At 34.0% G+C, this 144,179-nt stretch overlaps 2 long non-coding RNA genes and 1 pseudogene across 4 annotated transcripts; 1 reads left to right on the top strand and 2 right to left on the bottom strand.

Moving 5' to 3' along the window:
- The first annotated feature begins 29,760 nt into the window (after nt 1-29,760).
- On the top strand, nt 29,761-141,177 carry LOC144293684 (uncharacterized). 2 transcript variants are annotated; one of them, XR_013360925.1, is made up of 4 exons: nt 29,761-29,852; nt 32,317-32,357; nt 33,967-34,008; nt 140,853-141,177. It is a non-coding gene; the product is annotated as an uncharacterized LOC144293684 (long non-coding RNA). The 2 variants fall into 2 exon arrangements; XR_013360931.1 differs by lacking the exon at nt 140,853-141,177 and adding an exon at nt 47,231-47,609.
- Nucleotides 71,404-71,504, bottom strand: LOC144303775 (U6 spliceosomal RNA; annotated as a pseudogene).
- On the bottom strand, nt 77,546-91,808 carry LOC144293683 (uncharacterized). 2 transcript variants are annotated; one of them, XR_013360917.1, is made up of 4 exons: nt 91,772-91,808; nt 80,126-80,236; nt 79,571-79,656; nt 77,546-77,808 (listed from the first exon to the last, which is right to left on the bottom strand). It is a non-coding gene; the product is annotated as an uncharacterized LOC144293683 (long non-coding RNA). The 2 variants fall into 2 exon arrangements; XR_013360916.1 differs by lacking the exon at nt 91,772-91,808 and adding an exon at nt 83,221-83,342 and having other exon boundaries at nt 77,547-77,808.
- Nucleotides 141,178-144,179: the final 3,002 nt, after the last annotated feature.

The raw sequence follows: 144,179 nt of genomic DNA, 5'->3' as shown, positions 1-144,179 counted from the left end.
CTGTGTCCAGTATTACTGCTGAAATCCCTGATAATATTTTATAACTTATTTCACTCATGTCACTTCCAAATGTGAAAATTTCTTACTTTCCATTTTTTACACAGAACTTCTTCATTCAATATTAAGTAGAAGCAATAACAATGGGTTTCTTTTACTAGATTCTAATTTTGAAGAGATGGGATGAGTATAAATTATATCTAGACTTACAACTTTTAAGAATTTAAAAAAGTTTTATGTTGAACTAGTTCACTAAGACTTTTAGCACAAATGAATATTGCATTTTTTGGAATGTTTTCTCCATAATTTTCTTTATTTAAACTATGAAAAAAAATAAAATATGAAAAAAATCACATTGGTATATTTCCTAATGTTAAACCACTTTTATTTTCTGGGACATGTCTAATTTTGCCATAATGTATTATTAATGCAGTGTTGGGCACCTCAATGTAGTTTTACATTTTAAATATAAAAAATATTATTTATACCATCATAATCATTATTGTCTTGATAAAATGAAAGACCTTGTAAGGAGGATTCTCAAATTAAATGGCATAGGTAACAAATAATAGTAAATTAGTTTTGAGTCTAATGGCCTTTCATTTTATCAATAAACCTCATACATTGTAAAATGGCACAATTAAGGAAAGTTTACTGCATATTCCAAATTATTATTTAACCAGCTTAGTAAAACAACCCTGCAGTAGAAATCTCACAATGTGGTCCTAATTTACAAGGTGATACATTAATAAGATTATCACAAATTTGCAAATCAAATGCCCTTTATTTCTTTATATAAATAAAGAAGAAAGGTAAGTGAGCAATAAATAGAACTTGCAAAAGCACTACTGGTAGTTCTATTCTTATCATAATGATGTAGTCATGCTAATAATGATCACCATGCCAAGAGTTCTTTTATATAAGTAACAGGTAGCATAATGCAACCTAGTACATATCTTGATTTCTTATGGAGTGTTGGATATTAGATAGGTCCTAGACCAGTTAATATATACCCTCTGGAGTTAATTTTTACCTATTCATGCACCATTTAAAAAATGTGAATTGGAAATTTCTAGAAGGAAATCTATTCCTAAGGAAAAATTAAAAATAAAAAAGATTAACAAAAAGAGAGATCCTAAATCAATTATTAATAAATAACTACTATGGAACTCTAATAAAATTAGGTAAAATCAAAGTATTTAGAAATAGGACAGCATTCATTTACTTTCGTTAAACCTTTATGTATAAATGGCTGTGTGGGTCATGCCTTCTGAATGTTATGCTTTGGAAAGATTCATTACATTCTACATATACACATAGTTGTATACACTTGAGGGTTTTCCTTAAATATGGAACATCACTTAATGTCTGATAAACTTCAAGGAAGAGGTTATATGTAGAATAACAAAGTGTGTGACAACCTGGAAATACAAAATATGCCTGTGTAAGATAACACTGTCTATAAATGCCAGACACAGCTTCTTTAATTTAGTTGAGTGGATCATTTCTTGGATTTAGCTCTGTATCTGTTACTTGCTAGTGCTGTGACCCAGCTCAATATTTCTGAGCCTTAGTTTCTTTATCCACAAGTGGGATAAATTATTCAATAACAATCATCAAATTATCAGTAATAATTCCTAACATGTGGGATTAAATTCCTAGGAAAGCCTGGAATTAATGTAAAATGCCTGGAGTTAATATAAAACATAAAATCTACCTTTTCACTTCATTGTTAGATTTACATACTTGAGAGTAAAGAGTGAAAATGTTTTGATTTCATCAGTGTCTAATTGTGGTCAGGAAAGAGGAAATTATAAATTTACTTAAACTCAAAAAAATTTTTAATATTGAGTGAAAGTAACTACTGAATAAAATTTTAAAACAAAACCTCGGGATGGATTTTTGAATAGTATTACTTGAAATAGAATAGTCAGGTATATAAAATGCTTTAAAAATCTATAAAATGGAACAAATTTGTCAACTTAAAATTAGAAAAGTGGCCCATGTCCATCTTTAACAAAATGATCACTTTTTATTTAAAAGCAGACATCTGTAGCCACTCCACAGATTATGAGAATTGTGATCAGATACATAGCATATGGTACCAAGTGATGTATCTGAAGAGGCACAGCTAAGTTTAGATTTAACCACAATTTCTAGGTTTTACTTTAAAACTAAATGTAAGAAACATTCTGGCATCATTTATCATTAAATGGAGATAATATATGATCTCATTCTTAACTGCTCTTTTAAAAAAGAAGTATGAATGTAATACACAGTTCCTATGTAGTCTTCTCAGAAAATAATTGTTCTCTTGATCTGTTTTTTGTTTTTTTTGCTGACAGATATACATAAATAACATTGACAATAAGGGGGAAATAAATATAAATGTATGTACATATTATATAAAATTTCAAATGAATATGCAGATATAAAACTCACCATGAAAGTAGGTTAAAATTTTATTTATGTACCAAAACAATTCTGAAAAACTTTGAATAATTATTAAGATCTTTAGATTATTTCTCCTATGCTACAGTATCAGATGATATTCATTAATTCATCCATGGTTATGTAACTGAAATAATAGATAATATAAAATTTATCATTTTTGAATCCTTGGAACTTTTTGCAGAAATTTAGCCCATAATAAATGCAAAGAAAGATATAAAATCTCTAACCATGCATAGTGACTAATGAGAGAATAAACAAAATCCTATTATAACCATTGTATCTCAATACAACCCTCAAGTGTATACAACTATGTGTACATTGTAAAATAACCATTGTGTCTCAATATCAAAATACACTACTTGAGATATCCATTCAAAGACCTGTTTTATGTTGATGGAGTAGGAACAGGGCAAAGTTCATTCCCAGTGTTGACAATGTTTGTTGGGTCTTTCTTGTCCTGTTCCCTGATTTTAAAATATCTTTAAGTCAGTTCTCTATTTTATCATTCTGTTGATTCTGTTGTATATGGGAAAAGTGGTGGGGCTCTATCCACCTGTGATCCTACACTAGTTGAATATTTGGACACAGAAGAATCACTGTAATGCCATCATGCTATTGAGAACTGCTTGTACTGAAATAGGTGCAACAGGTGTGTGATAGACTCTTCCTGGTTTTGCCTAAAACCATCATGAAAATATTTTTTCATTTGGTTGGTTGGGTTTTTTTCCACCTGTTTTAAAGCTGCAGGTCAGTGGTCAAGGCCACATACAAAGGACCTGGAAAACTTGGTCTTGTAGCTGTTCGCTGTGGGGACTTGGGAAAGTGTATAACTACTCTGTACCGTAGTTTCTCATTTGTAATAGAGAGGACATCTTTCTTAAATATCATATTGATTATTACCACTGTCCTTTGAAATCCTCCTTTCCATGCTCATGAGAAACTTGATCTCATCTCCTCATGGTGGAATGACTAGAAGCTTGGAAAACCACATTTGACTCATGCATTCACTATATGGCTTTTATCATCTCAGGGCCTATAGTTTCCAAACTTAAAATTATTTTCTTGGCTTGCTATAACACCTTTATCTCAATGTATTAAGATTTTTGTTATTGTTTTATTAGAGTGTAACAAATTTAATTAATAGCTTAACAATGCCCATTTATTTGCTTATGGATCTATAGATTAAAAGTCCAGGTGGGCTCCATGGATTGTCTGTTTAGGATCTCACAAAGTCAAAATCAAGGTGTCAGGTAACCTGAGCTTCTATTTGGGGACTTTGGGGAAAAATCTTCCAAGCTCCTCCTTATTGAAGAATCCAGTTTTGCACAACTATGGGACTAAGGTCCCTTTTCCTTGCTGGCTGACAGCTCAAGGTTGCTCTGTTTCTAAGGACTTCTCTCAAGTTCTTTCCACATAGCCCTGCCATTTCCCTACTGGCAACAGTGCTTCAAATTCCCCTCAAGTTTCCAAAGTCTGATTTTTTTTTTCTTCTGCCAGTTCTTTTAAACAATGTGTGTGATTAGATTAGGCACATTCTGATAATCTCCCTATCTTAAGGGCCACTAGCTAGTAACCATAATGATATTCACAAAATTCCTTTGCCACATAATATAGTTACAAGATTAAAACCAGTGGATAAAGGACATGGAGACTATCTTAGAATTGGGCAAATCACATTCAGGCAACAAATATGTGAAGATAAAGGGGTTGCTTCTATGGAGAAGAATTAGAGTAATAAAAATCACAGGAAGCAACACTGTTAAACAATTTAAAATATTATACCAACATATGCATTATGTGTTACTTTGCATATATGGTTGCTTGCCTAAACAATCATTTCATAAATTGCTATTAAATGAGTAAATGAGTAACAGTAAAATGAGAGACAAGGGCCTCATTATATTTATTTGCTCTCTATTTTGTGAGGGTAATTACTGAATATTAATTCAGTCATTCTGTCCTTAAGGTAAACCATTCTTTACTGCATTATTTTTACAACCTTAATATCTACCTTTCAAATATGACTTAATTCAAGGTTTTAAAAAAGTTTTATGTTCATTATAGAATGTTTTGGGGTTTTATTTGTTTTTAAAATTTTGTTATCTTGAACTTGGTGTTCATATCCGTTGCCTTTTGTGTGTTTAAAATTATGATTTATTAGGGAATTGCTTATAATATGCTTTTTGATATAAGGTGTTAAAATCTGTTTTGAATATCATGAAGAATTATGATTGCATCCAGAAACAGTTTTCTTCTTCTTTTTTTTTAAATCCAGACTTTTGAGAAAGAGCTCAGCATAGATGTCTTATTCTCTGTCCCTATCCTATAAAGAAAATAGACATTGACAGGATCCCTGGGTGGCGCAGCAGTTTAGTGCCTGCCTTTGGCCCAGGGCGTGATCCTGGAGACCGGGAATCGAGTCCCACGTCGGACTCCCTGTGCATGGAGCCTGCTTCTGCCTGTCTCTGCCTCTCTCTCTCTCTGTGTGACTATCATAAATAATAAAAAGAAAAAGAAAGTAGACATTGAGTGTACCTTCCTTGGTAAGATTTAATATTTTTTTAATTATAGGAAATCTGGCATTTTAGCTTTTCTATTAATCAAGTGTGTAATTTAAAAAGTAATTAATATATAAATTATATATATAAATTATGATATATAACATATATAATTTATATAATATAGGATATATAATATATAATATATATAATATAGTATTTATATAATATAGTTTATATTATATTATTATTAATATAATAAATTATATATTTATAATTTATATATCTCACATGTCCAGTGAAAACTATTTAGCATTTTGGCACTTTCATTTGTCTTAATTTCACTCATGCCAAAGTTTATCTATTTGGAAGAAAGCACTGAATAATTTGGTGCAATGGGCTGAGCTTTTTGTGAAACTATAGAAAGTTTTGTTCTTTAGCTTTTGGATTGTGCTTTTTTTGGAGGAAATGTATCCTTTAGACATCAAAATGAGAGTTTTCCCTCACCACAGTCATCTATATTTATCTGCAGTCTGTCATTCAAAGGCATTTGTGTTTAAATGTCTGTTTCAGAAGTCATATTTTCCATCTGAATCCTTTAGAACCATGCACACAAGCTTTTAGATATAATCTCTTTCCTCACTCTACATGTTGCCTTTCCAAACTTAATATGACAAAATAGTAAGATATTTCATGTACCTGCCACTTGAATTTTCTGAATTCTGGAGACATCTGTTTCCTGTCACTGATAAAGAGCAAGAAATCCATCCAATTAAGAATGGTGAAAGAAGTTGGAATAGTTGTCTTGATTTATAGGCAATTAGCCAGTAAAAATCAATGTGGAATTTCCATTCTTGGGGAATTTCAATTATGTGATACACAAAATTTTTCCCTATAAGGAGTAGGTAAGTTGAAGGACTATTAAAAATTTATATATACATACACACACACACACACAGACACATAAAGATTATTTATTTATTTATTCATGAGAGGCACAGAGAGAGAGAGAGAGGCAGAGATGTAGGCAGAGGGAGAAGCAGGCTCCTTGCAGGGAGCCTGATGAGGGACTGGATCCCCGGTCTCCAGGATCACGCCCTAGGGCGAAGGCAGTGCTAAACTGCTGAGCCACCCAGGGATCCCCTATATTTTTGAATTAAAAATAAATACTTCAATATTCAATGATTCCTTCTGTTGATGATTATTTTACATGTAAACATGGAAGGGAGAAGACAAGTGTTAATATGAATGTCAAAGAACCCATGCATATTTTATGAAGCAATAATTGATAAATGTAGCAAACCAAATCAACTGAAAATAGTTATCTGGGGATAATTTTCTGATCTGCTAGAGAAATTTATTCCTACTCTATTCAAACAATATGCTTATATAAAGAAGAATGGCCAAATAAGTATAAATTTTATATAAGATTTTACCATTTTCTCTACTTAGTTGAACTCCACTATAGTCCTTTTTTTATGTCAGTGGAAGGAAAATGTGACCATTACTGTAATTCCTTTTTTTTTTTCTGTTAGTGAAAATTGCAATACAAAATAGGTAATGCAACTCCACTGCTGGCCACGAACAGTAGTACCTCAGCATATCTCTACATGAAAGCTTATTTTACTATCACTTAAGGAACTCATTACCCTTTTATGAGGCTTACATGCTGCTTTACAAATATAGCACTCTAGTAACATTATGGAAGCATCATTATTCTTGCCAGTGGCATTTTTTAAAGCAAGGAAAAACTAGTTTGAAAATAACTTCCTTAGTGTTCTTAGTCTTTTGTACTATGCTAATATTTTTCCAAACTTTTGTTGAAATCATAGTTTTATTTTAGTTCATCCACCATCTGGAAGTTATTAAAATGTGAGAAAGCCTGTATGATTTAGATTTAATTGTTGATTCTTTGGATCATCTTTAATAGAACAGGCTTTAGGCCCATTTCTACACAGGAGCCAGTGGAACTTTAGCATTAACACTACTTTAACATTGAAGCTATTTGAGTAAAATATCAGAGCAAGTTATTTTAGTTTCAGAAAAGTCCAGTTAACTTAGAACACAGCTACATTACATTAATAAATACGGAGGCATGGGGCAAAATCTCACATGAGATGGTCAGTCCCAAATTGTTTGCTACTAACAAAAACTATACTACGAAAATTTGTCAATAATTATTTTACATAAAAAGAAAAGTTTCAAAATTGTGTTTTTGTTTTTTTAAAGTTATCCTAGGAGCACCTGGGTGGCACAGTAAATTAAGCATCCCAGTCTTGGTTTCAGCTCAGGTCATGATCTCAGGGTCCTGGAATTGAACCCTGGGTTGGCTTCCTGCTCAGCCAGGAGTCTGCTTGTCTCCCTTGTTCTCTGCCTCTCCTCCTGTTCTCTCTCTCTCTCTCAAATAAATAAATCTTGAAAAAAAAATTAAACTGTCCTTATTCTCACATTACGATTTCTTATTCTTGAACAAGAAAGTAGATGATCAAGTTACAGTAAATACTCGGGAATTGTACAGAGCATTGATTGAGTGCATCTTGCAAGTAATATTATTTCTCTTGTGTCATGGTGAAAATAAGAGTGCAAACAGAACCAACGTATTGAACAGTATACTTCATTTGTTAGTATAGGACATCCCAATTTAAGGCATGCCTCTAAACCTGCCTATTTTTAGAAAAGGATATTTAAAATATTGAGATATTATGATAGGAATATTTTGCCAGGTAAATGACAATGAGAGGATTTTATGAAATGTGTTTTAATGCATTTCTTAAGGTAATAAAACCATGACTTCTAGAATTCAGGAGGTAATATCTTTATGTACAACAGAATGGATAGCTAAGGACTTGTTAATTTCTATTGCTATATGAAAATGATTTAGTTCTATGGACAACCTGAGCTTTCTAGAGTTAATATCCAATAGTGGTTTTAAAATATGAATAAATTTGAATTATTTATTAATATCAACCAACTATCCCTCTTAACAATACCTACCTGGCTACAGCCTTTCTAAAAACAAAATGAAGATTTTTCTATCATGGAAAAGGACCTCCAAGAGCTACCTGTTCAACTTCATTTATTTATTTATGTTTGGCTGGCCCTGATTTGAACCAGGATGTATGCCAGGGCAGCTGGGGTAAGATGACACTACAGGGATATGAAAAATTCATAACTATAAAGTATCAGGTAATGAATAACAAATGTATTCACTATTTTGTACATTACATGACAGCTAGCTTTAAAATGCTACATATTTTTTCTTACAGTGAGAGCTCATTATAAAAGTATTAATAGAGATTTTTATTACCCATCCAGGAACTTTTAGAAGGCTAGACAAGACACTAGAAAGAAGGTTGTTTTAACTTATGCAATTGTTGATGTTAACATTCCAAATACAATTTCACAATTTGTAGTTTTATAACTAAACATAAAAAAATGTGTAAACTTGTCAAGTAAATTTGTTTGAAATTTAAAATTTTTAGATGGACAAAGAAGACCCGTGAATATTTGGTTCAGTTGTATCAACATTATAATATGTTAACTCAATTCTTAAAAATTGGATATGAGGTCATTTTTTTAAGTTTTAGACAACTGATTTTAGAATCATCATGAATGAACTTTTGATTTCTTTTCACCTGTCATTGTTGGCAAAAATCAATGTTGAATTTTGACAAAAGCCCTTATATGCAATTACATAATGTGACCTTGAAATTTCTCATCTATTAACTCTTTTGTGTCTTAATCTACTTTATGGGAGTAATAATGTATTTAACAATCAAGAAAAAATTCTAAAGAGGAAAAAACTATTCAAAACATTCAGCTACTTGGTACAATTACATGGTTTATATATTTGTTGATTTTTTTGCTTTGGTGCAGCCCAGTCAAGTATTATTATACACAAAATATCCATGTGCAGTGTCTTGTTTGTACTTGAGGATTGGTAAAGACCGAACCATTTTGGAAAACTGGGCTTCACCATCCTATTTCAGAGAGCTGGTTTTCGAGGAAATGAGACAATATGGTTGACTTTTCATTAGGAAAAGTGAGGAAGAGATGTATTTTTATTTAGGTCAGTGGCATGTTTGGGTTTAACTCTTACTTAATAAGGAGTTAGGAGAAAGAATAAGGAGCCCACCATGTCAGAAAGAGTCAAGAGGTGCTGAACACTGGTGTTGCCATTTTTTTTAAGTTGATTCAAGCTAGAAAATCATTCTAACTTTAAAAAAACTCTGAAAAGAATGACTTTAAGGTCTCTGTGAACCTTCATATTTCATCATTTGTTAATTAACAAATATTAGTAAAACATCAACTATGTGAATAATGAAAAACTAGATAGTGTATATGGTAAGATGTGACACCATTCCTATTTTTAAAGAATGTTAAAATATGATCTGAATGACAAGTTAAATTTTTAGCGTATTATATTATGCATAGGGAATTACTGAACACAGTATGCAGCAGTCTCATGTGTCCATCTGGAAATTCAGACCTCAAGATAAATATATTTAGCTTATTCTTAGGATTAGTTATGAAAATCTGTTAGTTTTTAAAGACTATTTATTTGAGAGAGAATAAGTGACTGTAGGGCGGGGCAGAGTGAGAGGGAGAGAGAGAATCCCAAGCCAACTCCCCACTGAGTGGAGAGCCCAACAAGGGCTTGAACTCATGACTCTGAGATCATGACTGGAGCCAAAATCAAGATTCAGATGCTTAACTGACTGGGACACCTAGGCACCCCTATGAAATGCTGTTATGACTGGAATGTTAATGTAAATAAATTCATATACATGTAAGAAATGTAGAAATGAAAAAGCTAAAATTAAAGAAATTTCCTGAGTAGTGATTGTGATTTGATGAATTGACTGTTACAGGTATTTTTCTACACCACCCTGGTGGTAGATTCTGAGGGCATGATATTGACAATATTTTTTTTCATAGATCAGTCTAATTTATAGGCTTCACTTATTAATTGGCAAATATTTATTGAGTATATATTGTGTCTCTATGCATTATTCAAGGCACTGGAAATAAAGGGATAAATAAAAAAGACATGGTTCCTCTTGCTAACATGAATATTTTGGAGTAAATTCTAACCATCTTATGGTTCCATTTACTATTAGTAGAGCTGTGACTTACAAACCTGTATGATGTCAATATCTCATGTGGCAAAAGTGCTTCCATGGAGCACTTCATGTGAGCTTTTGTTCCCCTGGCTGTCCCCCTTTTCTTTTGCTTTATTCCATCTACATCTGTCATAGTTTACTCAGCTTTGTCTCATGCATTCATTTACTACCTATTTTTGAGCACCTGGGATATTCCAAGCACTGTTTTCATCTCTGGTTATGCAGAGGTAAATATAGACAAAAGACTATACAGAAAAGCTCCTCAAATTAAATCTTAGTTAATGCCCACACTGAAAAGATGAAAACAGTAGGAGTTACTTTTGGAGAGAATGTGGAATAAATATTCATGGCAGTAGATGGAGACAACTGATAAAAAGTTGTTAATATCAAGAAAAATTTCAATATGAAACAGATGTTTAAAAGATACGAGGTATTAAGACAAAGTCTGATAACACTTTTTGTGGCTAATAACTCATGAAAGTAAAGAGAAAATTAAAAAAAATCAAGACAATTAACCAAATAATTTAGGACAACTTTATTTTCTCCCTAAGAAATAACTACATGTGACAGAAAAATGATGCCTGATTTTTCTTTTCCATTTTCTAATTCTTTCATTTCAGTCTGGCAAAGATATTCTAGATTGTTATAGAAACCAAGTTATAGGCTGATGGCAAAAGCTGGAATATAAATTCAATGAAATACTATATAAATCCAGCATGTATTAATCAGACAACTGCAAATCAGTAAAGTAGTGATAAAGTAGCAAATCTCTGCTTATTTTTGCTTGTTGTAGGAATTTTCGGTGACATCTTTTTTTCCTGACTTTAGTATCAGTGACTTAACATCAATTGCATAGCATTTTAACAACATAAAATATCTTCAAATAGAGATACAATTTCAACATTTTAATTATTTGTTTTAATATTTGTGATAATATATGCCATTAACTATAGAATCACCATTTTCTCTTATGACAATCAGAAATAAAACTTCTGAATAAACTTAGGTTAAGAATTGAAAAAAATCATCTAATCTAGGTGACATTAATGTGCAAATTTTCCATAATATGTTGCCTGAAATGTTGAGAAATATTAAGGAATTCTGATCAAGTATGTTGGAATGTACTGGTTTGAACAAGGTAAAATAAACTTTTTATTACAAGCCACCTCAGAAATCTGACAGATCATAGAATCCAAGGGGTATAGATTGTTTTTATTTTATTCACCTTTATACATTTAGTGTGAGATTCTCAGTAAATTTTATTTTAATCAATAAATACCAGAATGCAAGTGATTTTCCAGAATGAGAGTGAAAATACGCAGTCATTGCCAAACACATTTGGCCACAGGACCTTTTTTTTTTTTTTTTTTTTTTTTTTGCTGTACAGACACACTTTGAAAAATGCTATTGTTGATATAATTCATGGAAGAAGAGCTGATATTACTAGGAATACTTTGCCCAAACTTCCTCTAGAGCCAATTGATTAAAAAAAAAAAGTCTGTTGTAGAGAAAATTTAATAAGCATCCAATGAATTTCTACAGCTCAGTTATTATGTAAAGTAGTAAGAATATAAAGATGCCTTGAATCAAATCCCTGCCTTCCAGATTTTTTTCCACAGAGCATTAAAACAATATCTGCTTACATGGTTTACTGTACTATAAGCACAAGTATGCATAGGATGCTTTAGAAGCCCAGATAGGAGGCTCTTTGCACAGCTGGGTGTTCAGCGATAGCTTTGGGAAGACCTGAGTGTGTAGGAGTAGGCATTAGCCATGTGGGAGTAGCAATAGCATTGTAGGTGGCGGTGTCGGGGGGGGGGGGGGCGGTTCAGTGGTTAAAGTGGGTAAAACAAAATTTTCAGGAAACTCCTGGAGGAAGAAGTCAGGGAGTAGGCAAAGGTGAAGCTGACAGTACACAAAAGATCTCAAAAGATGTTTGAAAACTGTGCTTAGATGTATGCTCAACAAAGAGCCAAGTATTATGGGAGCCTCCAAAGTGCATGATGCATCTCCAGAGATCAGCTATAAACACAGGAAAAGTTAGGAATAGATATAAGTGGCAGTTTGAGGCAGCAATAAATGGGGAATCAAGCAAGAGAAATGCCAAATAGCATTTGCTATACACATACTATGTGCCAAGCACTTTGCACTTGTTATTCAATTTAACCCACTTAATAAGGATATGGATTTGGTAACCACCATGAACTGCTGGCACAGAAGTCGAGAGGCAATATACTATACTGTATAAGAACAGAGACTCTGAAGCCAAGAAGCTGGAGTTGGAATCCTGTTTATACCACATATGATGTGACCTTGCACACTTCATTGAAGAGCTAAAGAGAAAGAGATAAAGATACATGTATTGTGCATCAGTCCTTCAGGTGGAAGGACTCAAAGCACCCTCTATTTTACAGGGCCACTGTATGGAATAAATAAGTTAATAAATGTAAAGCATATTAAACAGCATCTGACACATGGTAAGGACCAGATAGTTACTGTGTTTATTATAGAACAAGTAACTTGCCCAGTCTTATAGCTATTTTATAGTACAGTCAGGATTTATCTCCAGTCTATCTGACTTCAAAGTCCAGGCTCTGTTTTCAGTGTCTCCAGACAATCCATGATTAATTTCTAAATATATTGTACAGACAAGAATATCCAGGAGAGCTCAGAGCTAGGAGAATTCACTCCAGGTTAAGATAGATCTCTATTAAAGAGGAGGGGTCTGAGGGAAGCCCTAAAGATGAATGGAATTTTGAGAAAGAAGGAAAGGAGGGGGCATATGAAGTGAATGTATTGGCATGAATAGAGGTATAATGTTAGAAAAGTGCAAATAACTGTAACTTGATATTCTTTCTTCTGATTTGGTAATCCTAACAGAAGTATACCGGGTAAAATTAATATAAATGGAAAATATTAACCTGAAATCTCACCACTCTAGTCATGAATGTTTATTTTATCATCTTTTATGTTATCAAGCATTTATCCACAGAGAAATATACTATTTTTATCATTATGATAATGTGAAAAATCACTCTTAAACTATTGGTTAGTTGAGCACTCTATGGCATGTTTCTCTTCCTATACTATGCAGCAGTTGAAGTCACTGAATTGTTATATGCTGAATCTTGTAAATACATATATATGTGTATATATACATCTATGTTTATACACACATTTAAGCTCACACACATATAAGATCCTCTAGTATATGTCCTAATATTTAAATGAGATTTATTATTCTTTTTAAGATTTTATTTGTTTATTCATGACAAACAGAGAGAGGCAGAGACAGGAGAAGCAGGCTCCGTGAGAGGAGCCCGATGTGGGACTCAATCCCAGGACTCCGGGACCATGCCCTGAGCCAAAGGCAGATGCACAACCACTGAGCCACCCAAGCATCCTTGTGCTTCATTATTCTGAAGCATGAGTGATATTGTTGGATCACAATATAAAATGAAGGAGTTGATTAAGCATTTGTGTCAGTGAAGACTTTTTCTTAGTTTTAAGAGTAGAAAACTGTATATTACTTTAAAATCAATGCATTAGGAAAAAATAATATCAGTACATTAGGAACAATTAATTGACTTTCTTAACTGTAAATAGCGGGGTCTAAAAAAGTTTTTATGTTGAGCTCAGGGGAATGCTAGTAGCTGAGACTCAAATTTTACCGTATGTTGGTAACTCCATACCTATTCATATCTAATATAATAATAGCTAATATTTATGGGTGCTTATGGAGTATTTCAGGCAATTTTCTGGGCATTTCTGAATACTTAATTTCTAAGGTTTAATTTTCAAGTCAATTCAATGAGATAGATGGTTAGGAAATTGAAATAAGAGAAGTTAAGTAACTTTCTCAAATCCAGCTTGAAATATTCTCAGTGGCCAGAGGGATGGAGTGCTCTAATTGTCCAGACATAGATCATGTGCCCACCCCAGTGATGATCTGAATGGTGCAGGGACTGAGTGTCACCAAAAGCACAAGACAAACGGGGAAGATTTCAGAGCAGGCATAGTGATAGATGTCTGCTACTGGAATCCACTTAAGGAATATAAAGTTTTCCAGCACCTTTTTGCTTTCCTCCAAATAAAAATAGAAACTTTTTGAATGAGTAAAATTAAGACAAAAATGAAAGTGCAAAAATGGTAGATTGTTCTTATTTGATATGATAAGTGTATATGCTTACCACTTAGATTGCTGACTTAATAGAAAAATTATTTTTTTTATTTTTTTATTTATTTATGATAGTCACAGAGAGAGAGAGAGAGGCAGAGACATAGGCAGAGGGAGAAGCAGGCTCTATGCACCAGGAGCCCGATGTGGGATTTGATCCCGGGTCTCTAGGATCACGCCCTGGGCCAAAGGCAGGCGCTAAACCGCTGCACCACCCAGGGATCCCATTAATAGAAAAATTAAATGAGAAAATTGGCATTGCCCGGTAGCCACTAAAATGTAAGCTGTGCATGTTTGGAGAATAGCAACATAAAGGCAGAATTTTAATCTCTAAATCTGAAATTACATTCATCTGTCTATTTGCAACCTAACTAGCATGGAGCCTGCTTCTCCCTCTGCCTCTGTCTCTGTCTCTCTCTTTCTCTCTCTCTTTCTCTCTCTCCTCCTCCTTCCTTTCCTCCCTCCCTCTCTGTGTCTCTCACGAATAAATAAAATCTCAAAAAATAAAAAATAAAATATCCAGGCCAGCTCTGGATAAGAGTTTGTCTAGCCCATCCTTTACCAAATTAGACTCGTTCACCTGCCAAATTTATGAACTGTATTCTCTAATAATTTTTAAATTAACTAAACTTTTAAATTAATAACTTTTGTCTCAAATGGATTATTTTAAAATTTAGTGTTATAAATGAAGGTAGATATTTTCCATATTTTTAAATAAGATTATTTCAAATTAAAAAAAAACATGCCTTTGTAGTATCAAATTTCAAATGTTATGTCATCCGTGATAGTCATATTAGATATTAGAAAACACTGTGTCTCTTTCAAGAACTTAATATGCAAAGCTTCCTTGGCCTTGACATTCTTTAAATCCTCCTCATTAACAACAGGCGGTATTACATTGTGGGTCTTATCTTTGAACAATATCTGACCTCTTCTATAAATGATGTCAACAAGCATAGCACACATTCTGTAAAAAAGTAATAGTCATCTGTTCTTCAATTTATAGTATGTTTGGAGATTGTCAATTTTTTGCAATTAAGGTTTAAAAAACATACAAAAATATTTCAAAAAAGATATAGAAAAATAAACTTACTATTTTATTTTCATTTCCAAGTTTTTATTTAAATTCCAGTTAGGGGAGCCTGGGTGGCTCGGTTTGTTAAGTGCCTGACTTTGGCTCAGGTCATGATCCCAGGGTCCTGGGTTTGAGCCCCACCTTGGCTTCTCCCTCTCACTCTGTTGCTTGTGCACTCTCCCCCCTCTGGCTTTCTCTCTCAAATAAATAAAACCTTTAAAGAAAAAAAATGTATATTTAAAAAATAAATTCCAGTTAGTTAACATAGAGTGTAATAGTAGTTTTAGGTGTAGAATTTAGTGACTGAACACTTACATACAGCAGCAGTGCTCATCACAAGTGTACTCCTTAATCCCCATCACCCATTTCACCCATCCCCCCACTTCCAGCAATTCTCACTTTGCTCTCTATAGTTAAGTCTGTTTTATGGTTTGCCTCTCTCTTTCTCCCCCTTATGTTCATTTGTCTTGTTTCTTAAATTCCTCATTTGAGTAAAATCACATGTGTTTGTCTTTTTCTGACTGATTTATTTCGCTTAGAAAAATATACTCTAGTCCCATCCATATCTTTGCAAATGGCAAGATTTCATTCTATTTTATGGCTGAGTAATATTCCATAATACACACGCACCCTTTTCTTTTTTTTTTTTTAACAAGATTTTATTTATTTATTCATGAGAGACACACAGAGAGAGGCAGAGACACAGGCAGAGGGAGAAGCAAGCTCCAAGCAGGGAGCCTGATGTGGGACTCGATCTCAGGACTCCAGGATCACGTCCTGGGCTGAAGGCAGACACTCAACCGCTGAGCCACCCAGGCGTCCCCACACCCTCTTCTTTATCCATTCTTCAGTTGATAGACATTTGGAATCCTTCCATAATTTGGCTATTGTGGATAATGCTGCTTATAAATATCAGGGTGGATGTGTCCCTTTGAGTCAGTACTTTTGTCTCCTTTGGGTAAATATCTAGCATTGCAATAGCTGGATTATGGAGTAGTTCTATTTTTAACTGTTTGAAGAATGTCCATATTGTTTTCCAGCATGGCTGCATCAGTTTGCATTCCCACAAAAAGTTTGAGAGGGTCCCCCTTTCTCCACATCCTCGCCAACATCTGTTGTTTCCCATGTCGTTCATTTTAGATATTGTGACATATGTGAGATGATCTCATTGTAGTTTTGATTTGTATTTCCCTGATGGTACATGATATTGAGGATCTTGTCATGTGTCTGTGAGCCAGATGTATGTCTTCTTTGGAGAAATGTCCATTCATGTCATCTCATCTTTTAACTGGATTGTTTGTTTTTTGGACGTTGAGTTTTATAAGTTCTTTATACATTTTGGATACTAACCTTTTATCAGATACATCACTGCAAATATCATCTCCCATTCTGTAGGCTGCCTTTTAGTTTTGTTGATTGTTTTCTTCCTTTGCAGAAACTTCTTATATTGATGAAATTCCAGCAGTTTATTTTGCTTTTGTTTCCCTTGCCTCTGGAGATGTATCTAGAAAAAAGGTGCTATGGCCGAGGTAGAAGAGGTTGCTGCCTGTGTTGTCCTCTAGGATTTTTATGTTTCCTGTCTGACATTTAGGTCTTCCATCCATTGTGAATTTATTTTTGTGTGTGGTGTAAGGAAATGATCCAGGTTCATTCACTGGTTGTATTTTCCAGTTTTCCCTACACCATTTGTCCTTTTTTTATTTTTAAAGATTATATTTTTTTGAGAGAGACAGAGAGAGTGAGAAAGAGCACAAGCAGGAGGAGAGGTAGAGGGAGATAGTGAAGCAGACTCCCTGCCGTGCAAGGAGCCCAACACGAGGCTCAATCACAGGACTCTAGGATCATGACCAGAGCCAAAGGCAGATGGTTAACCTACTGAGCCACCCAGGGACCTCTGTGTGCTTTTTCCATTGGATATTGTTCTTGCTTTGTCAAAGATTACTTGACCATACATTTTTGGGTCCATTTCTAGGTTTTCTGTTCAGGACCATCGATCTGTGTGTTTGTTTTTGTGCCAGTACCATAGTGCCTTGATAATTATAGCTTGGTAATACAGCTGAAGTCTGGAATTGTGACCCCTCCCTCTTTTCTTTTTCGACATTACTTTGGCTATTCACTGTCTCTTGTGGTTCCATACAAATTTTAGGATTATTTGTTCTAGCTATGTGAAAAATGCTGCCGGTATTTTGAAAGGGATTGCATTAAATGTGTAGATTACTGTAGATAGTATAGACATTTTAACTGTATTTGTTCTTCCAATCCATGAGAATGGAATGTCTTTCCATTTCTTTGTGTCCTCATCAATTTCTTTAATCAGTGTTCTGTAGTTTTCAGAGTATAGATCTTTCACTTATTTGGTTAGATTTATTACTAGATATCTTATAGTTTTTGGTTTAAATATAAATGGGATTAATATCTTGATTTCACTTTCTGAGGCTTTTTGTGCAGAGAAATGCAACAAATTTCTAAACATTGATTTTTATATCCTGTGACTCTTCTGAATTTGAAAATCAGTTCTGGCAACTTTTTTTTTGTCTAGTCTTTTGGGTTTCCTACATAGAGTATCATGTCATCTACAAATAATAAAAGTTTAGCTTCTTCATTGTGGATTTGGATGCCTTTTATTTCTTTTTGTTGTCTGATTGCTGAGGGTAGGACTTCCAGTACTATTTTATGTAACAGTGATGAGAGTAGACATCTCTCTCTTGTTCCTGACCATAGAGGAAAAGCTCTGTTTTTCCCCATTGAAGAGGGTATTAGCTATGTTTTTCATATATGTTGTTTATTAAGTTGAGATACGTTTCCTCTATCACTACTTTGTTGAGGATTTTTATCATGAATGGATGTTGTACTTTGCCAGATACTTTTTCTGCATGTGTTGAGAAGATCAAATGGCTCTTATCCTTTCTTTCATTAATCTTGAAATTAATGTTGATTGGTTTGTGAGTATTGAACAATGCATGCGTCTCAGGAATAAGTCCCATTTGGTGGTAATGAATGATTCTTTTAATTTAATCTTAGATTAAGTTTCCTAGTATTTTATTGAGAATTTTTCTATCCATGTTCATCAGGAATATTTGGCCTGTAGTTTTCTTTTTTTAGTGGAATCTTTGGTTTTTGACTCAGGTAATTCTGGCCTCATAGAATAGTTAAAATTTTTGCTTCCATTTCTAATTTTTAGAATAGTTTGAGAAGAACAGGTGTTAACACTTCGTTAAATGTTTGGTAGGATTTCCCTGTGAAGCTGTCTGGCCCTGGGCTTTTGTATATTGGGAGATTTTTTGATTACTGATTCATTTTCTTTGCTGGTTATTGGTCTGTTCCAGTTTTCTATTTCTTCCTCTTTCAGTTTTGGTAGTTTGTATGTTTCCATTTCTTCCAGTTTCTCCAATTTGTTAGAATATAATTTTTAATAATCTCTTAATACTTGTTTGTATTTCTATGATGTTCTTTGTTCTCTGTTTGTGATTTTATTGATTTGAGTCCTTTCTCTTTTCTTTTTGATAAGCATAGCTTGGAGGTTATAAGTTTTGTTAATTTTTTCAAATAACCATTTCCTGGTTTCATTTTTTTTAAAGATTTATTTATTTACTCATGAGAGACACAGAGAGAGAGGAGACAGACACAGGCAGAGGGAGAAGCAGGTTCCATGCAGGGAGCCCAATGTGGAATTCAATCCCAGGTCTCCAGGATCACACTCTGGGCTGAAGGTGGCGCTAAACCTCTGAGCCACCCAGGCATCCCTTGATTGATCTTTTGTACTTGGTTTTTGTTTGTATGTTTTTATATCATTTATTTCTACTCTTATTGTTATTTCTTTCTTCTGTTGGCTTTAGGCTTAACTTGTTCTTTTTCTAGCTCCTTTTGGTGTAAGGTTAGGTAGCTTATTTGAGATTTTTCTTGCTTTTTGAGGAGGGCCTATGTTGCTATATATTTCCCTCTAAGGACTGCTTTTGCTGCATCAGAAAGGTTTTGGACCATCATATTTTCATTTTCATTTGTTTCCATGTAATTTTTAAATTTATTCTTTATTTTCCTAGCTGACCCATTTATTTTTTAGAAGGATCTTCTTTAGCCTCCATGTATTTGTGGTCTTTTCAAATTTTTTCTTGTGGTTGATTTCAAGTTTCATAGTGCTGTGGTCAGAAAACATGCAGAGTATGATCTTAATATTTTTGTACTTGTTGAGGCCTGATTTGTGACCTCGTATGTGATCTATTCTGAAGCATGTCCCATGTGCACTTGAATAGAATGTATATTCTGCTGCTTTGGGATGAAATGTTCTGAATATATCTGTTAAGTCCATCTGGTCTAGTGTGTCATTCGAAGCCATTGTTTCCTTGTTGATTAGACCATCTGTCCATTGGTGTAAGTGAGGATGTTGAAATCCCCTAGTATTATTGTATTATTATTATTGAGTTCCTTTATGTTTGTTATTAATTGTTTTATATAATTGGGTGCTTCCAAGTTGGGGCATAAATATTTACAATTGTTAGATCTTCTTGTTGGATTGACCCCTTTATTATGATATAGTGTCCTTCTTCATTTCTTGTTACACTCTTTGGCTTAAAATCTAGTTTGTCTCATAAAAAATATTGCTGCTCTGGCTTTCTTTTGACATCCATTACATGGTGCCTTTTTCTCTATCCCCTTATTTCAGTTTACAGGTATCTTAAGGTATAAAATGAGTCTCTTTTAGGCAGCTTATAGGTGGGTTTTGTTTTTTTTTTAACCCATTCTGACACCCTGTGTCTTTTGACTAGAGCTTTTATTCCATTTACGTTCAGAGTAATTATTGATAAGTATTTAATGCCATTTTGTTACTTGTTTTGTCATTTTTTTTCTGGAGACTTTCTTGATTCCTTTCTAGTGTTTGTCACTTTTGGTCTTTCTTTCCCACTGAAACTGTCCCCTTTAATATTTCTTGCAGGGATGGTTTAGAATCCTTTAGTTTTTATTTGCCTGGGAAATTCTTTATCTCTCCTTCTATTCTGAGTAATAGCCTTGCTGGATAGATATTTTTGGTGCTATTTTTTTTTCCCCCATTCAGCACATTGAATACAACATACCATTTCTTCTTGCTTGCCAAGTTTCTCTGGAGAAATCTGGTGCTAACCTTACTTGTCTTCCCTTATAAGTTAAGGACTTCTTTTGCCTTGGTGCTTTTAGGATTTTTTTCCTTACATTTTATAAATTTAACTACAGTATGTCTCGGTGTCAACCAGCTTTTGTTGATTTTGATGGGATTTCTCTGTGCCTCCTGGATTTGAATGTCTCTTTTCTCCCCAAGATTAGGAAAGTTTTCAGCAGTAAACCTTCTGCCCTCTTTTTCTTCCAAGACTTGTATCATATGAATGTTGTTATGCTTTATGCAGTCATGGAGTTCCTTAAGTCTATTTTCATAATCCAATACTTTTATTTCCCTCTTTGTCGGCTTCATTATTTTCCATAATTCTGTCCTTTGTATCACTTATTTGCTCCTCTGCTTCTTCCATCCTTGTGGTCATTATATCCATTCTGTTTTGAATCTAGGTTATTGCATTTTTCCTTTTGGCCTGATTAGTTTCAGATCTTTTATCTCTGTAGTAAGAGACTCCCTAGTGTCTCCTATGCTTTTCTGAAGCCCAACTAGTATCTGTATGGTTGGTGCTTTAAGTTCTGGGTCAGGCATATTACTTGTATTTGTTTTGATTAGATACTGGGCCATGACCATTTCTTTTCTTTTGGGATTAATTCCTTTGTCTTGGCATTTTGTCTAGGTTTCTGTTCTTCTCTGTGTTAGGAAAGCCTGTTTCCTGATCCTGAGAGTAATATTTTTTATGAAGAAGTCATATACTGTTCAGGGCCTGGCACTTCAGGAATTGTCTCTGGTGCATGCTCTCTGCTGCTGAGTTATGGGTGCTCTATCCCTCAAGTCAGTCCTCTGCAAAGTTTCTCCTTGTCTGCAGTGGGCAGTGTTTGGCCCTTGGCCAGCATGTGGTAAGTTTTAACTGGGTGTGTTCTTGTCTGCTTGCTAAGAGATACCTGTTGCTATTTCCACTAACATTGGAGGTTGCAAAACTCTCATCAGTAGATGTGGTGGATGTCGGGGTTTGTGTTGGTCTTCTGGGGAAGAGGCCTGCTGCACTGGTGGTGAGGCACACTTACCTGAGGAAAGTGGTACCAGCAGAGAGCAGCTGGACTGGTGTAACCAGGTGAGGGCACCAGTGTTGGCTCTGTGTTTCTACTGAAGTTTGTTTATGCTGAGGGGTAGGAGAGGAAGTGGGGCCAGTGTGTTCCTTTGTACTAATAGAGGACCTGTAGTCCACACTTGCTGCTCTGAGGGAAGTGCTTTCAGAGTAGTGAATAATTTCCCCTGGTGTATCACAGGAATTTTTCAGATAGTGGGTTTCACACTGTGTGTCTCTGCATCTCTTACCTTCCTGGAGCAGCCAGCTCCTGCCTTTTAAAATTCTAAACTTCAGGGACTTGGTGTAGGGGGCACCTGCCATGGTACCTTGGGAATGAGTCTCTCTGATCTGACCTAGAAGAACATATGTGCCAGAGCTCAGGGCTGTGAGATTTGGAGCTAGCTGGCTAACCAGCCAGTGTCCCAGTTAACTACTCTAAGCAGGGGTCTCTATGTCTATGCTGAGAAGCAGGGAAGAGAAATCATTGCAGCCAGTTCCTCTGTCCCAGGAGAGGCAAGGCTACCTCTCACAGATGTGCTAAAAAACAAAACAAAAACAAAAATTCATAAAACAAACAAACAAACAAACAAAAAAACACTCTCTCCCTGTGTCAGTTAGGTTTAGGTAATTCTCAGATGGCACAATCTGCTCTGGGATTGTTTGCATTCCTCTGCTCTTGGAGTAAAGCAGTGTTCTCAGATCTCTATCCCAGTCAAGCCCTCAGACCTCTGAAACTCCAGTCTTTTATCCTCCCTGTTACAAAACTCATGAAATCCGGTGCCTATCTGTTTCTCTCCAAACCATATCTCCGCGCTTCCTACCTTCCATGAAATGGACCATTTTCCCCCTATAGTTTGGGCAGAAAAGAGTTCATCTTAATTTCTTCTCATTCTTAACCCCAGAATTCAGACTTATCTCAGCATGCAATCCCCCAAGTTGGGAAAGTCAGAGCTTATTTGTCCCAGCAAATATTACTGATTGCCGAGTACTGGGAAGGAAAGAGATACATAGGTAAAGGTTGGGGTGGAAAGGTGGAAAGATGGCTTAGAATTGCTGTCCACTCTTTGGAAGTTATGAACTGAAATTAAAGCCATTGAAACAAAAGTGGAGCCATTGTTCCACTTTCCCTGAGCAAGAATCGTTTTCCTCTAATAAAGAGGAGACTGCTTATGTCTACCTTGTCTTGAGTTCCTATTCTGTTTCCTGAAAGACATCCCAAAATACACTGGACCCAAAGTGGAAATTTGCATAAGTTTCCAAGATAGGAAGCAAATATTATGAGGCTTCAGGTGGACTGGAGTATCTACAATTTTACTCCTCTCTGAAACTTACACATGGTATCATTTTATTTTATATAGTTTTTTATTGGTTTATTTATTTGCTTGTTTATTGTTACACACATCTGCCTCTACTTCTGACACACTGTGAGTTGGGAGTCATATAACATTTATCTCTATACTATGAACAAGAAGATTTGTTATCTTTTGGGATTGTTGTAAGGATTAAATAAATTAATTCCTTTAACATATTTTGAATAATATGAGGCTCATAAACCTTAATAAAGGTTAGCCATTGTTTCGACTAGACCACAAAGAACTGATGAATTGTCCAAAATCCACTTCTCCCTAGATTGCTTGACCATATTGAAACTTTTATCTTCATAAAAGAGTTTACTATGGGGGCAGCCCCGGTGGCGCAGTGGTTTGGTGCCACCTGCAGCCCGGGGTGTGATCCTGGAGACCCGGGATCGAGTCCCACATCGGGTTCCCTGCATGGGGCCTGCTTCTCCCTCTGCCTGTGTTTCTGCCTCTCTCTCTCTCTGTCTCTCAATAAATAAAATCTTAAAAAAAAAAAAAAAAAAGTTTACTATGTAAGGAGCTGTTTGAAAAGGTTTTTTTTTTTTTTTTTTCCTTTCTTCCCTCTCTAGTCTTAACCAGTCTAATGGAAATAGGAGTGCATTGAACAGAGTATCAGTTCTGTAGGTCACTGTCTATTTGCATGAATTATAGTACTGCTAATGAACCTGTGCCTCATTTAGAAAACCCCACATATTCTTTTAAACAGAAATTGTGCTGAAATGAAAGCCATTTTAGCAGAAAAACAAATTTTACCTGGTCACTATTTTCTATTTCCTAATAATAATGAGAGCTATCAATTTAAAACTGAGTAACTGTGTGTGACATGGTTCTAAGAGATTTTGTGTTTGATCATTTGTTTAATTTTCAGATCAGATCATCCTTATGAAATGGGTGTGTTAATCTCCATTTTATAAGTTGAGGTGCAGATAAGTTAAATAATCGTGCAAAGATTAAAAAATAATGAATTATAGAGTTTGAATTTAAGCCAGGACTACATGTTCATGTTTTATCTATTAAAATATCCTAGATATTTTTCTTTTGGATCCTATTTTTTAATATATTGAGATGGAAAAGTATTTATACCGTGTTTTTATACTGCAAGCATTTTTATTCTTAACATCTTGATAAAATCATTCTATTCCTTTTTATATCTAACTTCATAAAATTGTGCTTAAATTACTCACTAGATTTTTTTCCCCCTATGTAAATCTGAATTGATATTAGGAGGAGTAAAACATTCTTTCCATGTTCAAATATTTTGGTCTCTCTGAATATTCCCCTTGAGGGGTTCTCTTCCTCTATACCTCATAAATCATGTAATCACTATCCGATTTTGTCATGTCAACTAAGTAGTTATAGATATATCACTAAGTGACATGTGATTTATAGTTCTGGTAGGTAATCTCCGATGGCAAATATCCTTTAATGTCTTTTTCCATAGGACTAAGTGCCCTTTATTAGTGATTTCTAGAAGTTCTAAAAAATTGAATAATAAATTAAAAAAAATAAAATGTGATCAGAACTTGTTCAGTGCATTCACTCAGGCAGTGTATGTGTGTATGTGTGTGTGTTCTGACATCTCACCATTTGATTAAATTTTTATTCCATTTAGTTTAAAAGGAAAATAAAACAATTCCCATTTACAACCAGAGAAACATGGGATTACTATACTGTTTTTCTAAGTCTCAGCTTTCAGAAGTTTTCTCTAATATTTTTAATGAGATATTCATATTGTTCTTTTAATTTTAAAAAATGACTAGCAGTTAATTATTATAGCAAGCTATTTAAAGATACTATTTTAATAAGAAAAGTGCTACACAAAAGAATTATAGTAATTCTCAAGGCAATTTGAATAGCTGGAATCTGAGAACAAACATTTGATTTAGTAAGGCTCATGCATTCTCTAAAAGATACTAGAAATAAAAATATTTTAAATGATTAACAGTCTGTGAAATTATAGCTAATATTAACTAACCTGTCTCTAATCTTTATGATTGAGGAAATGTCCATTGATTTCACCAAAAAAGCAACCCAAAACAAAAAGCACAATTTTGACAAACCACATTTCATCCTTCTCTTAAACTTGACTCTTTAATGTCCTTTAGCCATATCTCTTTACACTTCTCTCTGTCAGGACATGTCAGGTTCCCTACAACATTACTGAGACTTGAATTCAAGGGTGTGTGGTATATTAAGAGTAAGATATACTCTTTGAAAAAATGGGTAAAGAAGCAGTAAAGCAAGGAAGGAATGTACACTGAAGGATGATGATTTTCAGATAAAGTGTAGCCTTAGTCTGGTCTGCAGGGGGAGGATGCTAGACCATGAACCAGAGTTGTGCCTTTTACCCACTCATCTATCCATCAATTTCCTACTAAGAGTGTGGTGTGAAGAAATCTTAATTTCTGTTTGCTGTATTTATGTATGTATTTGTAAGTGTGTTGTTAAAATTTAATGAAATTTAGTATACATATTTCTTGAGATTTTGCTTTCAATACTTTCTCAGTGTGGCTTGGGGACTGTTACCAGTATAGAGGTTTATGTAACTCTTCATAAGAGTTGTATAATATTCCAAGACAAAGTGTCATCATGTAATGGTTATAAATTCTCCATTGTTGTAAAAATTTTACAAATATTTAAGTACAAAAACTAAAGCAATAAACAAGATTCTAGCTTCCCTTTGTGTATATTTCTATGGAGGGGTGCTAGAGTGTTAATACACTGATGAGGGTAGAGGAGATGAAAGGTAAGTAGATTTTTTTAAAAAAATTCTTATTTCCCCCAACTGTTTTTTTTTTTTTTCAGTTTTCAGAACAAGTATTCTTTTTTAAAGTAGAAATAATACTGAGAGTTGACCAAGTGGTAATAAAACCACAAATTAGTAACAAAACCAGATAACAAACCCTCCCTAGAAAACTTTGAAACTGTCTATTAAGGCTTGCATCAAAGAAATTGAAATTGAGGAAGTTCTAAAGATAATGACAGTGAAAGCCTTTGTGTCACAATCTAGGGAATACAATTAAGCACAGTACAAAAGAAAACCAATAGTATTAAGTGCTTATAGGAAAAGTGAATAAAGGGATTAATGCATAAATAAAATATTTTAAAAGAAACAAAAAGTGAGCAAAACAGATGACAAAAAATAAAATATTAGGAAAAGAAAAATAACAAACCAATAATTGAATGGAAATAATTTAAAATCATTAAAATGTAAAATCCTAGAGAAATTGAATCAAGAAGGGGAAGAAAACATATATATAAAATAATAAGAAAATAATCCACTTAATGTCAGAAAATTGTTTAAAACTTTTTAACAAATTACTTTGTAGCATTAATTAAATTTGAAAACATAATGTAATAGATGGTTTCTTAATAAAAATATAATTCCCCAAGATCAATCTCTAAAAGAAAGTTTAGTTATATCAGTTTCTATACAAGAAATATAAAGTTATCATTCGACAAAAACAAAAAACACTAGGAATAAGAGGTTACACAGGGGACTTCATTTTTGTCAAAATTTCGTTTTGGTCAAAATTATCAGTGAACAGTAGCATTGCTTTACATTTTGTTGAATATAAGTTGGGTGGGCAATCTTTTCCTGTATTTATGGTTTATGTCATGGACAACTTTGTTTTTACATATACTATTTGTTGATTAGGTATGTTGCCAATATTTTATTACAGTCTGTTACATGCTTTTTAACTTTGTTATGGCTCCTTTAAACAGAATTGCACAATATCAATGTAATCAACCCTGTAGTCTTTCTTTATGGTTGAGTTGTTGCTCTTTATCAGGAAAGACTTCTTCACCCCAAATTAGAAGCTAAAGAAGTTCCCCTTGTGTTTTCAATACTTCAAAAGTATTCTTAAAAATAATTTCTGAAATCTGTCTAGAATAAATTATTGCATATTATGTGACATAAGGATCTAAACTTAGGCTTTCCTTCATATATATCCCATTGTCCTAATATTATAATTGGTATTTTCAACAGAGACTTAAAGTCTCGCCTTTAATATAATCATAAATGTTATCCTCATGTATTTCTCTGGAGCTCTGTTCCATTTAATTATTTGTCAACTTCTGTACTACTGGATGACATTTTATTTTGTAGTATCTTCATTAATTTTTCTAACATCTATGAAATACATGCATAAAAGATAAATTAGACATTAGAGTAAGATCATAATGAAATACAGTGTCTCCTGCTCTGTTACACTAAACTGCCAGAGGGAGGTATCACTTTCAACTGTATTTTTATTGTTTCTTAGAGTGTACTTCTAAATTATAGAAATAAATTTCAATTTATTGATATATATATATATATATTTATATGAACCTTATGTATTAATTCTATGTCCTGAATAGTTAGTTTGCTTTGATTCTCCTTGTTTCCTCTCCTTCATCCCAATGTATTCACATCACTAGTTTTAGATATTTTCTTGTTTTGGGTAGATATCATTTTTGGAACCTGAAAAGATATAGTTACTCCATTATTTTTGTTCCATTCATTATGGAGTGATCTCTTAAATCTTACACTATGATAGAAGGGTATTAGCATTTCTAGAACTCATCTCTTTCATTTTTCAATTGCTTTCACTTCTTAACTGAGTTTACCTCTTAACTTTATAAATTGATACTAAGTCAAATATCAATAAACCGTATTAGGGCTACATAAATATTTCTTACTGAAGATCAAAGTAGTTGATAGTAATGCATTTTACTTCTCATGCTTATTTTTAAAGGTATTTTAGCTACTTTGTTTTTTACTTTATTAGAGTCCAGTAGTTATTCTAGTATTTCTAGAATAATGTCAAGTGTGTAAAATCTCTTTTTTGCTTACAAACACTTCTTCAAATACTCTGCCTCCTGATCTAGTACTCACTGGACCTATTGTTTATCCCAAGATGTCTCATAATAATTCTTGTTCAGTGGATTCTGTTCTTGTTTTGTCTCCTATATTTTACTTTGTTTCAATTCTCCTACTTTTACATTAATTTCTCTGGTAAGAAACTTCTTTCATGTCTGAAATGTTTATATTTGCTGTCATACCCTATTCTGCACTATATTCTATATTCCAGTGGGGCTTTTCAAAATGTTAATGTCATTGTGATTGCAAAACCTTTATAAGTGATCAGTTTCTTTCTCCTCTTTTTCTCTATCTTTTGGAAAGCTTTATCACTTTTCTTTTGTTGTTAGACTTCTGAAATATTGTGTCAATGTATTTTGATGGAAGCCTTTGTTGATATATTTTATTTGGGTTACTGAATATTGAATGATTTTCTTAATTTTTAAAGTTCATGTATTTCCTTTAATAAGAAAACCAGTAACAACAACATTAATAGAATTGGCATTTGCATAGCACTTAATGAAGGCATAGACATTGTACAGTTTATTGAATTTTTATATAAGCCTATAAACATATTGAATACTGTGCTTGCTCTGGAATGTTACCTTGTACTTCTTTCTAGTCAATTTCCCTACCTGGCTACACATAACTAGTATTCTGATTTCTGTCTCTATAGAATACTATTGACTCCTTTGGATTTCATAGGAATGGAACAATAAAACACACTTTTTGTGTCTGGCTCTTTCCATTATCACATTTTTTTGTGATTAATACAGTTAGATTAATCATTATCCATGTTTATTACTGAGTGGTAATTTACTGCATGGATATACCATGGATTAGTCATTATTTTCTTGGTGGATATTTGATTTTCTTCTAATTTTTAGTTATTTAAAAAAATGCTTTTATGTACATTTGCAGGAAGTCTTTGACCATGTGCTTTCCTTTACCTTTGGTAAATAACAGTAGAAAGTTTGAGATATATGGTGGGTATATGCTTAACTTTTTAATAAATATGCAAACTTGTCCAGAATGATATTACTATTCACATTTTGTCAAGTAGTGCATGAACACTACATTGTTTCAAATCACATCAACACTGTGGTCATCTTTTTAATTGCAGACATCCTAATAGGTAGTTACTATTGTACTGTGGTTGTAATTAAACTTAATGGTAACTCTTTTTTAATGGGCTTGCTGGGCATTCGTCTATCTACTTTGATAAAGAATATGTCTAAATCTTTTGGTCATTATAAATAGTGTGTTATTTTTTAGAACAGTTTAAGGTTCACAGCAGAATTGAGGGAAAGGTACAAATATTTCCCATATACTTCTACTTCACATATGCATAGAGTCCCCATTATCAACATCCCTTACCAGGGTGATGGATTTGTTATAACTGATGAAGCTACATTAATGAACATCAATAATCACCCCAGTCCATAATTTGTTTTTGAGTTTACTCTGATGTTTTATGCTCTATGTGGTTGGGAAAGTATGAAATGATGTGTATTTATCATCTTGGTATCATGAAAGAGTCTTGTCACTTCTCTAAAAATCCTCTGTGCTATCACTTACTTATCTCTACCCACCATCTCCAAACACTGGCAACCACTGGTCTTTTTATTTTCTTCATAATTTGCCTTTCCCAAAATACTATGTGTTTGGAATTATACAGTATGTGGTCTTTACAGATTGGTCTATTTCAAACTCATAATATTCTCTTAAAGTTCTATGTTTTGTCATGGCTTGATAGTTAAGTTCTTTTTAGCACTTAATAATAATAATTAATCAGTTTTGTGGATATACTACTGTTTATTTGTTCATTCACCTACTGAAAGGCATCTTGGTAACTTCCAAGTTTTAGCAAATATGAATAAAACTACAAATATTCATGTGCATATTTTTATATGTACATAAAATTTCAGTTCCTTTGGGTAAAAACCAAGGAGCATGATTTAGGTCTTTCTCGATCTGTATCGTTTTTATTTCCTTTCCCTGTCATATGGCATTAGCTAGAACTTCCAATATGATGTCACAAAAGTATTTGTGACAGAGGACATCCTTACTTTGTTACTGATCTTAATGAGAAAGCATGAGTTCCTTATGTATTACGGTAGCTCTAGGCTTTTTGTGTATCTTCTTTTGAGTTGAGTAAGTTCTCCTCTATTCCTACTGAGTCTTTATCATGAACAGCTATTGGATTTTATCAAATGCTTTTTCTGCATTTATTGATACGGGCATGTGATTTTATTTTTTAGGTTATTGGTGTGATGGTTTATATTCATTCATTTCAAGTGTTGAAATAGACTTGAATATCAGGGATAAACACCACCTGATCATGATTTATAATTCTTAATATACTCAATTTCAATCTTCTTTTGAGGATTTTTATATCTGTCTTCATGAGAGATACTGTTTTATAATTTTTTTCTTTCTAATGTCTTTGATTTTTGTGTGAAGATAATGCTGAACTCATACAATGAGCTAGGAAATATTGCCTTTTTATCCTATGAAAGAGATATAGAGAACAGGTATAATTTTTAAATGTTCATTAGAATTCACTATTGAAACTAGCTAGACCTTGTACTTTCTGTTTTTGAGGGTTATTATTTATTTAATTTCCTTAATAGATAGAGGCCTATTCAGATTGCCTATGTGAGTTTTGCAGGCTATGACTTTTGAGAAATTCCATTTCCTCTAGATTATCAAATTTGGATTGTTCAGAATATTCCCTCATGATTCTTCTATTGTCCATAGGATCTTTATTGGTCCTTCCTCTTTCAACTCTGATATTAGTAATCTGTGCCCTTCATTATTTTCTTAACCTGACTGCTGCCTTATTTGTTTGATATTGATATTTTCAAAGAGCTATATTTTGGTTTTATTGATTTTCTCTATTGATAATCTGTTATCAACTTCACTTATTTCTAGTTTTTTTCCGGCTTCAGATTAATCTGCTTTCCTTTTTTTCTAGTTTCCTAGTTTGCCTTTTTTTTTTTTTTTTTCTAGTTTTCTATTTTGCTCCCTAAAGGGGACACTTAGATTGTTTGGTTTGGATCCTCTTTTCTAATAGATGAATTATATGTTATAAAGTTCTCTCTAAGCAGTGCTTTTGCTGCATTCCACACATTCTGATAAATTATTTTTATTTTCATTTAGTTCCTTCAATTTTAAATTTCTCAGTATTTCTTCTTTGACCATATGTTATTTGGAAATGTGTTGTCTAATCTCATGTGTTTTGGCATATACTAATTATCTTTGTGTTATTAAGTTCTAGTTTAATTATTTTGTGGTTGGAGAGCACATGCTGTTTTCTATAGTTTTAAAATTTTTAAGGTGTGTTCTCTTGCCCAGAACATGGAATATCTTGGTGAATATTTTATGTGAGCTTGAAAAGAATGTGTATTTTTCTCTTGTTGGGTGAAGTAACCTATAGATGTCAATTATATCCAACTGATTGATGGTATTTGATTCAACTACATCTTCACTGGTTTTCTGCCTGCTGGGTCCAGTAATTTCTGATAGATATTGAAATCTCCAACCATGATAGTGAATTCATCTATTTATTTTTGTAATTTTATTTGCTTTTGCCTCCTATAGTGTGAAACTCTTAGGTTAGTTGCATACTTGCTTAAGGATTATTTTGTCATCTTGGAGAATTGATCTCTTTATTATTACCCAACACCCTTCTTCATTCCTGATAGCTTTCCTTTCTTTGAAGCGTACACTGTCTGAAATTAATATAACTATTTTTATTTTCTCTTGATTAGTATTAGCATAGCATATTTTCCTTAATATATTTACTTTTAATCTGTGTTTCTATATTTAAATTTGTTTTTTTGTAAGGAAACATATAGTTGGGTCTTGTTATATTTACCCTGTTAAACTCTTCAAATTGTTAAATTTATACCATTGATTTTCAAATTGAGTATTGATATACATGGACTAATATCTATCTTACTCATTACTGTTTTCCAGTTTTTGCCTTTGTTTTTAGTTTCTATTCAGACTTCCACTTTTTTAAATTACCTTTGTGGTTTTACTTTTATTTTCTTTAAATATTTTTTTATTTGAGAGAAAGAGGAGAGTAAGTATAAGCAAGAGGACAGGCAGAGAGAGAAGCAGGTTTCCCACTGAGCAGGGAACCCAATGTGGGGCTCAATCTCAGAACCCTGGGATGACCTGAGCTGAAGCAGACGCTTAACTGACTGAACCACTCAGATGCCCTGACTTTTGTTGTTTTAAAAGAGAATTCCATATGATTCCATTTAACCTTCTTAGCATAGAAGTTATATTCCTTTAAAAAATAATGATTGCTCTAGAATTTGCAATATATATTTACAGCTGATACAGATCTACTTTCAGATAATTATACTACTTCCAAGGTAGTTTGAATATCTTAACAAAAATATTCTAATTCTCTCCTTTTGTTCCTTCTATCATTGTTCATTTCACTTATATATAAGCATATATAATAAGCATCTTATGTACATAAGCATACATAATAAAATACATTATTGATACTACTTTGAACAAATTGTTTTCTGTTAATTAGTAATAATAAAAATTGTTTTATCCTCATTAACTCTTCAATATTTTTCTTTTGTTTATGCAGATCTGAGTTTTTCACCTATATCATCTTCTTCCTCTCTAAAGGTATTTAAAAAAAATTTCTTAAAGATTTTGAGAGAGAGCCAGGGAGATAGAGCATAAGCAAGGGAAGAGGGAGAGGGAGAGGGAGATGAACAAGCAGACTGCCCAATGAACATGAATCCTGATGCAAGGTTTTATCCTAGGACCCTAAGATCATGACTTGTGCCAAAGTCAGATGCTTACCTAGCCAAGCCTCCTAGGTGGCCTTTAAGATTTTCTTTTAACAGTTCTTTCAAAGTAGGTCAACTAGCAACAAATTTTCTGGATGTTGATTTGAGAAAAAAAATATTATTTTTTAACTCACTTAGGATAATCTTGCAGGGTACAGAATTCTACTTTGGTAGTTTTTCTCTCACCAATTAAAATACTACTACTCTCTTCTTGCTTGCATGATTTCTGGGAATAACTAGGGACAATTACTCTCTTTGCTCTTCTATGTGTAATGTGTTTTCTCCTCTGACTCCTTTTTGGATTTTTTCTTTATCTTAAATTTTCTCAAGTTTGAAAATGATAGCCCTAAGGGTAATATTTTAGGATATGTATTCTGCTTGTTGTTCTCTGAACTTCCTGGATCTATGTCTTGATGCCTGGCATTAATTTGAGGGAATTTCTGTGACTATTGTTTGAAATATTGTATTTGTTCTTTCATCTCTTTTTTTCTAGCATTCCCATTATACATATGTTATACCTTTGTAGTTGTCTTGCTGTCTTTGTTCTTCTCTAAGTCTTCTGTTTGCCTTCTGTTTTCAAAGATTCTATTGATATATCTTCTCACTCAGAAATTCTTCATCAGCTGAATCTTGTCTACTACTATTCCCACGAAAGACATTGTTTGCTTCTATTACAATCCTTTATACTTACACCATTTTTTTAGTTCTTTCTTAGCATCTCTGTGTCTATGCTTACATTACCCATTTGTTCTTATATGTTGTTTATTTTACTCATTAGAGCTGTTAACATATGAATTATAGCTGTTTTAACTTCCCACTCTGATGATTTTGACATCTCTACCAAGTCAGGTTCTGACACTTCCTCTGTTCCTTCATGTTATTTATTTTTCTTCTATTCCTACAGCTTTTACTTTTTCTTGGTAGCTGTGCATGATATACTGGGATATAAAGGAACTTATAAACAGACCTTTAGTAATATGGTGAAGTGTAGGGATATGAAGTCTTTTTTTTAATGAGTCCTATGCCTCTTGACTGTGAACTTGACAAGAGTTTTCCAGGAATTTTCTCCCATCTTACTTGGGGCAGGATGGATAGAACTGACTGGGTATTTACCTTCCCCCAGGACAGTTAAATTTTAACAGTAGTCCAGCATATTACACTCTGGTTAAGTAGTTTACTCTTGGGGCAGGCCTTAAGAATAAAACACGCTGGAGTATTTAGAAATAGTTCTTTTTCTCATTTCCATGCCAGATGCAGAAAGGAATTTTTCTGTGACATGTGCTATGAAAACCTGGTCAAGTTTCTGTAGTGAATTTGACAATATTTTCCACCCATCCTTGACTAGGTCTACTGGTGTTTTTAATTGTAAGATTCATTTGCATTAAGCCTACACCAATTTTTTAATTACATTTTAGTGTTTTGTTTTGTTTTGTTTTCTACAGTACTAGTTGATTCCATGGTTTCTGCTTATGAGTTCTACTGTGGTAAGTTGAGACTTCCTGTACATCCAGTCTGTAAGTATCCAGTTTTCCCTGTGTCCTCTTGTCTCATGAATCCAAGAAGAGTTTATATTCCAGCCTGCTCAGTTTTTACTTGTTTTTCTGGAAAGAGTGATAACCTCTAATTCTTCACATGTGGAAATAATAAGGAATTCTGCTCATTATTTTTTTCAAACTGGGTTGTGTGCTTGTTTTATTTAGTTTTGGATTTTCTTTATATACAATGAATAGATTTCTCTTACTAGACATGCTATTTATAAGTGCCTCATACTTTCTTAAAACATAGGGATTGTCTTTTTGTTAAGAATGAATTTCAAAGATCAAAACTTCTTAATATGGATAAAATTTAATAGTTTTATTTATTTGTGTTATGGAGCATAATTTGGGTACCACATGGAAGATCATTTGTCTTAAGGTCAGGTTAAAAATACTTTCTCTTTTCATCTTCTTTATAGTTTTTGATTTACACTTTAAAATTCATTTCAAGTAATTTTAAATAAGGCAATAAATATGGTTTAAAATGATTTTGTGCATATTTGTATCTAATAGTTTCAGCAGTACATTTTAAAAGACTGTCTTTTCCCAGTGAATTTTCTTTTCTTATGATTTTATTTATTTATTCATGAGAGACACAGAGAGAGAGAGAGAGGCACAGACATAGGCAGAGGGAGTAGAAGGCTCCTTGTGGGAAGCTTGATGCAGGACTCGATCCCAGGACCCCAGAATCATGACTTGAGCCCAAGTCAAATGCTCAACCACTGAGCCATGCAGGTGCCCCTCCACTGAGTTTTCTTTGCAACTTTTAAACACAACTATTTGCCATATATGTGTGGGTCTGTTTCTGGGCTCTCTATTTTGCATTAGTCAGCCAAAATCACATTGTCCTGATTATTATAGTTTAAAACACTTACTGAAGTAGGTAGTATAAATTATCCAACTTGTTTCTTCTTTTCAAAGTTGTTTTGGCTATTATAGACCTTTAAGTTATTTTGCCTATTCCAGATGCTGTGCATTTTCATTCAAATTTTAGAATCAGTTTCTCAATTTCCTCAAAGACAACTGCTGAGATATTGATTAGGATGATATTGTATCCATAGGCTAGGCAAGAAAAAAGGTTTTATTTTTAAAATTTTAAGAGTTCAGATCATGACCACAATATGCCTCTGCATTATTTGGGTCTTTTATATTTCTATAAACAGTGTTTTCTATTTTTTTGGTATGTGGGTCTTGCACATCTTTTATTTGGCTTATCCTTAAGAGGTTTTTACTATTATGTTCTTAAAAATTATATTTAATTTTAATATAATTGTCCTTTGCTAGAAAGAAAATCGCCTCCTCTATATTGATCTTGTATCCTGTAATGTTACTAACCTCACTTACTAGTTCTATGTTCTACTTGATTTTGTGACAAACATGTCATCTGGAAATGGTTGTACTTCATCTTTTAATTTTATCACTTACCTAGGTTTGAATAAGAAAGTACTCTAAAATGTGATTACTTAAAACAGTGATTTATTATTGCTTATAGTTTGCATACTGGTGGAGTGGTTTTTCTATTGGTTTTGCTTGGACCTACCCATGTGACTGAATCAAAATTGACTTTGGATTACAAAGTTTCTATGGACAAGAGTAGACTAAGAAAATGTCTTAGCTGGAAATAAGATTTATTTAGTAGTGAAGAGAAAATAAGTTTAAGACCTCTTGATAGGAGAACCACAGAGAATATTTCTATGTTTATTAGAATATTCATATATTATTTTTCTATATATTTTATTATATTATTTTAAACTAATAACACTCTATTTTTTGAGGATTCTTGCATAATAAATGAGCGTGTTCTGTAGCTCTAAAAATATATGTTGATAAACTAATGAAATATCAGTGGATATTAATGATCCAAGATTAATAAATCTAGGGATATATAGAGATAGCCCAACCTTTTTGTTGACATTGGTTATTCTTTTTTTTCCTACCTAATCAGTCTTGCAGGGTGGTTATTACTTTTATGAATCTTTATTAAGAATTTTTTGGCTTTCTCAATTTTCAGTGCTGTGTTCTATTCCAATGACTTGTGGTCTTTACCTATGCATTTATTCCCTTCACACATTTTTGTTCATTTTGTTCTTTTACTATACTCTTTTAAGAAGGATAAATTTATCTTTTAACAAAAACATTAAAATCACAATTTTTATTTTTAGCACTTAGCAAAATTTCAGATTTTTATGCATTGTCTCTTTAATATAATTTTCTCTAAAGTAGTTCCCAGTGGATTATTAAGAATTGTGTTGTTTAATCTTTAAAATTTGAGTGTGTCTAGATATATTTTGTTATTTCTAATTTGATGTTTTTTAATGTCCAAAAGTATATTCTTTATAACTTCAATCCCTTGGGCTTGATTGAGACTTGTTTTATGGTTCAGAATATGGTCTATCTTTATAAGTATTTCATATACACATGGAAATAATGAATTTCCTGCCATAGTTGAAAATAATGTGCAATAAATTATATGACAGTTAGGCAGTTTCTTACAAAACTAAACATATACTCACCACATGATCTATAATTGTATGCCTGGGTATTGACCTGAAGGATTTGAAAACATGTCCATATAAAAAAAATTGCACAGTAGGGGCACCTGGATGGCACAGTCAGTTAATTGATTCATGGTTTCAACTCAGGTGGTGGTCTTGAAGTCATGGGATGAGCCTCTTTTGGGACTCCACACTCAGCATGGGGTCTGCTTAAGACTCCCTCTCCTTCTACTCTTCCCTGCCTCTCTGTCTCTCTCAAATTAATAAATATTTTTTTTAAATGCACACTAATGTTTATAGTATCTTTATTCATAATTGCCCAAATCTAGAAGCAAGCAGGATGTCATTCAGTAGGTGCACAAATAAATAAACTGATACATCCAGGAAACAGATTATTATTACTTGGCAAAAAGAACTGACCTATCAGGCCATAAAGACACATAGAAATTTAAATGCATATTGCTAAGTAAAAGAAGCCAATCTGTAAAGGTTATATACTGTATGATTTCAACTATATGGCATTCAGGGCAAAATAAAGTATGGAGAATAAAAAGTTCAGTAGTTGATGGGTTGGGGAGAAGATCAGAGAGAAATGAATAAGCAGAGCTCAGAGGATTTTTTTAGGGAAGTAAAAGTACTCTGTATGATGCAATGATGACTATATATCATTATACTTTGCCCCAAACCATAGAATGTAACACTCAAAGATGAACCCTAAAGTACTGGACTAGGTGATTATAATGTGTCATTGTAGATTCACTCTTAGTAAAAATGGACCATTCTAGTGAATGATGTTGATAATGAGGGAAGCTATGCCATGTGTAGGGCAGGGAATGAGTAGGAAATCTCTATTTCTCCCAATTTTGTTATGAAACTAAACCTTCTCTAAGAAAATAAAGTCTTAAAAATAATACATTGAGTCATGATGGTTGGAAGAGTTTCATCCATTTTATACCCTCACATTCTTGAGAGAGAAGTATTAAAATCATAGGGTATGATAGATTTGTCTATTTTTTCCTATTAGTTTGTTGATAAGTGATTAGATTATAGGTATATTTTAAATAGCCAATAGGAATTAGAGTTGCCATTTACTAAGTTGAGATAGAATGCTGTATGATATCTCCTGATATCAATGAATCCAAGAGAAAAAGTGGTTTAGACTACGTTTATGGGTAATACATGTGGAGAATAAAAAAAGTTATTGAAGTTGAAAAGTTAGAGGGATTGGAGTTTGGGAAGAATTAATGAAATTAATTTATTATTACTGTGATGAACTCAAAATTTTCCTTTGAAATATTTATTCATTAGCTTTTTAGTATTTTATTTTATTCATTAACTATCTTTGTAAAAATTTTTTAAAGATAAATAGACAAAAATCTATTTTACAACTATCTTTGTAAATATCTCTTTTGCATTTATTCAGCTAAAACATATTATTCAATTTGTTTACATATTACTTTGATTTACTTTTGTACTGTTTAATATTTGAAGTCCACTTTAAATGTTAAAGCCAAGTATTTTGTCATGATTTTTTTATTTCTGTCTGATACCTAGAGCTCTCTAGCCTGATACCTAGAGCTCTCTAATCTATACAAACTATAAAGTTATTAATCAAGAAACACCTTTATTGAATATCAAAGATCATCTAATCTGACTGTCATCTATAGTGAGCATCCCTACTACAAAATACAAAGGGTTGATTAGCCTTTACTAATAAACTTCCAGAAACGAGAGTGCATTCTCCCTTGTGGCAGGTAATTCCCATATTGATCTACCAAAAAAAAAAAAAAAAAAAAATTCAACATTGACTGAAAATCTTTTAATTACTTTGTAAAAGTAATCAAAATGTAAGTATCCATAATTTTTAGAAAATACTACATGTATTAAAATCTGCTATACGAAATAGTGAACGACAGGCCTGATAATTTGCTATGTCTTTGAGTATCTACCCATACAAGTAAATGTATATACATACAAACTAACAAATTTAGGTATTAGAAAGAATTCTGTTTCCAGGGCAATTGGACCGGATTTATCCAGCAGCATGGGAGAATATTGTCAAGATTCAACTTTAATTCAATCAGGAACTTGATAAGCAAAATCAGTGAATGAATGCATGAATGGATTGAGTGAGTGAATGAATTCTTTATTGACTCAAATAGCTTATAAGTTTATTGGTCATGCAAACTACAAGGATTACAAATAAGTTTGGGTGGTTGTCCAGAAAACATGTGCTTTAAATATTGTTTATTTGCTTTATATTCTCTTATCAGAAGGGAGAGTGGACAAGGAAATATAATAAACCTCCACTAAAGTGAACAAGAATTTGTAATAAGGAGTGCATAGAAAATTAATTTCAGTAACAGGAAGCAACAAGATCAAGCCTGTTTTGTGATAGAGCTTGTTCCAAGTTGGTTCCCTAGGGCCTTGATAAAGTGATGGAGGCAGCAGCAATGGCCATGGCCCTGTTCTCAAATTACTTTATTAAGACAGTGACCAGAGTTTCAGACAGAAATAAACAAATTCAAGCCATATAGTTCAGCTTATCATTTCCAGTATATGATACCATTTCATTACTGTTATGAAGCAGTATACACACACACTGAATCTGTAAAAAAATATCTATTCAATATATTTTATCATATAATACATTATGATGTATAATTTACTGCACTATTTGTATTAGACCAGATGCTCCAAATAGTATAGTTCCTGGCAAGTTAACTGCCATTGATTGTATAGTGGTGTTAAAACAATTTTAGTAAACCTCTTTTGTCAAGAAAATTTGTTACTTTTTTTAACTTTTAAAAAATAGTGATCCATTAAACTAACAATATGATCCACTGGTTCAAGATTAAATATTTAGTATTAGTTTATTTTTACTGTTCGACAACTGTTTTTTTTTTTTTTCCTCAATGTAGGTTGTTTTACTTGATAATAATCTTATTTAAATAAGCAGTCTTTCTTGTGTTCATATGGAATGGTAGTCTCTAAGCATTTCTTATGGTTCCTTGATGGGATGGTCACTTAATGATCAAATTAGAGCTCATTCAACCAGAGCTGTGGTAACAATAGTTACTAGGCTGCAGTCCTCCTTTTCAGACTTAAAGAACATCCAGGTGGAGTTCATTATTGTGAATCACCCAGCATGGTCCCCTGGCAGCAGATTAAGAAAACAGTCTAAATTAGAGATGGCTGCACTGCTAAACTATTCCTCGTTCAAAATGTAAGGCTACCCCTACATTTAGCCACACACATCTTATCTGTAGTAACCTTCTATCCAGGGAGGTCTCTATAAGTATTTGCTGCTGCATTTGTACAATACCTAAAATATTTATGAATCTGAAAGTTGAAAAATTACAGATTTGTAACTAATACATTCTGCAGCTGCACGTTCTTGGTTTGCAAATTTATAACTGGGAATTTAGTACTAACAAATTCTAGCTTTTGAACAATTGGATGTATTTTTCCAACTGTTGCCCAGCCTCTTTTTACTCTCACTCCCCAGGCAGGATGGCTGCAATGGTGGTACAGCCTCTGGGGAGGTAAGGAGGAGGGATGGATGGAACTCTTTGCCATCAGTCACCAACAGCCCCTCTGGCTGATTAAGTAGCAGGTGTTAATAGGAACCCAGGGGAGTGCTCTCCAGTTCCCTTTAGCTGGAATGATAGTGACATGATTCAAGGCCTGAAGGGTTTAGGGCCCTTTTAGGGAGTAGAGGAGAAAAGTGGACTTGTAAAGTGGAAAATAATAGAAGGGTATGTTGTTTTGAAATACTTTTCTTAATGCTTGAATAATACACAGTTTTTGAAGATTTGAACATGGAAATTTCTTATACTTATGTGTCTAACATTAAGAAAAGGAATGAAAGAACATACTAACCTTTAAACACACTGCTCACTCTATAATTTTGATTTCATTGGAGTTGTATAATGCACAGTAAGATTTAATTGTTTTAGATATTAGGTAGATAGACAAGGAAATAGATCTTATGAAAATATGGTGGAAGGATACCACAGCTTCTGGAAAATTACAAAGCATAAGCTTATACACACAAAGCGCACAAAATCAATAGATGTGGTTCATAATCCAAATCAGTGATGACTGTTAAAATCTGGAGTTTATTATGGTTAATCTGTATATTCATTTGAATCTTGCATCTGTCTCAGAGGACGTTTTTTTAAGAACATGACTTTTAAGTTTGATATACACAATATTAAAATATTTTAAGGACTTTATCAATATTAGCACCACCAAAATACTGTCATACTTACTTCTTTTTAACAAATATCACTCCCAAGTAGCTATTAATACTGTTAGCTGTATTGATCAATTTTTGTACTTTATAGGAAATTTTATTCTTTACATAATATGTTACATACTCCTTTGTGCCTAGTTTAGTTAATATATTTGTGAGACCCATAAATATTGCTGTGTGTAGTTATAGTTCATTATTACTTTTATATAGTATGTAATTGGGTGAATAAGCATATATCACACAATTGGTGGTTATTGAATCCTTCCCAAGTGGATTTTTAGTGTAATATTGATGTGAACATTCCAAAGCATGTCTTCTGGTAAGGATAGGCACACATTTCTACTTGTTATAAACCTAAAAGTAGAATTGCTGGATTGTAGCATACTTTAGCATTGAAGTCAAACACATAAAAGAAGGATAAATGGATATTCTAGAATTTGAAAGTATGTTATCTTATAATTTAAAAAAATAATTGAATTGAAAAATAAAGGTGGCAAATGAAAGTGTCAGTGAAATTGAAGATAGATTAATAGAAATCATTCTACTCAAAGCAGAGAGAGATGAAAAACTGAAAAAAGGTTAACAGAGCCCAATGTCTAGTGAGACAATATCAAGTGATCTAACAAACATATAATTACAATGTCAGAAGGACAGTATAGATAACAAAAAGTATTTTACAAAATAATAGAATGTTCCCAAATTAGGGGAAAACACCTAAAGATTCAAGAAGTTTATCCAAATACAGACAAGATAAATACAATGAAATCACACCGAGTCATCCCATAAACTCCTAAAACCCACAACTACAAAATCCTTGAAAGTAGAAAAATGATAAATCACATACATTTGAGGAAAGCTATGAATGATGGTTGATTTCTTCTAAAAAATACTGAGGTCAGTAGACAATGAAATGACATCTTCAGAGCGCTGAGAGAGAAATGTCAGATTTTTATAGCCAGTGAAAACAATACACAAAAATGAAGGTGAATCTAGTAGTTTTCTACTGCTATTGTAACAAATTACCACAAACTCAGTGTTAAGCCACACAAATTCAGTCATTTTGGAGGCCAAAATCTGAATAGATGTCACTAGGCTAAACAAGTTGTGTGTATTTCTTTTGGAGCCTTCAGAAGAAATTCATTTCCTTGCTTTTTCCAGCTTGTATTGACTGCACACATTTATTGGCTCTTGGTTTTCTTCAAAGCCAGCACCCACACTGCTATAACCTCTCCTAGTGACATCATATCTCCTCTGGTTCTAATGCCCATTTCACTTCTAAGGAGTTCTCTGATTACAGAATGTGTAATAAGACCCCTTTGGGAGCCATAATTCTGCCTTTTCCACATCTAACATTGAATCAAAAGCTTTTTTAGATATATACGTAAATCAGAGAATTCCTGGCCAGGATAGTAGGAATCTCTGGCCTGTTTACCAGAATCTTGGCCTCTAAGAAAACAAAACCAAAAAGAAAGCAAAACAAAACAAAGCTAAAGAATTCTTCAGGCTGAAAGGAAATACCACTACAAAGAAACTCCTATTTAGAAGAAGGAACCAAGAACATTAGAAATGGCAAATATGAGGGAGGAGCAAGATGGCGGAAGAGTAGGGTCCCCAAATCACCTGTCTCCACCAAACTACCTAGAAAACCTTCAAATTATCCTGAAAATCTATGAATTCGGCCTGAGATTTAAAGAGAGACCAGCTGGAATGCTACAGTGAGAAGAGTTCGCGCTTCTATCAAGGTAGGAAGACGGGGAAAAAGAAATAAAGGAACAAAGGCCTCCAAGGGGGAGGGGCCCGCGAGGAGCCGGGCTGAGGCCGGGGCGAGTGTCCCCAGGACAGGAGAGCCCCGTCCCGGAGGAGCAGGAGCTGCACCGACCTTCCCGGGCGGAAAGGGGCTCGCGGGGAGCTGGAGCAGGACCCAGGAGGGCGGGGATGCCCTCGGGCTCCCTGGGACAGTAACAGACACCTGCGCCCCGGAGAGTGCCCGAGCTCCCTAAGGGCTGCAGCGCGCACGGCGGGACCCGGAGCAGCTCGGGGGGCTCGGGCGGCGGCTCCGCGGAGGGGGTTGCGCGGCCCCGGGAGCGCGAATCCACCAGCGCAGGCTCCGGAGCACAGGGCGCCGGGACACAGCCCAGGATCCGGCCTCCTCCGGGACAGGCAGAGGCCGGGAGGGCCCAGGACAGCAAGGACGCTCCTGCCCCAGCTGAGCAGATCAGCGGCCCCGCCCCGGAGCCTCCAGGCCCTGCAGACCGACAGCTCCGGAGTTCCTGCCGGAGCTGAATCCAGGTTTCCAGAGCTGCCCCGCCACTGGGGCTGTTCCTCCTGCGGCCTCACGGGGTAAACAACCCCCACCGAGCCCTGCACCAGGCAGGGGCACAGCAGCTCCCCCAACTGCTAACACCTGAAAACCAGCACAACAGGCCCCTCCCCCAGAAGATCAGCTAGACTGACAACTTCCAGGAGAAGCCAAGGGTCTTAAAGAACACAGAATCAGAAGATACTCCCCGGTGGTTCTTTTTTTTTTTTTTTTTTTTTTTGTTTTTGTTTTGTTTTGCTTTTTGATTTGTTTCCTTCCCCCACCCCCTTTTTTTCTCCTTTCTTTTTCTTTCTCTTTTTCTTCTTTTTTTTTTCCGTTTTTTTTTTTCTCTTTTTCTTCCCTTTTTTTTTTCTTCTCTTTCTCTTTTCTTTCCTTCTTTCTCTCCTCTCTTTTTCTCTTTTTCCCAATACAATTTGCTTTTGGCCACTCTGCACTGAGCAAAATGACTAGAAGGAAAACCTCACCTCAAAAGAAAGAATCAGAAACAGTCCTCTCTCCCACAGAGTTACAAAATCTGGATTACAATTCAATGTCAGAAAGCCAATTCAGAAGCACTATTATACAGCTACTGGTGGCTCTAGAAAAAAGTATAAAGGACTCAAGAGACTTCATGACTGCAGAATTTAGAGCTAATCAGGCAGAAATTAAAAATCAATTGAATGAGATGCAATCCAAACTAGAAGTCCTAACGACGAGGGTTAACGAGGTGGAAGAACGAGTGAGTGACATAGAAGACAAGTTGATAGCAAAGAGGGAAACTGAGGAAAAAAGAGACAAACAATTAAAAGACCATGAAGATAGATTAAGGGAAATAAACGACAGCCTGAGGAAGAAAAACCTACGTTTAATTGGGGTTCCCGAGGGCGCCGAAAGGGACAGAGGGCCAGAATATGTATTTGAACAAATTCTAGCTGAAAACTTTCCTAATCTGGGAAGGGAAACAGGCATTCAGATCCAGGAAATAGAGAGATCCCCCCCTAAAATCAATAAAAACCGTTCAACACCTCGACATTTAATTGTGAAGCTTGCAAATTCCAAAGATAAGGAGAAGATCCTTAAAGCAGCAAGAGACAAGAAATCCCTGACTTTTATGGGGAGGAGTATTAGGGTAACAGCAGACCTCTCCACAGAGACCTGGCAGGCCAGAAAGGGCTGGCAGGATATATTCAGGGTCCTAAAGGAGAAGAACATGCAACCAAGAATACTTTATCCAGCAAGGCTCTCATTCAAAATGGAAGGAGAGATAAAGAGCTTCCAAGACAGGCAGCAACTAAAAGAATATGTGACCTCCAAACCAGCTCTGCAAGAAATTTTAAGGGGGACTCTTAAAATTCCCCTTTAAGAAGAAGTTCAGTGGAATAGTCCACAAAAACAAAGACTGAATAGATATCATGATGACACTAAACTCATATCTCTCAATAGTAACTCTGAATGTGAACGGGCTTAATGACCCCATCAAAAGGCGCAGGGTTTCAGACTGGATAAAAAAGCAGGACCCATCTATTTGCTGTCTACAAGAGACTCATTTTAGACAGAAGGACACCTACAGCCTGAAAATAAAAGGTTGGAGAACCATTTACCATTCGAATGGTCCTCAAAAGAAAGCAGGGGTAGCCATCCTTATATCAGATAAACTAAAATTTACCCCAAAGACTGTAGTGAGAGATGAAGAGGGACACTATATCATACTTAAAGGATCTATTCAACAAGAGGACTTAACAATCCTCAATATATATGCTCCGAATGTGGGAGCTGCCAAATATATCAATCAATTATTAACCAAAGTGAAGAAATACTTAGATAATAATACACTTATACTTGGTGACTTCAATCTAGCTCTTTCTATACTCGATAGGTCTTCTAAGCACAACATCTCCAAAGAAACGAGAGCTTTAAATGATACACGGGACCAGATGGATTTCACAGATATCTACAGAACTTTACATCCAAACTCAACTGAATACACATTCTTCTCAAGCGCACATGGAACTTTCTCCAGAATAGACCACATATTGGGTCACAAATCGGGTCTGAACCGATACCAAAAGACTGGGATTGTCCCCTGCATATTCTCAGACCATAATGCCTTGAAATTAGAACTAAATCACAACAAGAAGTTTGGAAGGACCTCAAACACGTGGAGGTTAAGGACCATCCTGCTAAAAGATTAAAGGGTCAACCAGGAAATTAAGGAAGAATTAAAAAGATTCATGGAAACTAATGAGAATGAAGATACAACCGTTCAAAATCTTTGGGATGCAGCAAAAGCAGTCCTAAGGGGGAAATACATCGCAATACAAGCATCCATTCAAAAACTGGAAAGAACTCAAATACAAAAGCTCACCTTACACATAAAGGAGCTAGAGAAAAAACAGCAAATAGATCCTACACCCAAGAGAAGAAGGGAGTTAATAAAGATTCGAGCAGAACTCAACGAAATCGAGACCAGAAGAACTGTGGAACAGATCAACAAAACCAGGAGTTGGTTCTTTGAAAGAATTAACAAGATAGATAAACCATTAGCCAGCCTTATTAAAAAGAAGAGAGAGAAGACTCAAATTAATAAAATCATGAATGAGAAAGGAGAGATCACTACCAACACCAAGGAAATACAAACGATTTTAAAAACATATTATGAACAGCTATACGCCAATAAATTAGGCAATCTAGAAGAAATGGACGCATTCCTGGAAAGCCACAAACTACCAAAACTGGAACAGGAAGAAATAGAAAACCTGAACAGACCAATAACCAGGGAGGAAATTGAAGCAGTCATCAAAAACCTCCCAAGACACAAGAGTCCAGGGCCAGATGGCTTCCCAGGGGAATTTTATCAAACGTTTAAAGAAGAAACCATACCTATTCTCCTAAAGCTGTTTGGAAAGATAGAAAGAGATGGAGTACTTCCAAATTCGTTCTATGAAGCCAGCATCACCTTAATTCCAAAGCCAGACAAAGACCCCGCCAAAAAGGAGAATTACAGACCAATATCCCTGATGAACATGGATGCAAAAATTCTCAACAAGATACTGGCCAATAGGATCCAACAATACATTAAGAAAATTATTCACCATGACCAAGTAGGATTTATCCCTGGGACACAAGGCTGGTTCAACACCCGTAAAACAATCAATGTGATTCATCATATCAGCAAGAGAAAAACCAAGAACCATATGATCCTCTCATTGGATGCAGAGAAAGCATTTGACAAAATACAGCATCCATTCCTGATCAAAACTCTTCAGAGTGTAGGGATAGAGGGAACATTCCTCGACATCTTAAAAGCCATCTATGAAAAGCCCACAGCAAATATCATTCTCAATGGGGAAGCACTAGGAGCCTTTCCCCTAAGATCAGGAACAAGACAGGGATGTCCACTCTCACCACTGCTGTTCAACATAGTACTGGAAGTCCTAGCCTCAGCAATCAGACAACAAAAAGACATTAAAGGCATTCAAATTGGCAAAGAAGAAGTCAAACTCTCCCTCTTCGCCGATGACATGATACTCTACATAGAAAACCCAAAAGTCTCCACCCCAAGATTGCTAGAACTCATACAGCAATTCGGTAGCGTGGCAGGATACAAAATCAATGCCCAGAAGTCAGTGGCATTTCTATACACTAACAATGAGACTGAAGAAAGAGAAATTAAGGAGTCCATTCCATTTACAATTGCACCCAAAAGCATAAGATACCTAGGAATAAACCTAACCAAAGATGTAAAGGATCTATATCCTCAAAACTATAGAACACTTCTGAAAGAAATTGAGGAAGACACAAAGAGATGGAAAAATATTCCATGCTCATGGATTGGCAGAATTAATATTGTGAAAATGTCAATGTTACCCAGGGCAATATACACGTTTAATGCAATCCCTATCAAAATACCATGGACTTTCTTCAGAGAGTTAGAACAAATTATTTTAAGATTTGTGTGGAATCAGAAAAGACCCCGAATAGCCAGGGGAATTTTAAAAAAGAAAACCATATCTGGGGGCATCACAATGCCAGATTTCAGGTTGTACTACAAAGCTGTGGTCATCAAGACAGTGTGGTACTGGCACAAAAACAGACACATAGATCAGTGGAACAGAATAGAGAATCCAGAAGTGGACCCTGAACTTTATGGGCAACTAATATTCGATAAAGGAGGAAAGACTATCCATTGGAAGAAAGACAGTCTCTTCAATAAATGGTGCTGGGAAAATTGGACATCCACATGCAGAAGAATGAAACTAGACCACTCTCTTTCACCATACACAAAGATAAACTCAAAATGGATGAAAGATCTAAATGTGAGACAAGATTCCATCAAAATCCTAGAGAAGAACACAGGCAACACCCTTTTTGAACTCGGCCATAGTAACTTCTTGCAAGATACATCCACGAAGGCAAAAGAAACAAAAGCAAAAATGAACTATTGGGACTTCATCAAGATAAGAAGCTTTTGCACAGCAAAGGATACAGTCAACAAAACTCAAAGACAACCTACAGAATGGGAGAAGATATTTGCAAATGACATATCAGATAAAGGGCTAGTTTCCAAGATCTATAAAGAACTTATTAAACTCAACACCAAAGAAACAAACAATCCAATCATGAAATGGGCAAAAGACATGAAGAGAAATCTCACAGAGGAAGACATAGACATGGCCAACATGCATATGAGAAAATGCTCTGCATCACTTGCCATCAGGGAAATACAAATGAAAACTACAATGAGATACCACCTCACACCAGTGAGAATGGGGAAAATTAACAAGGCAGGAAACAACAAATGTTGGAGAGGATGCGGAGAAAAGGGAACCCTCTTACACTGTTGGTGGGACTGTGAACTGGTGCAGCCACTCTGGAAAACTGTGTGGAGGTTCCTCAAACAGTTAAAAATAGACCTGCCCTACGACCCAGCAATTGCACTGTTGGGGATTTACCCCAAAGATACAAATGCAATGAAACGCCGGGACACCTGCACCCCGATGTTTATAGCAGCAATGGCCACGATAGCCAAACTGTGGAAGGAGCCTCGGTGTCCAACGAAAGATGAATGGATAAAGAAGATGTGGTTTATGTATACAATGGAATATTACTCAGCTATTAGAAATGACAAATACCCACCATTTGCTTCAACGTGGATGGAACTGGAGGGTATTATGCTGAGTGAAGTAAGTCAGTCGGAGAAGGACAAACATTATATGTTCTCATTCATTTGGGGAATATAAATAATAGTGAAAGGGAATATAAGGTAAGGGAGAAGAAATGTGTGGGAAATATCAGAAAGGGAGACAGAGCGTAAAGACTGCTAACTCTGGGAAACGAACTAGGGGTGGTAGAAGGGGAGGAGGGCGGGGGGTGGGAGTGAATGGGTGACGGGCACTGGGTGTTATTCTGTATGTTAGTAAATTGAACACCAATAAAAAAAAAAAATTTAAAATGAAAATAAATAAATAAATAAATAAATTTAAAAAGAGAAAAAAAAAAAAAAGAAATGGCAAATATTTACTATGTCGGCAAACATCTTAATTGATTTTGTGATTATCATCTTTTATACCATGTTTAAAAAATCTTTGGCTTTTCCAAGGTCATGTATTTTCTATATGAACTATAAATACTTAGATTTAGCTATCTATATAGAATCCATTTTTAGGTATAGTATGATGTCATGATTAAAATACACTTTTTTCATGTAAATATCTACTTGACTCAGCAGTTATTAAAAAGACCATCTTTAAAAGAATTATCTTTCTTTACAGATTCCTATTTTCCATTTATGCTCTTTATATTTTTCTTCTATTTTGTCCATCTTTTCTTATATTTTAGTTAACACATGGGCAGATATTTCAAAGTCCCTTGCTGCATCTTTAATATCTCAATCATCTAATGGGTCTGTTTCTATTCTCTTTTTTCACTTGAATAAAAGTCAGTTTTTCTTTACTTTTCACAGTTACGGGAATTATTAGTTATATGCTAGAACTTGCCTATAAATTAACCATGGGCTTCAGATGATCTTATCTGTAACTAGAAAAATTTTTTCTTATATTCTCTATTAGGAAGTTGGGGTGTGAGATAGATATCAATCCGCAATCCACGTAGTGATTAATGTAGTTGGGGATATTTTCCAGTGAGTAAGATTTGGTGTTTTTATGGTCAGTTGGAATCCTAGAATGCATCCTTTGGAACTTTTCCTCAGGCCTGAAAGAGTACTGGAAATTGAGCTCTGTTCTCAACACACTTCTTCAGCCTAAAACACCAACAGACTTCAAAACTGGTAAATACCTTGAGAGTTAGACAACCATGTGCTTGAAACTTATCTCTACTCCCACCAAAATATTTGTTTCCTAAGCATTTATGACTGTGGGAGATGAACTCCTATTAGAAGTTTTGTCCTAATTCTCCAGTATATTGTGCTGTCCCCCAAATTCCTGGCTGCACCTCCAGTTTCATGCAGCTAGGGTTTGGTTGTTTTTTTTTGTTTTGTTTTGTTTTTTGTTTCCCCCAGTAGAGACACATTGCTTGTATGATTCACAAACTTCAATTTAAGCCTACCATTACCAAATGCCTTGAGGAAAAAAAAAATGGTTCTGGAAGTAAGATCTAAAAGGTTCTTTACTCTCCAGAACTTTATCTAGTCTTTGTTGCAAATGCATCCCTGGGATGTCTATATTATTTTATAATTTAATTGAATCTTAGTTTTGAAGTAGAAGCATTATCTTATCATAGCCTACTATACATATACAAGGACAGAAGTTAAAGTAATATTATTTGTTAGATCCAAATATATGCTGTGTCTTTATCCATATTAGGAAAAGAGCAGTACTTCCTGTGTAACTTTAAATCATGGGTGTGCTGGTTATTGTGTGACAAGCTATCCAATGAGAAAGGGAGTGAGATGAAAGTCATATTTATAGGTTTGTTTATTTCCATGATATAAATCTTCCCACCATGATCAATTTCAGGCTACCCATATGATGTTACCAAGTGCAGATTTAGGAATAGGTATAGTCTTGCTTAAATCATTACTTAAAGTTGCAATATGTTAAAATGATTTTCTGTAACCACGAAGGGTTGAAATCATAATTTTCTCTTTTATTATTTTGGAATTTAATTATGTTGAACTTTTAATCGGAAAAAAATTATAATTCAAAGAAACTCAGTCTTTGGACTTTGTGAACAAAATTAAATATTGAAAAACAGTAAATATGTTTTTATTTATTAGTATCTAATGTTTCATAGGTATTATTTCTCAACATTATGATAATTATCTTAATGTATTGTCTGTTACCAAGATGATTATAGCAAGAAACATTAAATGAAATCTATATGCATAAAAATATTTGTGATGTCTCAGGCATTTTTCCCTTGAACTATTTATAAATAGCAATAGTTATAGAAATGTGTCAAAGATATTTTTAATTGAAGAGTATTAAAATTAATTATGACAGAATGCTGAAAAAGTAAATCAAAAGATTCTTTAAAAAAAAAAAAGAGTGTATTACATTCAAAAGACCGCAGATTTTACTATGTTACAAAATGTTGAGAAGTCCTTTTCTTGGGGATCTATAATTAGAAAATAAGACTAAATGGTTAAGAGAAACAGGCAAGTTGCCCACATTTTTAAGAGAGAAGAAAATACTTGGTTTTGGGGCTACTAAAAGTGACGGCCTGTATGCCTAGCATAGGACGTCTAAAACTACCACTCAACCTACTGGCTGCTACTCAGTTCTGAATTTAGTCCTGCTGAACCTACTACCACTGAAGAATATTGCATATGATTAAGGGACCATATAATCTGTTGTCCATACTGGGATTCTCAAGGGTAAGGGTTTATTAATAGCAATAATTACACTGGACGATAGACAAGCACCAGAGCTGTCTCTGGTAAAACAGGATATATGAACATACTTCTTAGGCTTCTCATGTTGCCATGGCATCACCCAAGGCCTCAGATTGGAGAAACCTCAGTTACAGGCCCCATCCAAACTGACAACAAACCAACACAGTGTATATCTACATTTTCAGTTTAGAAAATGTAGATATTTCTACATCTTAGAGGTGAGAATTTGCCTCATTTGGTGTGGAAATTCCCTCTAAAAAAGAGGTTCCATGTGCTGGGTGTTCAAATTGAATGACAGATATAAATTGCATAAGTTTTAAAGTAACTTCTTGTTTATCAAACCTGGTCAATTGAATTAAAAGTAAATGCACATTAAAAAACATTCCCATCCAAATGACCATACAAGTTCTTCAATATTTACTCTGTACTCTAGCTACAGAAATTCTGGAATTTTACTTAGTTGTCAGTTTAGAGTGATACAATAGCATAAAAAAAATGTGCTTCTAAGATGATTTAATTAGTTGATTTTCTAATAGCATATTTCATCCAAGATTAATATTATTCGAGTAATGATTTTCTTTTGTTAAGCATACAATTTGTCTTTTCAGCCTGGACACTGAAAGACAAGGTTAATTAACGGAGGTGTTAAACCTGATTTTATTCCTTAAAAATTCCTAATTTTCTCCCAGGTAATTTAAACATTTTATCTGAGAAAATGTATCATAACTTAGTCTATTTGGACATTTCAGGAATAGTTACATAATTGTTCACTGCTCATAAATACTCTTTTTACCCTCACTCCTTGCTACCTCCATTACTACATACACTTAGCTTTCATTTGCTCTTCACATCTCAAGTTTTATAGCTTTAGACTCCTATGGTAAATGTGTTCATAGCGCCATGTGACATTGTATAGTGCTTTTCATGGTTCTAATTTTATGGTTATTTTTGTATTTATTTAATTATTTGTAGCCACCTACCAGATAGTTAATTCCAAGAGATCAGTGATTTTTTATTTTGTTTATTTATTTGAGAGAGAGAGAGAGCAAGCACAACAAGGAGGAGGGCAGAGAGAGAGAGAGGGAGAAGCAGACTCCCCACTATCAGGGAGCCTGATGCCCAGCTTGATCTTGGGACCCCAGGATCACAGCCTGAACAGAAGGCAGATGTCCAATGGATTGAGCTACCCAGGCACCCCCCAAATGATCAATGATTGTATCTTTGGCTTTTTTTCCTGTGATAAACAGAACACCTAATGTACAGTAGGTGCCTAATACAATTTGTTAAATGGATGGATAAATTAAAAGTAAACACAAAGAGGAGCACTTGGGCTCAGTCAGTTAATTGTCTGACTGGTAATTTCAGTTCAGGTCATGACCTCATGGGTTGTGGGATCCAGCCCCACTTTGGGCTGTGTGCTTAGTGGAGAATTTGCTTTAGATTCTCTCCTTCTGCCCCTCCCGCAGTCTTACGCACATGTGATCGTTTGCTCACTCCCTCTCTCAAATCTTGAAAAAAAAAAAGTAAAAATACAAAGACAGTTCTATTTGATTAAAACTAAAATGTGATCAGATCTATTTCAAATCAGTTAAATGATTAAATATACTTACCATTTAGGATAATTACCCATCAACTTTTATTTTCATATTAACTCTGAGGTTTTTTTAAATATAATTCTTGTTAGGTAGATTAAGCTACCAATATTATTATCACTGGACAGAAGAGAAAATTTAGAGTTTAAGAACGAGGATGATTTCTCATGAACTGTTTATCAAAATAGTGACTAGAGGACATTTACTAAATGGTAATAAACTTCTACTAAGTTCAGTGACCAAAGAACTGATTTAAAATACAGATCTCTTTTTGTCTCGAAATGGAAATTTATTACAATATTTAGACTTTTAGGTTTGCATGTGACTAAATGAATACTTACTAATAACTAAATAAAAAAGGAATGCTAATATTTGCTATGCTAAACTAAACTTAATTTGGTAAATTTTTCCATAACTCTAAGTATTTTAGTACAAAGTCTCACTACCACACAGTAATTGTTTGGCACCACAATAAAGCTCCTACTGTACATGTGTATTTATAGATAATTGGAGTTTTTATAACTCACACAGAGGACTTTTATCAGTACATCACCAGAATTATTTTAAGTGTGTTCTGGCATTCCATAACAGTTATTCTTGCAAACGATTACAAATTATTGTATATTTATGTTCCTCATTATCCATTCAGTTTGTTGGATTGTGGATTGAGTAAATACCCCCTTTGGGAACGACTAACATGTAGTAATTTTCTTATGTTAGATTACCATAACTGAAGTTATCTTTCAGACTTCACTTATTAATTGCATTAAGAATATTATTTTTAGGGCAGCCCCGGTGGCGCAGTGGTTTAGTGCCACCTGCAGCCCGGGGTGTGATTCTGGAGACCCGGGATCGAGTCCCACGTCGGGCTCCCTGCATGGAGCCTGCTTCTCTCGCTGCCTGTGTCTCTGCCTCTCTTTCGCTCTCTCTGAATAAATAAATAAATAAATCTTTAAAAAAAAAAAAAAGAATGTTATTTTTAAATGTTCATCCTAAGTCATTCAGTAAGTGTAGAGCTTGGATTTGTAACCTACTTATAACATAAATATTCCAAAAAGATTTTACTTTATGTTGTCCAAGGACAGTACTTTAAGAACTAGTGATAAAAAGTATGGCACATATGCTGTTCAAATGAGGGAAATTATAAGCCTATTCCTGAAATAATGGTATTTATTTATTCCTTCCCTCAAGTTGCTTATCTTTATCGTCTCACCTCAGTGAGATTTTTCTACCGTTCCAACTCCTATAAAAAAACCTTTTAGACCATTATCCTAAACAAATGAATCCAAGCCACAGAATTTTATCATACTTTTGTACTAAAGTCAGCTGGTAGTCTTTCAAGCTATTTATCAGTAATAATAAAGTTATGAAGTTTGAAAATGACTTATACATCATAATATACCTACATATAAATATTAGAGTAGGTTCAAAATTGTATCATTAAACAATCGTCCTTATTCTCTTTTACTGACATCTACAAACTTCTGCATTAGTACAAGGGAATTAACCAGTACTGATCAAGGTAATTATGAAAGAAAAAGCACATTAAAGTTAGTAAGACTTGAAGACTGCTCTTTTTCTAAATATACACAACTATACATAATTATACTTTATGACAATGAATAGTCAACATATTAATATTTTCTGGAAATAGAACAGTTTACCAATTACACCTCTTAAAATTAGACTTTTAAGGGCATTGTCAGCATAACTTGAACAACTTCTCATATATATGAAGAGTAAGTTTGGCCATAGCTTTAGTTAAATAAAATAGATGCAAATTGAGAAAAATAACAATCTCGAATATGCTAGAAAGACAAATCTTCAGAAACTCATCAAATAATTATATTAAAATATATTTTCATTAATATTTACAGAAGTAGTGGTCTGAGAAGCTTTGGAGGAATTGGAAATAACTTATTAGAATTAAAAGTCATAAAAAATCTAAATTTGAAGTTGTCCTTGGAATTCTCTACAAAAGAGTAAACCTGGGTTGAATTCAGTCTTTACCAATTAATTTTTTATACTACAATCCATCCCACAGTTTCTCCAGGTTTAAAGCAGGAAATATCAAATGGAAATCTTAAGCTTTTCTGGGGAAATGAGAATAATTCATAACTTAATCTGCAACTCAAAATAACAGACTTTAGAGTAAGTTCCCCCAAAGTTACTTCTCATTAGTTGTGTAAAATCTATAAGTTTTCTGTAATTTTCTCTGATGGCTTTGAAGAATTAACTCATAAGCTCAGGCATAGTTCTTCTCATATTGATGGAATTCCAGTTAATCAAGTCTTACCATATGAATCATAGTTTCCCAAGTTGCATTCTGCATAAATGTGCTTCTCGGAGTCATGGATGAAGCAGATATGAATGGAATGAAGTTAAGTTTCTTCCAGACCCTCTAATGGCTTATGTGCATTGAGAGTTCAAAGTATGGGAGGAATAGGTTGTGTTGGAAGCATGGAGAGAACGAGAAAGAGACAGGAAGGGATATTGGCAGCGTAAGCTAATTTGAACTTGTTGTTTGGAAATTGCAAAGTTTATTGTGTCATTTCTTCTGAAATAGCAGTCACATTAAACTTTGCTAACTTACTTTCTTCCAGATCTGTGAATCATCAAGCTCACTTCATATCTATTTCTCTTTAAATTTAAGAACTTGAACCTTAATGAGGCTCCATATTCCTCAGAGATCCAAAATCTTTAAAATATTATTTATTGATATTTCCTGCCTTAGAAAGTTTTCTATAGCCTTTTTTCCTTTTTTTTTTTTTTTTTTTTTTTTACAATTTTCCAAAAGTGCAGGTGGCTAAATCATTTCTTTTAGAAGTATGCAGATTGCTGCTCCTCAAAGCCTGTTCACTCAATGAGGCTAAATACATATCCATGCAAGATGAGGATAGTATTGAGTCATAAAAATCTTGAAGGACCAAGAGACTAAAATAAACATGTTTTCAACTCTTCTGACATCTGGTACTCAATGTGAAATAGCAATATTGAAAAATTACTAAAAGATGCTTGTTTCAAAAGTTTGATTCAAATAATTACATATTAGTATCTACCAGTATCATTGACGTAGTGATAAAGAGGAGATCATCACTAGTGTGTTCAAATTGACAAAGCTATTCTTAAAATACTACTTTATTATAGTACAATTTAGCCATGATGATTCATTTAAAAATAGTTTTTGTTGAAAAGAAGCGGACATTTCCCCCCAATTCCTTAATTGGAGGATATAGAGAATACTTTCTGTGGCTATAAGCTAAATCATTTCATATTGCTCAGCTCAATGTGGCTCTTGTGATAATTGTTCAGAATTGTATTATAGTTAAAATTACACTGTAATAGAAAAATGTCCTTCTTTCCCTTTAAAGCAAAGCTTAGTCCTGGCAGAAACAAAAAATTCTAAGTTGGGAAATCTTTGTTTCATTAGCCAGAATGCTAAAAAATGCCTAACTAAGAGTAAATCTGCTAAGAAATTATTTTCTGTATAATCAGGCTAATTGATTTTTTGGTTATTTGCTTTGTTAATTATTCACTCAACATTAATTGTGTGAATATTTATTTCTCACTATATATCAGAAACTAGATGGCAAAGAACAGCATAACATTTACCAAGTATATTTTAGTGGAAAGAAATGGAATTTTACTAAAAAATTGAATATTAGATATTGGAAAATTCTAGGCAAATTGATTATGTGGCCATTTTACATTGGGAGTCAGTAAGAAAGTATATCATGCAGAGTGAGAAGCTAGCACAAAGATCCTATGGCAAAAACTAGCTTGGAGGAATATGAAGTCCAATGTGGTGGAACAAATGGATGAAAGGAAAGAGGTAGACATTGAGAAATATTAAACAGGCACCAGAAAGATAATTTTAAGTCAAGTTAAGGATTTTTTTAAATGATTAAGAAAATAGTTTTTTAATTTAAAAAAAAAATAAAAAATCAGTGTTTTAAACAATGAGTGATAATCTTTAGAAATTTTTTTGTAGGGGTACAACTATAAGCAAGGAACTGGAGATGAGTGCAGTAGGCACCAGATGATGGTGTAATTTAATAGCCTTGTGGTGTTGCATTAGAAAGAAGTGGACTGTTGAGGGAAATGTACTGGAAATAGAGTCCCTGAGAAGTGGCTATGGGATTGGACATCACATGGAAAAATAAAGCTAATAATTCAGAGTCAATAGACCAGTCTCACCTATTCACTTACTCAGTTGTTTTAACCCTATTTTGGAATATTTTGAAAAAAAAAATCTAAATTTATGTTTACCTCATAAAGAACAGAGAAAAAAAAAGATTATTGATAGGATCCAGACCAGATTTGAAGTCAGAAGAAGGCAATGAAGCCAAAAACAAAAATGCAATAAAGCAGTATGATTCTCTAGATTTAAAAGCTTCTTGTACTTACTCCATGTTAATATTGGATAATTTCAGTTATCAACTGGAACAATGAGAAAAGTACCATAATCTCTCTTTTATACCTAGATCAAAATTAAAAAGGACAATATGCATTATCTGCCAAAGTGCATTCTTTGCAATGCCAATCCCATGTAATGGTGTGAATACATTTATGAAATATTGTATATTTGTAAATGTATATGTATTATTTATAATATATATGCATATATATTTACATGTGTATTACATATATATATATAAAATAAATATTAACATTTAAAATGTAAAAGTTTTTTTGAAAAAAGCTAACATAAAATAATGCCCATGGTAGACTATTTATAATTATCATTATGGTGTAGTTTTGGAATATAGGTGAGGTTTGGTGTGGTGAGATCCAGAGCCATGACCAAGAAAGAATTCTTGAGATGTCTTTGATGGAAAATGATGGTTTTATTAAAGAAGGGGACAGGACCCATGGGCAGGAAGAGCGGCTGCCTGGGGGTTGTGAGGAGTGGCTGATTAAATACTTGGGAGTTGAGGGAGGTAAGGAAAAGGAAGGGAGGTTTTCAAAATAATTTTGCATGATAAAGAGAACCTAAAAGATACTGGAGACCTTGCCATTGTCAAATTAGGGTTGTAAAGAATTAACATTAAGATAGTTGGGGGTTTCCTTCTGGAAGTTAGGTTATTGATAAGAATGCTTTTATCTTGTAAATCACTAAGACATTTTGTAAACTCTGGGAGACTCCAGTCTAGAGGACTATATAGACTATAGTCTAGAGGACTAACCCTATAAATTAACTATTTGTTTTCCTTTCCCTTAGTTTTAGGGCAGCCAGGAGTACCTGACAAATGCCACACATATCCCCACTCTGGGTTGGGGGGGGCTCAGTTGGGGGGTGTCAGCTTGTGGTTTGTCCTCAGATAGCCTTCTGTTCCCTCATCAATTATATTATGGGGTAACAAAACCATATTACATATTACCTCCCAGAATTTACAGATCTTCAGGAAAACATTAAATTCACTCAAAACAGGAGAACTATCTTCTCTAGAAGTTACCTTACGTAACTTAGGTAGGTATTTACGTAAGAAGTTACCTTATGTAACTTAGGTATTTATACCACCAGAGGTACAATCTGAGGTCACTCTGTGAATTAATACCCCAGATATCTAGGTCTCTGTGAGATGCTAAAACCAAGTAATATTTTGTCATGAATATTAAAATCAAAAACCAATTCAGAGTCATAGCAATACGAGTGCATAGCAGTTACCAATTTGCTATGCCTCCAACTAAGATACAATATGATGAACAAGGATGGAGATTAGAATTTTTCCACAGGTAGGAATAAATGGCATGGTAAACTTTAAGCCCATTAAGAATTGCTGCTAAAGATTTGGATTATTTCAATCTTTCTAGAAGCTTATTTTATTTGAGTAAACATACTCTGAGTTGAGTAAACATACTTTACACTATACTAAGTTGAGTAAACATACTTTACACTAAGAACAAGAAAGTATATTTCTCAGAGGTTTGCCTTTATAGATGAAAATTTAATCTTGGGAGTGGAATGGGGAACATGTGTTTGGTGTGCCTCATGATTGAATTGTAGCCTTAATTATAGGTTTTATAGTTTAAAGGCCACTGGATCTCATCTTTCATTTCAACACTGCTACCTATGAGGATACTCTAGCCATTTTGTATCAAAGTTATCCTGTTTTCAAAATAATTACAAATGATAACTATGTTCATCTGACAGATGAGGCTGTGTTTTAATAAGGTAATACATATAAAAACACTTTAAAACTACAAATTTCTAAATATCTTTTTTTAATTTTTTTTTTAAATTTTTATTTGTTTATGATAGTCACAGAGAGAGAGAGAGAGAGAGGCAGAGACACAGGCAGAGGGAGAAGCAGGCTCCATGCACCGGGAGCCCGATGTGGGATTCGATCCCTGGTCTCCAGGATCGTGCCCTGGGCCAAAGGCAGGCGCCAAACCGCTGCGCCACGCAGGGATCCCAAAACTACAAATTTCTGTACAGCTATGTGGTGGTGTTACTATTTTGATTGTATGTGCCTCAAGATGTGAGCCTTTGGCAGAAGAAATATGAAAAAGATTGAATGTAGGCATCGGATTGTTTGAATATGGGAACACTCACTTTTTGCTCTGGATCCCTTTAAATACTTAAATTATTGAGGACACCCAGCAGGCTTGTGTGTATATATTATGTATACTGTTAAAATACAAAATGGAAACTGACTAAATTCAACTTATTGGCTTCCTTAAACAATTCAGGAATCCGGCAGCCTCCCACCTAGCAAGTAGAGGGGGATTCTAAGGAGTACAAAATGGAGGGTTTTTACAGGAGGGTGGGATGAGAAAGTTATTAGCAAAAGAAAAGGATTTTTCTAGGCATGGTTGCTTTCCCCTAGGAGGAAGAACAAGGGCATTTATTATGCAGATTTACCTCATCTTCCTCTGGGGGTTGGAGAAGGCCCCTGTAGCAGATTACTTCAATGGTATTTACGGGAAAATTCTTGAATAGTGAAAAGTAAGTTTCTGGGGGAGGTTAAAAATGCAGTTAGATTAGGTATTAAGCTCCAGTTTGAAGATTCAGCCTCAATGATGCCATTGTGAGCTTGTGGTCTTGTCTGTCTGTCTTTCTTCTTTCTTTCTTTTTTTTTCTTTCTCTTTCTTTCTTTCTTTCTTTCTTTCTTTCTTTCTTTCTTTCTTTCTCTTTATTTAAATTCCATTTAGTTAACATATACTGTATGTTTCAGGGGTAGAATTTAGTGATTTATCAGTTGCATATAACACCCAGTGCTCATTATCTCAACTGCTGTCCTTAATGCCCATCACCCAGTTACCCCATCCTTCCAACCCACCTCCCCTCCAGCCACCCTCAGTTTGTTTTCTAGGGTTCAAGGTCTCTTATGGTTTGCCTCCCTCTCTATTTTCATCTTATTTTACTTTTCCTTCCCTTTCCCTTTGTTCATCTGTTCATTTCTTAAATTCCACATATAAGGTTTTGGGTTTTTTTTTTTTTTTTTTTTTAACAATACATTGATAACCAGCTAGAGGTTAAATCAGAAATTTTTTAAAAAAAGTTTATATATAACAGCCATAGGAAACCTATTATTTGTTAATATAAATAAAAGATTTTTTAATAAAAAAGCCTTATTTTTGAAAGCCAAAAATTAGCAAGAAGAATGGCATTGTTTAAAGTTTTGCAGTTTCTTTAATGTCTGGCTTATGAGAAGACATCTGAATTCTCATATCTATTTCTGCATTCATTCTGGTGACATGTTGCTTTAGTTGAAGTATTGAAAGAAAATTCATTCTTACACAGGTATGTGATCAGAAAAGGGAGTTCGTCTTGGACTGCTCATAGCTCTTAGGGACCACTAAGCATTTTCTCACTAACTTTAAGAACTGCTGCTCAAGAAAAAGATAATTGAAAGAATTAACAATATTAGAGTTATACCACTTAACTCCTTATTTCTAAGTGTTCTGGCATAAGGGTAGGCATGAAAACTTTGATATTTTGGCTGATGGAAATCATTCTATCCCAAACTTGACCTTTTTATTACTTTCAGGGAACAGCTCTTTGATTTTGAGGGAAAATACAGTTTTTAATAAGAGAAAAGAGCTTTAAGTTGCCAACTGAATTCAGAGTCACACTTTAAAATCTAATGTAACCTTAGGTAAATTTTACTTGCTCTTAAGGGATTTTTCTGAGAATCAAACAAGGTAGGCTGTTCTGAATAAAGAAAAGTCTATCTTTGTTATCCTTCAATTTGGAGAGAGGCCATCTGCAGTTGAGGTATTGAGATATGGGAATTGAGATATTGCATGCCCCATTTGCTAAATGTGACATACTGGTTTAAAAACTATTGCTCTCTCAAAGGCTAGTTCCAGTAGCCTTGGTTTGAAGTAGAAATTAATGATTGGTCTACTGCTTATAGGTGGAGTAGGTGGTGGACACTTACCTTCTGGTCAAATAGGGACTATTGGGTCTGATTCAGACACTATAAACAACAGAAGGTAATGTGACACAGTATTTGGTCTCTCCACCTACAGTATTTCCTCAGCCTTCACAACAATTTGGAAATGAGTCTGTTATTTTATAATTATTATAGAGGTAAGGGATTTGAGATCTGTACAAATCGACTCTCTCCCTCAAAAAAATCCCTGATCTGGTAAGGAGCAGAACTTGAAATTGTCCCACACCTTTGAAGCCCATGTATTTTCCTAGATCATTTTTAAAGATATTTAGGAAGAAATGATTTCCCACTTTTAAGAATTTACTGAAATGGGGAGAAGGGGGAAGAGAGGTTTTTTATGAAGTTAGATGCCCAAAGTGCAAGCATGCGATTTGTCACAGCAGTTTCACAAGAATTTGTGCTATGCAGAAGTCTGTTGGAAGTATTCAAGACTTCATGGCTCAAAAACAGAGTTGAACACAGATTCAAAATTTCTTAACTACTGCATTTTGGGTATTTAAATCATACAATCTGAAAACCTCAAATACAGAAACATGTTTGTCACTGACAAACCTGGTTAGGTTCTTGAGCTATATAAGCTGCACTCTGGGAGAGAGGCTTTATTACTATGAGGCAAAGTCAAATTTGGCAACTAAAATATTAAGAAAATAGAAGGTTACTGGTTTGCAAGTGGTCATGGGGTGGTGATCTGATTGATTAATTAGTGACCTATGTAGGTTGGGTCTAATCCTCACCTGTGTGCGTTCTAGAAACTTGTGGGAAGCAACCTGCTTTGATCTTGTTAGGAAAAAACAAGAGTAAAGACTAGAGTAAAAGATGATCATTTCTTTCAAAGTATGGATGAGGATGGATAGAGGAACAATAGCCATGCCTTCTCTAGATTTATAGACAAAGTCACTGTGGCTCAGAGCTCCAGACCTGATGTGAGCTTTAACAACGTGCATTCCTTAATGTACCTTTGTGGATATATCCACTTTTAATTCCATAATGATTCAGATGTACTTGATTTAACTCTTCTGTTTCCTTTTTGGCATAGAGTAGGTCATTTGAAACCGAGGCACATAAGCTACACACATGCACACAAATACAGACTTAAGGTTTTAGAAGCAGAGTCTTTTTGAGTGGCATTCCAACAGAATCTTAAAGGCCACTTTGTCTCGTACTACTGCTAACTTACCTACTGAGGTCATTCTGTCCTCTTTTCCAGACAACCAGTGTTGGGAATAATCACTATTAGCATTTTATTTTTTAAAGATTTTATGTATTTATTCATGAAAGAGAGAGGCAGAAACATGGGCAGAGGGAGAAGCAGGCTCCATGCAGGGAGCCTGACGTGGGACTCGATCCCAGGTCTCCAGGATCACGCCCTGGGCTGAAGGCAGGTGCTAAACCGCTGAGCCATCCGGCTGCCCACTAAGAAGAGCATTTTAGATGAGGTAACCTAAGTCTTGGGGGAAATAGCGTCAGTCGATTTTTCTTTGCTCCTTTTAACAGAGGAATAGGTATGCGATACTTGCAAAGTAAATTTAAGCTATTTATCAGTGATGTCTCACATTCTCACTGGAAATTCTAGATCTTATTAGTTTCTTCCTTCCTTTTTTTTCCTTTCTTCTTTCCTTCTTTCTAATTTTTTCAAATATTATCACTATGCCAGCCTTTGTCCCAGGATAAGAACTGGGAGTCGTAATGCTTAACTTTTTTTTTGGTTGCAATTTTCTAATTTTTTAATAAATGACTTAGGAACCTTAGAGTGTTGGGAGGCCTGGGTGCCTTAGGGGTTGAGCTTCTGCCTTTGGCTCAGGGTGTGATCCCAGACTCCCTGGATAAAGTCCCACATCGGGCTCCCCACAGGGAGCCTGCTTCTCCCTTTGCCTGTGTCTCTTATGAATAAATAAATACACTCTTAAAAAAAAAAAAAAAAAGGACCTTAGAGTAGTTGAACAGGAAATTAGTATAGTGAAAGTAAAATAAACATTTAGAAAAAAAATAAGTACATGGATAAATCATAGGTGATTTCTAAATAGTCATTTAGGGAATTAAATACTGAATAGTTTTCCTGGAAATGTTATTCTCTCTCTGATAAAATGAGCATTCTGAAAATCATGACAATTTTTTTATTTCTAGAGGTTTCCTATTGCAGCCAAAAAATACACACATATATATTTAACTTAAGCTAGAAGGTGGTACTGGAAACAGTTTTTTTCATTTACTGTATTACAGGATGCTTGAATATTATAGAACAATCAGTTCTTTCCTGCCATCAAAAAAGCCTTCAAGAGATATGGGATAAGAAAATAGTCATACTGTGAAAGTCATTCGCTTTGAATCCTGATTCCATGTATTTGAAAAAGGACTACCAAATTTGGTGTTATATCTTAATATATTTTGGTGTATTGATAACAATAGTATATAGGAAAATGAAGAGCAGTCTTTCAGAAATATTTTAGGATTTTTAGTTTCAAGGATTGCTTTATTTTTGACTTCTAAAATACCCTAGGTCAGTTCTAGATAAAACCTATTATTTTGTCTCAATTACAGATAATCTAAAGAACAAAAACCAGTTATTTAATGGCTTACTACAAATATAACAGCTTTATTTTCTCTCTAAACTAAATTACTATAGTATTGCCATTTTAATATAACTTTTTAAAAGATATGATCAAGGATATGATTTCTTTATTTCCATTCTGCATTTCCATTTATTTACTTTTTAAGATGGTCCTTTACATTAATAACTTAAAGATATTCAAGTACTATAGATAGCTAGAGGCATCATTGTTAGACTTGAAAATATGTGGGATTCTGATCCTTCGCTGGGCTTTATTGATTTAGTCATAAGGCACCTAAACACACAGTACTCTTTTGTACTATAAGTTGAAAAGCCTTTCCCATGCAGTTAATGTTGCAACTTTTGCCCCAATCAATATTTAGTTAGCAGCCCGCAGGAATGGTGGTAAACTTTGTTCTACACCAGTATTTTAGGTAATAAAATATTAAATCATTTCTTGAAATATAACAAGATTTCTTTTTCAGATTTAATGTGACAAGATAGTATTTTATACTGTTTTTATTAGCAGTATAACAAATGGTGAGTAATAAATTCAGATACAGTGCAGACAGACTTAGGCTGTCAGAACTAGTGCGGTGGCTTTGTCTGGCTCTTAGAGCACAAAACCCTTAGGTAGGATACATACAGAAAATCTGTTTGCTGTCAACAAATGACAAATATTTTAGGGTTCAGTTTATAGTTATTTTCTGTAGGATATTCCTACTCATATAAAACACATATTCCAGGATATTCAATTAGACACAAAATGTGTATAAATTATTTTCAATTTCTATAGAAATTAAACATTTCCTAATATCCTTATATGGCACTATTTAACTATAGATGTTTTGGAGGGAGAGACACAATATCATACCTCCTCTAACTTTTCATGTTACCTAGAAAAATGTTATGTATTTGTATTTATTGACTAGCCAATATTTGGTACTCAACTGTTTGCTGGAAAAATGTGAAGCAGAGAATTTCTAAGAATGGTGCAATCACATCTGCATTAGAAATCTGGAATTGCCACTCACTGGTTATGTATATTTGAATAAGTTACTTAAAGCCTCTGGATTTCAGTTCTCTCATCCATAAAATAAGGCAAGATTTTTTGAATGTACACTTAAATATCTAGCAGTATTTCCCCCTAAGATGGTAAAATGGCCCTATTTAAATCGGTTCCTTTTCAAGACACCTTAAAATGAGAACAAAAAAGGGGTGGGTGGTAAGAAAAGGAACCGTCACAAATCTTGAATTCTAGGTTATTATGTGAATCCTTAGTTATTAAAGGAAAGTGCACTGAGACATGAAAAGGACTGAAAAATTGTACCAAAATAAAAACAAAAAGACAATCAGTCTCTTGTAGACTGAATCTCAGAGATAGTCATTTGTCTTCCGGACAAATATTTGAGTATTCTGGTCTAGATAATTTATATTAAAAAATCTTAGAAAACTAAAATAGTCGGTTCAGGTTATGGTAAAAGCCCTCTCCCTTTCTGGCAATTGAATATCACAGAATAATGAATCAACCTACAATAATACACCTCAACCAAAACCTGCTACTTTTCACACAGAGCCAGTACTTAACTTTCTATTACTCATTTAAAAATATTGTACTAGTTTCTGCAATTGAATGAATTTTTATGCCACCCTCTCGCCAAAAAAAATTTATATGTTGAAATCCTAACCCCGCTATTGTGATGTCATTATGAGGTAAGGTTTGGGGAAGTGATTAGGTCATGAGGGAGATCTCATAAAAGTGGAATTAGTTCCTTATAAGAGAGACCCCAGAGAGCTCTCTTGCCCTGTATACTATGTGAAGATACAATAAAAAGTTTGTAACGTGGAAAAGGGTGGACCCTCACCAAAATCCATACTGACACCCTGACCTTGGACTTTCAAGCTCTGAAACTATGAGAAATAAACTGTTGTTGGTTATAAGATGCTCAGTCTATGGTATGCTGTTATAGGAGCCCAAAACTGATTACACCTTTCTCTAGGAAGGTTGTAACAAATTACCATAAACTGAGTGGCTTAAAACAGTGGAAATGTATTTTCTCACTGCTCTGGTGGCCAGAAATCTGAAATCAAAATATCAGCAAGTCTGTGCTCCCTTCAAAGGCACTAGAAGAAAATCTTTACTTGATTCTTGTGGCTTTTATGGTAGCTTTAGGTTTTAGTGGCTTGTGGCTGTGTAACTTACATATCTCCTTCGGACTCTGTGTGAGTTATTCCTCTTCTATTGGTCTCAAATTTCCCTCTTCTCTCTCTTTTTTTTTAATGTATTTATTTATGTGAGACACAGAGAGAGGGACAGAGACATGGACAGAGGGATAAGTAGGCTTCCTGGGGGGAGTTGAATGTGAGCCTCGATCCCAGGACCTGGGATCACAACCTGAGCTAAATTTAGGCAGATGCTCAACCACTGAGCCACCCAGGCATCCCTCCCTCTTCTTTTTCTTATAAGAACTCCCATTACTATACTTAGGGCCCACCTGGATGATCCAGAATGATTATCTCAAAATCCTTAATATGTCTGCAGAGACCCTTTCTCCAAATAAAGTCATGAATTGTAAGTGAACATATCTTTTAGAGAAGCCCACTTTCCAATTCATTAAAGAATGAAAAAGTAACCAAAAAAATCACACTTTTGAGAAAACTATTAAGAAAACAAATATAAAAATATAAGGGGATTGTGATTTCAATAATATCAGAGTATTTTAATCAGACTGCCCAGAATTGTAAACTAGTAAGGAAATATACATAAATATATTTTTGATGATAGTGAAAGATGACTGAAAATAGACATAGGATGACATTATACCCTTTTTCCTAAGTTTTTAAGTTTTATTTTCACTATAGTGAACATGCAGTGTTATATTAGTTTCAAGCATCCTATATAGTGATTCACCACTTCTATACATTACTCAGTGCTCATTGCTCTTAATCCCCATCACTTATTTTACACATTCTCCCTCAACTCCCCTCTAATAACCATCCATTTGTTCTCTATAGTTAAGAGTCCACTTTTTTGGTTAGTCTCTCTCACCCCCTTTTCTTTTGATTTTTTTTTGTTCCTTAAATTTCAGATATGTGTAAAATTATGTGGTATTTGTCTTTCTCTGACTGATTTTTCTTGACACAATACTCTCTAACTCCTTCCCTGTTGTTGCAAAAGGCAAGATTTCATTCTTTGTACAGGCTGAATAATATTCTTGTGTTTGTGCATGTGCGTATGTGCTTATGCATTCATCTATGAATGGACACTCAGGCTGTTTCCATAATTTGTCAGTTGTAAATAGTGTTGCAATAACATAGAAGTGCATATATCCTTTCAAATTAGCATTCTTGTATTGTTTTGGTACTATGCAGTAGTGTGATTACTGTCATAGAGTAGTACCATTTAAAAGTTTTGAGGAACCTCCATTCTGTTTTCCACAGTGACTGCACCAGTCTGCATTCCCACCAACAGTGCAAGAGGGTTCCTTTTTCTCCACGTCCGCACTAACACTTACTGTATTTTTTATTTTTATTGTATTTTTTATTTTATTTTTTATTTTTTATTTTAGTCATTCTCACAGGTATTAGGTGATATGTCATTAGAGATTTGATTTACGTTTCCCTAATGATGAGAAATATTGAGCATCTTTTCATGTATCTGTTGGCCATGTGGATGTCTTCTTTGTTTTTTTTATTTATTTATTTTTTTATTTTTTTAAAGATTTTATTTATTTATTCTTAAGAGACACAGAGAGAGAGGCAGAGACATAGGCAGAGAGAGAAGCAGGGTCCATGCAGGGAGCCTGATGTGGGACTTGATCCCAGGACTCTAAGATCATACCCTGGGCTGAAGGCAGGCACTTAACTGCTAAGCCACCCAGGCATCTCTATGAATGTTATATTTTTGGGAAAAAAACAATTAAAATGAAAAATATTATGAATGAAATAAAATAAATGGGGTGCCTAGGTGGCACAGTCCATTAGGTAAGGGTCCATTTCTTGGTTTTGGCTCAGGTTGTGGTCTCAGAGTCGTAGGATCATGGGATTGAGCCCTGCATGGGGCTCTATGCTCAGCACAGAGTCTGCTTCAGATTCTCTCTCCCTCTCCCTCTGCCCCATCTACTTTTTTTTTTTTTTTTTTTTTTTGGAGAATGTGTATTCATGTCTGCCCATTTTTTAAAGATTTATATTATTTTAGAGGGAGAGAGAGAGAGCTCATGGGGTGAGAAAAGGCAGAGGAAGAGAGAGATTCTGAAGCAGATCCCCTGCTGAATGTGGAGCCTGACTGAGGGGTTGATCCCACAACCCATGAGATCATGACCTGAACTTACCATCAAGAACCCTACACTTAACCATCTCAGCCACCAGGGTGCTGGTCTTCTCCCCATTTCTTGATTGTTTTTTGAGTGTTTTTTTTTTTTTTTTTTTTTAAGATTTTATTTATTCATTCATGAGAGACACAGAGAGAGAGAGAGGCAGAGACACAGGCAGAGGGAGAAGCAGGCTTCATGCAGGGAGCCCGAAACGGGACTTGATCCCAGGTCTCCAGGATCATGCCCTGGGCCAAAGGCAGCACTAAACTGCTGAGCCACCCGGGCTGCCCCTGAGCTACCCGAGCTGCCCTGTTTTTTCTGTGTTGAGTTGTATTAGTTCTTTATATATTTTGGATACTAACCCTTTATTTGATAATTCACTTGTAAATCTCTTCTCCCATTCTGTTAGTTTTGTTGAGTCTTTCATTTACTGTACAGAAGCTTTTTATGTTAAGGTAGTCTCAATAGTTTATTTTTGCTTTTATTTCCCTTGCTTCAGGAGACTTGTCTAAAAAAATTTTGCTATGGCCAGTGTCAGAAATTATTGCCTGTATTCTCTTTTAGGATTTTTATGGTTTTATACCTGAGAGGTCTTTAATCCATTTTGAGTTTATTTTTGTGTATGGTGTGAGGAAGTGGTCCAGATTCATTCTTTTGCATGTAGCTGTCTAGTTTTCCTGACACCATTTGTTGAAGAAACATTTTCTCATTGCATATTTTTGCCTCTTTTATCAAAAATTGACCATGTAATTGTGGGTTTGTTTCTGGGCTTTCTATCCTGTTCATCAATCTGTGTGTCTATATTTGTGCTAGTCCCATACTGTTTTGATTACTCTAGCTTTGTAGTGTAACTTGAAACCTGGATTATGATATCTCCAGTTTTGTTTTTCCTTTTCAAGGTTGTTTTTGGGCTATTCAGGGATTCAATTTTAGGATTATTGGTTCTAGTTTTGTGAAAAATGGTGTTGGTATTTTGAGAGAGATTGAATCCGTGGATTGCTTTGGTTAGTATGGTAACCAAATGTTAGTATGGTAACATTTTAACAATATTTGTTCTTTCAACCAGTGAACATGGAACGTCTTCTCCTTTGTCTGTGTCCTTTTCAGTTTCTTTCACCAATGCTTTATAGTTTTCAAAGTACAGATCTTTTGCCTCTTTGGTTAAATTTATTTCTAGGTATTTTATTCTTTTTGGTGCAGTTGTGCATGGGATTGCTTTCTTAATTACTCCTTTTATTGCTTCATTATTAGTGTTTAGAAATGCAACATGGGCAGCCCCAGTGGCTCAGTGGATCAGCCCAGGGCGTGATCCTGGAGTCCTAGGATCAAGTCCCACGTCAGGTTCCCTGCATGGAGCCTGCTTCTCCCTCTGCTTGTGTCTTTGCCCCCCCCCCACCTCTCTCTCTCTCTCTCTCTCTCTCTCTGTGTGTGTGTGTCTCTCATGAATAAATAAATAAAAACTTAAAAAAATGCAACAGATTTCTATATATTGAATTGATGTCCTATGGCCTTCCTGAATTCGATTATCAGTTCAAGTCAGTTATTTTTGGTGGAGTCTTTAGGGTTTTCTATATATAGTATCATGTCATCTACAAATATTGTAAGTTTTACTTCTTCCTACCAATTTGGGTGCCTTTTATTTCTTTTTGTTGTCTTATAGTTATTGCTTGGACTTACACTACTATGTGGAATAAAAGTGGTGAAAATGGATGTCCTTGTCTTACTCCTGACCTTAGAGGAAAAGCTCTCAGTTTTACACCATTGAGTATGATGTTCACTGTGGGTTTTCATATATGGCCTTTATTACATTGAGGTATGTTCCCTCTAAATCTACTTTGTGGAGGGTTTTTATCGTGAATGGAGGTTTTACTTTGTCAAATGTTATTTTTGCTTCTGTTGAGTTAATCATATGGTTTTTATCCTTCCTCTATGGATATGTATCATGTTGACTGATCTGCAAACATTGAACCACACTTGCATCCCAGGAATAAATCCGACTTGATCATGGTGAATGATTTTTTTAATGCATTTTTGGATTCATCTTAGTAATATTTTGTTGAAAATTATTCTATGTCCATCATAGATAATGTTCTGTAGTTCTCTCTCTCTCTCTCTCTCTCTCTTTTTTTTTTTTTTTTTTTTGATGAGTCTGGGTAAAGGTTTATCAATTCTAATAATCTTTCAGAGAACCAGCTCCAGGTTTCATTGATCTGTTCTATTGGTGTCTTTGGTTTGTTTCTGTTTTATTTCTGCTCTAATATTTATTATCTTTGTTTTGCTTGTTGGAGTTTCATTCTTTTTCTAATTCCTTTAGGAGTAAGGTTTAGATTGTTTATTTGAAAAAAAAATTTAAAGATTTTATTTATTTATTCATGAGAGGCACATAACAGAGAGAGACAGAGAGGCACAGACACAGGCAGAGAGAGAAGCAGGCTCCATGCAGGGACCCCGATGTGGGATTTGATCCCAGGACTCCAGGATCATGCTTTGAGCCAAAGGCAGGCGCTAAACCTCTGAGCCACCCAGGGATCTCCTATTTGAAAATTTTCTTTTTGAGGTAGCCAGCATTGCTACAGACTTCCCTCTAGAACAGTGGTTGGTGTATCTTAAAGATTTTTGGCCATTATGTTTTCATTTTCACTTGTTTCCATGTATTTTTAAATTTTCTTGATTTTCTGGTTGACCTGGTCATGGTTGAGTAGCATGTTATTTAACTTCCATGTATTTGTGGTCTTTCCAGATTTTTTTCTTGTGGTTGATTTCTAGTTTATAGCATTGTGGTCAGAAAAGATAAATGGAATGACTTTAATCTTTTTTGAATTTGTTGAGACTTATTTTTCTGGCCTATTATGTCATGTATTTTAGAAGAAAGTTTTGTGTGCACTTGAAAAATATATTCTGCTGTTTCAGGATGGGATGTTCTGAATGTATCTATTAAATGCATCTGGTCTTATGCGTCACTCAAAGTGTCTATTTCATTATTGATTTTCTGTTTGGATAATATACCCATTGATGTAAGTGGAATACTAAAATCTCTTACCTTTAATGGATTACTATCAATTGGTTCCTTCGTGTATGTTATTAACTGCTTCAAGTATTTGGTCCCATGTTGTGTGCAGAAATATTTATAATTGTTATATATTCTTGTTTGGATGTCCCCTGAATGATTAGCGTCTTCCTTTGTTTCTTGTTATAGTGTTTGTTTCAAAGTCTATTTTCTTCAATATAAGTATTGCTACTCCAGCTTGCTTTTTACATCCATTTGCATGATAAATGCTTCTCCATCCTTCCACTTTGAAATCTGCATATGTCTTGAGGTCTGAAATGCCTTTCTGTACAGATGGGTCTTGTTTGTTTTTTTTAATCCATTTCTTCACCCTGTCTTTTGATTAGAGCATTTATTCCATTTACCTTCAAAGTAATTATTGGTATGTATGTATTTATTGCCATTTTGTTACTTGTTTCATGTTTGTTTTGGTAGTTTTTCTCTGTTCCTATATTCTCTTGCTCTCTTCAATCACAATTTGTTGGGTTTCTTTAGTAATTTACTTGAGTTTCTTTCTCCTTATTTTTTGCATATCTATTAAAAACATGGAACCCTTCACAAATTTGCGTGTTGTTTTGCACAGGGACCATGCTAATTTTTTTTGTATCATTCCAATTTTGTATATGTGCTGCTGAAGCAAGCATGGCATTATACCCTTTAGGAAAGGAAAGTACACTGGATAAATTTTACTTTTGTCTGTGTGGGTCCTCTTCTCCCAGAGGGTACCACCCAGTTTAACTTATATAAGGTTGGTTAAATTTGAGCAGAAATCTCATTAAAACTTATTCCTACTGGTTAGAGGAATTTGCAGGAAAGCTGGAAAGTGAGGGGAAAAAAATCAAGGAGAGAAAAGAGTCATGGTGCGGGGAGGGGCTCAAATATATGTGTCATCTCTGTCTAAATTGTTGGCTGGTATATGAATAAACCTGTGTGGGTAAAGTCCAGTAGTACAAAGGAATAGGTACAAGGTTAATAATAATTAGCAAAGACATCAGCTGCCTTCCATGGCAGGTTTATTACGTTTTGAGTTGGAGTCCTACCAATTTAGGTATCGAATAAGACAAAAACCAAAGGGCAACAACAACAACAAAACCCAGAATTCTTCGGAGGTAACTAATATATGACAGAATCTATCATTCAAATGTTCCACATGCAGGAGAATATTCTAGACCTGTAAAGAAACAGGTACATGTGACATGTAGTCACGAGAAAAAACAATAATAGAAGGTCACCCAGACAACAATATCTCGATGTTGGAATTAGTAAACAAATGTAAAGGAAGGAGTATAACTGTTCTTCTATAAAGATGATACATTGTCTACATGGAAATTTATAGACTGTTTGAAGTTATTACTAGACTAATAAGTGAATTAAACTGGATTTAAGAATCAGTATGCATATATTAAATACATATTTGAAAACAAATGGGAAGTAAAATAAAATAATTTTTGAGGGGGGCATAATTATAAGAAAATAAAGGTTTAAATAATAAAAAAAGGAGCCTGCCTGGCTCAGTCAGTAGAGAATGTAATTCTTGATCTTGGGGTCATGAGTTCAAGTCCCACATTGAGCACAGAACTTACTTTAAAAATTGAATGAATGAATAAATAGAAAGATATATCATGCTCTTGGAATCAAAGACAAAATGCTGTTCAGGTATTTTTAGCCTAGTTTCTTCCCAAATTGGTCAATAAATTGAACACCTCAGCCATAAACTTATCTAACTTTTTTAAATTGAAAATTGAAAAATTGTTCTAGAATTTATAGTTACTTTCTAAAATCCACTTTTACAAGTGACATTGTATAGCCAAAACAAAATTAAAGAAGAAAAAATAATAATGTAGGAAAGCTTACAATAGACATTAAGATTACTAAAAAGTTGGATTTAAGAAATTGTGTCACTATTTAAAGAAAAGAAATGGATCACTATAATAATGAAATTTGAGAAAAAGACAAACACATATGTGATTCATTCATTTCAAATCTGATGTCAAAAATATTCCATAGGAAAAATATCTTCAATAAATAGTGCTGGAACAACTACATATCCATTTGGGTGTGGAAACAAAACTTGATATCCATTTTACATATACACAAAATTTAATTTGAACTGAATCATAGACCTAAATATAAATACTAACACTGTAAAGACTTGAGAAGAAAATATAACTAAAAGGATTAATTAGCCTGGTCACAGAAAACAACTGTAAAGGACAAATGATAAGTTAAACTTTATGAAAATAAAAATCTGATCCTCAAAAGATACTATTAACAAAATAAAAGTAGGATAAAAACAAACTGGGGTAAAATATTGTCAAAATACATATTTTAACAAAGAATTCACTTCCAGAATACATAAAGATTCTCTAAACTTCACGTAAAAGACTAACAACACAATAAAATTTGTACAAATTATTTGAAAACAAACATCACAAAATGCATGTGTGTATGTGTGTGTGTGTGAGAGCGAGAGAGAGATATTAAAACATCTGTTAAAACACTGTGGATACATCATGCAGGGGAAAATAACTGGATACAGAGTAGTAATCTCATTGACAAAGTCTGTATAGCTGGTGAGAATGACAGTTACCTTTACCAATTGTAAAGTAAGGTGGTAAGCCTGTCACATCTCTTTGAGGGAGAATTCCAGGATGTTATTCTAAAGGACAAGAATTTTTCCACCAGAGATCTATTGTGAGTCTATATATAGCAACTATTTTCTACATGCTTTGTATTCAGAATTTGTAGCTTTATTGGGCCATGTGGTCTTTTCAAAACACTTAATTATACATGACTGGATATTAGAAAGATGTTATTTTCTGGCTGGAGCCAGGGCTTGATCATAGGGTCTAGGTTCGATTAATGGGATTGTTTCCCCTGAATTTTGAAACTCCAAGGAATGAATGCAAGATACAAGAACAGAAAGAAACTATTCTAGGTGGTAGTAGTGGTGGAGAGAGAAAAGTTCAGCTTATCAACAAAGTGTGTTAATGGCAGTAGCTTTGCCAACATAATTTTTAACTTAGGTTTTCTTTTTTTTTTAAATTTTTTTTTTTTTAATTTATTTATGATAGTCACACAGAGAGAGAGAGAAAGGCAGAGACACAGGCAGAGGGAGAAGCAGGCTCCATGCACCGGGAGCCCGACGTGGGATTCGATCCCGGGTCTCCAGGATCACGCCCTGGGCCAAAGGCAGGCGCCAAACCGCTGCGCCACCCAGGGATCCCTAACTTAGGTTTTCTATGTTGATTCTTGGTTTTCCTTTTCGTACCTTACTTCTATTTCTCAAACCTGATTTTTCAGTTTTCCATAATCCAGTCTGCCATGCCCTAGCCTTTTAGCAAATGCATTTTCTAATTAAGGTACCCAGAGCCATTTTCTGTTTTTTTTTTTTTTCAACCAAGTTTGCAAGGATGTTATTACAACCTAATTGTACACTTACATAAACCCCAGTACATTTGAGCATATAAATTTTAAGAAATTCTCTAACTGAATGGACATGGATAATTCTCGAATCTCTATCCATAGCAATTTTTAAATACTGCATTAGTTTGCTTAAAAATGCAGGTAGCTAATCTAACAGCTGCACAGTGCTCCCTCTGTTGGGTGCCACCTGAATGAGAGTCAAGAGGTTGGTGGTGCAGGGAAAGGAGAATGCTGCTTGTCACATGTGCCTTCTCCTGGTTTACTGAATCAGAATTTTTAATATGTATATGTATTCAGGTACATGTCAGAAGTTGAGGTCCACTGCAATATATATATGCTAACTTTGATTTCAAAGTGAGTTGTTTTCTGTTAACTTTATTACATTTTTAGTACACATATGAACAGAAACATTTATGTATGTATGCATGGTATGTATTTATTTGTGTTTTTTAATCTGCCCAGAAAATGTGCTATTTGAGTGACCTGATATATTTCAGTTGCTTGATACTAATGTTTGTGGTGGAAAAAAAAAAAAAAAAGCAATTTGAGGTCTTTAAAACCAGGGGATGTGAACCCGTTAAGGATTAGGAGATAGCAAGAGTGGGTAAGGGTTGTCTGACTCACTCTCTTAATGAGTGGGTTCCTGTGGGGGTGGGAGGGGAGGGAGGAGGCTGACCAGCTGTTTTCCATCTCCACTGAAGCTAGTCAAAATAAATACAAGTAGACTGTTCTTGGACTAGATGTTAGAGGCTGAGGTAAGGTGGGTAAAGGGAAGAGGAAATGGCTTACTCAAATAGCTTTAAATGTGGGAAAGAATACTAAGATGAATACTGAGGTACATTTCTGACTAAAGAACAATGAGATAGCTTAAATTATCTCCTTAGTTTCCTTTAAGCCCTTGGAGCCCAGAATTCAGGATCTGAGGGGAACATCCAACTTCTTAGCAGCCAAAGAAACTATATTAAGGAACACATTTACTACTAAATTGTTACTGAATTTAAAGGGAGCTGATGAATGGCTGGCAAAAGGAGGCTGTCTCATGATGTTCTGAAAGCAAAACCAGTTAAGAGGGTCAGCAGATCTCTAATTATAATGGAGCAGTTAACACCACTATAATTAAAGCTGCATCAGCATTTCCATTGCAAACTAATGTTTTTCATGGGTTGAAACTCAGCTGTAAAGATTCAGTCTTGGCTGAAAGTTGGCATATAGGGCTCAGGAACTCAGCAGGGAAGGGGCAAAGAAGGGAGATTTTAAAAAATTTATTTACTGAACTGTCAAACACAAAATATAGCCATTAAGATCTGTTGAGGAAATAATAAATAATACATTCTCTCAAAATTAGTATGCATAGCAAACCCTGGGTGCCATAGGCATGGTGGAAAAAAAAAAACATTTAAGTTATACAGATTGGGAAACAAAAAAAAATACTTGAACTGAAGGATGAGTTTTTAATCCTGTGAGTCGTGTCTCTTTTACAGAGAATATTTAGATGTTGCTAAAAACATATTTAGTGTTCTTAAATATTTATTTGCCCAAGAAATTTAGATGACTCCAATGAAGCTGCAAAATGTACACCAGCACAGTGGGGTTAGTTACATAGGACGTTATATCACTTTCTTCCTCTGATTCCTTTGATAGATAACTTTAATCTAAATTCCCTCATTTCTATGAATGTTAACACTTTTCTTTTTATACACGAATTTCTGGATGTTTCTTAATAATGATACACTGATTTACTGTGATATGTTAATTTTTATACATACTCCATTTTTGTACTTTAAAAGGTACAGTTAATAACTCATGAAGGAAAATTACAAGATGTTAAGGGCCTACTATGCACCGGACACATACCTAGTGGCTTGTTTTCAACTTTATGATTCTGCTTGGAATTATTTTTATTTTTGAATATTTACATTAAAAATAATTTATATTATTGCTTTAATTTATGTTACTTTATTATTACCTTGTTTTTTATTTTGCCCTGTAAAATCTCAAAGCTCTTTGTTCTTTGAATGTAATGACACTATTTAGGTAAGGGCCAGTTTGATCATTCTTGTCTAATCTATAACTTTATTTATTATGGTCAAGATTATAAAACCAAGTAAGAAAATCTCACAGAAAAGCCATTTCAGAGAACTTTGATATCAAGGAAAATAAGTTGAATATTCATTATATATTGACAAATACCTGGAAGGATAATAACCAAACTGATAAATGTGATGTGACAGGAGACAAATAGGTGAGAAATCAGCTTAAGGATGATAATAAACTGACTTTAAACTTAACTGTTGTATTTTGAACTTTCATGGAGAAATACATTTTTGTACTTTTGTGTTTCTGAATGAGTTTTAACAATAAAAATTGAAAGAAAAACCTGTTCTAGCAAATGTGGCAATTTAAAAAAATGAACAGAAGATATGAGGTTCAGTTGTATACATAAGAATATCTTTCTCTTATCTGAACCTGCATTTATGGTTCAAAAGACTTTTAAATATATGTTAACTCAGTGGGAATAAGGAAACCTCTTACAGAATAAAAACAGCCTACTGGTATCTAAAAATGTTCTACAAACTAATCCAAAAGTATTTTGTGTTTTGCTTAGACCTTGCCAATAAACTTCCTGCTGAGTATGTGGTTTATTGCAATTAAAAGAGAAAAGATGGTAGATAATGGATTGGACATATCTTGTGGCTCTCCTTTTTCTCTTCCACCATTTTCCCTCACACGTGTTCCAAACTGTGCTTGACTGGCTACCTCTCTCTGGCAGCCATTCCATTAACAAATTCTTTGGAATACTGACCTAAGTAGCCGCTCTCATTGCCTGTAAGTTACCAGCAGGAGGAAAGTGGTGGTTATTAAAAGTCAGCTAAGAAGTAAAAAATAGATTTTAAAGGCTGTGGACATGGAGGGGGGGAGGGGTCTTTGGAGTAGATCCAAACCAGGTTGGCCTGAATTGAGCAGCTATTAACTCTACAAAAGTTTTCTGAGAGAAAAGTTGCCATTCATATTTCAACTTAGAGAAGTCAAGAAGTTAGCCAAACAAGATGTAGATAATCAAGAACAACAGTTTGCAAACCTCAAGGAAACCATGGTGGAAAGGGGGGAAAATGGATATGAAAACCTCAGAGAAAAACCTAATCAAATCAGACTTCTTGAAGGTCCTGGCTCCTCATTCATGGAGTCAGTTACCCAGGCGATGAAAGTATTGAGCATCTATTCCATGTCATTTTTGATTCTGGCCTGGGGATACAAAAATAAATGAGCCATGATGTGATTTTCATATTTATGATCATTTAAAATACATTTTCTCACTTTAGATCACAACTTCCTGCTGAAAGCTAGTTTGATATAGGACTGGTCAAAATTGAAAGTTGTTTTAGGATTATTATCTTCTCTGTTTAGTGCTTTAGTCTTCAAATAATTCTTTTTCCTTCTTCAGATATTCAGTTTCTGACTTCACTTAAGTCTCATGTCAATGTGTACATAAAAACATGTTCTCCTAGGATGGATTCAACCTATTAAAGGGTAAACAAAGCAATTTATAGGCAAGGAATTAACATTAAAGACAAACAACAAAAGAAGGAATAAAATGAAATGACATAGAATAAGGTAGAAAATAAAATGAAGTGAGTTTCTAGTGGTACAGGTTAGCATATACTATGTTAGCATATATTTGTATACATATATTCAACTATATGTGTATATTAATTTATGCCAAAAATGCTTTCCTCCTTATGGTTATTTATATTTTACTTTGTTTCTAGAATGTTATTTACATCATTAGTGGATTATAGGAAATGATGGTGATGATTTTCATTTTTTAACAAATACCAAGAAGATACTGCCCTTTTTTTGCCTATACATAAGGTCATGGTCTCACAGTTTTTATTAGGAAAAGCTCAGCAATTTCTGTGAGACTTTCTTTATCTCAGAGAGATAAAAATAAGCATCTTTTCTGAGTATTTTTGAGTGGGGAAGAATCTTTAAAATGTCTAACAAGATTGCCTGGTTCTATTTTCCTAGGGTTTTTTATTTAGCTTTGATTAAGTCAAGACCGATCAGTCACTGATAAAGAGTCATGGAATATTTTGCAGGAGAGTAGGATGATTGATTTCTACAGAAATATGAGTAAAACTAATATATTTCAGTGATCCTTTGATTACAAAAACTGAAAAACTACCTTAAAATAAGAATGGGGCATTTTGATTTACGGAATTGAACAGCACAAAATAAAGTCAGATTCAGTACCCTACCAGGTCTATTGGCTCAATGTCATCAATAAATAGTGACTTGTTCGGCCTATGTTGTCTTTTTTTTTTTTTTTTTCTTTTGTGATTTTACTCTCAGGTGTGGCCTCTCATCATATAAGAAAAGTATCCACAGCTGTAGACTGATATATTTTCAGTTTAACAACTGCCTAAAAAGAGTGTTCTCTTCTAGTAATTTCAGCAAAATCCAGTAGACTTGATTAGCTCTAATTGGCCTTATTTGGGTTACATTTAAAAACCTGAAGGACGCCTTGGTGGCTCAGCAGTTGAGCATCTGCCTTCGGCTCAGGGCGTGATCCCAGTCTGAGGATCGAGTCCCGCATGGGGCTCCGTGTGAGGCGCCTGCTTCTCTTTCTTCCTACGTCCTTGCCTCCCTCTCTGTGTCTCTCATGAATAAATAAATAAAATCTTAAAAAAAAAAAACTGAGCAAATCACCATGTCCAGGAGGATGCTATGCCTACATATGACCAATTCAGTTATAGAACGAGGGAGAAGAAAAATCTGAATCATTCAAAGAAAACGAATATTTATGTTTCTGGGAAGATGGAGTAGATATACTTAGCAAGAGGAATACAAAAGTACAACTAATAACTTTGGCTATAATATGTAAAATATAAGGAGACAAAGATGGACAGAAGAAGGCAGACCAAGGAAGGATCTTGAGATTCCAAGGGAAGACAAAGTGATGAGTTCCCTGGGTTTTTTTTTTTTTTTTTTTTTTTTGACTTGATATACTTCAGATTGGCAACTGAAGAACTGGCAACCTGGGAAAAGGAAGGAGTACATAAAAGATATCTCAAGAAAAGGATAGTCTTTCTAGTCAAAGGATCACGAAATGGGCTGGCTGGCAGGACAAAACACTAGGGTATATCTTCTCTGTACAAGCCAAATGAAACATACCCACAAAAAGAAGACAAAACAGCAGAGGCTCCACACCCTCTCTCCCAGCAAAGGTGAAGTAGAGAGCCTGAATATACAACCTAGAAAGCAGTAATAAACACCACTTACCACTTACGATGTCAAGATGTCATTGTTGACAACCTTTTGGACTAGAGTTTGGTGAAGAACATTAGCCATGATACCAAAATATTGATCTAGGCAAGAAAAAGATAAATTGGGCTTAATCAAAATTAAAATCTTTTGTTTTGGGAAAGACCATGTTGACAGGATGAAAATATAAACTATAGGCAGGGGAAACTATTTATAAGGTGACAAAGGGATCATAAGTAAAATATTTAAAGAGCTCTCAAAACTCAAATAATCCAATTAGAAAATGGGCAAAAGATATGAAGAGATACTTCACTGAAGAGAGTATATAGATGGGAAATAAGCACATATTAAGATATGCATATCCTGAGCCAATAGGGAAATGTAAATGAAGGTGATGATGACATGTTGCTATCCCCTTCAATAACAGGTAAAATAAAAACTAGTACTAATATCAAATGCTGGTAGGGACGCAAGGAAAGTGGATCTCTTGTACATTTCTGATGGGAATATAAAATGGTAGAGATGATATAGAGTATAGTTTGGCAGTTTCTTAAAAACTAAACACACATTTACCATATGACCAAGCAATTTCACTTTTCTTCTTTTGACCAAGAAAATGGAAATTTATCTTCATAAAGACGTGTATATGATTGTTCCCAGCAGCTTTGTCTTAATAGTTCAAACCTGGAAACAAATAATTTTCCTTCAGTAGATGAATAGCCAAAAAAACTATGGTATATCCATCCACACTATGAAGTAGTACTCAGCAATAAAAAAGAATGCACAATGATACCTGTAACAACTTTGAGAGATTTCAATAATGTGCCGAGTGAAAAATTCAGGATTTTATGTGATCCTATCTAAATAGTACTCTAAAAACAATAAAAGTTATATAAATGGAAAATCAGTAGTTTCTAGGGTTTAGGGGTGATTTGGACACAGGAGTGGGTGTGACTGCAAGGGAATAGTAAGAATAAGATCTTTGTGGTTATGAATTAAATAGTATTATATATTGATTGTAGTAGTGGCTACACAACCCTACACATGTGATACAGTGATAGAGAGCTATACACACACATTGTACCAATGTTACATTCCTGTTTTGGATATTGCTCTACAGCCACGTACCATGTACTTACTGGAGGAAATGGTGCAAAAAGTACAGTGGACCTCTGGACTATCTTCGCAATTTCTTGTAAAATATAATTATTTCAAAGTATGTAAAAACTTTTTAAAAAGAAACAACAAACCCTGAAAGTCTGGTGATGCTATTTCAAGATGAAGGTAATTAGAGAAAACAAACCTATATCTACTACAGGGAAAAGACAAATTATTTGGTATTTGGTTTCTATCTATATTTACTTCCAAAGGAAATGATGTTACTTCATAAAATTAACAATTAAAAAAAAGATATAATTACTTTCATATTTGTTTTCCTTGAACTACAAAGCCAAATAATCATTTTAATTATGGTATTATGATAATTGCTATTATTATTGTTATTTTAGATTATCAACTTTCTTTTATAAAGTCAAATTTGAAAGAGAGAGGAAATGCTGCTTAGAAATCTTTGATACCAGTGTGCTCTTTCCAATTTGTCCAATTTAACATGCCTGCTATTTCTGTTCTTCTTTTCCCTCCAAGTGAAGTGTGTTAGTGGCAGTCACTAAATAATCATTTTATTTGCTTTTGTGAAATATGTCATAATCCAATGTGTAATGTGTTTTGAGAATAAAATGCTATTTCTGTGCATTTAAAAGTAAGGGAAAACAAGAGAGGATTCACTGTTTTACCAAATGATTAGCAAATTTTGATGAATTGGAATATTTTTCAAGTAGAAAATTTTAGATCAGAATTGATAGGCCTTTGGAAAAGTTTGTTATACCTTCTATATTCAGAAATCAATAAGAAACATTAAAAATAGTGTGCATTTTTTAATAGTAGTCACTATTTTTATCGTCTAAACATAGATTATATGTAGAATTTTCCTTGAACAGGCGGTATTGTTAAACTGGTGCACTGATCAGTTCCTAATGAAATTATTTTTAAAGTTAGTTTAGAGGCATTCCTAACCATCCAAGTCATTGCATAATTATATATATATATATATATATATATATATATATATATATATATATATATATAATTGGAGAAGCAGGCTCCATGCAGGGAGCCTGACGTGGGACTCGATTCCAGGTCTCCAGGATCACACCCCAGGCTGAAGGCGGCACTAAACCGCTGAGCCACCAGGGCTCCCCTAAAAAAAGTATATTAAAGAACTTAGAAAAAATAATCAAAAGGATTTGGTAAAATTTCAGATACCTTCAGAAAAATTTTTCACCAATATGTTCAGTTATCACACTACTCAAGCTTATACATATCTTTAGTTCTTATTTTATCATTCACAGATATCACTACTGAATGCCAGATTTCAATATTGTCAGGGTTCATGATTAAATGATGTAACATCCTCTTCCAAGTGGGCAGATTCGCTATTTGATAGTGGCCCTAGGAGAAAGGTACTAGAAATGTGTATCAATTAAGTTTTTATTGACTATTCATAAAAGCTTATAATAACCACCTGGATCCAGTAAACTGCACGGTGGGTATCCAACTCTATTTACCATCAACTCTGTAAACAATATGTATACTTTAATTTCAGGTTCACTAGCAAAAATTACCATCCAAAAATTGTACATCTTAGTGTTCCAAGCCAAAGTTAACAGAAGGCACAAGAAAGCAAGGAAATAGTGTACACTTAATTTTGGATCTTTCAAAATGAATAGCATTGTCTTAGAATCCCAAATACTTGAAAGAACTATTTACATTTTTCTGCTGACACATATGATGAATTCCAGCCTTCCATATAAGCCATCTTAATACAATGAACGAGAACAGTAGAATCTTTTCAAGTTGTTCAGACATTTATACTATAGTGCCAGAAGATAAGAACCTTGTAAAGTTTTCAAAATGTTAAAAAATCGTGATTTTTGTTAAATATTAAACATGTCAAGTATTTTATTTAACTCTTTCATTTAGGGATTGAGTAACGTGCTACAAACTGAGAATTTGACTTAGATTTATTACTACTGGACAGTGTTCATTTGCATTGTTAGGAACAAAAATCAGTTGTATTATCAGTTTTCTGGAATTTAATGGTTATACTATTTGTCAAACACAATTAAAAATGCACATGTTTATAGAATCAGATAATCCCCAGAGGCACCACTAGTCAATGTGATCATTGCATTTAAAAGATAATCAGTAAATCTTTTGTCTTTTTATTAAGTGTGACAGTTTCTCTTGACAACCTTGTCTCTTCACAGCTTATATAACCACACATAGAATTGTGCTTTGCTCAATATGTGATTTATATTTACCGAATGAATAGGTGAAAGAAGTCAAAGAAACTGGTAACACTTTTCCAAAACAAATGAAAAATCCAAAAAAAAAAAAAGAGAAAGACTTCTACTTTTAGAAGGTACAAGTTATTTTAGTGGTCATTTATCATAAATATCAGGTATGTAATATATCATAATTATAGATATCTATGTTAGAATTAGTCATACTGAAGTTTGGCTCATTTAGCAATTGTTTTATTATCTAAAGTCTTTAACTGATAAAACCCTTTCAAGCCCATAGTTTATATTATACTAACAATAACATACCTGGTCAGAAATCATGTATCTTTGTTCATCTTTTGCCTTTCTCTTTCTGAGTTTCAGAGCCATTGAGGTCAAATGCAGTCACATCCTTTCAAATAGGAATTTTTCCTTCAAAAAGTTCAAACAATTTTGCATTGAACTTTCATTTCTTAATTAGAGAAATCAAAAGAAGAGGGAGACAGGAACAAGAGGGAAGTAAGATAAAGTAGGGGAAAATGAAGGCTTATTGATTAAGGTTTAATCAGAAAGTCTCTCTATACTTCTCTGTTTAATTCTCTTCTCGAGATAACTCAATATTTTAGATACTAAATAAATTCACAACATGGGTTTAATTGAAATTTTTTTAGTATGCATTTAACAAAGTCACTTTGGGTGGATTTTATGAACTGCAAATTGACTGAATAAGTGAATACAGGCAAAATACACATTTGCCATCAGGCAGTTACCTATCACAATGTCTTACGTATATGTGAATCAAGTGAATGTGTTAAGATTGTGTTTTGAATTTGAATTTGAAAGTCCATCCATTTGAATAATTTTAAAAAATAAGCAAAGATAATGCTTTGTGATGGGTACTTTTTGCATAATATAAGTTTCAGGATTTGTAGAAGTGTTGTCTAAATCTATGATAAAGGGTAGCACTATATTTTTAAAGATCATATTCCCCTAGAATATCATATGTACCATATGATTGAACTAGATTTTTTTTCAGACATGATGTACTTTCTTCTTCAAAAATGCTGTATAATAATCATTATCCACTAAGTATCGTCGTGGAGAGGGAGATTTTAAATAGCAATTACTATTACTTCAGATTCATTAAATAATTAAGGGTTGTTGAATGAAAGTGGTAGGTATAATTTTTCAAAAGTAAATCTTTAATATAGGTAAATTCTGAAGAGTATATTTACATGTGGAAAATGAAAAAGAAATGTTTTTCTCTGATAAGATGATATGTTTCTTTTATTTATAAACTGCTAGGGATAACTTTTACATTTTGATCATCATGAGCACTTATTATTCACAATAAAACATCAAACAACCTTGTGAAGAGACAAAAGACTATAAAAGAAGTCTTTTACACATTGATTTTTATAAAAGCATTTTTCCTGTAGAATCGATAGATGCATAAAGGAATAAAAGACAACTGATTTTAGAGTATGAAAAGGGAGTTTATGAAGAGCTGGTCTCCAACTGCAGTATATTAATACTCCTTTGGGCATTCGTGCAGGGATTTAGGTGTTAAATGAAATCCTTTAGAAATTTTGAGTTAATCCGTGTTTTCTGTAGATGTTATTGTATTTTACTACTTATTTGAATCATAACTATAACTTGGACTTTGAATTGTCATATGTAGAAAGTTGAATTGAAGGAAAGAATCAAGAATCTATTTTTTAGGGATGCCTGGGTGGCTCAGCGGTTGAGCATCTGCCTTCCACTCAGGGCATGATCCCGGGGTCCTGGGGGTCCCACATTGGGCTCCACATAGGGAGCCTGCTATCCCTCTGCCTAAGTCTATGCCTCTTACTCTGTATCTCTTGTGAATGAATGAATGAATGGATGAATGAATGAATGAATTTTAAAAAAAGATCTTTTATTCAGAGTTGTCAGAGCACTGGAGATCATGTATCTTTTAAAATATTCTTGAAATATTGATACAGTTTAAGAAATATACTAAAACTGCATTATAAATAATGGTTGAAATAAATTTGAATTATATTGCTTAAAATATTAAGAATCTACTAATATTTATCTTTATATTTGTTCACAAAAATATTTAAGAACAAAAAATTACTTTGTTGAAATGCAATTGTACTTTATAGTATTAAAGTTAAGGGACAGACCCATAAAACTTGAAATCTAAAAATTGTAAGCTACATTCATACGGTCCCAGTTCCTTTACCTGCATTCAACTTTGTGGGGTTATATAGGTTCTATTTATATAGAATAAGCCTCTAGACAAGCACTAAACTCCAGATTAAAAAGGAAACAGGTGCCTTTGATCCTCCATTACATTTATATTTTTGATTAATCAAATTAGTCATCTTTCCCTTAAGATCTGTTCCTTCTACATTCCGTATTTTGGAATTCCATATTTTGTGATATTTCCATGTTCCTCTTAGGCAAGCCAATAGTAGTTTTGGGGTAATTAGTCCTCTGACATTCTGACTCTCATTTTATCTAGGCCAGGTCCTTTGTATTTTATTTTCACAGGCTTCACAGTTCCATCTGTTTCAATTCTACACTATTCTCTACTAATCTTGCTTTGTTAGGACTTTTGTGTGTCACCTGAAGTTTAGTAGTTTAATTCATCTCCCCACCTCCAATATCAGTACATCTTTCAATCTGCTAACAGATTTAGATATGATTATGTTACTTCTCAGCCCCTAAATCTAATGGGTATACCTGCTGTTCAGAGAATAAAATATTTTGATGTATCATTTAGATTTCCCTAAGACCTGATCCTTGTCTATCTTTGTAGCTTTTTCTCCCACTCTACCCATTTACTATAAGTCCTATTCGTATATATATATGAATATATATGTGAATAGCTTACATATATATATATATATATATATATAGAGAGAGAGAGAGAGAGAGAGAGAGAGAGATGTGAGATATCTATATCTATATATCACACATCTTCTTTATCCATTCATCTATTGAAGGACATTGTGGCTCCTTCCACAGTTTGGCTATTGTGAACATTGCTGCTATAAACATTGGGGTGCAGGTATCCTGTTGTTTCACTATATCTATATCTTTGGGTAAATCCCCAATAATGCAATTGCTGGGTCGTAAGGTAGTTTTATTTTCAACTTGTTGAGGAATCTCCACAAAGTTTTCAAGAGTGGCTGCACGAGCTAGCATTCCCACCAACAGTGCGAGAGGGTTCCCCTTTCTTCTCATCCTCACCAACATTTGTTGTTTCCTGTCTTGTTGATTTTCACCATTCTCACTGGTGTGAGTTGTTATCTCATTGTGGTTTTGACTTGTATTTCCCTGATGGCAAGTGATGTGGAGCATTTTTTCATGTGCTTATTGGCCATGTGTGTAGATCTTTGGAGTCTGTCCATGTCTTCTGCCCATTTTTTGACTGGATTGTTTGTTTCTTGGATGTTGAGTTTGGTAAGTTTTTTATAGGTCTTGGATACTAGCCCTTTATCTGATAGGTCATTTGCAAATAGTTTCTCCCATTCTGTAGGTTGCCTTTTGGTTTTGTTGACTGTTTCTTTTGTTGTGTGGTAGACTTTTCCCTAATGAAGTCCCAATAGTTCATTATCGCTTTTGTTTCCCTTGCCTTTATAAGTGTGTCTTCCAAGAAGTTGCTGTGGCCAATTTCAAAAAGGTTGTTGCCTATATTCTTCTCTAGGATTTTGACATTTCCTATCTGACATTTAGGTCTTTCATCCATTTTGAGTTTATCTTTGTGTCTGGTGTAAGAGAATGGTCCAGTTTAATTCTCCTGAATGTGGCTGTCCAATTTTCCCAGCTTCATTTATTGAAGAGACTGTCCTTTTTCCAGTGGATGGTCTTTCCTGCTTTGTCAAATATTAGTTGGCCATAGAGTTGAGGGCCCATTTCTGGATTCTCTATTCCGTTCCATTGATCTATGTGTCTTTTTTATGCCAGTGCCACACTGTCTTGATGATCACAGCTTTGTAGTACAGCTTGAAGTCAGGCATTGTGATGTCCCCAGCTTTGGTTTTCCTCTTCAACTTTTCTCTGACTATTCAGAATCTTTCTGATTCCATATAAATCCCTTAACTTTTGCTTCTTGGGAGGTTTTTAATGACTGCTTCAATTTCCTTGCTGGTTATTGGTCTATTCAGGTTTTTTTATTTCTTCCTTTTTCAGTTTTGGTAATTTGTAGGTTTCCCAGAATGCATCCATTTCTTCCAGATTGCCTAATATATTGGCATATAGTTGCTCTTAATACATTTTTAAAATTGTTTGTATTTCCTTGGTCATCTCTCCTCTTTCATTCATGATTTTATTAATTTGAGTCTCTTTTTCTTTTTAATAAGTCTGGCCAGGTGCTTGTCTATCTTATTAATTCTTTCAAAGAACCAGCTCCTTGTTTCATTGATCTGTTCTATAGTTCTTATGATCTCTATTTCATTGAGTTCTGCTCTGCCCTAATCTTATTATTTCTCTTCTGTTTGTTCTGGGCTTTATTTGCTGTTCTTTCTCCAGTTCCTTTAGGTGTGAGGTTAACTTGTGTATTTGAGATTTTTCCAATTTTTTGACGGAGGCTTATATTGAAATGTACTTCCCTCTTAGGACCGCCTTTGTTATAGCCCAAAGATTTTGAACAGTGGGGCTTTCAATCTTGTTAGTTTGCATGAATCTTTTTAATTCTTTTCTAATTTCCTAGTTGACTCATTCATTTTTTAGTAGGATGCTCTTTAACCTCCAAGTGTTTGAGTTCCTTCCAAATTTCCTCTTATGATTAAGCTCTAGTTTCAAAGCATTGTGCTATGAAAATATTTACAGAATAATCCCAATCTTTTGGTATCAGTTGAGACCTCACTTGTGACCCAGTATGTGGTCTATTCTGGAGACAGTTCCATATACATTTGAGAAGAATGTGTATCCTGCTTGTTGGATTGGGTGGAATGTTCTGTATATATTTGTGAAGTCCATTTGGTCCAGTGTGTCACTCAAAGCCCTTGTTTCTCTGCTAATCTTCTGCTAAGAAGATCTGACTTTGGCAGAGGGCAGAGTGTTGAAGTCTTCTACTATTAATGTATCATTATCTATGTGTCTCTTTGGTTATTAATTGGTTGATATAATTAGCTCTTCCCACTTTAGGGGCATATATACTCATAATTGTTAGGTCTTCTTGTTGGATATACCCTTTAAGTATGACATAGTGTCCCTCTTTATCTCTTAGTAAAGTCTTTGGTTTAAAATCTAATTTATCTTTTATGAGGATTGCTACTCCAGCTTTCTTTTGAGGTCCACTTGTATGGTAAATGATGCTCTACTTCCTCAGTTTCAGTCTGAAGGTGTCCTTAGGTCTTAAATGAGTCTCCTGTAGATAGCAGGAGATATCTACTATCTACTTTTTTATCTAGCCTGATACCCTGTCTTTTGACTGAATCATTTAGTCTATTCATGTTCAGAGTAACTGTTGAAGGATATGAATTTAGTGTCATAGTATAACCTTGTACAGTCCCTGTTTCTTCAGATTGTTTCTTTGGGCTCCCTCTTTGCTTATTGGGGTCCCCCTTAATATTTTTTGCAGGGCTGTTTAGTGAATACACATTATTTCAGTTTATGTCTATCCTGGAAGCTCTTTCTCTTTCCTTCTATTCTGAATGACAGCCTTGCTGAATAAAGTATTCTTGGCTACATGATTTTCTCATTTAGTACCTGGAATATGTCATGCCAGCTCCTTCTGGCCTGCCAGGTCTCTGTAGATAGGTCTGCTGTTAATCTGATATTTCTCCCCATATATGTTAGGAATCTCTTGTCTTGAGCTGTTTTTAGGATTTTCTTTTTATCTTTGAAATTTGCAAGCTTCATATTTTATGTCAGAGTGTTGATCAGTTTTTGTTGATTTTTTTTGGCAGGGGAGGGTTCCTGTCTCCCTCTCCACACCCTCTGGAATCCCAATTAGTTGGATGTTCTTCTTCTCTAAACTATCACTTAATTCTTAGAGGCTCTACTCATGGGCTCTTAGGTTTTTTTCCTCTCTTTTCCTTAGCTTCCTTCCTTTCCATCAACTTGTCTTCTATGTCACTTACTTTCTCTTCTGCCTTACGTACCCTAGTTGTTAGAGCATCCAATTTAGACTATATCTCAGTTAAAGTACTTTTAATTTTGGCCTAGTTATATGTCATTCCTGCAGTATAAGATTCTCTAAAGTGTTTTGTGCTTTTTCAAGATTCACCGGTAATTTTATAATTGTAATCCTGAATTCTATCTCTGACATCTTACTTAAATCCATATCCATCCGATCTGTGGCAGTGAGTGTTACCTCTGGTTCTTTCTTCTGTGTTGAATTCTTCCTTCTAGTCATTTTATCCAATGCAGAATGACTGTAGGAGTGAGCAGAGTCAAAAATATCAACCACAACCAAGCAAAATACACACTTGCAAGAAGTGGTCACTTTTCTATTTGTAGCATTCCAGCTGTTCTCTCTTTACCTCTAAGGTTGAATTCATAGGTGTTCAGGATGGTTTGAAAGTTATCTAGCTAAATTTGGGAGACCAGATGAAATGAGGACCCCTACTCTTCCACCATCTTCCCTCTCTCCTTTATATCCTATTCTTAAATAATTCAGTGGTCCTGGAATGGAATGTATTCCTTCTACCACAGTTTCAAAGAAAATGTTCTCTTATTAGCCTCAAAATCAAGCAGTGTAGTAATTTTAGAATTTAAGCTAATAAATAGATGAATGCATGATACTTTGTTTTTTTTCATGATACTGTTTTAAGAGAAAAAATCTTCAGGGACATAACATCTAATCACATTAACAAAATATATTGGAAAATGCACAAAATTATGTTAAGTTAGTTTTGTTCTAAATAGCATGAGCCTGTAGATGACTGATGAAATGTAGATGCCCTAATACCAAATAATTGAAAACCTTGAGCTTCAGGGTTCAAGATAAAAGTGAAAAAGTATATGAAAAACATGTCAGGTGACTCTATTTATTTGTCAATTTTTCATATTACTTGAATAAATGCATTTTGTAATAGTTTTGGTAATTCTTCCTTTAAAAAGTTTTTAGAAAGTCATTAAATACAGTTATATAATAGTCTGCATGAAATTTCACAAACTTTAGGAGACTCCATTTTACAAAAAGTGAAGTATGCTTGAAAGGTTTTTTCATTTATGTTCTTTGTTGAGTAAAATATTAACTTTAAAAGTTAATAACTTACTTTTTTGTTAAATATCTAAAGTCATTTATTGACATTCTTTTGATGATTGAATATTTTGTCCTAGGCAAGTAAAAAGAAGATAAATAGCTATGATGATTTTAACATTATTCAAAATACATGAGAAAATAAGTGAAGTGTCAAAAAAAAGATTGAATAGGAAAGATATATCAATGAGAGAAAATATTTTTAGTCTTCTTAGAATATTATACAATGGAAAGTAAATGAAAGATTTGAAAAACAAAAATGACAGCATTCTTTTCATAAGATGTTGAAAACAAGAAAATGAAAACAAAAGAAGGGGAAAATAACTGTCTTAATTTTTTTTTCTCTCTTAAACTGTCATGAAAATGTGAGAATAGTAATCAGAGATTTTAAGTCATGGGAAGAAATAAAGTAAACATGCTTTTAAAGCATCAAAATATTTATTTTACATATTTTAATGAAGGAACAACTATTGTATGATTTATATTAGACATAGAAACTTAAAGTTTTAAACATTATGATTTTTTTTTACTATTTGTGCCATTTGCTTTGGGCCTAAGTTTTTATTTTTAAACCTTGAGTATAAGTTGGATGTGGGGCTTAAAATACATTAAATTTGAAATTTATGCTGCTCAGCTAAATGTAACATAATATGATTAAAAATGATTAAAAATGGACAAAAATATGTCTTTAATCAAGTCATAATTCTTAGGTGAAGTAGATAAATAAATATTAATATGAAAGACATTTCAAATTTACATAGGAAGTATATCAGTTGGAAATTAAAATAAATGTTGGAAATAATACATTCAGTATTTCATTCACTTAGGAAAATTTTTTCATGGTCAGTATGTGGCAGGCACTGTGTTAAACACTGACAATGCCAGCTCCCATGTATATGTATGCTCACACATACCCATGTTATGTATTTTCATACACACAGAAGTGCACATGCACAAATAAACACACATTTCACTTTTCCCTCTTATAGTAATGCATGTATGCAGACATGCTGGCATACACAAATATGCACATGCATGTTGACACACTCATATTTAGTGCATATGTGTATATCTGCACACATATACTGAAGCATACATTAATACTTTCCTCTATACAAAAATACACATTTGCACTCACAAAACCACAATTTAGGGGGTCCCGGGGTAGCTCAGCAGTTTGGTGCCTGCCTTTGGCCCAGGGCGTGATCCTGGGGACCCAAGATCGAGTCCCAAATCAGTCTCCCAGCATGCTTCTCCCTCTGTCTGTGTCTCTGCCTGCCCCCCTCCCACCCCGTGTCTTTCATGAACGAATAAGTAAATAAATAAAATCTAAAAAAACAAAAACAAACAAAATACCACAATTTGGATTAAGTACTATAATGGAGTACACACAGAGTGAGCTATGTATTATATAATAACAGTTCATAATATGGGTTAGTATTTAAAATTAAAAAATAAAATTAAAATTAAAAAAAATTTTTAAAAAGATTTTAAAATTAAAGAAAAACCCCACAGAACCATGTAGTGTAGTTTGTTTTCTTTTGATATCATGACACAAAAATATCATATTTGTCATATTTATGTAATAAATCCTTGTTGGTTAAGTAAAGTTAAATATTTGTAAAAAGTTAAGGAATTTTCAGACTTTTTTATAACAAATATTCCAAAGTACATTACCTTTTTTAACTTAGAAAACTCTTTTTGCTGATTTTTCCTCTGACCAATGTCCCAGGGTTAAATGTCAATTCAAAATCAAGAAAAAAAATAGATCTAATGAGAAAAACAGTAAATAGTCTTTCCCCACGCATAACTTCATTATGACAATAAACTTCATTATGATAATAGAAGTATTTGCAGTACTAGATGAAATTACTCAACTTTAACCAGTTTTTTCATGGGCTCCCATGACAAAGTACCACAAATTGTGTGTCTTTAACAGAAATTTATTTTCTTTCAATTCTGGAGACCAGAAATCTAAGAGCAAGGTTTGAGCAGGATTAATTTTCTCAGATGCCTTTGCGCTTTGCTCTCTCCATTCTTGTTGACTCTTTTCTTGTTTTCCAGTGGTCTGCCCTCTGTTTGAATCTGTATCCTAATCTCCTATTTTTATAAGTACATAAACTGTATTGGATTATGGTCCACCCTACTAACTTTATTTTACTGTAATTCTTAAAAAACAGTCTCCAAATATAGTCACGTTCTAAAGTACTGGGGATTAGGACTTCCTCATAGGAATTTTGAGGGGGAAGTAATTCAGCTTATAACACATTGAGTTTCAGAATATACTAATACTGTACCTAGATCTAGCTTCAGTTAGTTGAATTGAAACAACAACAACAACAAAAAACCTTTCAAGTTCTATTATATCAAAATTATTCAAATGTTTCTTTTTTTTTCTTTTTTTTTTTTTTAGTTTGGAGTTCTACATAATTGAGTCAATGTATAATATGTTTAATTAATGTATATTATGCATTTAGAAAATAAAGATGCAACTTATTTTCTATTCAATAAGTTTTTTGATCCACATCAGATATTGTTTTATTAACTAAAGTCGATAGCAATGTCAGGAATCCTTTCCTCTAGGTTTTCTTCTAATTGTTTTATGGCATCCTTTTATATTTATTTTTTTTTAAAGATTTTATTTATTTATTCATAGACAGAGAGGCAGAAGGAAGAGAAGCAGGCTCCATGCAGGGAGCCCAATGCGTGACTCCATCCTAGGTCTCCAGGATCACACCCCAGGCTGCAGGCGGCGCCAAACCGCTGCGCCACCAGGGCTGCCCATCCTTTTATGTTTAAATCGGTTTTTTTTTTTTTTTTTTTAACATTTAAATCATTATCCCATTTTGAGTTGGTTTTTGTATATATAGAGAGGTAGGAGTCCAGTTTCCTTCTTCTGCATGTAGAAAACCATTTTTACAACCAACATTTATTAAAAAGAGACAATCCTTTTCCCATTGTGTGGTCCTTGCTCTTGACAACTTTGTCAAAGAATTAGTGATCATAAATACAAAGATTTATTTCTGTGCTGTCTGTTCCATTCCATTGAACTTTGTGTCTGTTTTTGTGCTGGTACCATACTATTTTGATTACTTTAGCTTTATAATATATTGAAATCATAAAGTCTCATGTATCAACTTTGCGTATCTTGCTAAAGATTACATCAGATTTTGGGGTATTTATTGTTCATACAAATTTTAGGAATTTTTTTCTATTTCTGCGAAAAATTCCATTGGACTTTTGATAGAGATTCCAATAAATCTGTATATTATTTTGGACAATGTGGACATTTTAACAATATCAATTCTTCCAGTTAATGGGCATGGAATACCTCCATTTGCATCTTCTATTCTTTTTATCAATGTTATATACTTTTCTATATGTCAATCTTTTACTTCCTTGATTAATTTATTGCTCAGTATTTTTTTATGCTATTGTAAATGACATTATTTTCTTTTTTTCTGATAAATTGTATTTTCAATCTTTTTTTTTCTATTTTGATATTGTATCCTGCAACTATTGAGTTTATTTATCAATTCTAACAGTTTTTTGGTAAAATATTGAGAGTTTTCCCTACATAAGATGATGTCTATAAATAAATGTTTTTACTTCTCCCTTTCTGATTTGGATGACTTTTATTTCTTTTACTTGATTAATTGCTCTAACTAGGACTTCCTGTACTGTGTTGAAATTGAGTAGTAAGAGTGGGAATCTTTGTCTTGTTTCTTAGAGGAACACCTTAGAGGAATGGCTAGCAGCTTTTCAACATTGAGTATGATGTTAGCAATGGGCTTGTCATATACAGCTTTTAATATGTTGAGATATATTTCTAATATGCCTAATATATTGAGGGCTCAATCATTAAAGGATGTTGTTTACTAATTCAAATTCCTTACTAGTAATTGGTCTTTCTGAATTTTCTATTTCTTCATAATTCAGTCTTAGTAGGTTGCATATTTCCAGGGATTTATCCATTACTTTTAGGTTATCCAATTTCTTGGTGTAGAATTGTTCATAGTTTCTTAAGATCTTTTGTATTACTGTGTTATCAGTTGAAACATCTCTTTCTTTTCTAATTTTGTTTGAGGCTCTTTTATTTTTAAGGAAGTGCCTAGAGTTTTTTTATTTATTTTTTTCTCTCCAAGTTTTTATTTAAATATCAGTTAACATATAGTATAATAATAGTTTCAGGTATAGAATTTAGTGATTCATCACTTAAATACAACACGCACTGTTCCTCACAAAAAAGAGCCATCCTTAATCCCCATCACCTATTTAAACCATCCTCCATCCCCATACTTCACCTCCCTCCCCTCTAGTAGCCATTAATTTGTTCTCTCTAGTTAAGAGTCTTGAGGCTTCTCTTTTCTTCTTACTCTAGCCAAAGGTATGTCAATATTGTGTATATTTTCAAAAATAAACAGGGCACCTGGGTGGCTCACATGGTTAGGTGTCTGCCTTTGGCTCAGGTCATGATCCCAGAGTCCCGGGATGGAGCCCCATGTCCAGCTCCCCGCTCAGGGAGAGTCTGCCTCTCCCTCTCCCTCTGTCCCTCCCCTGCTCCTTTTCTTTCTCTTTCTCTCTCACACACACTCTGTACCTCAAATAAATGAATAAAATCTTTAAAAAAACAAAAGGCCCCAAACCACACACACACACACACACACACACACACACACACACACAAACCCTCTTAATTTTGTTGAACTTTTCTATTAACTTCAGTCTCTTTTTCATTTGTATCTGCATTGATCTTATTTCCCTCCTTCTACTAACTTTGAGCTTAGTTTGCTTTTCTGTTTCCATGAGGTATAAAGTTAGGTTAAGATAATCTTATATCTTAAACTAAGTATTAATTACTATGAATTTTTTTCTTAAAACGGCTATTGTTGCATTCTGTAAGATATGTTGTATTTTCATTGGTCTCAAGATATATTTTTATTTCTGTTGATTTTTTTATTTGAACCATTAGTTGTTGGGGAGCATGTTCTTTAATCTCCCCATATTTGCAAGTTTTGCAGATTTCTTCCTGTTAGTGAATTATAGTTTCATACTGTTGTGATTGGAAAAGTTGCTTGATATAATTTCAGTTATCTTAAGTTTATTCAGTCTTATCTGGTTGCCTAACATATTATCTATTTTGGAGAATATTTTGTGTGAAATTGAGGATATGAGTTGTGCTACTGTTGGATGAAATGTTCTGTATATGTCTGTTAGGTCTATTTGATCTAACAAATAGTTCAAATCCTTTGTTTTCTTATTGGTTGTTTGGAAGATCTATTCATTGTTGAAAATGGAATTTTGAAGTCCCTTACTATTACTCTATCACTGCCTATTACTCCCTTCCAATTTTTTGGTATTCGCTTTATACATTCAGGTGCTCTGATGTTGGGTGCATAAATATTTATAATTGTTATATCTCATTGATAAATTAACCTCTTTGTCCTTATATAATGATCTTCTTGTTACAGTTTTTGACTTAAAAATCTATTTTGTCAAGAAAAGTCCATTTTGTCTGATATAACTGTAGTTACCCCTTTACTCTTCTGATTTGCATCTGTGTCAAGTATTTTCCATCTTTTCACCTTCAGCCCATACCCTTTTTAAAGCTGAAGTGAGTATCTTTACACAGCCTATAGTTGAGGTCCTTCTCCCTTTTTTTTTTTTTTTTTTTTTATCATTCATCCACTCTTTGTCTTCTGACTGGAGATTTTAATCCATTTAAATTTAAAATGATAACTTATAGGTAAGAGCTTGCTATTGTCATTTCTTTAATTGTTTTCTGGTGTTTCATAGATCCTTTGTTCCTTTCTATCTTCCTTTTTATTGATTAATTTACTGATTTGATGAGTTACTGCTTTGATTTCTTTATCTTTTGTGTATCTAATGCAGGTTTTGCTTTGTAGTTACCATAAGGTTTATATAAAACATCTGGTTGTTAAAACAGTCTATTTTAAGCTGATAACAACTTACCTTTGCCTACAAAATCTATATATTTTTAATTGTTGTAATTCTTGCTATTCATTCATTTATTCATTATATGTTAAGATATTCAGACTTAGTAGCAGATATTTACTGCTACTGGAAGAACATTTCACTGATAACTATTTTAACTCACCTTCCTGTTTCATTTCCTTTCTTTTTTTCTTCCCATAATTTCTTTCTAAAGATTTTTTTCTGTTAAATATAACTCACCTTTCCCCCCATATTTTATATCTTCCTACAGAAGATAACTGATCCCCACATTTGTTGTACATACACCCTTAGACATATTAAATACCATCTTCAGGTATGTGAAGGCCCATGATACTAAAGATGTTAACCTCATGCTAGGTTAGAATAAATACTCTTCCATTAGTAAAAACCATCTGTCTTGCAGATTACATATAAAATTATTTTTTAAAGTCTTCCCTGACATATATAACTAAAGGTAATAAAGAATTTCTAAATTGTAGTCAATAGAAGTCCTTTATTCATATTCCATTTTATTGATGAAGAAACTGAGGCTCTAATCTATGTAACTTTACTAATAGCAGTAAGTACTATGTGCACTGTTCTTAACAAGCATCATTATCATAACATCATCCCCATTTTTACCGATGTGAAAACTGAAGAACACTAACCTAACTTATTTAGGGTCCTATCACTGGCCAGTGGTAAATCAGAGAATTGAATTCATGAAATCTGTCACATAACTCTGTGCTCAAAATGCTATGCAGTCTTATGTATCTTTATACTTTCATTCAAATGCTCTTTCTCTTACCCAATAGTTATCTTATATGTCACCTGGAAAATAAAACAAAAACAACTTACTAAATGAGATACTGATTACATTTCTCCCCCTTCTACTTGGGAAACATCATTAATAAAATTCAGGTGAGTTGTAGCTAGCCGTGGAACACATAAATGACAATTCCTAAAAGGGATCTTTAATGTCTTTATGTAGCTGATAATTCAAGAAGAGAAAAGACCCAACTTTCTAGAAAGAAAGCAATATATGTTTTACTATTTATTTTAAATACACATAAGGGAATTAAAAGAATTGGACTTTAAAGCTAAATATGAGTATAGTTTCTCCTTTCAAAGAAATAATAGGACCAATTACTCTTATAAATATTATAGCTCTTAAAAATGTTACACACTGTGTATGCTATGAAAGGTCACCTTTATCCAGGGCCTATTAACATATACTTAAGTAATATTTATGCCAGTTCAAGTGATCAAGGTGAAAACGACATCTAAATTCACCAGTTGACTTTGACAGAAATTCTCCCACCTAAATATATATTTTTTTGATTGCTTATTCACCTAAGGTTGTTTTGGTGTACTAACCTTGGCTTGTTTCTCTCTTTTAGTTACACTGCATTCTCTAATGCTGTGGCAATCAGAATAATTATAATTCATAACTTCTGATAGGCAGAGTCAATTTCTTATTTGGGTCCTGGCTGACAATGGCTGCTGCAGGCATTTTATCATGAAAGCTGTCTTTCCACCTCTTTATACTAAGAAGTAACTCAGGGATTCCTGTTCAACTATAACAGTGGGTAAGCTTGAATGAGTTGTCAATTTTTATTATGCCGATTCTGCATAAAATGTTCAAGGAGAAGAAAGTACTTCCATTATGGAAAGCAAAATTACAATGGAAAAACGTATTTTCATCTTTGTTATTGAGGAAATTTTAATTTATGCTTTGAAATGCCAGTTCCATTAGTATTTTGTTCCTTAAATCATGAACTTACTGATACTTGACTGTTTTTGCAAAGGATAGTATAATTTTAAAAGTGTTTTCCTCATTTAACAGCTTAATATCAAAGAAAAGGAATTATAAGTCTTTGAAACTCTAATCTTTTTATTATAAAGTATACCTCTTACTGTGTTCCTCTGTGTCAAAATATCTTTGCCTATTAGTCTGCATTGATTAATATTTTTCCTTTTTAAAAATTAAATATTATTAATCAATAAAACCTTTTGAATGTTATGAAAAACAATGTCATGACAGTGAAAAATAGCATCACAATAATTTCAGTCAAAATTAGGGAAGTTAACATTTTACTTTGCTATGTAGCCTTATCTCTGGTTTCCATTAATTATTTTAAAAGTCTAGACAGAAACTTGGTGACCTCAGTTACTGGTTTTACCATTGAAAGAATTCTGGAATCCCAAATTGAGACCACTTTTTATAAAGGAAGTTTTATTCATTTTTCTATTCTCATAAAACCCTCCCTTAAAAAATATAAAATATTTCCTTTTTTTTTTTCTTAGTCAAAGAAGTTGTGTAAGTACTTGCTCATTTTCAGTTAACATAAAATATGTAATTTTTTGAATCCTTTCCTTTGGTGTTTTTAATGTCTCTGAAATCAAATGAACAAGATTTAACTACATGGCTCTAAATAGATAACAAAGCATATGAGCAAAATGAAAGTAGAAGAGATTTTACATCCTTAGGCCAGTGGCTTATCTCTTAGAGCATGTTGGGTTCCTGGTGTGGCACAATAACAGTTGGTTTCACTCTCACTTCAGAAAGAAATACCTCTGTATAAACGGGTCCATGTAGCAATTTGATCATTTACAATTGAGGGGCCACTTTAAGCCACAGTAATACACCCAAGAGAGTCATGGTTTCCACCAAAAAAAAAAAAAAAAAATCACAATAGGTTTATGCAGTGGTTTCAGGTACCAGAGGGAACAGCTTCTTTACAGAAAAGTCTTAAATGAAGTAGCATGTTCCACAAAGAACAAAATGTCTTCTTAGAATGAACAAGTAAGTTGGTTTTGCTTAAACTACAGACAGTTTTCTCCAAAAATAGTGTGGTTAACTGATCTATTTCTACTTCTCTTCATCCTAAATCTTCTCTACCTTGACATGCAGCGACATTACATGAAATGTTTCAGGAATTTTAAAAATAGAAAACTTTATCCATTGGGCTAAGTTATATTCTCTTTTAAAAGAAAAGACATAGCTCTTTTGTACAGAGTATTATAGGCTGGACCTATAACACAGCAACATTTCCATGAGTGTGTGTGTGTATGTGTGATAGAAAGAAAGAAAAAGATACTTGAATTAGCAAAGGAGGTAGTGGAGGAACTTGAGAAACTTCAGCCTCAGCATTTTGAAATGAGTCATTAGCCACAGAAGGCTACAGCCAAAGGTGAATGAGAATGAGTGGGATATTCTTGGAAGGTTGAGTGTGAACAAGAATCAGTAACAAAAGGTAGACAAATGATCAGAATATATCACATAAAATTAAATATAAAAAAAATTAAATATAAATGTAACATCTGAACATGTCAGGAAATTCTAGTTCTCTTTGTATGCAGGTATGCCTTCGTTTGCTGAATAAGTTGTGGAGCCAAATTGCCTAAAAATTTCAGAGTGGTGTTCTTTGGTAGTGGAAAAGATAAAAGATTTGAAATCAGATAGATTTGGACTTTAATCTCAATAATTGCACTCCTGATGGCTGGGTGAATATGGATAAGTTATTCACTAATTCAGCCACAGAATCTTTACCTGAAAAGTGAACAGGTAAAAGGTTTCAGGTTCCTGAGAGTATCAAATAAAAGATATATATGAAATACACATGTGTGGGCCCTAACACATGGGCATGTGGTTAATGCTGTTTATCTTTCTCCCTCTATTTTTAACTCCTTTCTTCCCATATCAATTCTAGTTTATTACTGGTTGCCAAATAAAATTAGATATGTTTATGAAAATTGCTCCTGTAAATTAACTTTTTTCAAAAGATAGCAACAGAATGGCAAAAAACATTCTAGGTTTATCATATAGCAAGACTCACCTCTTCACTGACTAGAGGATTTAAAATTTTCCTTTGCTATCACAGATAATTCTCAATATCAAATCATTCCCATCTCAAAATTAACAATTTTTATTGATATGTCTATGAGGAATGTTGCATTGCCAAATAATATGAGGCCATATTAAGATTTAGTAGAAAAGAGTATCATGATTGACTATAATGTTTTATGTAAGTTTGATACTTCTCCCTCTCTGGGCTTGAGGTATGTTTAATGGTAAATGACATATCAGAGTCTACTTGATAGTATTTTTTTCTTTTTTAATCAAACCACAAAATAATGGTGTGTTTAATGATTGAAGGTATCTTAGAGTCAGTGAAATGTGGATGTCTGCTATAGGCATAGAAGAGACAGTGTAGACAAACCACCTATTTTGATGTAATATTTGAAAGAAACCTTCCCCAGTTTTTCTTTTTAAATATTTATTTATGAGACAGAGAAAAACAGAGGTAGATGCAGGGATGGGGGCAGAAAGAGTCTCAAGCAGACACCTTGCTGAGCATGGAACCCAAAATGAGGAGTTTGATCTCACAAGGATGAGATCATGACCTGAGCCAAAACCAAGAGTCAGACGCTTAAATGACTGCACTACCCAGCTGCCTCAAAACTTCCCTGAGTTTTTAAAATACTTGCAGAAGCCACTGATTTACTATAGAGATGTGGTTTTCTTCTTAACTTTGGACCCTTTATTCATTATATATTATTTTATAACTTAAAGTGATTTAAAGACATATTCCAGAAAAAAGTAATAAAGTATGAAGTGTAATCCTGTTAAAATAAGTTAATTTGCTTCAATGTGGATGGAACTGGGGGGTATTATGCTGAGCGAAGTAAGTCAGTCAGAGAAGGACAATTATATGGTTTCATTCATACAGGGAATATAAGAAATAGAGGGATTATAAGGGAAAGGAGGGAAAATGAGTGGGAAGAATTAGAGAGGGTGACAAAACATGAGAGACTCCTAACTCTAGGAAATGAACAAGGGGTAGTGGATGGGGAGGTGGGCGGGGGGATGGGGCTAGTGTGTGATGGGCACTGAGGGGGGCACTTGACGGGTTGAGCACTGGATGTTACACTATATGTTGGCAAACCGAGTTTCAATTAAAAAATATATTAAAAAAATAAAAAAAAATACACATACAAAAAATTTAAAGTATCATTAGAATCAGGGCCAGGGTGCTGTTTCTTTATCAGTATCTATTTACATTTAATGGTGTATATTATTACAATTATATACAGTTGACCCTTGAACAACATGGGAGATTACTTCAACCCTCACATAGAACTCCACATACAACTTTTGACTACCCAAACCTTAACTACAAATAACCTACAGTTGATTAGAAGCTTTAATGATAATATAAACTGTTGATTAATACATATTTTATATGTTATATGTATTATATACTGTATTCTTTCAAAAATAAGCTGGAGAAAAAAATATAAGGAAGAGAAAGATACATTTACAGGACTGTGCTGTAAAAAATCCCTGTATAAGTGGACCCAAACAGTTCAAAACCATGTTATTCAGGGTCAATCGTATAAGTATTTACATTTCTTTATATACTATATAACTCTGACTGTATATACATTAATTTTAAGGTATTAAATGTTAAGTTCCTTAAAAGAAGTTGTCTTATTATCAAAGATATCTTATAATTGGCAGAGACTTTTTTTTTTTCTCAGTGATACCAGAAATAATTGTATACTCTACAATGAATGGAATCTTAGGTTTAATATAATAGGATAGAAAGGTGGGCATAAAGGTAGATAAAATATAGATGGATTGATTTTGCATACATAGATGCCTGTACCGCACTCTCTTGTTTTTTTATCATCAGATAAACTACCCTTCTGGAAAACATATTGTAGGTAAATATATTACAAATTGATCATTACCTTTGAAAGCAGCTAAATTATTATGCTCAGTTTCTATATAACTCTACAAAATACTAACTAGTATTTTGAAGGTTTCCTTTTCATTCGGAAAGTATTACAGGAATCTTGATACTATTTGATGAGTGACAGTATTAAGTAAAGGAATGTAGATGGTGATGAAAGTCTCATTATTTTATTGATTGTTATTATTATTTTCTTTGCACAGAACCCGTTTGAGCTTAAAGATTAATTTTTCTAGTATCAAGAAACATATTTTTGAGCATATCAAGAAATTTATATTTTTGAAAAAAGTATTAAGTAAATTACATTCTCTTAATAGTATTTATAAATTTCAAATTTTAATTGAAAATGAATTAATGAAATATGTTTACATATTTATTAAAATATACATGTAAAAATAAAAGTAAGAACACATTGATCAAAAAGTTGTGGTATTTGTTAAAATTTACTAATTTGAGAATACTTTGTATTGTTAAATAATTAAGCATGTGTATAGTTATATAACTGTGAATATTCTTTCTTCTTAACAGTGTAAAAGTCAGAAAGATATTTAAATGTCTTCAGCTGTTGTGGCTTCAGTACATACATTGCAGCTCTTCGTACAACAGTAGAGAGTATACTGATGTTAAAAATGAGATTATTTAAAAACAAAGCTTATATATGAAATAGAAATCAGTCATTCTAGTTTAAATGGTATTAAACTCTTAGAAAGCTACTCATTTTGGGGAAATACAAGTGCTTTTATATTTCTAACATGTTAAAAAATGTGTACACTTTTGATTTCTCTATCAGATGGTGACCATAACTAGTTTTGTGCCAAGAAAAAAATGAAAATAAAAAAGACACCAGTCAACAAAACTTAAAAATAAGAGCAGCTAGGAAATACGCACAAAAATATAAAGACAAACAATTTAGTCTTGTCATGCGTGTTCTTGCCTAGCATGTGTAAAGAAGGCGTAAGTGCATCATTTTGCTGATGATTAATTGAGTGCTTAACTTTAGGCAGGCAAAGGGATGTTGGAACCAGCACATGTACAAAAATAGCTCTCTCTATGTGGAGGCATTCCTTGCACAGTCTGCAGAGCCTCTATGATCACCATCTCTCTCTTTCTCCCTCCTCTCTCTTTCTCTTCTCTTTCTCCCTAAATAATGACTTGATTGAACTTTGAAGCCTTCTTTTGCTCATATTGAAAGTCATCCCCAAAAGAAGTTGGTTCAGATTGTATCGTTAGTATTTGAACTGACAGCAGTGACCTGATCTGAGCACAGGGCCTTCTTCCCGACCTTTGATGTGCTGTCAGAAGATAAGTTAAATCCCAGGCTTCTTGGCATCAGGTTTTAATTTGATATCATGGAAATGAATTGCATACTCACTACTCGGACAGATAGTGTCTATTACTGGTCTTGTGAAGTGCTTGGAAGCATTGCTTAAGTTGAACAATCGGGAAAAAAATTATAATTTGTCAGCTTCATTATGTGTCTAGTAATTTGCCTCACTCATAATAAGTGTTTAGGACATTTTTGATTGGATGTCAGGCATTTATTGTCTTTGACACCAGACTCTGTTGCCTGTGTACTCTGGGAAAGCACTGGTTAACGGCATATGGGGACTGTTTCTCCTGCTTAAAGGAGTATGTAGCAGTACTACAGTTTTAGAAACTATGAGAAATCAAAGTGCTGAGATCAAAACAAAGAGGATGTAAACTTCTTACACTACTTAGTTCTTAAATGTCTTCTCTGTGACAACATACACATATACAGATATACATACATATATACACACACGTGCACATATAAGTGTATGTATGCATATAATGTTAAAAGAATGTCATAATATTTTTAAAGTAACAAGAAACCTTGGAGAATGAAAGTGGGTTTACCCTGAACAGTGGTTCAAAGTTCTGTTTTTAGGAAAAATTAAAAGCATATGTTCCAGAATTTAGCTCTAATTTGCAATGAATTGCTTAAGTAAAACCACTTATATCACTATTGTTAATCTTAATGGTTTACAAGCGACCCACATTTTAATAATCCAGATCGTCAGTTGAGTACAAATCTTTTTTTTTTTTTTTAATTAAGAATGTTTGACCACAAGAGGGAGTTCCTTGCCAACTGTTTGTTTATCCTCAACAGCTATTACAGGCCTGAATTTACAAAGAAAAATACCTTAAAATATGTTTAGTTTCTTCAGTATTTTTAGGTTAAGAAAATAATGACAATCTACTTAAATTTAGGCATTCATGAATTTCGAGAATGAAATATAATTTGTGCAATGAAATTCTCAGGCTAATACACTAAGCATTTTTCAGGAATGAAATAATATGCCATGTTTTTCAAAGAGCTTCCAAGTTTGCACCTGCAAAATTGCAGTGTACCAGTTTATGAACAAAATCCACATTGACACACAGAGGTGCTTTTGAGGGCAGAGATTATGTTACTGTACTCCAATTTACTGAATTTGTGTTAGTAAAGATAGCTTTGTCAACATAAATTTATGCATGCATTTTTGCTGAATTTGGTAGCATCAGTGCAGAGTGTAGGATATGGAATGCAACTTTCAAAATACAAAATTAAATTAACATCTTTAAAGAGAAAAATGTTTTAACTAAAGTCCTTAGGATATAAATAGACTATTTTCTTCATAATTAGGTGCATAATATACACAATAACTCAACCATATGTTAGAGAACTAAAAATATTTCCTACCTTATGACTGTTTGACTTAAAATTACGTGTGACTCACAGCATCTCGGTAAAATGTGCACTGCTACAACTTTGGAAAAGTATTAACATTATTAGAAAATGCTGCCATTCCATACTGATGCATGCTTCTTTTCATGTAAAGTAAAACAGTAGGATTGTCTTAGACCTTGTAAATGATCCCCCCAGGAATGTGATTTCTGTTGTGATTATTCCCAAAGTGTTACACTACAACATCCAGAAGTTATGTTGTTCAACAGTGTCCTTCCTCATCTTATGATTAGAGCAAAATTGCCTCCAGGTCAGAGCACATGGACATTTAGAGATAGACACTCCAGCAATACATATTGAGATAATTAATAAGTGTATCAGTAGTAAATGCAGTAATTTTGGCAAAACTTATTTGGAGAAAATGACTGCATCTCATATGTCTTCCTAGTGTGCCTTTATGGCACTGGCTGTAAATATGGGATATGGGGAAAGAAAATACCAGTAATTCTTTTTGCTGTTCCCTCCCACCCCCTATGGTTCTTGCAATTGTATTATTTTAAACCATTTTTGACACATTTGGCCACATGAAGTCATGCATTTTTAAGAGCTGTTCTTTTTACAGTAACTTGAACTGACAAGTCAGGAAAACAGACTTCTTTGGTGACCCAAGTAGTCATGCAGCTCACTGAATGAGTTTTCCCCACCTGTTTCCAAAACAAACACAGTGAGGAATGAAAGGATAGTGCAAATTTACGTATATTCAGAAGTAGGAATTCAAGTAGATAAGATACAGGGTAAGTCGCAAGATACTGTGAAGACACATACATACAAATTATATACAAGTATATGTTTGAAATGAATATTCTTTGTTAGTGTGGAGATGAAGTCATGATAATTTCTTCCTTTCAGTCCGAGATCAAAATCAAGATGACATTAAGCTGGAGAAATGAAAACTCTTGCTTATTTTTTTCAGCAAGTGGTTGGAAGATATACTATGTTATTTTTTTTAAAGATTTTATTTATTTATTCATGAGAGACACAGAGAGGGGGAGAGATGGCAAGAGAGAGAGAGAGAGAGAGAGAGAGACAGGCTCCACGCAGGGAGCCCGAGGTGGGACTCGATCCCAGGTCTCCAGGATCAGGCCCTGTGCTGAAGGCGGCGCTAAACCGCTGGGCCACCGGGGCTGCCCGATATACTATGTTATATTCTGGAGTAGGAAGTAGAAATTTTTCTTCTCTCCTGCTCTGTCTCTCTCTCATACACACACCCTGCCTATAGTCTTCTTTGGGGTTAGTAATACTGAGATCCTCAAGGGACATATTGACAATATGCCTAGCACTAAAACTCAGTGAAAACATCTGGATGTTTTGGTCTCCATAATGTAAAAGATCCAGATGTTTGAAAATATGCTCACTGAATGTTGTGTATTTGTGTATGTGAGCGTGTGTGTGTGTGTGTAATCTTTTGTGACACTACTTGGTATCTTGACGATAAAATCTTTATCTTCACATATTGTCATTATAAAGCAAATGATCTCCTAAATTCACCTCGTAATGATGGAACACATTTAGTTTTTGAACATTTGATTTTTTGGTACGTATCTCACACTATCAATCTATGCATATTTGAAGGTGATTTTGGAGTCACATCAGTCATCTGGAAGAAAGCTTAAAGATCAATAAGTACAACTCTTAAATTTAACAGCTTTCAATAGAAAGCCAGAGAGGTACATAGAGTGACTTGCTCACAGGGCTGTTTCTATCCAGCTCTTTCAAAGTGAGGCCAAACTCAAATTCTTAACTTAGCATCTCTGCCTAATAGGATGGAATTTTGACAGGGAACAAGATTTCAGCCTAAAAAGTCAGTAGGAATTTCATGTGTATGTGAACTTCTAACAGGGTCACACATTATTCTTTCTAATAATGTCTTGGTTTGACATTACTGATAAATATTACCAGTGCTTTTTATGCCTCCGTTATCTTGATTATGACGTCAGTAAATTTTGATTTCACAACACACTTTACATACAAACACAATAAATAAATTTCCTCAATCAAGATGAATCCCCAAATAAGAACAGCTTCCTAGCTCTGAGTTCCAAGCCAGATAAAGTAAATAAGTTTTTTAGATCCTAATATCTTAGATAAATTCTAATAAGCTGTTCAAAAAAGCATGGTTTAAAATATGCCAAAATATCCACATGCTTCCACTGGACTGAGGGCTTCAGTTAATACTGCAAAAAGCTATCTTTAATAGCTATTGGATGCTCAGCAGGATGAGCAAGGCTGGGATTAGAGATAATGATACTTGTTGGAACGGCAGGGAAGCAGAGGAGAAAGTGATCGGCCTCCCTTGGCTTTGTAAAAGCATATTGGGAAGAAACTTATATTTAGAAGGACAAGATACTAGACAGTGATACACTTGATAATATAAATATTTCCTTTTTTAAAGTTATCTGAGACAGTGATTTCAAACTTAAATATAGTATTAAAATATATTAAGTCTCTTCATATGGGTACTTTCTTCTAATTTCTTGTCTTCATTCTCTTTCCATACTTGTCATCTTAGTAAATACTGGTGTACTGATGTTTCCTAAGTGATTGTGCAACACTTGCGGCCTCTCCAAAATAGTCCAAACTAATTGGGGAAGTCAGATGGATCTTTCTAATAGGCTGCTATGATTGTGTTACTTTCTTATTCTGAAATTTAGAGACTTGGCTTGCACAGTGTAATATAGATTTCATACACTGGCGATTTGGTTCCCTTCCTAGAAGACATCAGCCTCTCTTCCTTCCTTCCTTCTTTCTTTTTGATTTTTCTTCTTTTTTTTTTTTTTTCTAACACTACTCTTGCATGAAACATTCTTTGAACAGCTATGTCATTTCAGATTCCTGTATCAAAGGAATTCTAATTCTACCAGGAGAAGAAAAATCCGCACCTTGCCTAAGAAAATATATCCACCATTTAAGGCCTACATCAGTTAGCATATGTTCTGTAAGTTTTTCTCTACATCTGTTATGAATGGATGCTTTAATGCTCATCTCCTCATAGTGCTTTATTTGTATCACCTACACCAAAATTATATAGTTACCTGTGTATAGGTGCTACCTCCCCTTTACATTTTGCTCACTCCGATAGTACAAACCATGTCGTTTCCAATTTTATCCTACAAAACTGTTTGCTACATAAAATATGACACAAAATTCGAATTGACCAATTGATGAATTAGTCAATGTTTGAATAAAGTAGTTAATTGCATAGCTGTTCGTTTTGGCCAGAGGTCGTGGCTCCCATCAGGAAGGCCTGCCACAAGTGCTCCATGGGGGTCAAAAGCTATCTCTTCCTCTTGCTCTTCAGATCCAGGTGTGGCCCTAAATCTCTTCGGTTGCTAATAAGAGACTGCAGTGTTTCTTGTGGCCTCTCTGCATCCCACTCATGCCATAGATAGTCCTTTAAGTAAACTGTCTTCAAATTTTCCTATTGAATGGTGTGATCTGTTTCCTGAAAGGATTCTGAGTGGTATGTCTACAAATGTGCATGTATTTTTGGCACATACACATTGTATATCTACAAAGTGATAATTCTCAAGAACCATTGGGACTTAGATAAACTGTCAAATGACTATCTTTTATCATGAGTATTGTGGAAACAATCTGAAATAATTCAGTCAGCAATAACTCCATTAAATGAGCATTAGTTTAGGTTGGCTTTTAGTCATTATTATATAACAAAGAAAACAGATATATGTATAAATATTTGTCCTTTACAGAATATAGGATTACTAGAAGTATTCATAACCTATGTACAGCTAATGTCTATTTCCAATCAATGCCTATACAGAGTCAAGACACTAGTCGCTCAAATTCATACTTATGAGTTATACTTGCATCTTTGATTAAAAAGCAACAACACCAGTGTACCTGAGTGACTCAGTTAAGGGTCTGTCTGTGTTTGACTCAGGTCATGATCCCAGGGTCCCGGGATGGAGCCCCCTACTAAGCTGTCTGCTCAGTGGGGAGTCTGCTTCTCCCTCTCCCTCTGGCTGCTGTTCCACCTACTTGTGTTTTCCCTCTCTGTCAAATACATAAATAAAATTAAAAAAAAAAAAAAAAACCAAAACTTTTGTATCACTTAAACTGCTTACCAACCTGAAGTTACCAAAGCAATTTGTTATTCATCCATAAGTAACCAACACTGATTCTAAAATTGTTCTTTAGGGCAGGCCAGGTGGCTCAGTGGTTTAGCACCACCTTCAGCCCAGGGCCTGATCCTGGGGACTGGGAATCGAGTCCAGCGTCGGGCTCCCTGCATGGAGCCTGCTTCTCTCTCTGCATGTGTCTCTGCCTCTCTCTCTCTCTCTCTCTCATGAATAAATAAATAAAATCTTTAAAAAATAAAAAATAAAATTATTGTTTGATAGGTATATACTACCTAGTGTCTTGTTAAAAAAAAGAGAGATAAAAGTATTTGTTAAAATAAAGAGACTCAATATTAATATACAGTATGTAGTTTATCAAGAGCTGGTATGGTAAAACCATTAGTAAAACACGTATGTGAAGTAAATACTTTTGGAAGTTTGTCAAGAATTAAAACAGACAAATTACATATATAGTATTAGTCTTCAGGTGGGAGACCACACAAAATCAGCAAATATAAAATGCTACAATAAACCAGTTCTCTATCTTAAGCTGAAAACAACAACACATTCTTGCAAATTCAATTCAAATGACTTGTATTTTAAAATACAAGTATGTTTAGTATGTTTAAATGCTTTTCTCCAACTAAAATATGGCTGAACCAATTTGAATCCAATTTTGTAATTAAAAATTGCTCTCTCTCTGTGAACTTGTAGTAATGTTTCATCCAAAAGCAGGTTATTACAACCAAATTATGAACTCCTAAAAAGAAGGGGGGCATTATAAATGGAAACACCCACACAACCGTAAGTACAATATAGCAATGCAAACAGCATTGCTCTAATGACAGTAATCCTGCTTGCCTTAGCCGTATTCATGCAAATGACAATTTAGTACAGATGTGGTACACATTTGCATGGTTAATGGCATCATTTTTTTCTCCTTTTCTACTCCTCTATAGTATGATCAGCTGTTATGCTTAACATTACAAATTCTATGTGCTGTTCTTAACATTAGTGGAAACATAAGGCTGGTAGTTTCCTTGTCAGTGATTTAACTAAAACATGCATATGCACAAAAAAGCATGAGCTGTGGGAAGAGGGATGAAGGTGGTAAGAGGTAGTGCCTAGCTGACGCTCTCTGCTTGTAAGAGATTTCCTTTCCTGGATAACTCTGGAATTCAGATTTTAATATCTGGGAAACCTCCATAGTTTCCCTCTGTTTCACCCACAAATTGTGACTGTTCCACATGTCACCTGAACTCACATAATAATTTCCTAACCAGATTTATCTCTACATCTTTCCCATTCCATTTGTAAATATGCATTTCAATTTCTTGAAAAACATTTTATATTTTGTAAGATTAGCAAAAATAAATATGAAAATATTAGTTCAGTCTAAGACGGTAATTAATAAACACATAAGGTATTTTTCTTGTTAAACATTTTTTCATGCTACAATTGCAGTCTGAAACAGAAGGCATGGTATTATAAAGTAGACATATTTCAATATGACACTGCAGTAAGTATTTCTAATTAATTGATTTTGAGGAATTATAGGAAATTCCTTCATGTTCATTTTTGAAATATGAATTTTACATTTTTCTCATCACTTTACTAATTTTCAGATTTGTATTAGTTATTAAATCTAACATGAAAAGTATCCCTAATTTTCAGTTAAATATTTTATTTTCAGCATTCTTAGTTTCTTATTTGGTTTACTTTCCCCAGAATCCCTACCCCAACACACATGCTATTTCTTACTATCCAAGGATATTCTTTTTAAATTAAAGAAATAATTCTGGTATAGTTGACATATACAGTGTTATATTAGTTTCAGGTATACAATATAGTGATTCAGCAATTGTATACATTGCTCAGTGCTCATCATATGATGAGTGTTTTCTGAGATACCAGGGCTGCCCTGATGAGTGTATTCTTAATCTCTCTTATTTATTTCACCCAACTCCATCCACCTACGTTCATTATAGTTAAGAATCTCTTAGTATGTCACTTCTTTTCTTTTATTGGTTTCCTAAATTCCATATATGGGTAAAATCATTGATATTTGTCTTTCTCTGACATTTCATTTAGCATAGTTCCTTATAGATTCATCCATGTTGCTGCAAATGCAGGAGTTCATTTTTTTTTTTTTTTTTTTGAGGCTGTAATAGTCCATATGTGTGTGTGTGTGTCTGGGTGGTGGTGGTGGTGTGTTTTCAGGTCTCATATCCTTAAGCATTTTGAGTTTTGTTTTTTTTTAAATATATGGTGTGGTTTCATTTTTATTGTGTGTAGCTATCCAATTTTCTCAGCACCATTTGGTGAAGCTACTGTATTTTTCTCCATGCATGTTCTTTTCTCCTTTTTTGGAAGATTACTTAATTGTATAATCATAGGTTTATTTCTGGATTCTCTATTCTGTTCCATTGATCTATGTTCTATATTTGTGCCAGTACCATACTGCTTTCATAACTGTAACTTGGTAATGTATCTTGAGGGATTGTAATACCTCCAGTTTTGTTCTTTTTTTTTAAGATTATTTATTTATTTATTTATTCATGAGAGACGGGTTGGGGTGGGGGAGAGGCAGAGACACAGGCAGAGGGAGAAGCAGGCTCCATGCAGGGATCCCAATGTGGGACTCGATCCGGGGTCTCCAGGATCACACCCTGGGCTGAAGGCAGTGCTAAACCGCTGAGCCACCTTGGCTGCCTAGTTTTGTTCTTTTTTTTTTAAGATTGCTTTGGTTATTTAGGATCTTTCATGGCTCTATGCAAATTTTAGGATTATTTGTTCTAGTTCTGTGAAAAATGCTTTTGGCAATTTGTAAGTGATTACATTAAATCTGTAGATTGCTTTCGGTAGTATGACACTCTAACAATATTTATTCTTCCAATCCATGAGCTTGAAAAAAACTCTAAGGTTTTGATATGTAGCATCACATCATCTGCATATCGAAAATCTGACTTCTTTCTTATTGATTTAGATACCTTTTGTTTCTTTTGTTGTCTGATTGCTCTGGCTAGTATTTCCAGTACTGTGTTGGATAAAGGTGGTGAGAGTGTACATCCTTGTCTTCTTCCTGACCTTAGGGGAAAAGCTCTCAGTTTTTCCCATTGAGTGTGATTTTGCTGTGGTCTTTATTATATTGAGGTAAGTTCCCACTAATCCACTTTGTTGAGGTTTTAAAAATTATTATTATGAATGGATGTTGTGTTTTGTCAAATGCTTTTTCTGCATGTATTAAAATGATCATATGGTTTTTAACCTCTTATAGATATGATGTATAGGTTGATTAATTTGTGAATACTGAACCACCTTTGTATCCTAGGGGTAAACCCCACTTGATCATGGTGAATGATTTTTTTTAAATGTATTGTTGAATTAAGTTCACTGATATTTTGTGTTGTTTTGTATCTGTGTTCATCAGAGATAGTGGCCTGCCCTCTTTTTTTGTTTTTATCTAGTTTTGGTATCAGGGTAATACAAACCTTGTAGTATGAATTTTGAATTTTTCTCTTCCTTTTCTATTTTTTTGGAATAGTTTGAGAAGAATAGATATTAACTCTTCTGTACTATTTGGCAGAATTCACCTATGAAGCCTTCTGGTCCTGGATTTTTATTTATTGGGAGTTTATTACTGATTCAATTTCATTGCTGTAATCAGTTTATTCAGACTTTCTGTTTATTATTAATTCTCTTTAGGGAGATTACATGTTTCTAGTTGTCCTTTCTTCTAAGTTGTCCAATTTGTTGACATATTTTTCACAATATTTTCTTATAATATTTTGTATTTCTATGGTGTTGGTTTATTATTTCTCCTCTCATTTGTGATTTTATTTGAGTTTTTTTTTTATATTTCTGGCTAGTGATTTATCAGTTCTGTTATTTTTCAGAGAATCACCTCCTGGTTTTATTGATCTGTTCTATTACGTTTTTAGTTTTTATTTCATTTATTTCTGCCATAATATTGATTATTTCCTTCCTTCTACTGGCTTGGGGTTTGGTTTTTCTTTTTGTTTTGTTTTGTTTTTTAATCTTTTTATATGTAAGATTGAGTTTTGTTTTGTTTTTGTTTGTTTGTTTGTTTGTTGAGACTTTCCTTGCCTTTATTGCTACAAACTTCACTCTAGAACAGCCTTTTCTATATCCCAAAGATTTGGACCATTGTGTTTCACTTTCATTTGTGTCCATGTATTTTTTAATTTCCTCTTTGCTTTTTTGATTGACTCAGTCATTGTTAAGAAGCTTATTGCTTAACCTCCATGTGTTGTGGTCTTTGAATTTTTTTTTCTTGCAGTTAATTTCTAGGTTCATAGTACTGTGGTCAGAAAATATATATGGTATGGCTTTTATCTTTTTTAATTTGTTGAGATTTGTTTTATGGCCTAATATGTGAATTGTTCTGGAGAATGTTCCATTGCACTTGAAAAAAAAAAAATTGTATTCTGCTCTTTTAGGTTGTAATGTAAATATATCTGTTAGATCCATCTAGTTCAATGTATGTTTCAAAGCCATTACCTCCTTCCTGATTTTTCTGTTTAAATGATTTATCCACTGATGTAAGTGGGATGTTAAAGTCTTCTACTATTACTATATTTACTATTGATGACTTTATTTATATTTGTTATTAGCTGTTTATGTATTTGGGTATCCCCATATTGGATGAATAAATCATTACAATTGTTATATCTTCTTATTAAATTCTTCTTTTTATGATTATTTAGTGTCATTTTTTGTCTCTTGTTATGTTTTTTTGTTGTTGTTGTTGTTAAAGTTTGCTTTGTCTGATACAAGTGCTGCCATCCTAGGTTTATTTCACATCCATTTGCATGATAAATATCTTTCTGTCCCTTCACTTTGAATCTGCATGTGTATTTAGGCCTGAATTTGTCTCTTTTAAGCAGCATATAAATGAGTCTTGCTTTTTTAGCCACTGTCATTCTATGTCTTTTGATTGGAACATTTAGTCCATTTACATGCAAAGTAATTATTAATAGGTATGTATTTATTTGCATTTTGTTTACTTTATGGTTGTATTTGTGGCTTTTCTGTTCCATTTTTATCTTGGTCTCTTATCTCATGCTTTGTTGGCTTTCTTCAGTGATATACTTGGATTCCTTGCTCCTTATTTTTTTGCAGGTCTATTAGCAGTTTTTGACATGTGGTTACCATGAGATTTGTATATAAACCTTAGCATTTATCAATCTATATTAACTTGATCACTTAAGTTTGAACTCGTTCTTTACTCCTCTCTCCACCATGGTTTAGGTATATAGGTGTCATAATTTATATCCTTTGATATTTTGAATACCTTGCCTGATTTTACAGATATATACAATTTTTTTACTGCTTTTGTGTTTCCTACTTTTTTTTAACTCCTACTTATGGTATTTCCTTTCCACCCAGAGAATCTCTTTTAGCATTAGTTGTAGGGCTAGTTTAGTGTTAATGAATTCCTTTAACTTTTCTTGTCTAGAAAACTCTTAACCTCTCCCTCTATTCTGAATGGCAGCCTTGCTGGATAGAATATTCTTGGAGGCAGGTTTGTTTTTGTTTTTGTTTTTGTTTCAGCAGTTTGAATATACCATGCCAGTCCTTTCTGGCTTAAAAGTTTCTGATAAAATATCAGCTGATAATTTTGTGCGTTTTCCCTTATATGTAACTGTTTTATTTTCTTTTACTGATTTTAAAATTCTCTCTTTATCACTAGTTTTTGCTATTTTAATTACTATGTGTCTTGGTTTGGGCATCCTTGGGTTGATTTTGTTGAGGGCTCTTTGTTCCTCCTGGATCTGGATTTCTGTCTCCTTCAGCATACTTGTAGAGTTTTCAGCTATCTTCAAATAAATTTTCTGCCCCATTTTCCCTCTCTTTTCCTTCCTTTATCCTATGTAATATGAATGTTTATACACTTGATAGTGTCAATGAGTTATCTAAGTCTGTTTTCTTTTTTAAATTATTATTATTTTTTTCTCCTATCCAGTTTGATGGTTTTCCATTACCATGTTCTCCAAGTCACTGATGCATTCTTATGCTTTCACTAGTGTACTATTTATTCTATTGTATTTTTTTTGTTTTGAGTTTTTCAAATCTGATTATTTTTTATGTTTTTTTTAAATCTCTTCATTAGGGGTCTCATTATGGTCCTCCAGTCTTTTTTTCGAGTCTAGTCAGCATCTTTATGACCATTACTCAAAATTATCTCTTAGGCACATTACTTATCTCTATTCTGCTTATGTCTCTGGCTATGATTTTGTCTTTTCTTTCATTTGGGACAGATTCCTCTGTCCACTCATTTTGTCTAACTCTCTGTGTTTGTTTCTGTGTTTTAGGAAAATAAACTATATCTTCTGTTCTGAAAGCAGTGGCCTTATGTAGAAGAGGTCTGTAGTGCCCTGAAGTGCAATGTTCTTTGTTCACCAGATCCTTGTACTTGAAGGGTATCTCCTATGTGTGTGGTATATGCCCCCCTGTTGTGGGTAAGCCTCTTTTCCTTTCATCCCTTCTTCTGCAATGCCTCTCTTTGTCTGTTGTGAGCCTTGTTTGGTCCCTGTGTTGTTAGTGGGCAAGTCAGGAACCTCTTTGGGCTTAAGTTGAGTTAAACCAGGCATTTGCCAGGGATTCAGTAGCACTGTCTAGGAGAATATGGAGGTGGGGCATATGATACCAACAATGTCCCTGCTGGAGTGAGGGGACCTACAGCTGCTAGACTGAGGCAGGCCAGGTTGGAGGGCCTGGATCTGCAGAAGCATGTGGAGGCAGGATATAAGCTGTTAGCAAAATTTAGGTAGGTCTTCTTTGGGAGTATACCTGGAGCTGAGGCCTAGCTGAATGAGACATGTACCTGTGGGTGGGACATACTGTTAGCAAGTTGTGTTGGTTCTCACAGGCATTCCTTTGTTTATGCTGGGGAAAAGGAGAAAAATGGCACCTGCCAGTTCTCTTATTCCTAGAGAAATCTCCCAAGGATCCCTGATGCTCCAGCATGTGCTCCAAGATTAGTAAACAAATATCCCTCCCATATAGGCCAGGAAATTTTCAAATTTTTCTTCTATATCTCTGGAGAGGTGTTTGTTGTGCTGTCTCTTCAGGGCCAGGACTCCGTTTCCCCTCACCCATTCGAGCTCTCTTGGGCTTGGTGATTTTTAAAGTTACAGGTTTGAAGCCCAGCTAATTTTAAGAACTCATGAAATTTGGCCCTTTGATGTTCAAAGCCAAATGTTATGGGGAGTTGTCTTCCCCATGCAAGCTCCCTGGTGTGAGAGAGTGTTTCTGTTCCTCTCCATGCAAATGGTTATTGAAAGAAATCTGGAGTAGCAGTACTTATGTTGGACAAACTAGACTTTAAAACAAAGATCATAAACAAAAGGGACAAGGGAATTATAAAAGCATAGAAGGAACAATCCAAGAAGATACAATTATAAATTATGCCACCCAACATGGGAGCACCCAATTATATAAAACAATTAACACAGGGAACTGACTGATAATAACACCATAATAAGAGAAGAATCTAACACCCCACTTGCATCAATGGGCAGATCATCTTTTTTTTTTTTTTAAAGGATATTTATTTATTTATTTATTTATTTATTTATTTATTTATGAGAGACAGAGAGAGAGGGAGAGGCAGAGACACGGGCAGAGGGAGAAGCAGGCTCCATGCAGGGAACCTGACATGGGATTCAATCCCGGGTCTCCAGGATCATGCCCTGGGCTGAAGGTGGCGCTAAACCACTGGGCCACTGGGGCTGCCCAATGGGCAGATCATCTAAACAGAAAAATAAACAAGGAAACAATGGCTTTGAATGACATACTGGACCAGGTGAACTTAAGAGATGTATTCAGAACATTCTTCCTAAAACAGCAGAATATACATTCTTTTCAAATGCACATGGAACATTCTCCAGAATAGGTCATATAAGAGGTCACAAAGCAGGCCTCAACAAATACAAAAAAGATTGATATCATACAAGATATCTCTTCTGATCCATGCTATGAAACTAGAAGTCAGCCACAAGAGAAAGCTTGGAAGACCACTAATACATTGAGGTTAATCAACATACTAGTAAACAATGAATGTGTCAACCAGGAAATCAAAAAGAACTTTAAAAATACATGGAAACAAAAAAAATAAAATAAAATAAAAAAATAAAAATAAAAAAAAAATACATGGAAACAAATTAAAATGAAAACACATTGTTCAAAAACCTTTGAGATGCAGCAAAAGCAGTCCTAAGTGGGAAATCTATAGCAATACAAGCCTTAGGCCTATCTTGAGAAGCAAGAAAACTCTCAAATAAACAACCTAGTCTTACACATATGGGAGGTATAAAAAGAAAAAGAAAATAAAAAAACTAAAGCCAGAAGAAAGACGGAAATAATAAAGATTAGAGCAGAAATAAATGATAGTGGAGCTAAAACAAACAAACAACGACAACAACAAAAAACTCAGTAGGATGTATCAATGAAGCCAAGAGCAGGTTCATTGAAAAAATTAATAAAATTGATAAACCTCTAGCTAGATTTATCAAAAAGAAAAGAGAAAGGAAAAAAAAAGAGGACTCAAAAATCACAAGTGTGAGAGAAAAAATAACATTACGGAAATACAAATAAGTATAAGAGAATATTACAAAAAAAATATATGCCAACAAATTGGATATCCTGAAAATAATGAATAAATTCTTAGAAACAGGGTAGGCTGGGTGGCTGAAAACTCCACTAAAAAACTGCTAGAACTGATGCACAAATTCAGTAAAGTCGCAGGATACAAAATCAGGGTACACAAATCCATTGCATATACTAATAATGCAGGAAAAAGAAAAATTAAAGAATCAACTCTGTTTACAATTGTACAAAACACAAGATACCTAGAAATAAAACTAAGCAAAGAGGTGAATGAGTTATGCTCTGAAAACTATAAAACACTGGTGGGAGAAATTGAAAGGGCACAAAGAAATGGATAGACTTTCTGTGCTCATGAATTGGAAGAACAAATATTGTTAAAGTGTCTACTACCCAAAAAAATCGACACACTGAATGCAATTTCTTTTCTTTTCTTTTTTTTTTTTTTAAGATTTTATTTATTTGTTCATGAGAGAGAGAGAGACAGAGGCAGAGACATAGGCAGAGGGAGGTGCAGGCTCTCTGCAGGGAGCCCGAGGTGGGACTGGATCCTGGGACTCCAGGATCATGCCCTGAGCCAAAGGCAGACGCTCAACTGCTGATCCAAGCCAGTCAGGTGTCTCTGAATGCAATTTCTATCAAAATACCAATGGTATTTTTCACAGAACTAGAATAAAAAATTCTAAAAAAAAAAAATTGAATGGAACCACAAAAGACCCTGCATAGCGAAAGCAATCTTGAAAAAGAGTAAGCTGGAGGCATCATAATTCTGAACTTCAGGTTATATTACAAAGCTGTAGTGATCAAAACAGTATGAATCTGTCACAAAAGTGGATACATAGATACATAGAACAGAATGGAAAATCCAAAAAGGAACCTACAATTATATGGTCAATTAATCTTCAACAAGCAGGATACAATATCCAATGGGAAAACCTGTCCAGGGAAAAATGGACAGCAATGTGCAAAAGTGAAACTGGATCATTTTCTTACACTATATACAAAAGTAAATGCAAAATGGAGGAAAGCCCTAAATGTGAGACTTGAAAGCATAAAAATTGAGGTCAGCCATAGCAACTGCTTTTTGATATGTCTCCTGAGGCAAGGGAAACAAAAGCAAAAATAAACTAATGGGACTTAATCAGGATAAAAAGTTTCTGCAATCAACAAAACTAAAAGATATGGAATGGGAGAAGGTATTTGCAAATGACACAGCTGATACAGGGTTAGTGTCTAAACTACATGAAGAACTTATAAAATTCAAGACCTAAGAATGAATAATCCATTTAAAAAATAAGCAGAAGACACAAATAAACATTTTTCCAAAGAAGTTGTATATAGAGACAAAAGAAACAGGAAAAAATGTTCAATATCATTGATAATCAGGAAAATACATATAAAACTATAGTGACATATCAGCTCATACCTATAAGGATTACTAAAATCAACACAAGAAACAATAGGTTTGTTGGTGAGGATGTGGAAAAGTGGGAATCTCTTGCACTGTTGGTGGGAATGCAAACTGGTGCAGCTGCTCTGGAAAACAGTATGGAGGATCCTCAAGAAGTTAAAAATAGAATTACCATAAAATCTAGCAATTGCACTACTAAGTATTTACCCAAAGAATACAAAAATAGTAATTAAAAGGGATACACCCTTTTAAAAGGGATCACCAAGGATGCACCCCAATGTTAATAGTATTATCAACAATAGCCCAGTTATGGAAGAAGTCCAAATGTCTATTGACAAATGGATAAAGAAGTGATAAAAATCATAAAATCCTGCAATTTGCATAATGTGGATAGATTATTACATGAAGCAAAATAAGTCAGCCAGAGAAAGACAAATACCATATGATTTTACTCATATGTGGTATTTGAAAAAACAAAGGAGCAAAGGGGGAAAAAAAGAGGCAAAGTAAGAAATGGACTCAACTATAGAGAAAAAAACCCTGATGCTTCTTGCTCTCTCTCCCTTTGGCCTTCCCCACTGCCCATGCTCTCTCAAATAAATGAATAAAATCTTAAAAAAACAAAAACAAAAACAAAAACAAAAACAAAAACAAAACCCATAACTGAGTTTATAAGATACTGATTCCTGAGGTCATTGTTTAAGCAACTGAAGGTGGATTAACACTGCATTTTTCAGTTTTCTTTTTCTTTTGCTAATTTGAGTTGGTTTCTTATACTGTTATGAAGGATATTTGTCTGATGAGCTAAGTGAGACTTGAATGGGATAGTTAAAGGCAGGTGTGGTTAACTGTGGGTTCTTTTTCTCTTTGTTTTTCTCCACTGGTATCAGGCTATATAAGGATGGTATGTGTTTTTCATGACCTTGTGGAGGTTGAAAAAAAATGGTATTTTTAAAAAGAGTTTATTCATTTATTTGGGAGAGAAAGAGTGAGCAAGAGAAAGAGAGCATATGCTGGGGAGGGCAGGAGAGGAGCAGAGGGAGAGGGAGAAGCAGTTTCCCCACTGAGCAGGGAGCACAATGTGGGCCTCAGTCCCAGGACTCTGGGATCATGACCTGAGCCAAAGACTGAGATACTCAGGTGCCCCAGGATATAGTATTTTTGATGTCTTCTTGTATCCTTTTTGTCATCACATTTCTCCTGTAGAATAATTGCTCTCTAGACTGGTAAGATATGAGATCTAAATTTATCATCCCTGATCATCAATAGATACCGTTGGTGTCTGATGCTAATATGATTGTGTTTCTAGCCTAACTTTTGATCTGCTGTTTGTTAGTTTGGCTAGGATACTGTTGTGCTACAGGCTGATTCATTTCAGTAAGAATCTCATTGGATATGAAATTCCTTTGAGCATCTGCCATTTTCCTTCATCTGGCTCATTGCTTACCCAGGCAATACCACAGCTTCTGCTATAGCCTCGTTTCGGGCTTTTCTATAGCAGCCCTCATGGCATGCTTCATGGCTCTCAGTTCAGTTCCTTTATATGGTGCCACTTTGTGATACACAGAAACATTTGGTCTCATACATATCATGTAGGACTTAAAAGGTGCTGTAAAGGTAAAACACTTCTGTGGGCTTCCTCTACTCTCAGTACTCCAACTCTGATCATCCGATGTCACCACTTTCAGGATGTTATCTGTACTTCTGACTGACAGGCTATACATTGGAAGTTCCCTGATCCCCAAACTTAGGTTCCATTGATTTGCTACAACAGCTCACAAAACCCAGAAAATGTTTTCTTTACTACATTGTTGCATGATTACAAAAGTATATAGCTCAAGAACAGCCAGAGAGATGTGTAGGGCAAGCTGTGGGAGAAAGGAACAAGAAGCTTGCAAGCCCGCTATAGGGAGTGCCACTCTGCACCATTCACCTGTTCACTAACTCAGAAGCTCTCCTATATTTGTTCTTTTGGGTTATTAAGGAGGCTTCATTATATAGGCATGGCTGATTAAATTATTGGCAGTTGGTGATTGAATCAACCTCCAGCTTCTCTTCTCTCCCTGGATGCGGGGGGTGGGGAAGTAGTTGCTGAAAGTTCCAACCTTCTAATCAAATGTTTTGTTCCCCTGGCAACCAGCTCCCATTCTTAGGAGCTTTCTAAAAGTCACCTCATTAGCATAAACTCTAGTGTAGTTGAAAGGGGCTTCTCTAAAAACAATAGATATCTTTATTGTTTTTATTACTTATGAAATTCCAAGGATTTTAGGAGGGTTTTGTGCAAGGCATATGGAAAAGGACCAAAAACATTTATATATATTTTTTTATTATAAATCACACTATCACATGCACTTAGGAAAGTAACACTCCTGGCTTCCTTCTCATTAAATAGCTTTTCACTAAGACTTTCTCTGATATGGACACTCCCAACATTCTATTTTGGGGCACCCTCCAAGGGACTCTCCCTCCAGAAGTGAGACCAAGGCTCTTTTTTTTACATTTCATGATCTTCCCTGCTCTCCACTCTGGGACCAAACAAGGACACAGGAGATCAATACACACACTTCAATCTTTGCTTCTCATTTGAGTCTTTTTCTTGTTCCATAGTCATAGTGATGTTGTAGACACTAGAATTTTGCCTTCTTCAAGACTCTTTCTATCAAAAAATGGTCTAATTTGCTTCTTGTTAATATAGGGGCGGAAAATATTTTCCTCAACTCTGAGGATTCCTGTCTGGTTCTGAAAATTAACCTGAGAAAAATAGATTAACAGGAAAAAAGCGTACAAGTTATATTGAATTTTTATATCTACATGGGAGCCTTCATAAGAAAATAAACAACCAAAGTAGTCATCAGAGCAAGAAGCTTTTAAATACTTTAGACAAAGAAATAACAATAAATTTGTGAAAAATTGATAAAACAAAGGAGTTTGAGTTAGAAGTAGTAAATGGTGAAGAAGTAGGAAGAGAAGGGTTAATTTAATAAGATTTGTTTGTACAGATTTTTTAGCCCCCAAATTCTCTCTCTTTGGTGATAAGAATGGTTTCTTTCCTCCTGGTACAGCAAGTGTACCTTTCATGGAGGAGATTTATCTCTTGCTTTCAGAGAAGAAGGGCGATTTGGAGGAGGTCATTGTGACCTTCCTGGTTCTGCCATTTTCTCATACTCCTTCAGTTTAAAATTTAAACATACCTCGGTGCCATATTTAAGGATAGTATGTCTTAAATCCCATCTTAGATTATAGAACTAAATTTGAATAGTATTTTTTTATCTCTTCAGCAAACCTAGCTATCAAGCCTACTATTTAGATTGGACTTAAAAATCCTGCTTTGGTTGTCAGACAATATGTCTTAACTCTTGCTTTCTTGACATGATATATTTGAATAGAGGTGGTTAGTTGCAGAAAACACAAAATGCATTCCCAGACCTACAAAGAGAATGATTTTAGGCAGATATTTATTAAAAAAAAAAACTTTAAAATATTTTATTTATTTATTTGACAGAGTGAGAGAGTGCGCACAAGTACAGGAAGCAGCCGTCAGAAGGAGGAGGAGAAGCAGGCTCCTTGCTTAGCAGGGAGCCTGATAGGGGGCTTGATCCCAGTACCTTGGGATCATGACCTGAGCCAGGGGCAAATGCTTAACCGACGGAGCCACCCTGGTGCCCCTGTTGCCAGATATTTGATGGCTAAAATATCTCTGAGCTTCTGGCCAAAGTTCAGAACAACTCTTAATCTTTAGAATCATACTGCGGAATTCAGCTCCACGGTTCAAAAATCCGGGCATTGGTAGCCCCAAATCAATTCTCCTAAGCCACACAAGAAACTGTATTACTAAGAGAGTCTCTGTATCAAATGGTCATTAAACATAGGGCCATATTGCTATTGATATCAACAAAATGGATCCTCATACTCTGCCTCTCTTCCCACTTTGCACAGTTCCAAATTCATATCATGTATGACAGCATATGATGGATAGATGCTAAATCAAATTTGGAATCCTGACTACAAGATAATCTGAAAATAAAAATTTTAAGTTTTCAGCATACAGGAAAGCACATAAGAAGGAAGTGGAAATGGATACTGAATGTGCTGATTTATCGTATCCATTATACATGCAAAGCATTAAAAGGAGTACAAGCCACAGGGTGATTTCAAGAAATGAAGTGTGTTTTTTGTTATTACTCTTGTTATTATTTTCATTAAAGTTTTAAAAAACGTATCCCCCTAACGCTCTGGTGCCTTTAGATAGCAAAGGGGAAGATTATGTACATGAAAATGCATGTGAGAAAACCACATTAGTATACATCTAGGTTATCCTTATATATTAATATAAATTTTTAAAACAAACAAAATTAAGGTAAGTTTACTATTCTCTGACCTTATTAGGTCTAAAATATTAAAATATTCAAGGTTCTATAGTGGACATTTGCCATTTGTTTAAACCCACCCAAAATGGAATTGTAAATAGTCAAAATGAATATCTTGGAATTTACCTTTTCTAAAGCTAATATCTCCTCTCTATTCTCATTTTCTTTGATTCATTCTATTCTCCTCCTTTCTCAGATTTTTCCACTCAGTCTTCTTACTTGATTACCTTTCCTCTTTGTCTTACCTTTTATCATTCCCCTGCCTTTTGTTTTTCTGTATTGCCTGGACATTTGGGAAGCATCCTTGTACTTTTATAGCATTTTCACATTAGCAATTAAATTGACTGAAATAATTATTCGTGTGTCTATATTTTAATAACATGCTATAAATTAACTTAATGTCTTGCCTATTTTAAAGATTGAATGCTTACTTTAATTTTGTCCTTGTTAATAAGAGAATCAGATTTTTATCCAATAGAAATTATTCAGTGGTAGATGAAAATGATGTCATTTTGGGTTGCTTGTGACACTTTCATGTATTTCTAATACCTAATGTGTTATCATCATATGTTTATCCCCAACAGTACCTAGGAAAGTTTTCTCAGAGTAGACACTTAATTCTTTTCCATTTGGCTCCTCCTTTTACACCTGGTATTTATGAGAACATTCCTGAAGAGGTCAGCAAAGTGATCAAAGCCAGTCAGGCTAATGAGCAAAAAAGAGCATAGTATTTAAGAATGTAACAAAGTTCCAAATAAATAACTTACAAGTCAGATCAATTTGGCTTCAGGTGATAGGATGGATGAAAATTATGATTAATAGATGAGAAGTCCAAAAAAAATTATGTTAGTTTTGCTCCTATACAGTGAAGTATTCTAGAGTCTATGAAGGAAATAAAAATAATTAAAAAGCAGAGCACTATCTTTATAAAATTTGTTTATAATCAATATACAACACAGAAACAGGTAGCAATTTATCTGACCATAGAAAACCATAGAAATGTCTCATCTAGGTAAACTTATTTTAAATGTCTCCTATATGTATTTTTTACAAATAACTTGCTCTTCAGTTAAAATATCTATTTTTAAAAGTTTAGTCAATTTAACATTTTTGCATATTACATTATTTTGTAAATATATATTTTTTCTAAACTACTGAGATTGAACACATTTTAGCTTTTTATTAACAATGTGGGTCATTGTGTGGAATATTTACCATTAAACATTTAACTTTAAACATTAATGCAAACCCATGTAAGTTTTTGTGTGTCCAAGCTTTCTTCTTTAGTACTGAGTGGTCACTTTTACTTTGCTTATCCTTTTCTTTTTTGTTTCTGTTACTAATGCACAATAAACTGGAAAGTTCACTATCCTGCTTAAACTTTGAATGATATAGTAGTTAATCAATCCCTAAGAGTAGTCATAACAAATTTAATATATAGCTTCAGCTCAGAGGATCCCTGTATTTGGTTTTCTCATATATCTAATGTACTAATTTCCAATTAGGAGATTTCCAAACTTACATGGTATTAAAGTATTGAAAAAAAAAAGATTCTTTAATTGCAGTACTTACCCAAAGAATACAGAAACACTAATTCAAGGGGAGACATACACACCTCTGTTTATTGCAGCACATTTATAATAGGCAAGATATGGAAGCAGCTCAAGTGTCTAGTAATTGATGAATGGATAAAGAAGATGTGGTATGTATATCCTGTGGCATATTATTCAGCCATAATAAAGAATGAAACCTTGACATTTGCAAGGACTTAGAGCTAGAGAGTATAATGCTACATGAAATAAATCAGAGAAAGACAAATACCATATGATTTCATTCACTGGTGGAATTTAAGAAATAAAACAAACAAGCAAAGGGAAAGAGAGAGGGAGAGAGAGGCAAACCAAGAAACAGACTCTTAACTATTGAGAATAAACTGATAATTATCAGTCGGGAGAGGTTTGGGAGGTGGGTGAAATAGATGATGGAGATTAAGGGGTGCATTTGTCATGATGAGCACGAGATACTCACTATATTGTATACATGAAACTAATACAGCGCTGTTAACGAACTGGAGTTAAAATCTTTTTAAAAATGAGGCAAAAAAATAAATAATAGGAGAGATTATACAGCAATTTTAGGAAGAACTTTACCTTATTACAGATGAGCATGTATAAATCAATGCATTACAGACTGAAGAGTTTAGATGTATTAAATAAGATCCAATAGAATTATATATTATGTTTTCTTTACTAGTTTTTATATTCCTAAAAATGAATTTTTTCTGATTATTTGTGCTATGAACTTGTTTAAAAATCCTGTGCTGGCTTCTAAAGTATGTATGCATGTAAATATTGGCACATTTCAGAACACAATTTCTAGAGAGTCAGAGAAAGTCAGAGATTCACTATTTGTTTTATAGCTTTCCTAAAGGGGCAAAAGTTGGTAGTATCTTTTCCAAAGGGTGCTTTATTCACACTAACTAATTAAGTAAATGGGCTTTCTGGTTTTAATTAAGTGCAGTGTTTGTATATGTATATGCATGTTTGTATACTCAGAGGCAATAAGGATGAGATTTTAATATAGAAAGGAAGAAATAGCCACTAAGAAAGTTCAAGCCTGTTCAATTAAAAATCCTAACCTGATAGTTTTATGCAATGCAAAGTTAATGGGCTGGTTCAAATTCCATAAAGTGGTACTTTTTTTTATCATCTGAAATGGCTCATGGATCTCAAATGAACATGCCTAATATTTCTGGAGCATTACCTCTTCAGAGGTATAATCACACTGTGTATCAATAAAAGATAAAATACGTAGTAAGTGAAATTTTGCTTTCTGGCTGCTTTGGGATTATACGGTTAATGGCAGTGGGGCAGATACTCAGGCAATCAGAACGGAGAGATTCCTTAACTCTGAGAGCACAAGCAAGATTCCTAAGTGTGCAAAATGAGTATAAAGACTAGGGGCAAAGGTGGCAGATTTATATATGGTGGTAGGTTTTGTTTTTCAGGAATTTAAGGAGAAGTCTACTCAGGCTGTTATTTTATAAACAATAGAAGAAAAAGGATTAAGTACAATAACTGGGATATACATAGACCAACTTTATCACCTAATGTGGTATATAGTTCGGTAGAAGATTGATAAACCTAGAAAAATGGGGACTCCTAGTTCTGCCGGCAAATCAGCTGAATGGCTTTGGGAGGCTATTTGATATCTCTCTGAGTCTCAGTTTCCCCATTTGTAGCATAAAGCAATTCAGATACATTAGTTGAATGTCTCCCATGAGCCACCTTGTGAGGTAGGTTTGGGATACTAAGAAAGACAGCACTGTTCCTTCTTTGGATTGGGAGACTACCATTATAAAGCAGAAGGCAGGTGTCCAATAAGTGCTTTAAGGCACTGCAAGTGCTGTGGTTTTGCTTCTAATGAGGGCAAAGAGAGAGACAAATATGAGTGTACAATCTCATTTGTAGGTAGGGGCAGAGAAGTAAATTAAGTGGGTACATGTGAGGGATATGAAGACAAGATTTTAAGCTGGAAGAGGACTTCAGGAAGAGAAAGTACTTTGACAGAGTATAACGAAGACAGGAATATACAGAATAGCAAACAGTCAATTATAAAATCTTAAATGTCAAGGTATCTGAGGGAAGTCCTATATTCACATTGAGATAGTCAGTCATCATGCCAATCTTAGGAGTAGGGGGAGGACAGTATGATTTCAGTGCAAACAATTGTTAACAATTGTGATTCCATGCAACCTCCATTGATATGAATCCGGTAATTGTCCTGAGCCATGTAGAGTTACTTTTTGCAGTCACTTCTCATGTAATTTGATGGGTTCAGTATCCTTGAGAAACCACCTAATGTAAATGCCCTTTCAATTATCTGAGGCTATTAATCTACATCAGGCTGAGTGGTATAGCATCCCCAAAGTACCTATGAACTTTGAAATTTCATGTTTAGACTTCATCTTCCAGTGGGTCATGGCTGGAAAGATTTTTCAAGATAATGATGTAAAAAAAATCAATAGGGATAGCAAACATGATAAGTGTCTCAATAATTAGAATATAATATTACTTTCTGTTTAAAAGAGAGTATATTTACCCTTCAAGTTAAACTTTGGTTTTATAATCCCTTTTAATGAGACAAGAGAAAATAGCTTAGGTTTATCATGAAATCCTCAAAAAGCAGGCTGGAATATTGATCACAAAATTGCAGTCCAGGTAGCATTGAGATCCCTCATGTTGCTGAAGCCCTCTGAATATCTGAGCACTTAGAAAAACTCTGGAGTGTGTGTGCGACACTGCATGTGACAGAGACTAGAAATGAATCCTACAAATAGCTTACATCACATCAAGAAGGAACTAGATTACTTTGGGTAAATACGACCTTTATGCTGTAGGTGGTGATTAGAAACTTCTAACATAAAAGAAGTGGCCATTGTATCATGACTATCATCAAACTTTAGAACTGGAAGGAACTTGAGCATGCTCTTAGTAAATTCCTTGGACTATGAATTAGTCTAGTTCTCCAGAGAAATGGAACCAGCAAGATATACAGGAATACCTTGGAATATTATGGCTTCAGTTCCAGACAACTGCAATAAAGCAAATATCATACATAATAAAGCAAGTCACATACATTTTTAGTTTGCCAGTGTGTATTATACTGTACTGTCTTAAGTGTGAGACAGCATTATGTCTAAAAAACAACATATGTACCTTAATTAAAAAATACTCTAAGAAATGCTAAGCATTATGTGAGCTTTCAGTGAGTCATAATCACTATCACAGATCATTATAAAAATATAATAGTAATAAAATGGTTTGAAATATTGTGAGAATTATCAACATGAGCCACAGAGATATGAAGTGAGCAAATGCTATGACAAAAATGGTGCCAATAGACTGGTTGACACTGGGCTGCCACACACCTTCAATTTGTTAAAAAAGCAGTATCTGCAAAGTGCTATAAAACGAAGCGCAATAAATTGAGGTGTGCTGGTATTTCTCCCATTGAAAGAGAGATTTATCACATAATTGTTTTCTGTGATTATGGAGGCTGAGAAGTCCCACAGTGTGCCCTTTCCAAGCCAGGAACCGGGAAGGTTCCCAACTGGGAACTGTACTGTAATTCAGTCTGAGTTTGAAGGTCTGGGAATTAAGTGAGGTGGAGTAGATGGTGTAAATCCAGTCTGAATCCCAAGGCTTGAAAATCATTGATGTCCGAGGGCAGGAGAAGATGGATGACCCAGTTCAAACAGATAGTGAGATAATTCACCATTCCTCTACCTTTTTATTCTATTTGAGCCTTCAAGGTATTAGATGATGCTCAAACATATTAATGTGGGGCCTTTGCTTTGCTCAGTTCTCTAATTCAATTATTAATCTCTTCAGAAACCCTCTCACAGACACACCCAGAAATGATATTTTACCAGCTATCTAGGTGTCCCAGGCAAGGTGACACACACAAAAACCATCACAGATTGGAATCAGAGACCTAAAAACACATGTGCAAGTTCACACAAACCTGAAGTCCTGACTCTTGGTCTAATGCTCTTTCTTATGCACCTTGATGCTTTGTTATGTAACATTAGAGTATATACAGAGTCAAAGGTTTTGGGAAACATGTAAGAATATATCCTATTAAGCAAACCTTAATATAAGAAAGTCCATATTTATATACTTGATTCAATGTCAGTGAATTTTATCTTTGCAAACAGATTCACTGAAAGCTTTAAGTAAACCACTAGTTTTTAAAGGTGTTTTATTGGTTTGGTTTGTACTATATTCATGACGCTATATGTTTATAGCGTAAAATATTCCAACTCATACACTGCCTTTGAATTATTTATTTTTGTTCTTATAGATTTTGTCCTGATAGATTTTTAATGGATAGATAATGCAGAAAGAAAACTTGATTAGTGCCTTGGTAACAGATGATACTGTGACTAAACCTCAACCCAAATGCCCATGTCATAAAAAAATATTCCAGTATTTATAGTACTTATTTTTGAGTGGGGCTATAGAAAAACTTCTTGAAAACTATCACCCAAATTCTAACATAAGGAGGAGCAAGTCTAGGGCAGAATTGGGAAAAAAGTGTGTGTAAGTGTCTGACACTGTTGGTTAGTCAGCAAGTAAGGCATTAAAAAGGAAAAGATTAAAAATTTTTGATTATCTTATTCACATGCCTTGTAAAATATGACTATTCTTTGAAAAACAGGCAAATCTGAGATTTTCTTATACAGTGCTTATTCCAAAATCTGTTAATCATTTCTTGACATTCATGATGTTCAAAAAGATTTTAAACATTGCTGAAAATATACCATTATAGATAATACACTCACTGTTTCTTCTCTCCTATATATGCCGCTAAGTGCCTGCCACTTAGTAGATACTTAATACAAATTTGTTGAATGAATACATAAATACATGGTAATTTTCAATGTAGGAATAATTTTAATATATCAAAGAGAATTATTTAATTTCTTGGTCTTTAAACATTTTATTAGAGGAATAAATTCTTACCGAGAACTATAGCAATCACAACTTTATTATCTCCTGTTTATTATGGATGTTATATAGCAAGGAGAAATCAGGCTATTATTTCCTTGGTAGCTATAACTTCCATGGATTTTCTCATGTCAATATAATCACTTAGCCAAAGAAGTTGGTTGGCAATATCAAGGAGGGTCTTACCAATGATTAAGTAATGCATTTTAATTGTGTCCTCAACTCTTGTGATTCAAAAAAAAAAAAAAAAAACACTAAAAGCTGATGTTAAGACAGTAAAATTTAGATAAACTGACAACTGCGCTTTCACACAGATCATCCTCTCCTGTTCTTTAGGCCACTGCCTCAACTGAAAAGGCATCTACATTGTTGAGCGTCTAGCTAAACTCCTCCATAGTATTGGTGACTTGGCATCCATTGTATGTGGCTAATCAGCCTGCAGGGGCCTCACACTGACACTAACCCCTCCCTCAAGTGCATCCCTAGGTAACAATCAGCAGAATCACAGGGAAATATAAATTCCTGCTATGACTTCTGTGACACCCTGAACATAAACAGCTTCTTCGGCATGAATTGTCCCCCATCTTCTTCCTTTGTGTGCCTCTTAAATAAGATTCATGTGAAGTTTACAAAAAAGCCCCGCATTTTTGGGATTGAATTGACCAATATGGCCCTAGGCAAGGAACAACCAAAAGTACTCCGCCTGCAGATCCTCATAAAAGCTGGTATCCCAGATCCTGCAGCTTACTCTCTGCCTGCACCCTGACTTGATCTTGATTTTTTCAGGCATGCCCTGGAATGCCTCTAGCACCTGTGAGGAAAAAAAAAGAAAAAAAAATTCTTTATCACACTTTACCTTACTATCCTTGTTGAACTATGGCTCCCCATCCAACACCTCCATCCCCTGGAGACTCTACTCAATAAATAATATTCTAGCAAAATCACAACATACTAGGTCTTAGGTTGTCAAAACATACATGACACCATCAATATGATCAATATACTTTAATAAACACCCAAGTAACTATTTGGCTACTGGCAATTAATATAATTTTGGAAATGTAGGGAATTTAGCATAAAATGATAGGGTGAATTTTACTTTGATGCCATTATTTTAATAGCCTATACATGTGGGTAGGCTGCATTTAGAATGCTCTGTGGATGGAGGAGTCTAGGCCAAATGGCTCCATTAGCTTTGGAAGCTCTTTGTTAACTATTCTAGAATTATGGTGAAGCCTGAGGCCACATTGAAGGGTCACTGAATGACTTGATTCTTCATAGTAAATTGCAGAAATTAAGGAATAATTTTCAACACTATATTTATTGACTTCATGAAAGCTATTAGTATCTTTAAAAGGACTGGCTGCATGAAGATAGTTAAATATAGTAGTAGTCCCCCTCTCCCATCCCTCTGTCACTGCTGAGGTCACTTTATCTATTCAATAAATAGTTATTGACTGGCCACTCTGTGACCAGCCTCAACAGTTGATGAAGGCGTGACAAATAGTGAATAAGACATGATTCTTCATGTACCTCAATACTAGTAGCTTAAGAGAATCAGATTTAATACTGGGCTCATTTTGACATTGTATACAGATTCGAGGAGCTGTGTCACCTTCTTGCTGTCCTATCTCTGAGCTATTGCCTTGCTTCCCGACAAGCAATTCCTAAATTTAAGGATAATTTTGAACATGTTTTCTTTCAGGTGTTCCTCGTGGCTGGAATTTGGCTCCTGATCCCCAGAATTCATAGTGAGACTTTTCTGTAGTATTACATTCCTTATATTAACATAACCATCAAAAACCATCTAAACATTAGTTATCGCCAAATTCCTCTGATAGTTTCTCTTCTATTTTGAGACTTTCAGATATATACTGCTATGGAAACTCATTAATGCAAAGTGCATACCGACTTCAACTCCAATTACTTCTTGACAGTCTTAGGACCTTTGCTATAAATTGCAGAATAGTGATACAAACAGTTTTGCAAGGGTGTAGAATGTTTATGTTAAACACAATCTGCCTTACCTCTTAGGCCATAAGATTTTTGAAACATAGAACCAAGCTGTATTCTTGTCACTCAGCATTTAAGACATGTTATGTTGCTTTATCAAATATTTCAATGTTTTAATCCAGAGCTATATAGGAATAGATGAAGAATATCTTTTTTCTTTTTTTCATTCAAGAATGACTCAGCTGGTTTAGCCAAGAGAATGGAGTGACTGTTAATTATAATTTTTCCTCCAGTTTGGCATCATTTGCTGCCCCCTATTGAAATAACTTCAAAATAGTCCAGAGCTTCAGCAGTGATGTATGCACATGCTCCCCCAAATCCCCATAACTGCATTCTTACTGACTTCTTTCGTAATGGCTCCAGTAGCTTCAGTATTTTTAAATTGAAATATAATTCACATATTAAAATACTCACCCTTTTAAAGCATACAATTCAGTGGAGTATAGTATATTCACAAACTGGTATAGTTGTCACAGCTATCAAATTCCAGAATATTTTTATCACCTGAAAAATAAATCCCATACCTATTAGCATTTACTCCTCCATCCCTCCAGGCCTTTGAAGCAATAAGCTCTTTTCTGTATTTGTGGGTTTGCCTATTGTAAACATTTCATACAAAAAGAATTGTGTGATATGTGGTCTTTTATACCTGGCTCCTTTCACTTAGCATAATGTTTTAAAGGTTCATCCGTGTTGTATCATGGATTATTACTTGTTCTTTTGGCTAAGTAATATTCTATTATATGGAAAGGCTACATTTTTTTGTGCCATCATCAGTTGATGGATCTTTGAATTGTGTTCACTTTTCTGGGAATAGTAGTCTTAAAAACATTTAACTAGTTTGTATATGGACATGTGCTTTCAATTCTCTTAGATACATATGTAGGAGTAGAATTTCTGGATCATATTGTAATTTTATGTTTAAATTTTTGAGGACCTGCCAAACTGCTTTCCAAACTAGTTGCACTATTTTATTTTCTGACCAGCAAAATAGGAAAGTTCCTATTTTTCCACATGATTGCCAACACTTGTTACTGTTTGTCCCTTTATAAACATCCTAGTATTTGTAGAATAGTATCTCATTATGGTTTTGATTTATATTTCCCTAATGATATTGAATATATCTATTATCCACTTGCACATCTTCTTTGAAAAAAAAGAATATTATGTTCAAATATCTTGTCCATTTTATGATAGTTATTGGACTTCTTACTGTTTAGTTCTAATAGTTAAATACTTTGGATACTAGATCCCTATAAGATACAGGATTTGAAAATATTTTCTCTCATTCTGTGAATTTTCTTTCTACTTTCTGGAGAGTGTACTCTGAAGCCCAAAAGTGTAAAAATCTGATGAAGCCAAATTAGTCTATATTTTCCCCTTAGGTTGCTTTTGGTTTTGGTGTCCTATTTAAGGATCCATTGCTTGATCTAAGTTTACAGACATTAATACTGATGTTTTATACTTAGAGTTATATAATAATAATCTCATACCTTTGATTCATTTTGAATTTTTGCATATACTGTGATAAAAGATTACATCTTCTTTCATTTACATGTGGATATCCAATTGGCTACAAACTGTAACTTGAAAAAAAAAACAGTTCTTTTTCATTGAATTATCGGGGCTTACTTTTCGAAAAAAAATTTAATTGAAGTTTGGTTGACATATGTTATTTTCAGAGGTATAACATAGTGATTGGCTAATCTATACATTACCATATGCTACCACAGATGTAGCTATTATCAGTCACCATTCAACATTATTACAATACCAGGGACTGTGTTCCCTGTGCTGTCATTTTCATCCCCGTAACTTATTCATTCCATATCTGGAAGCCTATGCTTCTCACTCCCTTAGACCCATTTTGGCCATGTTCTCTCTTTTCCCTATGGCAGCCACAAGTTTGGTCTTTATAGATCTGTTTCTGCTCATTGTTTGTTTACTCATTTCGATTTTCTTTTAGATTTTACCTATAGGTGAAATTATAGTATTTGGCTTTCTCTGATTTATTTCACTGAATATAATATTATCTATGTTCATCCATGTTGTTGTAAATGGCAAGATCTCATTATTTTTTATAACTGAGTAATATTCCATTGTATGCATGTATGTAGGTATATATACCACATTTTTATGCACTCATCATTAGATACTTGTGTTGCTTCCATATCTTGGCTATTATAAGTAATGTTGCAGTAAACATAGGAATGTGTATATGTTTTAGGAGCCAGAAATGAAATTACTGGATTATATGGTATTTATATTTTTAGTTTTCTGAGGAACCTCCATATTGTTTTTTCACAGTAACTATACCAATTTACACTCCCCAGGACAGTGCACAAAGGGTTTCTTTCTTTTTTTTTTTTTAAAGATTTTATTTTTATTTTTTTTATTTTTTAATTTTTATCTACTTATGATAGGCACACAGTGAGAGAGAGAGAGGCAGAGACACAGGCAGAGGGAGAAGCAGGCTCCATGCACCAGGAGCCCGACGTGGGATTCGATCCTGGGTCTCCAGGATCGCGCCCTGGGCCAAAGGCAGGCGCTAAACCGCTACGCCACCCAGGGATCCCCAAAGGGTTTCTTTTTATGTATCTCTTCACCAACTCTTGTTATTTCTTGTCTTTTTGATACTAGTTATTCCAAAAGGTGTAAAGTAATACTTTATTGTGGTTTTGATCTGCATTTCCTTAATAATGAGTAATATTGAGCATCTTTTCATTTGTGTATTGGCTATCTGTATGTGTTCTTTGGAAAGATGTCTATTTAGGTACTCTGTCCATTTTTAAATTAGATCATTTGTTTCTTTGTGTGTGGGTGTTGGTGTATGTGTTTGCATTGTATAAGTTCTCCATATATTTTGAATACTAACCCCTTTGGCTATTTTGGATACTTCCCCTTATGGGAAATATAATTTGTGAATATCTTCTCCCATTCAGTAGATAGCCTTTTCATTTTATTGGCTTCCTTCACTGTATAAAAGCTTTTTTTAGTTTGGTGTGGTTCCAGTAGTTTATTTTTGCTTTTTTCCCCTTGCTCAGAAGACACATCTAGGAAATTTGTTGATAAGACTAATGTCAAAGAGATTATGACCTATGTTTTCTGCTTGATTTTTATGGTTTCAAGTCTCACATTTAGGTATTTAATACATTTTGAGTTTATTTTTATATATGTTGCAAGAAAGTGGCTTAGTTTCATTTAGTTTTCCTACAATCACTTATTAAAGAGATTGTCTTTTCCTTGTTGTATATTCTTGCCTCTTTTGTTAGAGATTAATTAACCATATAAGTGACGGTTTCTCTCTGGGCTCTCTATTCTGTTCTCTTTATGTATCTATTTTTATGCCAGTGCCATACTGTTTTAATGACTACAGTTTTGTGAAGTATCTCAGAATCTGGGATTGTTATATCTCCAGCTTTGTTCTTTCTTAAGATTGCTTTGGCTATACAGAGTCCTTTGTAGTTCCATACAAATTTTAAGTTATTTATTATAGTCCTTTGAAAAATGCTGTTGGTATTTTGATAGGGATTGTATCAAATCTGTAGATTGTTTTAGGTAGTATGGGCATTTTAACAACATTAATTCTTCTAATCCACAAGTATGAAATATCTTTCCATTTGTGTCATCATCACTTGCTTTCATCAGTGTCTTATTATTTTCAAAGTACAGGTATTTCATCTTCTTGGTTAAGTTTATTCCTAGATATTTTATTCTTTTTGGTTCAGTTGTAAATGAAATTATTTTTTAATGATTTTATTTATTGATTCATGAGAGACAGACTCAAGCAGAGACACGGGGAGGGGGAAAAGGAGGCTCCCTGTGGGGAAGCTGATGTGGGACTCGATCCTAGGCCCCCAGGATCATGCCCTGAGCTGAAGGCAAGATTCTCAACCACATCCAGGCATCCCAATGAAATTATTTTCTTAATTTCTCTTTCTCTCACCTTATCATTATTAGATAATATACAACAGATTTATGCATATTAATTGTGTATTGTGCAACTTTATTGAGTTATTACTTCTAAAAGTGTTTTGGGTTTTCCATATACTGTATCATGTCATTTACAAAATAGTGAAAGTTTTATTTCTTCCTTGTCAATTTGGGTGCTTTTTATTTCTTTTTGTTGTCTGATTGCTGCAACTAGGACTTCCAGTAGTGTGTTGAATAAAAGTGGCAAGAATGGATATCCTTCTCTTGTCCCTGATTTTAGTGGGAAAGCTCTGTTTTTCAACAGTGAGTATGATGTTAGTTGTGGGTTTAATAAATATAGCCTTTATTATGTAGAGATATATTTCCTCTAGGCCCACTTTGTTGATATTGTTTATTATGAATGGATATCATACTTTGTCTACTGCTTTTTCTGCATCTATTGAGGTAATTAAATGATTTTTATCCTAAATGTTATTGATGTCTTTTACATTTGTTGATTTGCAAATATTGAACCATCCTTGCATTCCTTTGCACTTGATCTTGGTGGATGAACCTTCTAATGTACTGTTTTTTTGTTTTTTTTTTAATTTTATTTTTTTTAAGATTTATTTATTTATTTATGATAGACATAGAGAGAGGCAGAGACAAAGGAGGAGGGAGAAGCAGGCTCCATGCTAGGAGCCTGACGTGGGACTCGATCCCGGGACTCCAGGATCGCGCCCTGGGCCAAAGGCAGGCGCCAAACCACTGAGCCACCCAGGGATCCCCTAATGTACTGTTAAATGAAGTTTGCTAATATTTTGTTGAGGATTTTTGCATCTACATTCATCTGATATTTTAATCTATAGTTCTGTGTGTGTGTGTGTGTGTGTGTGTGTGTGTATGTGTGTGTTTGGTTTAAGTACCAGGGTGAAACTAACTTCATAGAATGAATTTTTAAGTTTTCCTGCTCCTTACATTTTTTGGAAGAGTTGAGGAGAATGGATATTAATTCTTCCTTAAATATTTGGTTGAATTTACTTGTGAACTCATTGAGTTCTGGGCTGTGTTTGTTCAGAGTTTTTTGATCAATGATTCAATTTTGTTACAAGTAATTCATCTGATTAGATTTTCTCTTTGTTTCAGATTTAGTTTGGGAAGATTGTGTATTTCATCTAGGTTGTCTAACATGTTAGCATATAATTTTTTGTAGTAGTTTCTGTAATGCTTTTATTTCTTTATGTCTCTTCTTTATTTTCTGACTTTATTTGGGTCTTCTCTTTTTCTTGATGGGTCTGGCTACAGATTTTCCAATTTTATTTATCTTTCCAAAGAATTAACTTTTGTTTTCATTGATCATTTCTTTTTTGGTTTTTATCTCATTTATTTTCACTCTGATCTTTATTATTTCTTTCTTTTTGCTTACTTTGGTCTCTGCTCTTTTTTAGTTCTGTTAGGCATAAGGTTAGATAGTTTAGGATTTTTCTTATTCCTTGAGGTAGGCCTGTATTGCTACAAATTTTCCTCTTCAAACTGCTTTTGCTGTGTTCTGAAGACTTGGGACTGTTGTGTTTTCGTTTTCATTTGTCTCCATGTATTTCATTATTTTCTATTTGATTTCTTGGTTGACTCATTTGGTTTTTAGTATCATGTTTAACTTCTACATGCTTGTTTTTTTTCCTGATTTTCCCTATAATTGACTTATAATTCCATACCACTGTGGTCAGAAAAGATGCTTGATATGATTTAAGCATTGTTAAATTTATTGAGACTTGTTTTGTAGCTTAACATGTCATGTATCTTAGGGAATGTTCCATGTGCATTTGAAAAAAATGTTTTCAAATAGGATCTTCTGTATAAACTCTTAAGTTTACTTGGTCAAATGTGTCATTCAAAGACCCTATTTCCTTATTGATTTTCTACCTGGATGATTTATACATATATGTAAGTGGGATGTAAGTAATAATACAGTACTATTGTTGTATCTCCTTCACTTTCTCCCTTTATTTCTGTTAGTGTTTACTTTATATATTTAGGTGCTCCTAAGTTGGGTACATAGATACATACAATTTTTATATCATTTTGTCAGATTGACCCCTTTATCATTATATAATGCCCTTTTTGTTTATTGTTTTTGTCCTTGTTTAGTGTCCATATATTGTCTGATGTAAATATTGCTATGCTTCAATACCATGCCTACTTCTTTCTTGTTATTCTTACTGTTGTCTCTATCTTTTGTTTTGCAGAATCTGTTCAGTTAGGCTTCAGTTCTCTAGGAGGCATTGCTCTATAAGTAATGTAGATATGGTATATACCTGGAGTTGTGTGTTTAGGGTCTTCCTACAACTCCATCTTGGACTGTGGCCCCACCCTTATCAAAATTAGTTTACCATAAATACATAGGTTAATTAACCTACTTACAGTTTAATTCTAGCCATCTATATATCTATTCCTATGTCAGTACCAGATAACCTTAATTGTTGTAGATTTATAGGAAGTTTTGAAATTGAGAGTGATGAATCTTCAGACTTTATTCTTCCTTTTCAAGATTCTCTTATTTAGTCCCTTGCATTTCCACATGAATTTTTGTATGTTTCTAAAAAAAAAAAAAAAAAAAAAGTAGCTAGGATTTTGATAAGATTCTGTTGAATCTGTACATGAATTGGAGGTATATTGCCATTTTGGTAAGTCTTCTATATGTATATGGGATATGTTTTCATTTATTTAGGTCTTCTTTCAAATATATTTTGAATATATATATTCCTTTCAAAAATTCCTTTCAAAATACTCCTCTCAAAAATATTTTGCAGTTTCAGTACATAAGTAAGTCTTGAATTTCTCTGGTTAAATTTATACCTTAGTGTTTTATTCTCTTTGATACTAGTACAAGTAGAATTGCTTTTTCAGTACCAGGTGTATATAAATACATTTTTTGCATTATTTTGTATCCTACAAACTTGCTGAACTTTTCTGTTAGCTATAGTAGTTTTCTTGTGGATTCTTTGGGATTTTCTCTATAAAATTATGGCACTTGTAAGTAGAGATGGAATATTTTCTTTCTAATCATGACGTCTTTTATTTGTTTTCCTTTTCAAATTTCCCAGGCTAGAACCTTCAGTACAATGTAGACTAAAAGCAGTGAAAGCAAACATCTTTGTCTAGTCCCTCTAACATGATCTTAGAGTGGAAGCATTCACTCTTTAATCTGATATTAGCTATCAGAGGTTTTTATTCATCCATTCATTTGTAGTAGTAGTAGTAGTAGTAGTAGAAGTAGTAGTAATAAAAGAAGAAGAAATCTCTTACTATGTTGAGGGAGTGTTTTTGTATTCCTATTTTGGTAAGTATTTTTATCCTAAAGATATATTGTGTTTTGTAAAAATGCTTTTTCTCTATGCATGTGATCATATGGAATGTGTCCTTTATTAATATGGTATATTACATTGATGGATTTTATATTTATAAAATAGACTTGCATTTCTAGTATAAAGCCTCATTGGAATGTGATGTAATTTTTTTATATGTTGGTGAAAAGAGTTGGCTAGAATGGTATTGAAGATTATTTATCTTTATTTGTTGGAGGAAAGGTGTTGGTCTATAGTTTTCTTGTGTTCTCTTGCTTTGGCTTTGGTATTTGAGTAATATTGGTCTCATAGAATGAATTGTGAAATATTACCTCATCTTTTGCTTTTTGCACACAGATGTGTATAGCTCCTTTATTTATAATGGCTCAGAATTAGAGATAACCAATTTTTTTTCAATAGTTGAATGGATAAACATTCTGTGGTACACTCATATGGTGGAATATTATAAAAGGAAATGAGGTATCAAGTCATGAAAAGGCATGGGGGGACACTTAAGTGCATATTAAATTTAAGAAGCCAGACTGAAAAAGACTATATGCTCTCCATTCTAATTATATGACATTGTGAGGGAGGAAAAACTATGAAGATGGTAAAAAGATCACCAGTTGTCAAATTTCAGGGATGGAAGAATAAATATGAGAGAATATTAGAGTAGCAAAACTATTCTGTGTTATACTATAATGGTGGATCCATGGCATTGTGTTTGTCAAAACTCATAGATCTGTATGACACAAACTGTGAACCTCAACATGTACTATAGACCATAATTAGTAATAATAAATTGATATTGGTTCATCACCTGTAGCAAATCCAGTACACTAATGCAAGATGTTAGAAATAGAATAGTAAGAGATATTCTCTTTCTGCTCACTTGTTTGGTAAATCAAACAGTTTTAAAAAGAAAGTTGATTGATTTATATATATTACAGTCTAGTTCATATTAAAATCAACTGAATCATAGTAGCAGAAAAAAATTGTGCCTATAGATTTCCATTCTCTCTTCCATCTTTTTGTTATTATGTATGAATAGGATAATATATTCATTACTGGTAAGCCCATCAACACAGATTTGTAATCATTACTTTATCTAGTTGTTTTAACCATATGGGAGAAAAAATGCATTACAAATAAATATAACATTTATACTGTCTTATATATTCACCTACATAGTTGCTTTTATCAACATTATTTTCTGTGTTCATTCAAGTTAGTAGGCAGTTATTGCATGAAGTGAATTCACTTCCATCTGAAGGAGTTATTGTGCCCAAATTCAAGAAACCATCTTAGCAGTATAATAAAACCAGTTCTCAGTATTTTTGCCACAAATTACAGAGGAATTCTCCCGTGTCAATAAACTCTACCTTTTATTTTACTTTCCTATATCCAAAACTTTCAAGGTACTCATATACATTTAATTCTTAGGATTTCTGGTTTATATTAGCTAGATATTTCAGTTATTTGGGGACATATGCTGTTTCTTCTTATTATGTAAGAAATACTATGCATTTCTTTACTTAGATTATGCTGTTATATAAACCTTATTATTATAAATCTATTGATGGGAATAAGGAAGGCACAAGCAGATCATGAGAACAAGCACCATCATCTTAGGAAAGGGTATGATTTGAGAAATTTAAAATGTCTTCCTGTGAGCAAAGACTTTTCTGCTTTATCGGGAAAAGAAAATTTCTTTTGTTAGCCTGAAAAATTTAGGAGGATCTGAACACTCAACATTCTTAGGCTTAATTACCCAGGTGTGTAATACCAAGTTTGGGGATTAACTTATTTTTCTATCAAGCTCTCATGTGGATATATGAGTATCTTAGGGTGAGTGTTTAGGCTTCCGTGCAATTCACTTAAACTCAAAAGCAAATTCTGTGCTTGATTTTCAACATGTGGCTCCCCATTGCTGTGAAAGGTTCTGTTTAAAACTGCTATTGATGCCCTTCACTTTTGGGACCACAGATCAAAGCAACTATTTATCGTTTCCTTTTTCTTTTGTCCAAAGCTGCCAGAATCATCAAAAGGAGTCAAGTCACTTCTGGTACACACTGGGGTATTTTGGGCTTCCTGGAAAGCTGAGCATGAAGAAAATTTAAGAACTATTACTTTCCTGGGAGTTTTGACCTCAGGCAATGCAACTAAAGCAGGAAGGTCCAGAGTGGAGTGAGAAGATGATGAGTTTTTGGTGAAGACACTACTTCATAAGCTATAAAGAGACAAAACAGTTTGCTAGCCTTTCAGGAAATCTTGGACAGGTGGTACATAAACCATATTTCAGAACAAATAACAAGAGAGATAAATAAAAATAAAATGAATATATCTTCCATATATTACTTGCCTCTTGTTGCCCAAAGATCAATATTTATTCCATGGAAATTCAACAACTTTGTACTTTCAGGTTGTACCAACTAGCTCTTTTAGCACAATTGCTCATTACCAATATTTGTCTTCAAACAGTTGTTCATATCTCAAATGTGGAGATTTGTGAATGGTAATATGCAGGTTTAGTGTACAACAGATAGTTATCAATATAAGTGTTTATACTATATACTTAGCATATCATTTATAATATTATATACTTCCACAAACATATACACACACTGGATATATTATATTATAACTTTTTATATATGTACTTAATGTATGTATATGAAGACATATGTATTAACCCTGGCTAAAAAATATGCCATATACACTTAGATACCATTAAAATAAAAATTTAAACTTCACTTAGATATTCAAGGACCTCCAAGACACAATACTATTTCACCTAGTTTTAAGTGAACTATGTCACATAAGTAAAATATTTGTTGTGGATATTTCTACAGACACACTTTCATGTATTAAGGATGCTATCCATTCTGGTTTGTTAATTTTTAGTATGTATATGGTGGAATTTTATCATATGCTTTTACCATATCAATTTAATTTTGTCACATGCTTTTTACCATATTGATGAACATTATGAATTTAGTTCCTGACATTTTGTTCAGCAATTTTATGTCTAATTACATGACATTTATTATTATTCTTAAAAGTAAGTACAAATTTAAAAAACAAAAGTATATTTTTGATTTGTGCTATCCTTTTCAAGTTTTGATATCAAAGTTATTCTAACATTATAAAAAAGTTGAACAATTCCTTTTTTACATATTCAGAAATATTAAGTTGGTAAACTTGGAAAAAAATATTCTGTACATATTTAGCAAAATGCAATGAAAATTCAGAACTATGGAATTAAAGATTTTTTCCACCTGAATAAAATGTTCTATCTGTAAGCTATAGCTACTATCAGCAAAGACTAAAGCCCTTCAGTTTTGATTGGAGAAATTGAAGGATTATGAATTTATTTTCACTTAGATACTTGTCTACAAGGCATTATTTATGATTTTTAATGTTAGAAAATTTTTTGATGGGCTTTCTTTGCTAATAGCTCTTTCTCTACCCAATTAAGGCATTTTAACAGTACAGTATTAGGATTGGAGAGGTGGATATCTATGTAAATAACTATACTGTTTCTCTTATTGATCATTTTAATAAGAAATATCACTATGACTAGTTTTATTTATCCACTAGAGTGTATGGTTTTTAATATTTAAGTAGCAGTGAATTTCATGCAGTGTTACATGTTCTAAAGTCTGTGACAGTCTTGTGAATTACAGTATGTTAGATTATCAGCATACAATAGTATACTCTGAGTGTAATTAATATGGTAAAACTAGTTTATTTTTGGTTTCTTTATTAGTAAATTTTAAATTAATGTTGCTGATCCAGGGGATAGTATGTAAATAAAAAATTCTAAACCTATTCTAAAAACTCTTAAAAACTTCCTGCAACACCAAAAGATTCAGAGCTATTTGGCAGGTGCTGAAGATGGGTAAGAATATTAACTTAAAAATAACAAATTAACTTACAAATGCAAATAAATTAACTTACAAAACAAATAAATAGCTTATCTTCCTACAAGTTAAACCAATGAGTATATTCAGTTTTAAGTTTTTTTTAAGATTTTATTTATTAAAAAAAAAAGATTTTATTTATTTATTCATGAGAGAGACAGAGAGGCAGGCAAAGCCATAGGCAGAGGGAGAAGCAGGCTCTTCATAGGGAGCCTGATGTGGGACTTGATCCCCAAACTGGGATCACACTCTGAGCCAAAGGCAGGCACTTAAACACTGATCTACCAAGCATCCCAGTTTTAAGTGGTCTTAATATAAATGACTTACTGAAATAAACTAGTCCCTCAGTTACCTGAAATTTTCAGCAAAATCTCATACATTTCAATGAGCCAATGAAGAGTACATTCGCACCAAGGATTCCCACATTTGTACTACTGGCTTATAATTGATGTGAGAAACTGAAGCAAGTGGGCTCGTTATCACTGCTGCTTCACTAGAATTTAAAATTCTAGTGACTAGTTCTGGTCTCAACCATTCCCTTGTTGTGGGGATGGAATCTGAGTTTCTTTGTGAGAGCCAGAAATCACTTGGACATATAGACCTACAGGAGACAAGGAAAGAAATGAATAGAACGAGGATTGGAGGGCAGAGGTGTGTGTACAGGTGTAGTAGCATGCTTGTGTATGTGACAGGCAGGTGTGAATGTATGTCCCTGTTCAGAGGGATTAAGACTGGTAATAACTGAGCAGTTCAGAATTTCCACAAAGTTTTCTTTGCAGCATTTGGTCATATCAGGATGTATTTCAGGACATGGAGTGTTCTACCCATACTTAATACATACGTATTTAATTTCTTAATGCACTAGATCCCAGCTAAGGAATAACTAGCTAATTAAATTGTTTTCTGTTTGAATTGGTTACAATAGCTTGAGGTTATCTCTAGTGTGTGCACCTTTAGAGCTCTCTTGGCAAATTTGGGTTCTATGTCTTTAGCTAAGACAACTTCCATTAGGATACACTTATTTGAAAACCTTAATTTTGTGCTCGCTTCAGCAGCACATATACTGAAAACCTTAATTTCAGCATAAGGTACTTTTAAAAAATCATATTTCAAAGATTCCTTCTGTAAGTATCCAATCTTCCAATATTAAGATGGTAGTATAGATTTAAATTATAATCTTAATTTTAGGGGAAGTATTTGGTTATAAACAGGACTTTATTTTAAATGACCATATTCTGAGGGCCACCTGGATGGCTCAGTCGGTTAAGTGTCAGGTCATGATCTCAGGGTCCTGGAATCCAACCCTGCATTAGGCTTCTAGCTCTGTGGGAGTCTGCTTGTCCCTCTCCCCCTCCCTCTGCTGTTCCTGTTCATGTTCCGTCTCTCTCTCAAATAATAGAATATTTTTAAAATGACCATGTTTTGAATATTGT

The sequence above is a fragment of the Canis aureus genome, chromosome 2 (genome assembly GCF_053574225.1).
Source record: "Canis aureus isolate CA01 chromosome 2, VMU_Caureus_v.1.0, whole genome shotgun sequence".
NCBI classification, from domain to species: domain Eukaryota; kingdom Metazoa; phylum Chordata; class Mammalia; order Carnivora; family Canidae; genus Canis; species Canis aureus.
This window is presented reverse-complemented; position numbering and strand designations above follow the sequence as displayed.